General features: G+C 44.7%; 7 protein-coding genes and 1 long non-coding RNA gene across 14 annotated transcripts in view; 2 read left to right on the top strand and 6 right to left on the bottom strand.

Annotated features, from left to right (window-relative positions):
- Nucleotides 1-13,147, bottom strand: part of LOC110490742 (metabotropic glutamate receptor 8) — a 319,290-nt gene extending 306,143 nt beyond the window's left edge. For all 3 annotated transcript variants that reach the window (XM_036944571.1, XM_036944570.1, XM_036944572.1), the window contains exons 1-2: nt 13,014-13,147; nt 7,514-8,380 (exon numbers count right to left, since the gene is read on the bottom strand). In XM_036944571.1, coding sequence (XP_036800466.1) covers nt 7,514-8,068 — 555 coding nt within the window. In that variant the 5' untranslated portion in view covers nt 8,069-8,380; nt 13,014-13,147. The remainder of the gene's footprint in view (nt 1-7,513; nt 8,381-13,013) is intronic.
- A 6,843-nt stretch (nt 13,148-19,990) lies between these two features.
- LOC110490271 (zinc finger protein 800) lies at nt 19,991-38,123 on the bottom strand. 4 transcript variants are annotated; one of them, XM_036944568.1, is made up of 8 exons: nt 37,792-38,123; nt 32,268-32,353; nt 30,901-31,069; nt 28,094-28,189; nt 27,628-27,771; nt 26,300-26,643; nt 24,448-26,192; nt 19,991-22,406 (listed from the first exon to the last, which is right to left on the bottom strand). In XM_036944568.1, coding segments are annotated over exons 2-8 (2,550 nt in total). In that variant the 5' UTR covers nt 32,319-32,353; nt 37,792-38,123; the 3' UTR covers nt 19,991-22,405. The 4 variants fall into 4 exon arrangements, with proteins under 4 accessions (XP_036800463.1, XP_036800461.1, XP_021419242.2 ...); XM_036944566.1 differs by having other exon boundaries at nt 32,268-32,342; XM_021563567.2 differs by lacking the exon at nt 32,268-32,353 and having other exon boundaries at nt 37,792-38,122.
- Nucleotides 38,124-41,812: 3,689 nt separating this feature from the next.
- Nucleotides 41,813-73,031, bottom strand: atxn7l1 (ataxin 7-like 1). 2 transcript variants are annotated; one of them, XM_036944564.1, is made up of 11 exons: nt 72,877-73,031; nt 72,336-72,404; nt 68,588-68,692; nt 56,017-56,206; nt 55,394-55,800; nt 53,402-53,484; nt 52,972-53,216; nt 52,310-52,532; nt 46,242-46,363; nt 45,195-45,879; nt 41,813-44,959 (listed from the first exon to the last, which is right to left on the bottom strand). In XM_036944564.1, exons 1-11 carry the CDS (start codon nt 72,971-72,973, stop codon nt 44,942-44,944), a joined length of 2,244 nt encoding a protein of 747 aa, XP_036800459.1. In that variant the 5' UTR covers nt 72,974-73,031; the 3' UTR covers nt 41,813-44,941. The 2 variants fall into 2 exon arrangements, with proteins under 2 accessions (XP_036800459.1, XP_036800460.1); XM_036944565.1 differs by lacking the exons at nt 72,336-72,404; nt 72,877-73,031 and adding an exon at nt 64,868-64,974.
- Nucleotides 58,079-60,380, bottom strand: LOC118938813. The gene is made up of 3 exons (XR_005036124.1): nt 59,455-60,380; nt 59,294-59,409; nt 58,079-59,248 (listed from the first exon to the last, which is right to left on the bottom strand). It is a non-coding gene; the product is annotated as an uncharacterized LOC118938813 (long non-coding RNA).
- Nucleotides 73,032-74,545: 1,514 nt separating the features above from the next.
- On the bottom strand, nt 74,546-86,323 carry LOC110490270 (synaptophysin-like protein 1). The gene is made up of 5 exons (XM_021563566.2): nt 85,791-86,323; nt 83,587-83,705; nt 80,083-80,287; nt 76,052-76,243; nt 74,546-75,805 (listed from the first exon to the last, which is right to left on the bottom strand). The coding sequence occupies exons 1-5, from the start codon at nt 85,860-85,862 to the stop codon at nt 75,665-75,667; spliced, it is 729 nt and encodes a 242-aa protein (XP_021419241.2). The 5' UTR covers nt 85,863-86,323; the 3' UTR covers nt 74,546-75,664.
- Nucleotides 86,324-100,948: 14,625 nt separating this feature from the next.
- Nucleotides 100,949-120,390, bottom strand: LOC110490269 (nicotinamide phosphoribosyltransferase). Its single transcript, XM_021563565.2, has 11 exons — nt 120,151-120,390; nt 117,729-117,885; nt 115,200-115,303; nt 113,354-113,482; nt 108,522-108,680; nt 107,310-107,446; nt 106,314-106,539; nt 105,732-105,851; nt 104,428-104,568; nt 102,815-102,949; nt 100,949-102,662 (listed from the first exon to the last, which is right to left on the bottom strand). Exons 1-11 carry the CDS (start codon nt 120,202-120,204, stop codon nt 102,549-102,551), a joined length of 1,476 nt encoding a protein of 491 aa, XP_021419240.2. The 5' UTR covers nt 120,205-120,390; the 3' UTR covers nt 100,949-102,548.
- A 2,504-nt stretch (nt 120,391-122,894) lies between these two features.
- LOC110490266 (phosphatidylinositol 4,5-bisphosphate 3-kinase catalytic subunit gamma isoform) lies at nt 122,895-134,781 on the top strand. The gene is made up of 18 exons (XM_021563562.2): nt 122,895-123,080; nt 123,674-124,073; nt 124,188-124,450; nt 124,633-124,990; nt 125,176-125,471; nt 125,661-126,187; nt 126,403-126,637; nt 127,399-127,608; nt 128,001-128,082; nt 128,179-128,282; nt 128,445-128,591; nt 128,673-128,763; nt 128,905-129,035; nt 129,633-129,744; nt 129,968-130,125; nt 131,908-132,751; nt 132,970-133,196; nt 134,646-134,781. The coding sequence occupies exons 2-16, from the start codon at nt 123,686-123,688 to the stop codon at nt 132,187-132,189; spliced, it is 3,384 nt and encodes a 1,127-aa protein (XP_021419237.2). The 5' UTR covers nt 122,895-123,080; nt 123,674-123,685; the 3' UTR covers nt 132,190-132,751; nt 132,970-133,196; nt 134,646-134,781.
- Nucleotides 134,782-137,245: 2,464 nt separating this feature from the next.
- The window catches only part of LOC110490268 (cAMP-dependent protein kinase type II-beta regulatory subunit), a 6,669-nt gene continuing 2,975 nt past the window's right edge, over nt 137,246-140,939 (top strand). Inside the window, exons 1-7 of the mRNA XM_021563564.2 lie at nt 137,246-137,856; nt 138,428-138,463; nt 138,973-139,028; nt 139,313-139,396; nt 139,520-139,626; nt 140,119-140,272; nt 140,589-140,690. Of these exons, the coding sequence (XP_021419239.2) occupies nt 137,571-137,856; nt 138,428-138,463; nt 138,973-139,028; nt 139,313-139,396; nt 139,520-139,626; nt 140,119-140,272; nt 140,589-140,690 (825 nt within the window). The 5' untranslated portion in view covers nt 137,246-137,570. The remainder of the gene's footprint in view (nt 137,857-138,427; nt 138,464-138,972; nt 139,029-139,312; nt 139,397-139,519; nt 139,627-140,118; nt 140,273-140,588; nt 140,691-140,939) is intronic.

Here is a 140,939-nt window from a genome sequence, read left to right as displayed (position 1 = left end):
GGCAAGTCGACGTCTACGCTAGGACTGTGGCGGTGATGTCCTTCTGCCGGTTATTGTCATGCAAAAGACTGCCGGTCTCACAGTAGTCGACCGTTTATTAACATAAACACGTTTAGCATCTGCAGGCCTCCACACACACACGCAAGCTGCTGCTGGGCGCATTTGGAACATTTAACATGTCTAAAATAAATGATTGAATATACACCATCACAATAAATCCATTATTTATTTTTAGGAATGTCCGTCTAAATAAACATTATGATATGAAGAAAATGTATTTCAGAAGAACAGAATACGTGTTGCCCGACTGTATGTTTTGTGCCACGCTATCGGCTGTAGGCTTGTTCATTTAGCAGACAAGATATGCTTAAGTCCCCTGACATTATTTTATATTTTAGGATTTTATAGTAAGAAGATTATAATTGAACTTAGCTGACTAAAATAGAAGAGATATTTTTCCCATTCCTGAGCAAGTGTGAATACGAAGAGGCTATGTTGAGCGTAAAAGTGATCATTTGAAACAGGTCCTATACACTAGATTTAGAGTTATTTGGCAACTTTACTTTTGAATGATGCAAACCATAGTGTCGTGCTGCCGACCACCATTTAACCTCTATTTAAGTATTCACAGCCTACAGAAAATACGTTTTTCAACGCTTTTTCATCCTATTTTCAGCTCTCTCTCCTCCTCCACTAATGTTGTTTCCATGTTTTCCCACAACCATTTTATAAATAATGCTGGTGTGCTAATAAAACATAGAAACAGCTCCCTCTGGACAAGAGGCTGAGAAAAGAGATGAGAGTTTTGTCTTTCTTCCCTTCTATACCCCTCGTTCTATTCCCACCCTCTCGTTCCCTGTATTCTAAACCGAGCCCTAGGAGCCAGTGAGAGCCAGTGCACAAACCCTGGGTCAAGTACAGAATTTGAATATTTTCTAATTACTTGTAAAGTACAGAGGTGAGGGTGATTTAGCTTGGGGTTTGCCCTTTGGGACTATTCCATCACTCATCACAACCACGACAACCAACCACTGAGCATCAAACTCCCATTAGTCTCCTTATGTTGTTCAACAACAAAAACAAAGCTCTTGTTCATGCCATGGAACCATCTTGCTTTGACTAGCCATAGAGATATACTTCCTAGTAATAACCAGCCAGTCTCTCTCTCTCAGGCAAAAGCCTTGCATGGGGGGCTGTTTTGCAGTGTGTCACTGACAGGCGGTTTATAAGAGGCCGCCTACGGCGTCATTTTCCGTCAGACACTAGAGTTCACACATCTCCTGCTCAACCCTGGGGATCTCCTTAGAGGCAGGTGACAAGTCTCAGAGAACAGCACAAACACGCTTCTAACACACACAGACCAAGCACAATGCTAACACACACAGACCAAGCACAATGCTAACACACACACTTCTAACACACACAGACTGAGCACAATGCTAACACACACAGACCAAGCACAATGCTAACACACACGCTTCTAACACACACAGACCAAGCACAATGCTAACACACACACTTCTAACACACACAGACTGAGCACAATGCTAACACACACAGACCAAGCACAATGCTAACACACACGCTTCTAACACACACAGACCAAGCACAATGCTAACACACACGCTTCTAACACACACAGACCAAGCACAATGCTAACACACACACTTCTAACACACACAGACCAAGCACAATGCTAACACATGCTTCTAACACACACAGACCAAGCACAATGCTAACACACACACTTCTAACACACACAGACCAAGCACAATGCTAACACACACGCTTCTAACACACACAGACCAAGCACAATGCTAACACACACACTTCTAACACAAACAGACCAAGCACAATGCTAACACACACACTTCTAACACACACATACCAAGCACAATGTTAACACACACACACTTCTAACACACACAGACCAAGCACAATGCTAACACACACACTTCTAACACACACACTTCTAACACACACAGACCAAGCACAATGCTAACACACACACTTCTAACACAAACAGACCAAGAGCACTCCTCACAGAGACTTTTGAAACTCACCACATCTTACACATTCAGCCCAAGTACAATCCTCAAACACACTTCCTACATCCACAGACAAACACACAAACCTAACACATGCACCCCAAATACACCCCTGACAATCACACACATATTTCATTCACACCCACATCCATGACACAATCTCCTCACACAAACGCGTTACACACACTTGTGAGTCGTGACACACATACAGTAGCCCAAGCACACTACTCTCACCCCTTATACAACTTCCTTACAGACCTGACCCAAAAACACTTGTTACCCCCATTCTCTTAAAGGGATAGTTGCCCCAAACAGACATTCTACAACCAGGCTTTCCAGAATCAGGTTCATTATAAAAACAAACTCTGGTGACCTCGACTCACTCCCAAAGAGCTTGAGGAGAAACTGGTAGACAAGTAAACAAACTTCACTCAAAAACCTGTGTGTGTGTGTGTGTGTGTGTGTGCGTGTGTGTGTGTGTGTGTGTGTGTGTGTGTGTGTGTGTGTGTGTGTGTGTGTGTGTGTGTTGCCAGTGGAGCTCGTTTGATGAATCATCAGTAGGTCGTCCTGGCTGAAAATAAATAATTTGAGACGGACAATTAGAGCTCTCCTCGTTAGTGAGGGCCTGGCCTTCACTCTCTGGGGTGTGGCGGCCATCTTGCTTGAGACAGGCAGAGCGAGACAAAAGTAGTGCACTACACAGGGAATAGGGTGCCATTTGGGAAGCAGACAGTTTCTCCTCTCTAATGAGATCTCCTGGTTGTTGTTGTTGTTGTTGTTGTGGTGTGAAGAACCCCTGGCTCCATTATCAGCCACTTAATTCTCTCATCATTAACGAGATCAACGGCACAATCATCAGAGTCCTGAGACTCCTGAGACGCTCTCTCGGTTTCTCCCTGTTGATCTCAATCTCTCTCTCTCTTCTCTCAGTCTCTAAATCTAACTCAGTTCACAGTAATAACAGACACATACTAGCACACTTTCTGTCTGGACCTGTCCAACCACATCCTCAGAAGTTTTGCCCTCTGGCCATCAGTAACTCTGTCCTTAAACTCTTCAATGCAGAGGGCGAAATTATCCCGATGACTTCTATTTGTCATGTATGACTCATGAGCATGTAGTTGTTCATTCCATTCCAATCTAATTGTTGTCTTCGGAGTGTAATGGAGCAACACGGTTGGTTCATAATTCGCCGAGCAGTCTTTGAAATGATCCTCTTCTATCAACGCGTTCTCAGTTCAACGACAGAGTGCATCACGTTCCCGGGGGGCCTGAAAATATTTGCTCTCGCCAATATCATTCTCAGCAAGACTCCGAAACAATTGTTCCTTTACACCCCCTCAACCCTCCTCCCTCTTGGCTCGTTGGGAGCAGAGCGAATCTTCTCCTCATCCTATCAGACAATAGTAACACAGTAATACAGAGACTATGGGTAATATGACACATCGCAGCAGATAATACTGCTCCAGACGCTGCATTGCTGGAGTATGGCGTTATCTACTAAACCGTCACACACACACACATGCACTCGCGCACAAACGCACACATGCACACACACACAGACACCCCGTATTCCTCCCCAACACAAATGGATTTGAAATAGCAAGGTAAATGATGGGGAAAGACATCACTAACGTTCCTTTTCTATCTGACCTTTGGTTCAATTGAAATGGTTGAAATAGAATGGACCCCAAACCTGTCTAAACAGTGATCCAGTATAATTATCAACCTGTGGCCCCTCTGGAGCTTCTCAATCAGTACCCAACCAGCCAGGCAGGCCGGGCAGGTGTAGGCCTGGTTAACCTGCCTTACAGGGGCCAACGGAGGGAGGAGATACCCACAGTCTGTGTCCACTACCAGCCCAGCTCTATAGAGAGACAGGGGGTGAAACATGGCCAAGCAAACAGGAAGGGTTACTGGAGTGAAACGGTTGTGTCTGGTTGGGGTATACAGGGCTGGAACGTCCATACATCCATCCTCCATCTCAGTTCTCCCAGTTTCCACCAGGTTGTGTCTGCTCAGTGCATCTGGGTTCTCCTCTTATTTGAGACAGGCCGAGAGAGCCTACGTCTGTGTCCCTCCTATTCCCTAAGCAGCCTACTACTTTTGGCCAGAGCCATATGGGCCCTGCACAAAGTAGTGCACTACATAGGGAATAGGGTGCCATTTGGGAAACAGTCAGTCTCTCCTCTCAAATAAGATCTCCTGGTTGTTGTTGGGATGTGAAGAACTCTGGGCTGAGTGGGAGAGTATGTTGTGTTTGCTATCCGGGGCAGGAACCTCTATCCATTCCGACCTCCATCTTGGATCTAATTCCTCACAGTTTCCACCATCGCTGGGCTTCCCCATTGGGGTTTACCATGCTGCTCAATGCATCTGGGTTCTCCTCTGTGCTGACTAAGGGAGTCTGGGGGCTCCAGTGGGGAGATTAGCTGGCCTATGCCACCCAGTATGACATCTTCTCCAACATGCTATTTCCAGACGGCAACACACTCTGCATCATTCATGAGACATGAAGCTGCAGATAAAGCATGGACATAGTAATGTGGTACGGAGCACAATCCATCCTTCCACACACACACACACACACACACACACACACACACACACACACACACACACACACACACACACACACACACACACACACACACACACACACACAGGGAGAAACACATTAACACATGGGGGGGGGGGGGGGGGGAACTCAATCTTAGGATGGTGTTTTTAAAGTTTTGTACACTCGGTGTATACATACACACAAACACACACACAGAAATGCTACAATGCAAACACACGTCTACCAATCCCCTGCTCTAAATCCTATTAGTGAAATGAGAACGAGGCACTGCGACCTAAAATCAAGGCCCTGTGTGTGCTGTTTCCATGGCAGAATCCTCCCTAAATCATGTTTAGTATTATTATGCACAGGTTTAGAATACAGCACTGCCACTCACACAGAACCAGGGCAATGATGTGGGAGAAATGGAGAAATAAAAGAGAGAGAGAGAGAGAGAGAGAGAAATAAAAAGAGAGAGAGATAAATAAAAAGACAGAGAGAAATAAAAAAAGAGAGACAAGAGAGAGAGAAATAAAGAGAGAGAGAGAGAAATAAAAAGAGAGAGAGAGAAATGTTAAAAAGAGAGACGAGAGAGAGAAAAATAAAAAGAGAGAGAGAGAGAGAGAAATAAAAAGAGAGAAATAAAAAAAGAGAGAGACGAGAGAGAGAGAGAGGATTAAAGAGAGAGAAATAAAGAGAGAGACGAAAGAGAGAGAAATAAAAAAGAGAGAGAGAAATAAAAGAGAGAGAGAGAGAAATAAAAGAGAGAGAGAGAGAAATAAAAAAAGAGAGAGAAGAGAGAGAGAGAGAGAAATAAGAGAGAGAGAGAAATAAAAAAGAGAGAAGAGAGAGAGAAAAATAAAAAAAGAGAGAAATTAAAATAGAGAGAAATAAAAGAGTGAGAGAGAAATAAAAAAGAGAGAAAAATAAAAAGAGAGCGAAATAAAAAAGAGCGAGAAGTGAGAGAGAGAGAGAGAGAAGAGCGAGAGAGAGAGAAATAAAAAGAGAGAGAAGAAAGAGAGAGAAGAGTGAGAGAGAGAGAGAAATAAAAAGAGAGAGAGAAGAGCGAGAGAGAGAAATAAAAAGAGAGAGAAGAAAGAGAGAGAAGAGTGAGAGAGAGAGAGAAATAAAAAGAGAGAGAGAAGAGCGAGAGAGAGAAATAAAAAGAGAGAGAAGAAAGAGAGAGAAGAGTGAGAGAGAGAGAGAAATAAAAAGAGAGAGAGAAGAGCGAGAGAGAGAAATAAAAAGAGAGACAGAGAGAAGTGAGAGAGAGAGAGTAAGAAGACAAAGGTGTATGGCTGAGAATGTCACATGGATCATTAGGAGACACATATTTCCACATTGCGCTCGCATCAATCAACCTTGTTGGACTAATGACGGCGGGAACACACACACTCTTGTGCTCGTATACTCACATTCCTCTGTTACAACCACTCTACCATTAATTGGCTTTTGTACCCTAGACAGTAATTGATTTCATTGTTTCTCCATGTTCTAGAAAGCCCCGTCTAAACCAGTCGAGCATAGATCAAATTTGAACAGCATACCACCATGCCCAAAACCTCATACACACACACACACACAGTCTCCAGGGCTGAGGGCAGAGTGAGGTGGAGTATTCTTTAATAAGATTGACAGTATTTTAATTGGTTGTCACAATTGAACTGTATCTGCCTGCAGTAGCGAGCGAGCGCGGCTGGCTGAAGTGGCGTCTCTGTGTGTAATACCAGAGAACCTATGTCAGGAGCCAGGCTGCTTCTAGAACACAATAATGGCTCTGACTGACAGACACAGGCCAGGGTAATATCCTGCTGGAACAATATGCATCCATCTGACGAGGAGAGGATAAGAGGAGGAGGAGGAGGAGGAGGGGAGATAGACAGGATGTAGCCCCAGCGCTGGCAGCCAGCAATATACTCCATTTCACTGTAAAGAGACCCCTTACATCCAACACACAGTGGCTGGTGTTCAACACCTACACACACAGTGCCATAGTATCCACACAAACACAACACAAAGATCCACGCATGGCTCCAACACCAATGTAAGCACAAACCATGACATCACCCACACTGAAACCGGCAAGGTTCTTAACCCAGACCCAGCCTGACTAACCCAACTAAACTCAAGTCAAACTATACCAGTCCCAGCCTGACTAACCCAACCAAACTCAAGTCAAACTAAACCAGACCCAGCCTGACTAACCCAACCAAACTCAAGTCAAACTAAACCAGACCCAGCCTGACTAACCCAACCAAACTCAAGTCAAACTAAACCAGACCCAGCCTGACTAACCCAACCTAACTCAAGTCAAACTAAACCAGACCCAGTCTGACTAAGCCAACCAAACTCAAGTCAAACTAAACCAGACCCAGCCTGACTAACCCAACCAAACTCAAGTCAAATTAAACCAGACCCAGCCTGACTAACCCAACCAAACTCAAGTCAAACTAAACCAGACCCAGCCTGACTAACCCAACCAAACTCAAGTCAAACTAAACCAGACCCAGCCTGACTAACCCAACCTAACTCAAGTCAAACTAAACCAGACCCAGTCTGACTAAGCCAACCAAACTCAAGTCAAACTAAACCAGACCCAGCCTGACTAACCCAACCAAACTCAAGTCAAATTAAACCAGACCCAGCCTGACTAACCCAACCAAACTCAAGTCAAACTAAACCAGACCCAGCCTGACTAACCCAACCAAACTCAAGTCAAACTAAACCAGACCCAGCCTGACTAACCCAACCAAACTCCAGTCAAACTAAACCAGACCCAGCCTGACTAACTCAACCAAACACAAATCAAACTAAACCAGACCCAGCCCGACTAACCCAACCAAACACAAATCAAACTAAACCAGACCCACCAGAAACCAACCCAGACCCGTTCCAGTGTCCTTACCTTGAACAGCCTCAGTATATTGGCAACCATGATGGACACGGAGCTGGCCGCCGCCCCGATCACCCCCACGATCTTATCAGGCTTGGCGAAGATGGGCAGGTCGCCATTGGCACAGCGTACATCCGAGCCGTCCTTCTCGATGAGGGCCTGGACAAAGGTCAGCGACTGCTCCAGGGCGTAGGTGTCTCTGGAGCAGGTGTCCAGGATCCGGGCCCCCAGGGTGATGTTGGGGAGCAGCTCCGTGTCCTTGTTGATCAGGTCGATGGCAAACATCATGGCCTCAAGACGATGGATCCCTTTCTCCTTCTTCAGTTCCCCGCAGGGCATGCCACCGCCCCCCCGGGAGTGCACCGGGAACAGGCCACCCAGGATGATGTCGCCTTCCAATCGGATGGAGTGAGCGTACTCCTGATTGGGCGCAGTACCAATGGCGGGGTCCGTGATTCGCTGAGGAGAGGCCAGAGGGAGGAACCAGGAACATGAGGCAAGGAAGTGGAGAAGGAAGTGGCGTGTGGCGAGGAAGGAAGGAAGGCGTTGGGATTCCGGCAACGCCATGGTAACAGTTGAGTGGCGGTTGTGGGAGGAGTTACTGAGGAGTTACTGTGGAGTTTGTGGGCGGGATCATGGGTGAAAGAGCGTCAGTGCCCCGGGGGAGGAGTTAGCAGGCAGCTCTAAGATGTCCCAGGCCCATGAGGCATGCATGTCCCAGTAGAGGAGATAGAGGAGAGAGAGAGAGAGAGAGAGAGAGAGAGAGAGAGAGAGAGAGAGAGAGAGAGAGAGAGAGAGAGAGAGAGAGAGAGAGAGGAGACGGTGGCAGCGAGTGCAGCTGCAGCGATTGTAATCCTGAACTCACATCTTCAGCAGACCCTGCAAGATACACACACAGAGAACACGTAGCAGTCAGTGCCTCAGTTATCTAGCACACACAGTCTCTCCCTCCCTCCCTCCCTTCCTCGCTCACACACACACACACATACACACACACACACACACACACAAACACACACACACACACACACAAATCACTGTTCATGCTGCAATGCCTGTCTTCCAGACTCAAGAGTAGAGAGATGAGCATTGGCCACACACACAGTACAGCCCCCTCCCCCCTCTCTCTCTCACACACACACACACAACCGCCAATCCTATCCCACTGATAAGTCCATCCTATCCGTCAGTGCCAAGCCTGTCAAACACAAAGTGCCAAGCCTGTCAAACACATCAACAATGGTCCAGAAGGCATTATTCACTTGGACAGAGTGAAGGTTACTCAGTGTGTAATCATTCAGTATAAACATCTACTGGTTCTACACCTGTTTGACTGACAGCTGCATGGGAATCAACACCTGGAAGGTGTTACCTCAGCTACCTAATCATTGTCATCAGAAACAGTACAGTAATGATGTAGCAAGCCATCCTAGTACGTGAGTCAGTGAGAAGAGGCAAGGCTTTCATGGAGCAGGTTCGGTTTAACGCTCTTAGTTTTCTTGCTGGTCTCATTCCCGCTTTGAATGTCCTTCGCGAATGGAAGTGATGTCATTGCTGGCCAATCAGATTAGGCTACTGGGTGCCCTCTTTACCTCAAAATATAATATCCACTGGCGGCCTGGTTTATCTGTAGCCCGCTAATAAACTTTTATCATTCATATCACATCATCACTCTCTATTCCTCAGACAAAACAAAGGCATGAGGAAAAGACCATCATTGAGACAGACGAAGAGGGCCTTCCTAATAGTGTGTTTGATCTGTTATGGTTTGACCACACCCGCTTCCCCAAAATAGTCAAATGTGTGGATATTCTTCTGAGATAGATAGAAGAGCATATTAATAACACTAGAATGTGAAAATATCAAAGAAATTCACATTCGTAGCTATAATGTATTGGCTCAATAAGTCTAAACTTCCCGCTGAGCGCCATGACCACTTTTGAGCGCGTCCGCGTGCGTTCCAAAAGGCACAGATGCTGCGCAGTATGCTTGTGTGGGCTGAACCGGCTGCACAATTCTAGGATGCTGAGAGATGCTAGGGGACTGCTGCATCATTGCATATAAATATCCTAATGTTTATTCGGACATCGTGGCAATATTTCTCCCTCCCTCCCCATCTATGAACCCATATTTCAAAGACGCTCACCTTTCCACACAAACAGCACTTCCACATACCACCCCACCCCCCCCCCCCCCCCCCCCCCCCCCCCCACCACCACCAACACCACCTTTTACCCTCAGAACAGCCTCAATTCCTTGGGGCAAGATGTCAAAAGCGTTCTACAAGATGTCGAAAGCGTTCCACAGGGATGCTGGCCCATGTTGACTCCAAAGCTTCCCACAGTTGTGTCAAGTTGGCTGGGTGTCCTTTGGGTGGTAGACCATTCTTGATAAACACAGGAAACTGTTGAACATGAAAAACCCAGCAGCATTGCGGTTCTTAACACAAACCGGTGCGCCTGGCACCTACTGCCATACACCCTCTGAATGGCACACATACACAATCCATGTCTCAATTGTCTCAAGGCCTAAAAATCCTTTGTTAACCTGTCTCCTCCCCTTCATCTACAGAGTTTGAAGTGGATTTAACAAGTGACATCAATAAGGGATCCTAGCGTTCACCTGGATTCACCTGGTCAGTCTGTCATGGAAAGAGCAGGTGCTCATAATATTTTGTACAGTGTATAGTTCCTATGGTTGCCAATTATACACCTATGAAATAAATTAATAATTTACCTTGAAAGGATAACATTACTATAGCACTTTACCAAGCACTTTAACAATAAAAAAAATGGCTAACGGAATTGGGTAAGGCACACGCATATTAATATAAAACAGTACATCTTTATGGTTAGGTTATATTCCTAATTGGCTATTCAGGCTGTATTCATGCATACACTTTAAACCCCAATGTGCTGTCATTACTCAAAACTTTTGAGGAAATCCGTTGCACTTAATATATATGAGTACAGTTACTTGAAGTGATTCTGTAGTGAGTCTTGTGAGCTTGAACACTTTGAGTAATGCCCCCACTAAGCCACGCATCCCAATATAGTTTCCCAGTGTACCTTGCCTTTTCGAGGGAATTGTAGTTAACCCCCCCCCCCCCCCCCCCCCCCCTCCTCCCCATGACTGTATTTGTTAGTGACATAGACATGGTTGTTGAATTGATTCATTTTCAGCCCTGTGGCCTTCACCGAGTAAATTCCTAGGTGAATGTTATCATTAAACTCTTTATGACAATACTAAGTATAAGGCCTTATTTTGAGGTCAAAACAAATTCCAGTAACTTTCCCAGATTTTCAAAAAAGTCCTAGTTGAAGTATTTCCAGGAATCTTCCGACTGCAATTTCTGGAAAACCTGAGATATTCACAAGAACTTTGCGTCCCTAACTGCAAGTCATATAATGCTGGCTTGCAAATGTGTAATTCCTATTGGAATCCAGACAGAATTAGGACATCGAACAGCTGGAATTCACATTCGCCTACAATCTGTATTCACAACGACTGCAAGGTTTCGGGAAATTATGAGGACTGCATTTAAACTGGAACAGTAATTTCAATAAGGGGTTGCAAAAATCAAAATAAATTATTAGATTAGTTTAGAAAAAAATTATGTTATTTATCTCTGTGTAGCATAAGATTTATCTATCCATCCCTCAATGTACATGCAAAAACACAGATATTAAAAACAATTCCAAAAAAATCTATCTGCAGTAGAGCATGCTGGGAAAAAAAGTACGTTTGTTATTTTTTAATATAACTTTAAAAAAAATAAAGTTGATGTGACTTCTCATTTCGTTTTGAGTCACTACCACAAACATTTTAAGTAATGATGACTTTTCATGGACTTTGAGTTCAACTTACTATACGTTTTTGAGTTCATAATGCCTTGGGTTTTACAGTGTAAGAATGGATCTTTCAACGTATTTTCTTTTACACTATTTTATTTCACTCCTGCAATAAAACCTTATCACAAGCATTTCGCTACACCCGCAATAACATCTGCTAATCGCGTGTATTTGGCCAATAACATTTGATTTGATTCCTGCTCGGGTTGGAACTTTTGACTCACTAATAAGAGATAATTGACAGAATGGTGGAAATTCTAGCAGTGTTATCATTATTGTTGGCAGTAGGAAAAAAAGGGAGTATTACCCTGCGAGGCAGAGGCCGGCCCATTTAACTTTTTAATTTACACCAATCGCTAGGTGTCAGTCTGCACCATCCTCTCTATTGGTCATTATATTAGGTTTCCTCGTGTGCAGAGACGTTCACTGGGGAGCGCACTGCTCTTTTCACAAAGTGATAGCTTTTCTCTCTTTTTCGCCTCTCTCTCTCCCTCCCTCTGCTATTTTATCCCCCTCCCTCTGCTCGTTTCTCTCTCCCATCTCCCCGCCCGTTCCTCTCCCTCCTCCTGCTCCCTCTCCCTCCTCCTTAGTTTCCCCCTCTCACCGCACCCGTTGAATATGACATTTTTTATTTATTTTTGCAATTCCGATCACAGGCAGGTAAAGACACCAACCAACGGCAACGAATCAAACACATCCCAAATCCCTCCAACGGTTCCCCCCTAAATTGACTTGTGATCCTCACAATTCCCTTGACCCGTTCTTGTGGATGAGAGAAGCAACGGAACTCCTCACAGAAGACGTGGTGGAAGTGGTGTGTTAGTATGATTGCGTGGGTTTGTTGTGAGGATAGATGGGGATCAATGTGGGATACACCACCACCCTCTGATACATACGGATGATTAAAGCAGTGGCCTGAAGCAGGCAGCTGCGGTATACAAATCGTGGTTGTGCTCCAAAGAGAAATAACGACCTAATGACGTCTTCATGGTAGGCTACATATAATTAGATAAAAACATTATCAACCCGTAATGTTTTTTAATTCAAGTTCAATATAACATTTCGTGTCTATAGATTGAGACAGCATCCTTCATGTGTGTGAAATAACGCGTCCCTTTTCAGTGAGCTCTCTGAAAATCACACTATTGATATCCCAATTATTTTCATCTAATTTTCCCATATTAATTATGATTAATTAGATCACAAAATAAGACGTTTGTGCTACGGATGAGATCAGTTGTATGGATCATTCCTAAATGCCATCAGAGCGGATGCTGTTTCTTGGCGCGCGGAACAGAGCAGAGAGCGCATTCCTTTGGGTCAATATCGGAACTTCATTGCGGAGCTCAGCAGTTTCCTTTCCCAACACTGAACCCTTCTCATTTAGCTACAGGTCACGACTCTGATTAACGATACCGTGGACTGTCAACATCAACTATGCATGTCGATAATGAAAAGATAAATAGTTATTTAAGGGATGATTTGCAGAACCATCGAGGGTAATTAATTTAACAATGAGGGAGAAGAAAAGGCAGATGGACGAAGAGCGATGGATTCTTCAGATAGAGGGAGAGAGGGGGGGGGGAGAATTATGTTTGATGGGACCTTCTCAGACATACGAAAACTATTGAACTAAATATGTAATTTTCAAAAATGCCTACCTGCTTTTCCGTGACTTGATTGAGTGATCCTCGCTCCTTCGCGTCCCACTCATAGATGCACGCGCCTCGGGTTTTCGGTGCTGAAAGGGACAGCGCATGCAGCCGTCCAGCCAAGCAGCCAGCGCGCGTCTCCGCCAAATGAATCACCCCCCCCCCCCAAAAAAACACCCACCCAACAGCGATTGGTCTCCCTACTCTCTCTTTTTTCTCTCTCTCATTCTCTCTCTCTCCGCATATCCCCTTCTCTCTTTATCAGCATCGGCACCTTTTATATGTAGCATAAATGACACAGAAACGGTTTGAAATGCAACATTTAAGCAGTCATATTCTGATGCATATGCCCAGACAGATTCCCATTCAATTAATCCGTTATGATTGAGATCAATGTCTTAAAGCAAGACGACACCAATAGGCCTACATCTACTTTCTGCATAATAGCCAACACAAAAACGCAGCCATTGGTTCCTCTCTGACGCTCACACCAACATACATGTGTGTGCTACATGTCAATAGGTTCTTTCTAATCAATAGGCCTATTGGTTGCAGTGATCAATCTATAACTTGATTTATGCAGATATATTGCAGATAAGCCGATGCTATATATTGGTGATTAACAACCAAAATGAATACGGACGGGGGTACGATCAAAAGTCAGACAACTGATTCATCAAGAAGAAAAAAGGCTTTCGCGTTCAAATGACGGTGCTGTGCGAGACGTGATAAAATGGTGTCATGACTTTAGGAGCGAGCGCCTCACTAGATAGAGCACTACCGCCATCTAGAGTAACGTAGCCTACAGTAGGTCCATAAACGAAACACCGGTCATGTCAATTTATGGAAACTATTGACTATAGCTCTTCTGTTAAAAAAAAAAAACATAGGTTGAATCAACCAAAGCATACTTGTTCAGGGATAGACTAACAATCCGCAAAAACACTTCAAATCCACCAATAATAGACCCTCTTAAATCCAAGCATCAAGATCCACAGTAGCCTGGCCCAGTGGTTCTTAATAAAATAGGGTTCGGGGACGCCTGTGGGTCAGAGGAGGTACTGCAAGGGGTCCGCAGACTGATCGCAAAACTCTGTATAACACACAGCCTGTCTGGCTGCTTTGTATAGTAAGCCACGGCCACGTGACTCACTATCTATCTGTACGAGCGAACCATTTTCCTGATCGGGGTGATGTACCTAGTAAACTAAAAGGCTAAATAAAAGCCTTTAAATTCCTTCATCAAATCCACTTCAATCATTGTAGATGAAGAGGAGGAGACAGGTTAAAAAGTGACATCAATAAGGGATCATAGCTTTCACCTGGATTCACCAAGTCAGCCTATGTCATGGAAAAGGCAGGTGTACCTATTTCTTTTGTATACTCAGTGTGTATAAAACGTTTCAATTGTTTATGAATATACCTAGAAACAACAAGTTGAATGAATTTTGGGCAAGGAGTCCAAGGAAAAAAAATTGAGGGCGCAAACACAACATCATGTAATATTATTCAACCAAGTTAAATCTTTACCCTTAGATGCAGAGCATTGGCCTGGTTCACACAGATATTGGTAGCCACATTAAACAGAGGCTGCTGGGGGGAGCTATAGGAGGACGGCTCACTGTAATGGCTGGAAGGAAACAACATCTTTGACTCCAATGAGCCCATCCTCCTATAGCTCTTCCCACCAGCCTCCTCTGACACCAGTGATCAACTCAATTCGTGTATTACCTAAGAATGTTGTTTTGAACATAAATGCACTGTACTTTATGCTTTACACTGCAAAATTCTCTCTGCCCCATGGACAAGAAATGAGCTTTAAAGGGCAAAAATGTCTCTCTGATGCCAAGTGGGGAGGCCTTCAAAATGTTCGTTTTTTTCCTCAGGGCTCTAGACTTGATTAATCTGGCCATACACTGCAGAAGTCATAGTAAAAACAGCTTGTATGCTATTTTTATTGCACTCTAAAGCAGGGGTTGGAAGCACAATTCTTTTCCAATCGTTCCTTTCTTAGCCACAGAAACTGTGTGATGCCATCGCGTCAGCATGGACCAACATCCCCGGGGAACATTTCCAACTTGCAGAATCCATGCCCCGGAGCTTTCAGGTTGTTCTGAAGGCAAAGGGGATCTGACCCGGTACTAAATGGGTGTACCTAATAAACTGAGTATATACTGATGAGAGGTCGAAGGAGCATGGCAAGAATCGTGTAAGCTAACAGGCGAGCTACAAACAGACGAATAACGACTCAATATAACAGTAGTGTGCAGAACGCTATCACATTGATCCTTGTCACAGATGGGCTATTGATGGGCTATTGCAGCAGACGACCACACCGGGTTCCACTCCTCATCGCCTGTTCCGACAAATTGTGGGTCCTGTTGCGTCATGCTGATGGCAGAGATAGGATTTGGCGTAAACAGCATGAGTGATGACTGGATATGATGTAGGCCTACCTGTTGCACCTGACCAATTTTGCCCTGGTCTCCACTATGCCTCCATGCAATAGGGGATCCTTGGTATGTCCCTAAACCCTAACCCCTACCCTTACCTAACGCTAACCTTGAACCCTAACCCCTACCTAACGCTAACCCTAAACCCTACCCTTACCTAACACAAACCCTAAACCCTACCCTTACCTAACGCTAACCCCTACTCTTACCGAACACAAACCCTAAACCCTAACCCCTACCCTAACCTAAAGCTAACCCTACCCTTAACTAACACTGAACCCTACCTTTACCTAACGCTAACTCTAACCCCTACTCTTACCGAACGCAAACCCTAAACCTTAACCCCTACTCTTACCTAAAGCTAACCCTAAACCCTACCCTTACCTAACACTAACCGCTACCCTTACCTAAAGCTAACCCTAAACCCTACCCTTACCTAAAGCGAACCATAAATCCTACCCTTACCTAACATTAACCCCTAAATCCTACCCAAGGCAAACCCCTAACCTTACCTAATGCTAACCCTAACCCCTACCTAACGCTAACGCTAACCCGTACCCTACCCTTGCCTAACACTAACCCTAACCTAACGCTAACCCTACCCTTACTTAACACTAACCCTAACCCCTAACCTTACCTAACGCTAACCTTAAACCCTACCCTTACCTAACGCTAACCCCTAACCAAGGCTAACCCCTAACCCTTACCTAAAGCTAACCCTAAACCCTACCCTTACCTAACATTAACCCCTAACCCCTACCCAAGGCTAACCCTTACCCTACCCTTACCTAACACTAACCCTAACCTAACACTACCCTAACCCCCACCCTTACCTAATGGTAACCCTAAACCCTACCCTTACCTAACGCTAACCCTACCTAACGCTAACCCTACCCTTACCTAACACTAACCCCTAACCTTACCTAACGCTAACCTTACCTAACGCTAACCCCTACCTAAACGCTAACCCCTACCCTACCCTTACCTAACACTAACCCTAACCTAACGCTAACCCTACCCTTACACAACGCTAACCCCTACCCTTATCTAATGTTAACCCTAAGCCTAACCTAACGCTAACCCCTACCCTACCCTTACCTAACACTAACCCTAACCTAATGCTAACCCTACCCCTAACCTTACCTAACACTAACCCTAACCTTACCCTAAAATGACCTAACACTAACCCCTAACCTTACCCTACCTAACACTAACCCCTAACCTTACCTAACGCTAACCCTACCTAACGCTAACCCTAACCTTACCTAACACGAACCCCTAAACTTACCTAACGCTAACCCTAACCTTACCTAACACTAACCCTACCTATCGCTAACCCTAACCCTAACCTTACCTAACACTAACCCCTAACCTTACCTAACCCTAACCCCTACCTAACGCTAACCCTAACCTTACCTAACGCTAACCCTAACCTTACTTAACGCTAACCCCTACCTAACGCTAACCCCTACCCTACCCTTACCTAACAATAACCCTAACCTAACGCTAACGCTAACCCTACCCCTAACCTTACCTAACACTAACCCTAACCTAACGCTAAACCTACCCCTAACCTTACCTAAAGCTTACCCCTACCCTACCCTTACGCTAACCCCTACCCTACCCTTACCTAACACTAACCCTAACCTAACGCTAACCCTACTCCTAACCTTACGTAACACTAACCCCTACCCTTACCTAATGTTAACCCTAACCTAACGCTAACCCCTACCCTTACCTAACACTAACCCTAACCTAACGCTAACCCTACCCCTAACCTTACCTAACACTAACCCCTAACCTTACCTAACACTAACCCTAACCGAACGCTAACCCCTACCCTACCCTTACCTAACACTAACCCTAACCTAACACTAACCCTAACCTAACGCTAACCCCTACCCTACCCTTACCTAAACTAACCCCTAACCTTACCTAACACTAACCCTAACCTAACGCTAACCCTACCCCTAACCTTACCTAACGCTAACCCTAAACCCTAACCCAAAGCTAACCCTAAACCCTACCCTTACCTAAGGTTAACCCTAAACCGTAACCCATACACTTACCTAATGTTAACCCTAAACCCTACCCTTACCTAACGCTAACCCTACCCTTACCTAACGCTAACCCTAAACCCTTACCTAACGCTAACCCCTACCGAATGCTAACCCTAAACCCTAACCCAAAGCTAACCCTAAACCCTACCCTTACCTAAGGTTAACCCTAAACCGTAACCCATACACTTACCTAATGCTAACCCTAAACCCTACCCTTACCTAACACTAACCCTAAGTCCTAACCCCTACCCTTGCCTAACGCTAACCCTAATCCCTACCCTTACCTAATGCTAAAACCAAATCCCTACCATTACCTAACGCTAACCCTAATCCCTACCCTTACCTAATGCTAAAACCAAATCCCTACCATTACCTAATGCTAACCCTAAACCCTAACCTAACCTTACCTAACACTAACCCTAACCCCTACCCAACGCTAACCCTGACCTAACACTAACCCTAACCCCTACCTAACTCTAACCCTAACCCCTACCCTTACCTAACACTAACCCTAATCCCTACCTCTACCTAACGCTAACCCCTAACCTAACCCAATGCTAACCCTAACCCAATGCTAACCCTAACCAAATTCTAACCCTAACCCCTACCCAACACTAACCATAACCCTAACCCAATGCTAACCCTCACCCCTAACCTTACCTAACGCTAACCCTAACCCCTACCTAACACTAACCCATATACAGTGCATTCAGAGACTTGTCCCAAAGACACACCTGCGTTGTCTTGGCTGTGTGCTTAGGGTCGTTGTCCTGTTGGAGGATTAATCTTCACCCCAGTCTGAGGTCCTGAGCATGCTGGAGCAGGTTTTCATCAAGGATCTCTGTACTTTTCTCCGTTCATCTTTCCCTCGATCCTGACTAGTCTCCCAGTTCCTACTGCAGAAAAACATCCCCACAGCATTATGCTGCCACCACCATGCTTCACTGTAGGGATGGTGCCAGGTTTCCTTCAGAAGTGACGCTTGACATTCAGGCCAAAGAGTTCTATCTTGGTTTCATCAGACCAGAGAATCTTGTTTCTCATGGTCTGAGAGCCTTTAGGCAAACTCCAAGCAGGCTGTCATGTGCCTTTTACTGAGGAGTGACTTCCGTCTGGCCACTCTATCATAAAAGCCTGATTGGTGGAGTGCTGGAGAGATGGTTGTCCTTCTGGAAGGTTCTCCCATCTCCACAGAGGAACTCTGGAGCTCTGTCAGAGTGAACATTGGGTTCTTGGTCACCTCCCTAACTAACTAAGGCCCTTCTCCCCCGATTGCTCAGTTCGGCAAAGTGTCTGAATAATTATGTAAATAAAGTATTTCTGTTTTTTATTTCAAATAAATTAGCAAAAATGTAAATAAATCTGTTTTTGCTTTGTCATTATGGGTTATTGTGTGTAGATTGATGAGGGAAAAAATATATTTAATCAATTTTAGAATATGGCTGTAATGTAACAAATGTGGAAAAAATACTGAATACTTTCTGAAGGAAATGTATTAACTATTTCAAATGGTATGGTACTTCAATTGGTATGAACGTCCCAAGGATCCCAGATAGCAGGGACCTAGAAACCATGCCACTGTTAAAAACTTCTATAATGGTGCAGTTCACCACTAGAATGCCCTATGATCCTCCTCTTTTAAGAGTGACCATTCATTACTTTCAAAGGTGTTTTTCCACGACTGCATTAAGAATGTTGAAGGCGCCACCTGCAATTTGAAAGCACCGAGAGGAATATTATTTTTCACATAGAATGCAAAAGCTGACCAATTGAATAGGCAAACTATTATAATATGGGGTTGTATGATTTTGCTGTTGCTTACTCGTGTCGTTGCCTGAGAAAAATTACATAGATAATAAATATAAAAAAGGTACTGTGTCTCAGCTCCGCCTGGCTCTCATTTGGATCATAGGTCCTGGCAGAACCTGAACCAATTTAACCCCTGGTATAGCCTACTTTCTCTGAATTGGTGGCTTCTACGATTGTGGCTAGATGGAGTTCAGCTATGGACTTAAAGTAAGTTAGGAGAACTAACACAGCAGGGTAGGAGAACTAACGTAGCAGGTTACTAATGTAGCAGGAGAATTAGGTCAAGGTTAGGAAAAGGGTTAGGCTTAGCTAAATTCTACAGTTGTCCCTGACGTGACAACTAGATGGAGATGTGCTAGCCACAACCGTAGAGGCCATCATTTCTAAAAAAACATCAGTATCATAACACCGCCATAATGAATTAATGAGGTGTGTCTGTGTGTGTAGGCCCCATGACAAGCAACGCTGCACAATATGGCCTGGGTTTGAGACAGGGGGGGGGCCTATAACTAGTTCAAATGGAATAACCATGAACTGAATAGTTCATTCACAGCTTTCCTGACAAATGCTGAGGGTTTGATTATCTCAATTGATTCTTGCTGAAATACTGGGGCAGGAAATGTCAATTTCACAACTACAAAATAAAAAAAAACACAAGAACACATTTTCCTTTTGGGCTGTTTATTATTGGGGTAACAGTTGATTTCTTCCGGATGGATTAATGGGTTACGTTATTTTCAACAGAAAACCTAACTGATCTACTCTTCTCCTTATCCTACGGAGGTGCTTCAGGTCAGCTAGTAGGCCTGGAAAAATGTCTCCACTCTTTTATATCTGAATGTAGAGGACCGGTAAGAAAAGTCAGTCATGAAAAGGAAAATCACTTAATTTCCCTTCTGCTCGGTCACGGATGTGCCGCCAAAAACACACATCTTCTCCTTTAAAGAAAACTCCCTACGTCATTTCACCATCTGGTTTTGACACAGTCGTATGAGTGAGAGTCTGAACGTAACAGATTCTTCAGTGCTTTGAACAAATAGAGGAAAACAAAATCTCTCACTATTCAGAGAAACTGGAGCATATGCAACCAACTGTAGGCTATACAATATATCTACTTTTCAGGGAGATTGAAACAAAAACTATACATCACCTATACATCTGCCAATATATCTATTGTTTATACCATCCATATGATATTTTAACAAGCGTTTCCGTTAGAAAAATACAATTTGGTCTGTTTCTTTTCTACTGTGCCATGGCTTTCTGATTGAACAAGACATAATTCAGATTTCCCCCCCCCCCCCCCCCCCCTCACTAATTGTTTTTTTGACCAATCGGATCTTTTCACATCGTGACTTTCATGAAACCATTTTTAAAAAAAGGCTGTAGCAAATTGAGCTACAAAACCATGATGCATCTGCAAAAATTAACTATCATTCTGAGGACTAAGATATCTAGTTATTGGGAAGGTAACCTTTTCCCTGAATTTTGTACATTTTCACCCCAAATTCTCATTTCCGAAATGTGTCCGGATTAAATTCTCGGGTGATTATAAATGTTCTCTTTAGAAAACCTAACACAAAAAATGTTGCTGTACATATATCATACATTTGTCCATAAATCATAAAAATGGATTAGTAGTTGGAGTTTACATTAAACTATAATATTTATTTCATACAAACACAGTGTCTGTCTGAGGACGGGTTTCATTACCGTAACTACCGAATCAGCTAAAGTGCTGAAATTGGAAAGTCTGATTTAATTTTAGAATAACTGAACAATTTCATTTGAAATATTTACATCTTCAGTGTGATGTTTAACTCAGGCCTTGTCATTAGGGGAGCAATATTAACAAATATTAGAAATATATATATAACTTTTTGGGACTTTGAAAACTGTTACGGTAATGAGAGTTTTGTGAAAAGGCTAGTAAAATGCATAATATCTGATAAAAAAAAGTTGAATAATTCTAAAATAGATAAGCACAGATCCTAATCTCAGTGATTCAAGAGGAAATTCCGTGAAAAATTACACTTTAATTCATTTTTTACAGTTTCATGAGAATTGCCTATCAGAGCTTTTTCAGAGCTGATCTGATTGGTCAAAAGTCCAATTAGCGAGAAAAAAAAAAGTCAGAAGTCATAGCCACTCAATCAATCAATCAAATGGTCACCGTCTCTTCAATGTGCCAGAGTATCGCTGGTCAGCTATCTACTTGTCTTTCTCTGTCAGATAATCACCCAAACTATATCTCTTGGAATGCCAGAAAAACTCAAGCCTATCTGGATGAACTGAGTTAATATGGAGTCTTTCCCGGTGGATGGATAGCTTACTATGAGCTGGGGAAATAAACCACTAACATCACTACTGCTGGCTCTGGCTGGGCCAACTTCACAGCATACACATGGGGAGGTCTCTCCAACCCGTCCTGTAGGTTTTTCACCCCAACCCTAATCTAGCACACCTGATTCTAATAATTAGCTAGTTGATAAGATGAATCAGGTAAGACATCACTGGGTTTGGCGTGAAAACATACAGGAGGGTAGCTCTCCGGAAACAGGGTTGGAGAGCCCTACCTTAAAGTCTAATCCTATAAAGCAGAACTGGAGCACCCTCTACTGGTCAGATATGGGATATCTATGGTGTGCTAAGAGCGCTCCCAACACTGCCCTCTTCTCTCCCCACCCCTAAGGTTTATACAGGCTCAAGTCTAGACCAGGTTCAGGTGTGTATATATATATGGATCTACATGTACATACAGTGATGGTAACCTACACACAGCAGTGTGATAGCATCAGTGCCTCCGCAGATGGCTCCTTGAGTGTCCACTGACTCCACTCCTCTGGCATCACGTTGGCTCCCATCCCTCCTTCTAGTGCGGGGTTCCAACAATACTTTTGGTCCCTTAGATGTGAAGTCTCTCCTTCTTTCACCCCTTCTCCTCCCTCTCTCGGTTTCGCTTGCACCACTTTCCCAGCCCAGCTACTTTCTTCATCATCGTTAGCGGCGCTCCTTCATCTGTTAAGTCTCTCCTCAGGATGGAGGCTCCCAAGAACCAGGAGTGAGACGAGACTGGGGATCTGAGAGAGAGAGAGAGAGAGAACAGCAGCTGTTAGAAGGCGCTCGCCAGTCAATTAGAGCCAGTTTAAACACGGTTTCTGTTCTCTCTCCTTTGCGCTGCTGTAACATCACTACCCCAAGGACCAGCCTCCTCCCAGACATAAACACTAACACACTAATCAACTGTCTGTCTGGACACTCTCACACACACACATTTTTAATCAGGTGTCTGTGCTCGCTCCCATTGATTGAAACCTACAGTCGTCCGGGGGAGAAAACAAGTTCAACTCTCTGGAAGAGACGTGACACCTGAATCAGCCTGTGTGTGTGTGTGTGTCGTAGCAGACTGACCAAAGGGTTTCAATGATGTGTAATGTGTTAAAAAGAGAATGTTCTTCCCCTCTCTGTGGTCTCCTGACACCCCACTGTGACTAACACTGAGCTACACACACACAGTGGTGGGGTTAGTTTAATCACAGCTAAAGAGGCTCATCCTCAGACAGACCACACAGAGCCCCGGGGGAGTAAACCTGGAGGACGGATTCGGTCTTATATCCGGGCCTGGCTACACAATCCATATTTTACTAGACAGAGTGAGTGAAGAGAGGAGGAAGCTTGAGGACATCTGCCCTCATAAAACATTGTGATATACGATGGTATCGCCCCCTATTGGACAAAACCCCCCACCCCCCCTAAAGAACACTAAAAATCCCCCGTTGGGCTATAGCGCGAAATCACATGCTACAACTGGACGAATCATGACGTAAGATGATGTTGCGGAAAGCCCGGGCAGAGGCTGAGCAGGGGAAAATATTTTCTAATATTATTGTCTGGTGGAGCTTTTGGCATGGAATGGGTTTGCCCGTGTCTGTGTGGCGCGCACATGATGGAGCACAGTGACAGTCAACTGATCAGGCTGTCTTGCCGTAGTTAGGTTCTAAATAACGAGAGAGGAAAAGAAGGAAAGTCGGTCCTCCTCGGACCTGGAGCTAGCTTTATTTGGCACGTCCTCCTCTCTTTAATATTGTTGGTTCGATCTCTCATAAAGCTGTGACCGAGAATAGCCCTTGCCTATAGACTCCCACTTCCATTCACTGACCTTCAACTCACCTTCGTAGGCTGTTTGGAACATTTGGGAAATCGCCTACGGTTCATAACTTCAACGAGCAGGAGGATTGGCGTCGGAGGGATTTCTCTGCGTCGCACAAATTATTTCTTCCTCCGTTAGCTTAAGCTCGATTCAACTCGTCATTCCATTTCTCTATCGGCTATATTGATATTTGTTCTCCCTCATTATTACCCCGGCTACTTACGTTTCTTAGGCTATTCAAACAACTTTTTGAGATGAAAGCGTAGCCGAGCCCAAAATAATATGCAGAGCCTGTCGATATGGAGAGAGACGGGAATAACGCCTAAAGAAACAACAAGATAGATAAAGACTAGCTGTCATGTAATGTGTACAAAACATTAAGAACACCTGCTCTTTCCATGAATCTGGGTGACTTCGATCAGTGTCGATGAAGGGGAGGAGACAGGTTAAAGAAGGATTCAGAGGGTGAATGGGCAAGACAACATATGGCTTTGAACAGGGGTAGCAGGTGCCAAAGCACAACCAGCCAACTTGACACAACTGTGGAGTCGAGATGAGCCAGCATCCCTGTAGAATGCTTTCGACACATTGTCGAGCCCATACCCTGACGAATTGAGGCTGTTCTGAGGGCAAAAGAGACGGAGAGAGAGAGACAGAGAGAAACAATATTTGGAGGACTTCCCCACTCTATAACATATTGAACTAGGTTATATAGGATATTACTCGGTAGGTCACTCCGTGTGGTGCCCTGCTGTGCACCCCCCAGTCAAGTTCAAATAGGCTAAACCAAGTTCAAATAGGCTGTCTATCATCGTCAATAGATGTAATATCGCCCCAACCCCACTCTCCTGGCTCCATCTCTATTAGTCCGCCCGCCCCCCCTCCCTCCCTCATAACAACCCATTTCACACGCCACTTCCTCTCAACAACAAGATATCGACAAAGACAACCATATGTGTAGTGAGGCTCACCAGAGCAGTGCCTTGGACCGAGTGCTGACCCCCTTAGCCCTGGCGCCGCTGGGCGGCGTGCTGACCGGTGGCGTGGCGTTCCGGTGGCTCCTCTTATGGGACTCCAGGTAGAGTTTCTTGGCAAAGGCCCGGCCGCACACGTCACACGCGTGGAGCGAGAAGTTCTTGGTGACACGCACCTCTGTGCTACTGCTGCTGCTCTCCTGGTGGGCGTCATGGCGACGCGTGTGGAGGGGCGTCGGGGCGGGGGTGTCGGGGTGTTGTTTGTCGTTCTTACGGGAGACAGGTGACCCGGTTTGGGCCTCCTGCTGCCTCTCCTGTCTCTCCTGGTTGCGAGTGAACGGAGTGGAGGAGGAGAGGAGGTCCTGTTTACGTGTGACTGGGTAGGAAGAGGAGTTGAGGAGCTCCTGTTTGCGTGTGACTGGGGGCGTAGGGGGGGAGGGGGCCGAGTGGCACCCGTTTACCTCCTCCTTGACCGTTGTTCCTCCTCTCTTGTTGTTGTTGGCATTGGGGGCAGAGTTGAGGACCACCTCAGCCGGCCGCTTGACCGCACGCGACTCCAGCTTGGGCACGATCTTGGCCAGGTAGCCCGTCGACTTCTTGTGCACCACCGTCACGTGGCGCAGGACGTCGCGCTTGCGCCGGGACTCGTAGCGGCAGAGCGGGCAGCGGTAGAACTTAATGAAGATGTCCGTGCCGTCCGTGTGCAGCTCGATGTGCTTGGTGAGGTTCTGGCGCGAGCTGAACTGACGTTTGCACAGCTTGCAGAACAGCTGCTTGAAGTCGAAACCCACCGAGAGCTTCTGAGGGTGTCTCCCAAGAGTCCCGCTACTAGTACTACCGGTGCTGTTGATGGACGTGGAACGAGTCCATGTCTTGGGGCTGCCGCCACCCTCTTCCTCTTTGATCTTTTGACCTGCCTTGGTTGCCACGGCGACGCCCTTCCTGTCCGTGTCGCCTGGCGTCGAGGCGGGGCTGGAGTCAGGGTCGTCCCAGGGTTCCACCGCCTCCTCCTTCACGCTCAGGCTGTTGATAGGGGTTCTGTTGCTAGGGCTGCTGTCAGTGTTGGTCGCTGTTTTGCTGCTGTTGTTTTTGTTGGTCGCCGTGGATGTGGTTGCGGCCGTGGTCATGGAGACGGAGCTAACGTTCTTGAGGTTCTTGAGATTGTAGATCTTGTGGACGATGCGCATGTGTCTCTTTAACATGACCTGGGAGCTGTACTTCCTCTTGCAGAGTAGACAGCGGCAGGAGGCCAGGTTGTACAGGGCCGATGCCAGGAGAGAAGGGGCAGGGGGCGCCATGGTGGAGCTTTTGGGGGGCTGAGGGGTGGTAGCAGCCGCGGCTCCTCCGCACTTTGGGGTGTGACCTCTCGTGGGTGAGGAGTTGGCGCTCTTGCGGGGAGGCGTGGCCTCCAGGGACAGCGGCTGGCCGGGGCGCGTGGCGATGTCCGGCGTGATGGTGTCCCGGCGCAGGCCGCGGTGCACCTCGTCAAAATGGCGCCGCACATTGGCCTTGGTGGCGAAAGACTTGAAGCAGACGGGGCAGGACTTGCCGCTGGGCGTGTGCAAGGGGCGGGACCGACCTTTGACCATGGAGAGGAGGCTGATGGGAACGGTGCGCGTCTCGGTGAACTTCCGGAGCTCCTCCAGCTTGGTCTGGTGCATCTTGCGACAGTGGCGGCGGATGCTGCGGCGAGAGTTGAAGTCCTTGCCACACAGGCAGCACGAGATGGTAACGTCCTCCACCTAGGGGGAGAGAGACAGAGGGAGAGTATTACAGTGAGTGTTGGTGTGTGTGTGTGTGTGTGTGTGAGCGTGTGTCTGCTTGCAACCTTTCTCCTGTATGTACCCACCCCGCTCGTAGACCCCTCCTCCTCAGGCTGCGCCGCCTCCTCTCCTCCCTCCTCCTCCTCCTGGTCACTCCTCCTCCTCTCCTCCCCCGTCTGTCCATTCTCCGGCGTCCCTCCCTGCTCCCCCCAGGGCTCAGGGCTGTGTGTGTGGGTCCCTCCAGGGGTGTGTGGAGCCCGGGGGAAGTGGGCCAGCTCCTCCTCTGAGGACATGAACTGGAACACAGCGTTATTGGAGGTCTGGATTGGCTCCAGGCGCATCACGTAGTCCGGCCGGTCCTTCCTGGGGTAGATGGCCTCCAGGAGGTCCTTCATGGCCCCGCTCTGCTTGTCACCCTCGCCCGCTGGATCTAAGAGGTCAGGGAGGAGGAAGAGAAAGGCATTAGGAAAATAACATTTTCAACCAGACACCAATATTTGCTCCCAAACGTATCTAGGCTCAAAACACATCACGTCACAACACTAAGGAACATTCCGACAGAAGGAACATTTTTAAACTTGCCAAAGGGAGAAACAAAAACACACTATTTTTTCTGTTTCCAAATAAGATATGTAATGAGCACATTGTGGCAACAGCAACCACGTTTCAACCATATCATTAAATAGCAATTGAATGTATCTTTGTGTTTTCACAGACATGGTCTTTGTTGTCGTTATAGTTCAATACACAGATGAGATAACAAGAGGATTTTCTAGATGACTGGCATTTCTAGATATAGACAGAAGTCATAGAGAATGGAAGAGTAGTGGCTAATGAGGCTGGATCAAAGACAGAGGCTGGAGCATGAAAGAAAATTTAGTTAGAGTATAGGAGGACAGGAGAGAAAGGGACCAACTACATTAGGGAGAGACAGAGACATGGAGAGAGACAGAGACATGGAGAGACAGGGAGAGAGACAAAGACATGGAGAGACAGGGAGAGAGACATGGAAAGACAGGGAGAGAGACATGGAAAGAGACAAAGACATGGAGAGAGAGAGCGACATGGAGAGAGTCATGTAAAGAGAGGCATTAGAGGGAGAGAGAGACATGTAGAGAGAGACATGGAGAGAGAGACATTGAGAGAGAGACATGGAGAGAGAGACATTAGAGGGAGAGAGAGATTAGAGGGAGAGACATGTAGAGAGAGAGAGAGTGAGAGACATGTAGAGAGACATGGAGAGAGAGAGAGAGAGTGAGTGTAGACCAACGAAGACCGTGAGTGAGTGAGTGAGTGACAGAATAAAAGAGACAAGCATAGGCATTAAGTGGGAGACAAGCATTGACAAAGAGGGAGAGAGACAGAAAGAGAACAAGAGAGCGAGAGAGAGTCTTAGAGAGATGTAGTCACGTACCGTCCGGCTTGGACAGTCTGGTGAGGCAGTAGTACTCTTTGTGGGTGATGAGGTTGGGCAGGCCCCGAAACAAGCTGCGACATGTCTTACACTCAAAGATGGTGTCCACCTCATTCAGCAGCATGTGCTTCAGCTGGGCAGTACCTACACATACACGACACCAGGGGGCAGTGTTAGGGAGCGCTGGCGGAGACAGACAGACAGGACAAATAGGACTGGGCCATCATCAACTCCTAGAGCCTAAAACCCTTCGGTGTTTGCATATCGGAAGGAATATGATAGGTGTGATTAAATAGATTTGGTTTGCTGGACGAGCGATCACAATTTTTCTTCAGATGTGCAAACATTGAAAGAGTAGGAGCTAGGTGTTGCACTTGGGTCATGTTTCATAACAAAATGTACGACTGTGTTGTGATTCCTGATTAAAAGACCTCGGTGCAGTCGGAGTAGCACGACTAGATGTTACCTGAGCGGAAGACCTCTGTGATCTGCTGGATGCCAGACTTGGAGGTCTGGAGCTGCTGCTGCAACAGAGGAGGGTCACCTGGCTCCACGCAGTACCCTGCAGAGGTCACACACTTCAATACAACACTTCACTCTGCCCCCAGCCATGGAGTGTGTGTGTGTGTGTGTATATAGAGAGTGGCTATTTCCTATAGGAAGTGACTAGGATGGGTTTGCTGCCAGATCCTGGGCATATAAGTATAGAAGTGGTGGCAGCCCCTATACAAATGACAGTGGTGGGTGCAACGTGTGTGTCAATGAGAGTCAGAGTGTGTGTGAGTGTGTGTGTGTGTGTGTGTGTGGGGGGGTTTAATCTCTACAGCCCGGGGTCAGATGGCGACCAATCAGACACGCCGACACAGCCAGCATCAAACACGGCAGTAATCATTACGCCCATTCTGTTGCAAAACGTTTCGTCTGTTGCGTTTACTCCAAGTGGAAAACGCAAACGAGTTCCTAAGGGAATAATTCGGTTAGGTCCCTCCCAGTTTTGCTCCGTTTGCATGCGTTTGGTTCTTAACGGTTTCCTTAATGAATACACCTCAGTTCACCCCTTCCGCCCAGGCTAGAGTAAGACAAACAGGAAATATGCGTGTGTGTGTGTGTGTGTGTGTGTGTGTGTGTGAGTTTTATGCAACAGACAGACAGTTGATGCAACAGATATTTCACATGTTCGCTACAGTTAGTGGGGTCTCTCTCTCCAATCCCAAATGGACCCCTAAGAAATATGGTGAAACTTCCACCTAAAATATCCGAGGGCAAGGTGGAAGTTATTGCCACATTGCTTACACCTGTCAAATCCTCTCAGATCTCCACAAGTACATAGGGGTCCATCTGGGATTGGGCCCTGGACTGAGGCTTCACCTCTGTCTCCGGCCGCACGTCAATACTCCAGCATATCTTCCTCTCCTCTTCTCCTCCCCTTCATCTGACGTGAAGGATCTGGACAGGCTTCAGCCATACTGCTGTAGGGCATTTTCATGTAAAAGGAGCCACGAGCATGAGAGGTCAATAGGAGCGAGCGTCAAATGAAAGCTAAGAGTCTATTTTTGTTTCAACACCGGATGTCCATAGACATTGAAAAGTAGTTGACATTTGGTGGCCTTGATTTCAACGTCCACGGATGTTGTTTCTTTTGAAACGTTCCGGATCGGCCTTGATTTCAACGTCCACGGATGTTGTTTCTTTTGGAACGTTCCGGATCGGCCTTGATTTCAACGTCCACGGATGTTGTTTCTTTTGAAACGTTCCGGATCGGCCTTGATTTCAACGTCCACGGATGTTGATTTTTGGTCCGGTCCCGACCGGCCTTCATTCGGCCCAATTTACGTCCATGATTATTCAGATTTGGTCAAGTCTGGACCAGACCAAACTAATGTACTGTACTGAATGAACTATACTCTATTGTACTGAACTATACTCTACTGTTCTGAGCTGTACTGTGTTGTACTTTGATGTCCAAACTTGTGAAAGATAGATGTCTATTGTTTCAGTTTTGGTCCGGTCCAACCTAATTTTATATTTGTTTGGGGTCGGAGTGCATTAAAATAATAGCCAGTGTACCCAAATATGAAAAGGAAGATATTGCATATTTCTACCTTTATGTACTTAGGATACATCACCATGAAGAGAATGAAATGTACATGTATAATTATGTGTTTCTGTGTAGTACAAATACACTTCATTTACTGTAGTTCATGAACCAAAAAAAAGACTTATTTTGTCACTCTCCTCTCCCTCTCCTCTCCCCGGCCTCGGTCCCTCTCCTCTCCTCTCCCCGGCCCCTCTCCTCTCCCCGGCCCCTCTCCTCTCCCCGGCCCCTCTCCTCTCTCCGGCCTCGGTCACTCTCCTCCTCCCGGCCCCTCTCCCCGGCCCCTCTCCTCTCCCCGGCCCCTCTCCTCTCCCCGGCCCCTCTCCTCTCCCCGGCCCCTCTCCTCTCCCCGGCCCCTCTCCTCTCCCCGGTACCTCTCCTCTCCCCGGCCTCGGTCCCTCTCCTCTCCCCGGTCCCTCTCCCCGGCCCCTCTCCTCTCCCTCGGTCCCTCTCCTCTCCCTCGGTCCCTCTCCTCTCCCTCGGTCCCTCTCCTCTCTCCGGCCTCGGTCCCTCCCCTCTCCCTCGGTCCCTCTCCTCTCTCCGGCCTCGGTCCCTCCCCTCTCCCTCGGTCCCTCTCCTCTCTCCGGCCTCGGTCCCTCCCCAGTCCCTCTCCTCTCTCCGGCCCCTCCCCGGTCCCTCTCCTCTCTCCGGCCTCGGTCCCTCCCCGGTCCCTCTCCTCTCTCCGGCCTCGGTCCCTCCCCGGTCCCTCTCCTCTCTCCGGCCTCGGTCCCTCCCCTGTCCCTCTCCTCTCTCCGGCCTCGGTCCCTCTCCTGTCCCTCTCCTCTCTCCGGCCTCGGTCCCTCTCCTGTCCCTCTCCTCTCTCCGGCCTCGGTCCCTCTCCTCTCCCTCTCTTCTCTCCGGCCTCGGTCCCTCTCCTCTCCTCTCTCCGGCCTCGGTCCCTCTCCTCTCCTCTCTCCGGCCTCGGTCCCTCTCCTCTCCTCTCTCCGGCCCTCTCCTCTCCTCTCTCCGGCCTCGGTCCCTCTCCTCTCTTCTCCTTGGTCCCTCTCCTTGGTCCCTCTCCTCTTCCAGTCTCCCCAGCCACTCTCCCAGTCTCCTCAGTCAGGACAGACTGGCCAACAATGACTGAATAAATATATTGTATCTAGTGCTCCGCAGTGTGTTTGAAGGACATCAATCAAACTAACGGTAGGTTGGTGTAGACAAGCGGGCAGTCTTACCCGGTGTCCTGGGGGCTGCGTCGGGGCCAGGGTTAAGGTCAGTCATTGGGTTAGGGCTGCTGGGCTGTGGCTCGTCTGTCTGGCAGCACTGGTCTCTGGTAACATGGCGCTCAGGTTGGGACTCGTCCTGGGGGATCTCCTCCATCTCCACCTCCATCCTGCTGGAACTCTGATACATAGACAGACAGAGATAGAGCGAGAGAATGGTGAAGTTTACCTTTTAAACCTCACAGACATTCCTGGGCTATACGATGGTCAGGGAAACACTGGGTCAGAGGGTGTGGGGTGCGGAGTTGGAAAAAGAGGTACGGGTAATTCAACACAGGTGTGGCTCCTGAGTTAATTAAGCAATTAACATCCCATCTTGCCTACGGCGATGTATAAAAATGACCAGTTGCCCATTATTTTAACTACCATGACTAGAAGAAGAGATCTCAGTGACATTGAAAGAGAGGTCTCAGGGGAGCACAGGGGGTTTAAAGCTGTTCTGGTTGCTCGTGGTGTCCCAATGCCCTAATAAGACACATTATGTTGGTGTTTCCTTTACTTTGGCGGTTACCTGTACATCTACAGACACTCTCTACTACACTCTCTACAGACACTCTCTACTAGCCTGTGTAACACCAGCGCTATAAGTGTTATGGGAGAACCCTACTTATATAGGAGAGACACAGAAATACTGTACACGGCACTACGGAACCGCCTCTATAGCTGCATAATTGGTCTGAGTAAAGATACCTAATGACTCATTATGCCAAACGCTATTTGATCAGCAGTGCTGTTGCTGATCTCGACACCTGCGGTGTCATGTGGCATTGTTTGGTTGGGTCTGATAAGGGCGGGTGGTGGTTCCACTACTGGCTGGGTGAGACTCTCGCCTTGTCTGTCTTTCTGTTTCTCTCTCCAGGGTGATGGAGATGTTTCCCAGCACACCCAGCTAACACACACACACACACTAGGCTGTCAGAGATAAGGGACTCCACACTAACCCTTGGCTTCTCTCTCTCCCCTCTGAATACTTTCTGAAGGCACTGTAAGTCTGAGGAGAGAGAGCGAGAACTTGTCATCTCTCTCACTGATTGATGAGTAAACAGTGAGGATGACTGTCTGTATTCAACTGCTGCATGACAGACGCTGTGAAAAGGAAAAGACAGAGTGGGCTGGAAACAGGGAGGAGTAGAGGGATGGTACCTGAACCACTGAGAGGACTCAGTGTGTAGATTGGGAGTCAGGATATAAACATAGTACACTGGGGTTGAGGGGCTATTGTTTAGGAGAGGGGGGAATAGTATATATTTGGGGTTCTATTGGGACTGTGTACTGGTAGGATATATACGGGGGGAGGGGGGGGACTGTCTTGTCTCTACCTTCATGTGTTGCTGAGAGGTCTTCCTCGGAGCGGATTTGGCCTTCACCATGCTGCTCTCCCTCTACCCAAACACCTGCAACAACACTGGAATGAGCCCATGTTTCAGTGTGCGTGTTTCCCCATCATCGCCAAACCATGTTTCGATGCCGTCACAGAGGTGAAAACAGAGGTAAAGCCCCCCTCTAGTGGTGGCCCCAGGCTAGTGCAGTTCCATCCATCACATCCACCTGCCTGACTGTCGGCACACTTCCAAGTCTTCATGTATTATTCCAAGTAAAGAGTGTGTGTGTGTGTCTCTATCAGAAACTGCCCAAACCATATACACCCCCCCCCCCCCCCCACACACACACAATATATTTTCAATGCACTGTGAAGTTGATTAACGGTACTGTCTCTGACTGTAACTATGTGGTGGTCAATACGTGGTACAAAGTCCATGTTTTGGAAGTCATGTCAAAGTGATTCTAGCACTACCGCCTAAAGAGTCAACCCCTCTGTCCCGAGTCTGGTTCCTCTCTAACTCCCTTCCAGGTAGTTTTTCCTGGTCGCCGCGCTAGTGCTTGCTGACTCACTTTAGGCTACCGTAAGGCACTTTGCAAATGTTTTGCACCGATTTGATCAAAACTAGGTTTTCAGATTTCCATTCTTCCAAACCTATAGCCTAATGCATTAGGAGGAAGATGGTCATCGCCGTCTCAGAGCAGGGAGAAATACAAGAGCATGTTCAATGAAGAGCTCAGCGGTAATGCTCTCTGACAGCATCAGACCGGACGGCCGGGTATCACTGGAGTCAATCCAAAGTCGTGAGGCTCAATCAGAAAACATGCAGCTATCATCAGAGAGGTGACCTGGTGGCGAAGACTTGGTAACACGCGCGGGCGTTTCCATGGAGACAGAGCCAGAAGTAGTTGTTCCTACTCAGGTAATATGATGAAGTGTGTATTTATCAGTGGGCCTGTAGAGACAGACACTGCTACCAGAACAAACTCACCAGAGAGTAATTTAAAATTTAAAACGGGAAATCTGTGATTGCTACATCATTATTTTTATTTTTTTTACTTTTAAATTCATGACATACAATTGTCCCATTGATTCTTGAAGAATATAACTCAATGACCTCATGACCTTAGTTGGCTGAATTGTCTTACCCCATCAGAAACAAAAATATACACGCGTATTTTACTCCTTTGCTAGTTAACAATGTTTTGTAGACAAACACAGTATAGATTCAAAACATGGTTAAAACTACAAACAAATGTTGTTCTCATGGACGGTCAGTCCTTGGACCCATAGCTCTGTTTATGATTTTAAGAGTGGTCACATATCCCTAAGCTATTTACCGAATCCGTGGCGGGAGTCATTGATGTGTTATTTATTTGAACTGCAGATTGCCCTTTTTAACGTCGCCTGATAAGATGTACACTGATGTGAAAGTACTGAACCCACACCTGCAGGAGACTGCTGCAGCAAGACAGTGAACGACAGTGAACATAATTGAATGAAGAAATGACGGGAAAAAGTTCACAGCAATTATTTCTGTGTGTAAAGGGATGAGTGTATAAGTGCTGGAATAAAGAACGGACGCCTCTGTTCACGTTGTAACCCGTGTGAGACGCCATAACCTCACATGGAGACTGGCTGCTGCCCTCATAATCACACCCACTAGACAGACCACCAGCACATCATAACGCAGGTCTGCCCTTATTGTGAGTGATTCTCAACTTCCTCAATCTAAACCCTATCTGACCATAACAATAGGCCGGCCTTGGGATGTTTACATTCAGTTGTTAGGCAACCCTGTCCTGGTCGTTTTAATTCATCTGAAGAAGAATTTGACCAAAAATATACATCATAATAGCATTATATAGGCATACTTTTTCTTGCCCTCGGCTAGTCTTCTTAAAATGGGCTAGAAATCCGTTTCTAAAGTGGGCACTGTAGAGGCATATACTTTAAAATCATAACCCACATAACCCAACATTACCTAAATATCTCCACATGCTAAAAACGGTCCAATTAAAATGCATTCAGGTGATTTTGATTAAAGTCGATGAGAAAATAAAATACTACTTTTTGTTTGAAAGCAGAAAATCACCCGAGACAAGTGTAACTAACATGCGCAGTGCCCAACGGGGCGCAATAACAAAACCAAGCGTTCAGTTGGACAATACGCCCCACTCGGGACGAAACCAGAAATGGTACAGCGTTTCCCCCGCTTTAATCAGAAAGAATGCCTTATTTTTATGATTCATTATCTACAATTTTATGTGTGCGCTATTCGTAAGGGCTTTACGGTCGAACAAAATGTACGTTTACCATACTGTGGAAAATTATACCCATATTTTGAGAAGTCGCGAGATATCGACACCAGCGACTCCACAATGGGTCTCGTCAAACATGAAGGACGAAGTGAACTGCCCTCGCTGACTAACAAAAGTCCCTGTGAGCCTGCCAGCCACCATCCCCTTACGCATTCCACGCAAAGGGGGAAGAAATGTTGCCATTCCGTAAAATAAAATACCATAAAACGATGCCTACACTGTTCAATTTCATCTCCAATTGCAACTCGTCTCCACTAGCAAGCGCGCATTGATTGTTGGCGTTTGGTTCACAGTTATCTTTCAGCGGGTAGCAGTCTCCATTAGCAACTCCATATCCCATGGGCGTGCAGGGCCGCAGGCTGTGACGCAAATGCCACTTGTGAATTGCAAATTTGACATATCTAATTCAGTGTGGCTGGATGACTATTCACCCCGCATTTAAAACTATAACATCCCCCCCGCCCACGTGCTGGGAGAAGTGGCGATGCCAATAGCCACTAGCCAGCATATTATGTTAGGATTCGTTGCATAACTCGCCAGCCCAACTTAATAAATTGTGCACCGAGAGCGAACGGGTGCAGTAGCCAGTCTGGATAGTGTTACGTTTTGAATATGATGGCCCAATCAACACAATTACATTACAATCTGCGCGAAATGACACAGCGACTTATACGATGTGTACACGAGACATGGAAAGCGAGTGGCCTCGGTAAACGTGGATCTATGGTAGCACTTGGCTACGTTCTGCTAGGACGCATGCAGCTGACGATAGAGAGGAGGGCAGGGCAGCCAGAGAGTGGAACTTGGGACTGCATTCATACATAGACCATACGGGCGCCCGGATAAAGGGCTGCATGAATACTGTATTGTGTGCTCCTTTCTCCAAAAGTCCCCAAGTATTTACAAAAGGTTCGCCCAAAAAATATTGTGGCGAAACACAGGTGGTTTCAGCAGCTGCCGATAATATGGAAGCCCATTCCCGCCACCAATTTTTTTTTAAAGTCTACTATCTCAACATTTTGAGAGATACCTACATCAACATTTTGAGGTAGACCATACATATATAGGTCATTTTTCTTTATTTGTTGCATTGTGTGGCGATTTCCATCTATCCACGTTGCAGAGACCGGCACAGCAGGGCCACCAGCAAGCTAATGGTCAGCTGGCATTTGCTTATCACTTTTGACTTGGTTTAATAACAAATAGTGCACAAAAAAAAGCACTGAAAAGATGGGACAAAGTAGCCTACTGTTGTTTAGACTGATTTGCCTCATGATTTGTCAACTTTTGCACAATTCCTCGGTGCTTCAGTCTGAGCAACTGTAGCCTACCCACTGGGCACACGCTGGTCGAATCAACATTGTTGAAATGACGTCGAACCAACATGGAATAGAAGTTGAATTGACGTCTGTGCCCAGTGGGTACTGATAACAACCACCACTACAGCACACATTTGGTTAATATGCAAACTTTAGCTGGCTAGGCTACCTAGACATTTTCAATTCAAAATGATTGATTGGAATGTGATGTGTGATTAACTTTTCAATTACACATGAAAAGGGCTACATGATGCAACCCTGTTAGTGTTATTGTCCAATTGCAGTTGTGTCTATCTGTGTAAAGGACTTCCCATTAGTTCATTTAAAAAATACATAAATTCATCTGAACAAGTACAATGTTGCTGCAGTTTGACAGTGTTTTGATAGTTTCATCCTCACTAGGGCCCAAAGTAAAAAATAAAAACATATGACCTGATTAAGACATTTTTTTATCCCATCATAGCCCATATAAAACTGTTTTACAGTTGATTTATTACCAGATCATACCCTACAACTAGGGTCCAGAGTTTTACCTAGTTAGGTTTGCCTACCAGATCAGGAGAAACTCTGTGCTCCTCACACTGAGGAGTGTGCTCCTCACACAGCACAAAGGCTAGCTGTTAGAGCTTTGGACCAGTAACTGAAAGTTTGCTGGTTTGAACACCCAAGCAGACAAGATTAAAAATATGTGCCCTTGAGCAAGGCACTTAACCCTCATTTGCGCCAGGGGTGCTGTACTACTATGGCTGACCCTGTAAAACATTTCACTGCACCTATCCAGTGTATGTGTAAAATACAACTTTTTCTTCTAAGAATCATTCTATATAGGCCTAGGGATCTATCTCGAAATGTCAACTTAGTATCTCAAAATGTTGATTTTATTTCGAATTATTTCGAATTAGTATCTGAACAATTGGATCTCTCATTTTCTGTGTATAGTATCTCGAAATGTTGAGATAGTAGGCCGCCTGTTGACATTGTGGGAATGGGCTTCCATAGATATGTGCAACGCAGCATATCGTTGCGCAGCACTGAACTTTCCCAGTTTTGTGCTAACTACGTGGTGTTCCAAAGGACCATTTTATTCACGCTGTCCTCACTGGCAATCTGGAAGCCAGCGCGCAGGGCATTTTACCGTTCTCATGGCACGATTTGCATTGCCCCATTATCCCCGAAAATCTCCTTTACACGGTTATGTTGTCAGCCTCAAAACGCCAGTATGTTGAGCAACAAAAGACCAGCTTAACTTGATCAAAGCAGAAGCCAAGTACAAAATGCACCTTTCAAGCCGTAAAAGAGAGGCCCCTTCTACATTTTGCAGCATGGCAGGGGAGTGCGGCGTAAAAACGGGCTAACCCATACAAAATAAATACAACGAGAACGTACAACACTCACATAAACACATCCATCACCATCTTAGGGAAATCCCTAAACCACTCTCAGATATTTGGCTTTGTAAAGACTCTCCCGAGTGGACGATATTACGAATGTAAAACGCTGCGCTTTGCGGCTCTGTGCCACCTTTTCCAAGAAGCAGCTTGGCGCACAGACCGGTGACCCTTCCGGCTTTGCGCGTCTTTATAACGACTAGATTTTTACCAACAAATCTAATTTTAGCAATGAAATATGACTAAATACATCTAGTTGTAACTATCATCGTATTTGAGGCCCTAGAAATATTATTTAAGGGCGAGTTTGAGTCGCCGAAACCAATTCCTCTCCCCTCCATGGACAGGCAGAACAAGAGAACGATGACGCCATTTTCTGCAAAAACAACCACGTTCGGGGAGCCAAGGCGAGGGCTTTTACGCTTCCATAACGCGTTCCAGGTCTTCGATGAGACATTTAGGGCGAATATAAATGTGTTAAGAATAGTTCTTACCTGTATAAGTCTTAACCTGACGATGGAATCCGGTTTCACGGAGTAAAGCTACGGGCTTGGGCCGGGGAGCGACTTCGAGTCCGCGTCCCTGTCTGTAGCTAGCCGGGGGTTGTTTATTACGCCTCTCAGCGCTCGGCTCGTCTCTCGCACTGAACAGTTCCTCCAGCAGCTGCCTTTGTGCACTCAGAGGGGACCGTTCAGCTAAAGGCGGCCGCTGCGCAAAGGTGCAGCACTTCTACTTTTCTTTATAAATGCCAGTCTCGTTGGCACTTTGGGGGGTAGGAGAGGAATAGTTGACCCCCCCCCCCTCGTGATCGAGGAACACTGTTGCCAAATTCAGGCCGTTTTAGTGCTCCATTTACTAAGCGCGCGCACAGGCTTTCCAGAATCCAGGACACACAAATTAAACCGAAACGTTAGGTCGTTTTGTTCTCTTCTGCGCATTCTTGTCGTTGATAAAAGTGCATTATTCCTTGGGAAAAGTCGTAAAACGCTAAACGCAGAATGTAAAATAATAAACGGATGATTTGGAACTGTTGGAAATGTTGCACCATGGCCATTTATAATTTATGTGTTTTGAGTTTATTTAATAGTAGGGCAAACAGAACAATGCCACAATTTTGAGAAAAAATACATTTATTTCAATAAATCTAAGTTATTTATCTTGCCACCAAAACGCAACCTGCAATTGTTCACCTGTGGGTTGAAGTGAACGAGTAGCCTATCCAGTAATTCATTTGTTTCATTAAGGATCAAATATATTACTTTCATAAGTGATAAGATAGGCCTATATTATAATAATGATACATTTATATATTTCAACATTTCCCTTGATACACAGGAAGACAGGATTTCCCCTAAAGAACGCAGCATCTGCAGCCCTTTTGATAATCTCATTTAATTAAAAAAAAGTTTAGTCTAGAACATTCCAGTAGCCTATTAGATAAACCTACATTTTCATATTGCATAACTAGTCCTACAGCATAGCCACAATTAGTCAATGCAGATGAGGAATTGTCGTGATATGTTAATATTGGTTGCAATAACGCATGTCCAGCATCGGCACCAGCCTGGTCTCATAGACTAGACATAACATAGTAAATCCTAAATCCGGGACACTCAAATTAGTGTGATATGTTATGTTTGGTTTGGTTACATAAAACAGACGGTTACTCAAGGCAAAAATAATGGGGTGGTTGGTCGGGGTGGATGGGTGGGCATATAACTGGATAATCTAGCAACCCAAAGGTTGTGTGTTTGAATCTCATCAAGGACAACTTTAGCATTTGAGCTAATTAGTAACTTTGCAACTACTTGCTACTTTTTTAGCTACTTTTCTACTACTTAGCATGTTAGCTAACCTTTCCCCTAACCTTAGCCCTTTAATCTAACTCCTAACCTCAACCCTAACCCCTAGCCTAGCTCACGTTAGCATTAGCCACCTAGCTAACCTAGCTAACTTTAGCATTAGCCACCTAGCTAACATTAGCTACAACTAATTGGTATTCGTAACATTATCATACATTTAGCAAATTCATAACATATTGTATGAATTGTAATTTGTAACATGTTGTAAGAAAGGGATGATGGACATCCACAAATTAATATTCTATATAAAACGCAGTGGAGACTGGAGGGAGGAACTAGAGGAAGACGGGGTCATTGTAATGGCCACGTTTGACTCCATTCCATTAATTCCATTCTAGCCATTACAATGAGCCCCTCCTCCTATAGCCCCCCCCCACCAACCTCCACTGATGAAAGGTAACATATACTAACTGGAGTGTTACGGATGTACTTTTACTCTGTTACGTCTACCCTTGTGTCCAGGTTGCCGGCACACAGTGTTAATTTTTGTTTTCATGGATAGCCAAGTAGAATGTTGGCATAAAAGCAAATGTTGGCATAGCTTACCCATATGGATTGATAAAATGTTGCTCAAATGTAATAAAGTTTCTACAACATTTGGTAATTCATTAAGGAAAATATGATTTTCAGCATTAAATGTTCTGGTGTGCTTAATAGTGAAAGAGCTAGAATAGGTGGAGAGACCGGGCTACTCATAGGTTCCATGGAATGCCATCTCGCAGGTGCTGCAGCATTTTGTTGCTATGTTACCGCAATCTGTCGTGAACGTCGAAAGTGTCGCTTAGCTAATCACGTGCTGAATAAAAATGTGGACATGGCAAACAGTGCACTCTAGGCCGAATGCCACGAAGATTTGCGCAAAGATCGTCTATTATTCACTATAAACTCGGTGGTTCGAGCCCTGAATGCTGATTGGCTGACAGCCATGGTATATTTGAGCAATAAGACATGAGGGGGTGTGGTATATGGCCAAGGGCTGTTCTTAACAAGACGCAATGTGGAGTGCCTGGATACAGCCCTTAGCCGTGGTATATTGGCCATCTACCACAAACCCCAGAGGTGCCTTATTGTTATTATAAACTGGTTACCAACATAATTAGAGAAGTACAAATAAATGTCCACAACTCCGCAATGCGTCGTGCCTAAGAACAGCCCTTAGCCGTGGTATATTGGCAATATACCACACCTCCTCACGCTTTATCGCTTAATTAACTCATAAATATCAATAATATTACGCTAATCATTCAAACATAAGTCTACAAGTTATGGCTGTAGGCCTGCAATATCTCACCATGTGATGTGTGTTTTAGACATTATTTTGGATTCAGTAGAACAGGTATTATAGGCCTTCATATTGTTTAGCCTACTTCCACATAATACAGTATTAATCACCAGTCTAAAAGTAGTCAGAACGAACTTCTAGCGTAGGCTACAAATTGGGGCTTCTGAAAAATATAGTTGTTTTGGTATTTGAGTAGACATCTAGAGTTATAATCCCCGAGACCAGACCCTGTCCTTTAGGCCCAGTGAGAAATACAACAAAAGGTGGCCACCGCTATCGGCCAGACAATTAACCAAAGGACCAGCATTAAACCATTATCATAAGAATGCTGTTTGCGATGGGGGGGAAAGCCCTCGGAATTCATTGACATGCTGCATAGTGTTGGAAACCTTTTATGTCATCAATTACATGCAAGCTGCCTTTCCCATTTTACCTACTGACATCTTTTTGACATTTTGGAGCGCGAGTTTCTCTATTTGTGTTGCTATAATAACCACTTTACAACACACAAATAAGGCCTACTTGTGGGCAGTTAGGAACTATTCCCTTTTGATTTGAAAGGCGAACAGAAAAGGCTCTTATGAGGCCTTCCAGCAAGCCTACCAATTCTTGCGATGTGGCGGCACCTGTTGCTCCACTAGACATAGTCTATAAACTTTTTACAGGTGGACGGATAGGCTACTGTGAAGAATAGGATGAACACAGCACTGTAGTAGCCATCCCTACACACCAGGACTTGTTGTTCATGCAATATATTACGAACGGAAGGAAGCTCCCTGCTCAACACAGTTCCAGATGCCAGTGTTTGTTCACCAACATAATATTCAGGTCTGGTTTCAAAATGGATTCTGGCTCACCTACTAGACTGTATACCAAGTGATCGTTTGTGGTCATGTGTACAAGGGGACTCAAAGATATCCTAAACATCAGCACTACACCCACCTCAGTGCTCCAGTCCATGTGGCACAATCCATACATTTTATATTAGGTAGGCCTTTAAAAGTGCCACCCTTGCAGGAATGAGGGGAATGGACTTTGCAAGTGTACAGAGGACTAATTCAAGTAAATGGAAATGTATGGGTGTCTGTCCCTCTTTCAGGCATAATTCATTGTGTACATCTCTCCCCCCCCCCCCCCCCCCCCCCCACGGGAAACAAAGACATCAATTGCATCCTCCTCGCGTCCTCTCTCCTTTCCTCCTTCTAAAAACCAATTGGAGGACTTCTTATCCAATGGGTATTGAGGAGGCAAGGAGAGAGGACGCGAGGAGGATATAATTGAGATTCTCCCACGGAATTACTATCCTGCTATGCTGAATCGTGCACCTGGGTGAAGTTATTCCATCAAGAAGGGACAGGACAAAACAGCAGGTAGAAAACATTTTATATATCCTTTTTTAATCCAAAACATAGTCAAACCTGAAAATACACATCTAAATGTGTTCAAAACACCATGGGGACAACAGGATAAAAGAGTCACCCAGGAGTAGAAAGCACATGATGGACGCCACCACAGACTGATAAAGGTGAACCAGTGACTATTTCATAGTAAGATCTCGACAAGGACCAGGTTCTGCTTTATTTACAGTGAATACAAAAATAAGGCCTTACTTACAGAGAGACATCCATGTCCTGGGTGAGTAGCGAGGAGACTGCACTGAAACACTAGTCTACTCAAGTCTGCGTCATTCCCTATAGTGCACTACTTAGGCACTGTATTCCCGATACAGTGCCCTTGTTTTGCTCAGGGCACTTCTATTAGGGCATTGGTCAAAAGCAGTGCACTACAGGGAACAGCGTGCCATTTCAGACCAACACATAGGGAAGACCTCAATTGCATTCTCCTCGTGTCCTCTCTCCTGCCGTCATTCTCACAACCCATTGGAGGAGAAGGTCAGATGGGCGGGACTTTTGGCTTTCTTATCCAATGGGTTTTGGGAAGGAGACGAGGAGCGAAGAAGCGAGCCGTATGCAATTGAGATCTTCCCATAGTGTACTGCTACTCCCCATAAACTTGAGTCAGCCTCTGAGGCAGTTGAACTAGATGGCATATTTGCTGCTCCACACTCAGTGAAAATAGTGAGGGGAGGAGAAGCAAAGTTAACATTCAGGAATATTACCTAGTCAGTCACGTGCCATTTGTGAACCTAAATGACTGGAGAGGGGCATTGCTGCCTCCTGACGGGACTAACCATTAGAGCAGTGCACACATTTTCAGTGATCGAACAGTAACTGGTAATTGATGGGAGTTATAAACTGATATTCTGTAAGCCTAATACTATGTTGGGAAGAAGTTACATGTCGACATTGACCACTTGCAGAAAGCGAGCATATTTGACCGAGATGGTGAAAAAGAGACAATACCTTCACCTATGAGCACTTATAGAAATATGGAGGGCCTAAGGACTTGGAAGAGTGTGCACTCCTGCAGAGGCAGGGTCTGAAGACAAAACGGCAGGCATAGAAACCTTCCCCCACGGTACCTCCCCCTGGACCAGGCAGACAGTGTTTGTGACTTCCCTTAGCCATGGTGACAGACACATTCTGTCTGAGATTCAGATAGCCTACACCTTTCAAACTCAACTCCGGACCTCAAAGCCAGTTCCAATGCATTTTTTTCTCCCATTGTTCCCATCTAAAATCAGGGACTGATTTAGACCTGGGACACGAGCTGGGTGCAATTACTGATCAGGTAGAACAGAAAACTAGAAGGCTCCGGCCCTCGTAGGGTCAGAGTTGAATACCCCTGGCCCACACTACACTGGTTTATAGAGGGGATTGACGTCACAAGGAATACAGGCCTAGTCTTCATATTTACTGTTGTTGACAAAACACCTTTACAAATGTATACAGTGCCTGGTGAAAGTCTACACACCCCCTCGCAGTCTTGGCATTTTGCAGCCTTACAATTCCCTAAAAAAAAAAAAAAGGGAATACATTGGATTTTTTTCCCCCTGCCGATCTACAAAACCGTCAACATTTTCAAAGTGAAAGAAAAACAAAATAACATTTTCGAAATTCATTACAAATACAAAAAAAAATAATAATAATTGTCTTGATTGTGCGCGTCTTCCCACCCCAAGTTCATACTTGGTGGGCAGCAAATATCTATAGAAATGGAAGTAGATTTAATGACCTGGGCATATGAGGAAAAAGTGCAAAAGAGAGGATCGGAAAAAGCAATATTCTACCTTCAGGCAAACACTGAACAGACTTCCCCACCTACACTATGCAACAGTAGGGGCACTGCCACTGTTCTGAAATACGCATCGAAGTAATCTAAAGTAACTTCCTACCGCAAGAACTCGCTAGACAGAAGTCAAATTCCTGTCTGGCAACCACCACATTTGCTCTAAAGGCCACCGTCGTTTACAGATCAGGAAAGACAAAAAAAGGAAGAGACGAGGAGAAGATGCCACTTAAGACTATTGAGATGCAGCCCATGTCAGTGACGTCCCTGTAGTGTGTCCATCCTTGACAGAATAGAAGAACACAGCGCAGTGGAACCAGCGATATTAAAAGAAGATGGCCGGTGCCATATGTACATTTCTGTAATGTACATATCATATAGAAACATTGGAAGAAGTGTGAAAAGGGAGAACCACCGGCAGAGGACCCTTGAAAATACTAACCATCGTATTAAGAGAGCACACGTCACCTGGCAGGTAAAACACTACAGCTTCAGTTCTTTTAGTAATGGGAGACTAATAATAAATAATAAAATATATGTACACATTTTCAACAATAACTATGATTATAATAATACTTCTTAAAATTGACATACAAATATAATTTTGCTCAACGTTTGTAGCTCTACTCTGGTCAGTAAGAAAATGAAGAAATTATAAATTATTATACATTTTTAAAAATCCAACACCATCGTTTTTTCCATTTAGGGTGTAGGTCCTGACACTGTGTCACAACATTTGAGACGAATAGTAAAAACAATCCTCGATAACCTGAATTGTTCCTATTTTGCAAGACATTTCATGAAAAAGTGTCGGTATGAAGTCTTCCCTTGTGTGACAGACAGGTTGTTGTGTAGCCTCCAGGAGGAGAGCAAGTGCACTTTGAACTCTGGCATGCTGGAGAGAAGGGTGTGTGTATGGTGGAGGAAGGGAGGTCTGCTGGGGCTGTCAAGACAGGTCTGTCTGAGGAAGTTTTTGGACATGGGAATTCCTTCCTGGTCACCTGACCACACAGGAACAGGAAGCTACAACAACAAATGTCTAAATGCATGTAGAGTGGTGATGAAGATGCCAAACTAAAGCAGGTTCCCTTTTCAGAGGGCAGTTTGTGATGTTGAGTGTCTTGATTTGAGTGTTCCACCTTGTATCCATGGAGACTACCTCTGCAAAACCGCCCATTGGCTGATCAATGTGTGGGCGGGGTGACATCACTGTTCAGAGGTGCAGGACCCTGTGTTACTGACATTGGGTCAAAGGTCACAGATTCTAGTCCACGCAGCTGCCCAGCATTCTGTCCATGTCTCCTGTTATTGTCAATGATGCAACTTGGACTGCAAGAGGAAAGAGAGAAACAGGGGGAGAGGAAGAGCAGAGGGAAGGCAAGAAATGGAGAAAGAAAGATACAAGTTGACAGTCAAGCTCAACCCATATCCAAAAACGACATCAATCTGTATAATCCGTGACAGCAAAAATAAATATGAGGCAGGTATTTGAGCCAAGCTAACTTGAAGCTGTCAAGTGAGGTGAATTACCATGTGAGTAACCAGGTGAGTTAGGTGTGTTTACCTGTCGAGGTGACTCGGGGCCTGAGGCCAGAAGTCCAGTGCTGTTCCTCCTGAAGATGCCGTCCAGCCCTGCTGCTGCTTTGGTCACCTTACTGGGCTTCCCTCCTCCTCCGTACGCACTGGGGCTCCTCCTCTTTCTCCCATCCACCCCTCCTCCGTGGGCCAGGGGGCTGGGTGGAGGCAGGGGGCAGGGGTGGTCCGTAGTGAGGGGGTAGGGTGTGGTGGTGGTTGGGTCAGGGTTGGAGTACCAGTCCTCGGCCCTGACCCCCACCTCACTGGCACTGTGTCCTAAGGTCTTTCTCCTACCACTAAGGGGGGGCAAGCCAGAGCTGAGCATGGGGGTGGGAGTCAGAGTGTTGTAGCTGCTGTTGTTCCCCCTGAGAGTGTCAAAACTAGATGGAAGGGTGGTCCTCCTCTTCTTGGCCGCGACACCAGTGGCCCCTGGGGGCCTGATGGGTTTGGTGGAAGTGCCGTTACGTGGTTTCCCTAGGGCGGAGACAGGGGCCAGGGAGGAGTCCCTGATGCCAAACAACCCTGCTGCTGATGCATTCTGGGGGAAGGCTGTGGAGTAGGATCCAAGGGAGAAGGCTCCGTTGGTGGAGGGAGGGAAGGAGGGGGAGGAAAGGGGGGGAGGAGGGGTGAGAGAGCTGGGGGAGGGAGGGCTCTCAGCAGCCAGGGGCACCTTTCTGTAACACAGCAGAGGACAGAGACAGGCAGAGGCAGCGCATTAGGAAAACCAGAGCCATAATGAAATACTGACCCGTAGATTTACAGGGGTTCAGAGACATTTCTGTCTAGAATATGAGCTGATGTCCAATTCCAGAGCCTCAGCAGATCCAGGTCATAGTAACATCTGCCATTCCACACCTATTAATAGTGTCTATGAGTCTCTGTATGTCTTCCCTAGACAGCTGAACCCACTTTCTCCATAGAACATCTCAGAGTCTTAAGCTGGATGTAAATACATTGGAGTTTGTCCCAGAGCCCCAGAACAACGGGCCGACAAATCATTTAGACTGGTACAACAACAGACGCACACTTTCCTCACCTCCACATCTGAGCGTTGACATGTTTCTCCACCATGCAGTGTAACGCCAGCCTCATCCTGTCCCACCGCCGGTCAAACACATAGTGACCACGCCCCATCAGCCTGCTGTTGAACGCACAGCACTGAAACACAGTCGGAGAAAAGAGATCAAATCAGCCTGTATGGATGGCTTCAAGCTAAGGGGTGTAACGGTTCACCAAACCCATGGTTCGGTATGTATTGAGGTTTTTAGGGGTCATGGTTCGGTTCGGATTTCGGGACAGCGGGAAGATTAAATGCCATTCACAATGTTCAGCATTCACACAGTGTTCCTGGCATTCACACAGTGTTCCTGGCATTCACACAGTGTTCCTGGAATTCACACAGTGTTCCTGGAATTCACACAGTGTTCCTGGAATTCACACAGTGTTCCTGGAATTCACACAGTGTTCCTGGAATTCACACAGTGTTCCTGGCATTCACACAGTGTTCCTGGCATTCACACAGTGTTCCTGGCATTCACACAATGTTCCTGGCATTGTCTGTCGTGACAGGATTGTTATGTCGGGCCTCTCAAGTTTCCACTCTGACGCTGCGTTTGTGACCATGTGGGAGGTGGGAAATCACCAGTTGGATGCGATCATGTGATTTGAACTCACTGAGAGACGCAGATTGACTAATGGCTAAACTAAAAGTACAGCTATTATACAGTTCCAAATCCACATGAATAGATTATTTATTTAAAAAAGCAATGTTTCGTTGCTGCATTGAACTGCTGAAAATGCTGTTAGGGGTCATTTCCTTAGTAGGTGACGTCAAAGGTCAGTATGCGGGAGAAGTGGGAGCTCAGAAGTTTCCCACTAGTAATAACCAGTTGGAAGGTCGTTCGAGTGGCAAATTCACACTTCCATCTTGGTAACGAACGCACCATGACACTGCATCCTTCAGTGCCAGATACGCACTTGTGACGGGGGCGTTTCTGTAGCACGGTACATCTCCCACTCCGGGGTAATGCGATGTGATGACACTTAAGTAAGTGCCAATTCATTGAACACTTTGGCTTTTTTATGCTTATATAGAGCGGGTGCTACCTGTTTGCTGAAATGGGTGCAAGAGGGAAGTTTGTAGCCTGGCTCGAGCACTATCACGAGGTGCTGAAACCCTCTGTTCTCAACCACCAAGAATAGGCACATATCCGTGGCTATAAACCGAAAAATATAATCATAGCCTACCTATCGCTTGGTCAGGTCAGAATCTGCTGCCAAGGGCTGCTTGCATGCGGTATACTGAGGTGATGTCAACATATTTGAGGTGTTGCAAGCTGTTCTCGTTGAGCGCGGCGACATACTGTTAACGTTTTACCCACAACTCTATGTCCATCGCTGTTGTAATCTACTAGGAAGCTAAAATGATCCCAAACGGGATTTTTAATGGAGGAATGGAGGATCGTCCAATTCTGATTTATCGACCCCACCATAGAACTAGTTCCCAGGTGCGCATCAGAAAAGAGCACTTTCAAATGCCCCAATTAAATTAATTTAATTTTGTTTAACGTGCGCATAGCTTGTTTTAACGGAATAGCCTGACATTTTGTTTTTTTCCGTTAAGATTTACTCAAGAGGTTGTAGGGCTGTAAACGCAGCGTACGTATCATATCTTCCGGCGCCGACAGAGATGGTCGCTTCGTTTCGCGTTCTTAGGAATCTGTGCAGTATTCCGTTTTTTTTATGTATTATTTATTACACTGTTACCCCAGGAAATCTTAAGTCTCATTACATACAGCCGGGAAGAACTATTGGATATAAGAGCAACGACAACTTACCAACATTACGACCAGGAATACGACTTTCCCGAAGCGGATCCTCTGTTTGGACCACCACCCAGGACAATGGATCGGATCCCAGCAGGTGACCCAAAACAACGGTGCCGCAGGAGGGGCAGGAGAAGCGGTCTTCTGGTCAGGCTCCGTAGACGGGCACATCGCGCACCGCTCCCGAGTATACTACTCGCCAACGTCCAGTCTCTTGACAACAAGGTAGACAAAATCCGAGCAAGGGTTGCCTTCCAGAGAGACATCAGAGATTGTAACGTTCTTTGTTTCACGGAAACATGGCTCACTCGAGACACGCTATCGGAGTCAGTACAGCCACCTGGTTTCTTCACGCATCGCGCCGACAGAAACAAACATCTTTCTGGTAAGAAGAGGGGCAGGGGTGTATGCCTTATGATTAACGAGTCGTGGTGTAATCATAACAACATACAGGAACTCAAGTCCTTTTGTTCACCTGACCTAGAATTCCTTACAATCAAATGTCAACCGCATTATCTACCAAGGGAATTCTCTTCGATTATAATCACAGCCACATCAAGCAGACACATCGATGGCCCTGAATGAACTTCATTGGACTCTATGTAAACTGGAAACCACATATCCTGAGGCTGCATTCATTGTGCTGGGGATTTTAACAAGGCTAATCTGAAAACAAGATTTTATCAACATATTGAATGCGCTACCCGGGCAGAAAGAATCCTGGACCATTGTTACTCTAACTTCCGCAATGCATAGAAAGCCCCGCCCCGCCCTCCTTTTGGAAAATCTGACCACGACTCCATTTTATTGCTCACAGCCTATAGACAGAAACTAAAACAGGAAATGCCTGTGCTCAGGTCTGTTCAACGCTGGTCCGATCAATCTGATTCCACGGGTCAAGATTGCTTCGATCACGTGGACTGGGATATGTTCCGGATAGCGTCGGACAATAACATTGATGAATACGCTGATTCGGTGAGCGAGTTTATAAGCAAGTGCATCGGTGATGTTGTACCCACAGCAACTATTAAAACCTTCCCCAACCCATCTGGACAAGAGGAATACCTATGTAAGAATGCTGTTCATCGACTACAACTCAGCATTTAACACCATAGTACCCTCCAAACTCGTCATTAAGCTCGAGACCGTGGGTCTCGACCTCGCCCTGTGCAACTGGGTCCTGGACTTCCTGACGGGCCGCCCCAAGGTGGTGAGGGTAGGAAACAACATCTTCACCCCGCTGATCCTCAACACTGGGGCCCCACAAGGGTGCATTCTCAGCCCTCTCCTGTACTCCTTGTTCACCCATGATTGCATGGCCATGCACGCCTCCAACTCAATCATCAAGTTTGCGGACAACACTACAGTGGTAGATTTTCATTACCAACAACGACCAGACGGCCAACAGAGAGGAGGTGAGGGCCCTCGGAGTGTGGTGTCAGGAAAATAACCTCACACTCAACATCAACAAAACAAAGGAGATTATCGTGGAATTCAGGAAACAGCAGAGGGAGCACCCCCCTATCCACATCAACGGGACAATAGTGGAGAAGATGGAAAGTTTTAAGTTCCTCGGCGTACACATCACGGACAAACTGAATTGGTCCACCCACACAGACAGCATCGTGAAGAAGGCGCAACAGCGCCTCTTCAACCTCAGGAGGCTGAAGAAATTCAGCTCGTCACCAAAAACACTCAAACTTTTACAGATTGCACAATCTAGAGCATCCCATCGGGCTGTATCACCGCCTGGTACGGCAACTGCTCCGCCCACAACCGTAAGGCTCTCCAGAGGGTAGTGAGGTCTGCACAACGCATCACCGGGGGAAAACTACCTGCTCTCCAGGACACCTACACCACCCGATGTCACAGGAAGGCCAAAAAGATCATCAAGGACAACAACCACCCGAGCCACTGCCTGTTCACCCCGCTACCATCCAGAAGGCGAGGTCAGTACAGGTGCATCAAAGCTGGGACCGAGAGACTGAAAAACAGCTTCTATCTCAAGGCCATCAGACTGTTAAACAGCCACCACTAACATTGAGTGTCTGCTGCCAACACACTGACTCAACTCCAGCCACTTTAATAATAAAACATTGGATGTAATAAATGTATCACTAGTCACTATAAACTATGCCACTTTATATAATGTTTACATATCCTACACTACTCATATGTATATACTGTACTCTATACCATCTACTGCATCTTGCCTATGCCGTTCGGCCATCGCTCATCCATATATATTTATGTACATATTCTTATTCATTCCTTTACACTGTGTATAAGGTAGTTGTTGGGGAATTGTTAGATTACTTGTTAGATATTACTGCAAGGTCGGAACTAGAAGCACAAGCATTTCGCTACACTCGCATTAACATCTGCTAAACATGTGTATGTGACTAATAAAATTTGATTTGATAGCCTATAGGTTTAGTGTTTACATTTTGTGATATTTGTATGTATTCATTCGTGTTCACAGTGCGGACCGAACTGAGGTCTCCGTACCGAACAGTTCTGTACAAATATGAGTATCGTTACACCCCCTACTTTTTTACATTTTTAAATGTCACCTTCATTTAACCAGGTAGGCTAGTTGAGAACAAGCTGTCATTTACAACTGCCACCTGGCCAAGATAAAGCATAGCAGTGTGAACAGACAACACAGAGTTACACATGGAGTAAACAATTAACAAGTCAATAACACAGTAGAAACAAAAAAAAAGCATTATTTTGTCTACAGTAATGTCCGTTAACGTGCTTTCTGCAATGAAAGTACAGTCTCTTCCTGGTCCCTGTTTCTCTACTCGGTCTCACTCCCTTTCCCCACCAAGTGAATGGACAGGTGCATTCTGATAAGCGCAGGCATACAGCCACTGATCAACATTTCAAAATGTCATTTTTGGGGAAAACAACGTTTTTAAAAACATATTTTGCTGTTAAAAAAAAATAGGACATTCTCAGCTTTATGTGAGCATATTTGTTCCTCAGCTCTCAATATTGAGGAAACAGCACTTTACAGACAGAGTATGTGATTGAGATGATGCGCCGACGGATCGTGCCGTTTGCAGTCAATACATCAAGTCGTCTATTGATGCCTGCCAATGGAAAGTTTTTGTTGAGGCATTACATTTACTGTTAGGTCAATTACATGGCCATCTAGCAACAATGTCATATATTTAGGGTTAGCAATATGTGCTTTGAGTTCTTACCTCCTCAGGTGGTGAATTATGTGTCATATTAACGAGGGCAATATGCACCAAAAAAAAAGATGCAGGCAAAAGAATCTATAAAAATCCACAAAGAAATCTGATCTTTCTGGATCCTATTTTGACAGGTTGCACATCAAAATACCCCTCATGCATTCACTGAACATGTTAGATGAAACATTGTAGCTAACTTTCATGTCGGTCCTGGCACTGGCAAAGTCGAGATCCCTGCCGCTAATGGAAAGTGACTGTGTACTTATCGTTATCGAGCAAAATGGGTCAATTTATTGTGATATGGCTTCATGTCCATAACACACAGGTCTACCCCCCCCCCCCCTGCACACACACACACTGTAGAGATTTGATTGTGTAAGCAATATTGTGGAAACCTCAGCCGGCATGCCTGATGATAATACTATAGGGCTATGCCTTAGTAATGACTGAGGAGCTATTGCCATGTCACCTGAGTGGCACAGTGGTCTAAGGCACTGCATCCCAGTGCAAGAGGCGTCACTACAGTCCCTGGTTCCAATCCAGGCTGTATCACAACCGGCCATGATTGGGAGTCACATAGGGCGGCGCAAAATTGGTCCAGCATCGTCTGGGTTTGGCCAGGGTTGGCCGTCACTTGCCTAGTTAAATAAAGGTGAAATAAAATTTAAAAAATAAAATAAACTGTAGCGCCAGCTGTGCCATCAGAGTCCCTGGGTTCGCGCCCAGGCTCTGTCGTAACCGGCCGCGACCGGGAGGTCCGTGGGGAGACGCACAATTGGCCTAGCGTCGTCCGGGTTAGGGAGGGCTTGGCCGGTAGGGATGTCCTTGTCTCATCGCGCATCAGCGACTCCCGTGGCGGGCCGGGCGCAGTGCGCGCTAACCAAGGTTGCCAGGTGAGCACCGGCAATGTCCGTGTCGATAGTTTTCTGTTTATCTTCCTAGCTCTAGGGAAGGGGCGTAGGGTTGATTTCATTTAAAAAAAATGTTAAATGTTGTGTAGACAACGCATTTAACCTACATTTCTCCTGTAAGTGACCCTGGAAAAGAGCGTCTGTTAAAAGACTGAAGGTACATACCCCCAGTGGTCGAGGGTGGTGAGGGGAGTAGTGGCAGGATGGTCGGTCTCCGTCTATGTCTCTGTCAGGGTCCTCCGGTGTTCCTGGGTCGACCTCATAACTGGACAAATGACCGTCCCTGTCCTCTCCTGCCCTCTGCCAGACAGGGGCTGGGGGGTCCTGGGTCGAGGCTGGAGGGACGGGGGTGGAGGATAGGACAGCAGCGCCCCCACCACCTGGTACCCTGCACACAGAGGGGGAGAGAGAGAGAGAGAGAGAGAGAAAAAGAGAGAAAGAAAGAGGAGAAAAAGTGAAAGGTAGAAAATGTTTAGAGCTTGACAATAACATGACCTGCAAAACGAACAAGCGTCAAAATCACCTTGTTTCACTTGGATTCATTTGGATTCTGGATTCTGCTATCAACAGTAGTTTACATCACCCCCTAGTGGTGTGAGTTTGAACTGAGTGATTCAAAAAAAGAATCAAATCAAAGTTCATTGGTTGCGTACACAGATTTGCAGGCGTTATAGCAGGTGCAGCAAAATGCTTTGGTCTAACTTCGGTCTAATGTTCCTGAGAAGCAAACACAGCATCTTTATTGAACAAATATCCATAACAAGTATACGATTCCATTGAATGAATAGAAGCTATACATTGACTTTGGCCTCAGTGCTGCCCCCTACCTGGGTATGTGTGCATTAGCCAGCCGCAGTTTGAGAGTGGAGACGGTTCTGCCATTGTGGCAGTGGGGGGGCAGGGTGGAGGGGGTAGTGTCATTGGCAGGGCTGCTCTGACTGCCCCCCTTTGACTCCCTCCTCTGCCCTCCCTCCTTCTCTTTCTCCTTCGCTCTGCCCTTGTGTTCTGCCAGGAGGATATCAAACTCTTTCTGCCTGCCTGGGACGGCCCGCCGGTGGATCAGGGAGTGAGTCTGGAACACACACACACAATATAATAACGAAGAGAAGTGGGCATAAGAGGGCAATAAAAACACATTTAAATGAGACTTCAAATGTAGCTTTCCCTGGTATCAAGGAAAATAAAGTAATGCGAACTGATGGTCAGAATAAGCTGTGTAGCCAATGGGAAGTGAGGTTAGAGGTCAGTGTGTCTCACCTTGCAGGTGAGTGATCGCGTGCAGGACCGTTTGCTCTCCGGGTCCTGGACTCCACAGTGCTTGTTCGGGTCAAACACCCTCCCTGTAAACACCAGGCGGAGAAAAAAAAAACAAACCAGGTCATCACGGCTGATTTCAGAATTTTGTCTTCCGGAATACCACGAAGTCATCTTTTGCCAAAATATTGTGAATGACAGGAGAGAAAGTGTCTTACAAAGTCGTGTTATAGGACCTACAGTAGACTGTTGTTCGACTGAAACTTCCCAAATTCTCCTGAGAAGTTTCCCCTGAGTTAAACACTTCAATTGTCCCTGTAATCTTCCACATGTAATCTCTATAATCTAGCTAGGTAGTCTGAGTTATGGGAGTGGTTGGGAGTGTGTGTGTGTGTTTGGGAGATGAGAGTGTATGTTCATGTGTGTGAGTGTGTGTATGCGGGAGATTAAAACTGTCCGTGTGTGTGTGTGTGTGTGGTACCGCTTGTGTGGGAGATGAGAAGTGTGTGTCTCTCACTCAGGAGTATGTGTTTAGGAGATGAGAGTAGATGAGGCCAGTTGGGAGTCCCAAGCGGTGGGAAGGTTTTTAAGGAGCAGACGCCTTGGCAGCAGTAGCTCATGAATTACACTTACTTCTAAATCATAGAGTCAGAGGGACGCACAGAACAGAGACAACAACATACAGAGAGACAGAGAGAGAGACAGAGAGAGAGACAGAGAGAGACAGAGATACAGAGAGAGGGAGACAGAGAGACAGAGAGACAGAGACAGAGAGAGGGAGACAGAGAGAGAGAGAGGGAGACAGACAGAGGGAGACAGAGAGAGAGAGAGGGAGAGACAGAGAGAGAGAGAGACAGAGAGAGGGATAGACAGAGAGAGAGAGAGAGAAGGAGACAGAGAGAGAGAGAGACAGAGAGAGAGAGAGAGAGAGAGAGACAGAGAGACAGAGACAGAGAGAGAGAGAGAGAGAGAGACAGAGAGACAGAGAGACAGAGACAGAGAGAGAGAGAGAGACAGAGACAGAGAGAGAGAGACAGAGAGAGGGAGACAGAGAGAGAGAGAGAGAGAGAGAGACAGAGAGAGAGAGACAGAGAGACAGAGAGAGAGAGACAGACAAAGAGAGAGAGAGAGATGAGAGAGAGAGGGAGATGAGAGAGAGAGGGAGACAGAGACAGAGAGAGAAAGAGAGAGGAGAGACTGGGACAAGAGACGGGAGAGAGGAGTAAAGGAAGAGAGGAAAGAAAGGAGAAAGACAAGAGGGGCGAGAGGAAGAGAGAGAGAGGGGGAAGAGAGAGAAAGAGGCGGAAGAACAAAGACATAGGAGAGCTGGAGAGAGAGGTACGAGGGAAGTCTCCTCCACAGTAGAATTAGCAAGGCCCCAGTGCATAGGATTAGTGTTGAGCAACAGCCTCCAGTCTTTCTTCTTTCAAAACAGCCCCCACCCATGCCGAGTTCCTAACCCATCATATGAATCTGTTCATGCCCCATCACTCCCATGACTGGGCAGCTTTCAAAGGTTAGGGGAGATAAGGAATATGGAGGGCTTTTACACTTAGAAACATATTTATACCATGACCTTTTATGGTGCTTAGATAGATATGCACAATCCTGGTGGAAGAGTTTAAGCTGATACACATTGCATACCAGATAAAAAGGTACATTAATACATTGTATGTTCTCTCCATCGGTCGTTGTGTCTATTCACCTTGGAGGAGGAAGAAGTTGGCTGACCTCTGGTCAGTTTTGATCCCTGATTATAATACTGTAGATATAATGTATGCCATTTAGCAGACGCTTTTATCCAAAAAGCGACTAACATCATGCATTAATACAATTTCCGTGTGGGTGGCCCCAGCGGGAATCAAACCCATGATCATTGGCGTCGCAAGCACCATTCCACCAACTGAGCCACACAGGACCATGATAATGATTAAAAAGGTAGGATTGGGAGTAGGGTAAACTGATCCTAGATCTGTGGTGATACTGTGTTCTCACCTGACAGTCTCCTGTGAGGCCTGGGGGTCTTGGTTCCATTCTGCTGTTTCCTGTCCAGGGGGGAAGGGGTTGCAGGGGTCCGAGGGGAGGGGGAGTGGGAGGCGGAGGGTCTGCGGTGGTCCAGGGGGGAGAGGCTAGAGGGCCGTTTATCCACGGGAGAGCGGGCCGGGCTGGGCCGGGGGTCCACCGAGGGGGGCGTGGAGGAGCAAGGGGCGGTGGGGCCACGACCGTTCACCAGCATTTCCTGAGACCCCCTAAGGGGAGCTGGGGGGGTCAGGGAGGGTTTGAGGGAGGAGGGAGAGGAACAGGAGGGGGAGGAAGAAAAGCAGTGGACTCTGACATGTGTTCCGCTCTCTGCCCGGCCCAGACATGGCATCTTCTCCAGACTCACTACTGGCAACGACACACTGGAGAGAGAAAGAGGGATGGAGCGACAGATAAAGCAAGAGAGAGGGATGAGAGAGAGGGGGGGTGTGCTAATTGATTGAGTGGAAAGTTCAGGATTTTTTCAAATAAATGTATAATAATTAATAATAATAATAACCATGACAGGGTTAAGTGCAGGAAATTCAATGCAGGAAAATTCTGGATGTTCACAAGATTTGGCCAGTGTGTGTACTCACCATGTCTTGCTGCGGACACCCTTGGGAGGGTAGACAGCGAGCGGGGCCTTGTTGAAGCGGGAGTGGGGGTAGTCTCTGGGGACCCTGAAGGGCAGAGGGGGAGTAGGACCCGGGGTGGGGGACACTGCCACATTGGGCTTCACAGAGGCCACTGGACCCCTGGAGGGACATGGGGAGCCGTGCCGGCGCTCTGAGAGAGAGACACACACACACACACACACACACACACACACACACACAGAGGGTCAGGAGAAATACAGACTGAACATACACAGCGAGAACACATCTTGTAAACACCCAGCATCATGAGAACGTCTTAACGCTGTATATCACGGACTAGTCAGTTATTCACACAATGGATCTGTGATGTTTGCAAGTGATCCATGGCTCCATTTGACTGTACAGGTTGAGCTTCATTAGTGATCCATGGCTCCATTTGACTGTACAGGTTGAGCTTCATTAGTGATCCATGGCTCCATTTGACTGTACAGGTTGAGCTTCATTAGTGATCCATGGCTCCATTTGACTGTACAGGTTGAGCTTCATTAGTGATCCATGGCTCCATTTGACTGTACAGGTTGAGCTTCATTAGTGATCCATGGCTCCATTTGACTGTACAGGTTGAGCTTCATTAGTCGTCGCATCGGTGCGAGTCGCACATTCTACAGTCACTCACTCAAACCTTCCTCTTTTGTTGGGCAGCTAAAAAAGCACTATTTGGTCAAACAGTAAAGTACATTATACAGTAAAGTACATTCTACTCATGATTCCTATCATGTAAGAGTCTGTTTCACTGGGACCTATGACGTGATGAGCCACTTTCCTCTCCAGGAGAAAATACATGTGTTTACCGATTGTAAAGCATTTCAAAATCCAATTGCAGGAACAACACAGCTTTAGAAGCAACTACTGTTGTCCATGTTGAAGAGAGGAGAGTCTCAGCTTTAATATAGATATCATTTTCTTGTGTTACAGCCTGAATTTAACATGGATTAAATGTAACAAAAATTGACACTGGCCTACACACCATAATGTCAAAGTGGACTAATGTTTAGCAAAATGTTTACAAATGAATTAAAAGTGAAAAGCTGAAATGTCTTGAGTCAATAATTATTTAACCCTTTGTTATGGCAAGACTAAATACGTTCAGGAGTAAACATAATAACAATTGTCATGAACTCACTGTGTGCAATAACAGTGTTTAACATGATTTTTGAATGACTACCTCATCTCTGTACCACGCACATACAATTATCTGCAAGGTCCCTCAGTCGAGCAGTGAATTTCAAACACAGATTCAACCCCCAAGACCAAGGGAGATTTTCCAATGCCTGACAAAAAAAAGGGGCACCTATTGGTAGATGGGCAAACATTTTAAAAAGCAGACATTAAATATCCCTTTGTTGATGGTGAAGTTTTTAAATTACACTTTGGATGGGGTATCAATACACCCAGTCACTTCAAAGATACAGGTGTCTTTCCTAAATCAGTTGCCGGAGAGGAAGGAAACCACTCAGGGATTTCACCATGAGGCCAATGGCGACTTTAAAAGTTAGAGTCGAATAGCTGTGATAGGACAAAACTGAGGATGGATCAACAACATTGTAGTTCCTCCACAATACTAACCTAAATGACAGAGTGAAAATAAGGAAGTCTGTACAGAATACAAATATTCCAAAATATGCATCCTCTTCGCAACAAGGCACTAAAGTAATACTGCAAAACATATGGCAAAGCGATTCACTTTTTGTCCTGAATACAAAGTTATGTTTGGGGAAAATCACATTACTCACCATTTTTTCAAGCACAGCGGTGGCTGCATAATGTTATGGTTATGCTTGTAATCATTAAGGAGCGAGATGTTTTTCATGATAAAAAAAAATTATAAACGGAATGGAGCTAAGCACAGGCAAAATCCTAGAGGAAAACCTGGTTCAGTCTGCTTTCCACCAGACATTGGGAGACGAATTAACCTTTCAGCAGGACAATAACCTAAATCACAAGGCCAAATCTACACTGGAGTTGCTTACTAAGAAACAGTGAAAGGTCCTGAGTGGCTGAGTTACAGTTTTGACTTAAATATGCTTGAAAATCTATGGCAAGACCTAAAAATGGTTGTCAAGGTGGGAGAAATCATCCACTATTTTTGAGAGAGAGATAGAGAGATAGAGAGAGAGCAAACATTTTCTGACTGGACATTTAGCGCCGCTTGGTGAAACTAGGCCATGTCTTCATTGTTCTCTTGCATTCTGTAAATATAAGGTATTAATTGAAATAGGCTACAGCAAATAGGAATATAGACAGTTTCCTCCGAATGTCACCTACACACTGCCCTTCACCACCGGACTCCGCTTCTCTATTTAAAACGGCCAGTCAAGTTGAAATAGGTTAGGCATCGTCTGTCACATCATGTCATCGTCACCATCGACAATGGCTGTCGATCATCCTCGATAGACGATACTATCATAATATCGCCCAACCCTAGTTACAAGTGCATCCTTAAAAGCTGCCTGGGTTTAAACTCCTTCTCTTTTACAAAAAGTGAATAGCTCAATTGATAGCAAGAGTTACACATTGTAGGCCTACTCGATTACCTCCCTAGCAAAGTACATTTTTTGACTTTGAGGCTATAGAAATTCGTAGCTCAGCCTCTGAATATCAGAGGCAAACGGAAGATATTCCCATACGCAAGAGTCTCGTCTTTCTCGTGCATTTTGTGGCTCGTGTCTAGCATCAGAGGAAAGCGCTGTTTAAAGATCAGTTTTGACTTCTTCAAAATCTTAAACTGACAAAGGGGTAGGCTTTTTGCAATATTCTTTAACAAAGTAGGCTATGGTATACCCTCACATAGACCTGCCCCCTTAATGGTTTTAACATACAAAGCCCTTCACGGACACAGAGGTATTTAAGGAGTGGTGACACAATTGAAGGAATTGTCCGACAAATCTAAACATAGCGTATAATTGTCGGCCAAACAGGTAGGCCTACCTCTTATTTCTTAAATAGGAAGAAATAGGCTCCAACACACAGCCTTCGCTGTTAGCTAATTAGTGAAATGTTTTTTTATTTGTATAATTACTCAAATTAGCGTACTTTCAGCACCATGTGCTTTCCACCTCCCGATTGATTGCACAGCGGCTGCAGCTTCTCATTACAGCACCATGTGCTTTCCACCTCCCGATTGATTGCACAGCGGCTGCAGCTTCTCATTACAGCACCATGTGCTTTCCACCTCCTGATTGATTGCACAGCGGCTGCAGCACCATGTGCTTTCCACCTCCCGATTGATTGCACAGCGGCTGCAGCTTCTCATTACAGCACCATGTGCTTTCCACCTCCCGATTGATTGCACAGCGGCTGCAGCTTCTCATTACAGCACCATGTGCTTTCCACCTCCTGATTGATTGCACAGCGGCTGCAGCACCATGTGCTTTCCACCTCCCGATTGATTGCACAGCGGCTGCAGCTTCTCATTACAGCACCATGTGCTTTCCTCCTCCTGATTGATTGCACAGCGGCTGCAGCTTCTCATTACAGCACCATGTGCTTTCCTCCTCCTGATTGATTGCACAGCGGCTGCAGCTTCTCATTACAGCACCATGTGCTTTCCACCTCCTGATTGATTGCACAGCGGCTGCAGCTTCTCATTACAGCACCATGTGCTTTCCACCTCCTGATTGATTGCACAGCGGCTGCAGCTTCTCATTACAGCACCATGTGCTTTCCACCTCCTGATTGATTGCACAGCGGCTGCAGCTTCTCATTACAGCACCATGTGCTTTCCACCTCCTGATTGATTGCACAGCGGCTGCAGCTTCTCATTACAGCACCATGTGCTTTCCACCTCCTGATTGATTGCACAGCGGCTGCAGCTTCTCATTACAGCACCACAAAGCTGTCATGTAAGTTACTCGACACGGGCTTATTGTGAGGTCAATTACGCTGATAAAAAGCCTCATCATGGGCAATGAAACATGTTGTTTCGCAGCGTTTGGAAAATATCAATATTACCCCCACCCCCCAGTCATTTTCTAACTGTCCCCTAATGCCTATAAAGATGTAGACAAATTCATCTCCATAAAATGAAAAATAACATCTGGAGCCCTATTTTGCCAGTAAAATATAACAATATCCTAATTGTCAACCCAAAATCCATGACAATCACTAGATTAGGTTGCACATCAAAATATCTTGAATCATGCATTCCTGCTTGGACATGTTGAATGAAACAGCTGATTTCTTGAATAGTAGTAACCTATTACATGTATTAATAAAGCACTGGGAATTACATGATTCAATTACTATAGAAATATACAGCACCAGTCAAAGGTTTAGACACCTACTCATTCAAGGGTTTTTCTTAGTTTTTTACTATTTTCTACATTGTAGAATAATAGTAAAGGCATCAACACTATGAAATAACACATATGGAATCATGTACAAACCAACAACAACAAAAAGTTTTAAACAATATATTTTATTTTATTCAAAGTAGTCAACCTTTGCCGTGACAGCTTTGCACACTCTTGGCACTCTCAAAACCAGCTTCACCTATGCTGAGCACTTGTTGGCTGCTTTTCATTCACTCTGCCGTCCAACTCATCCAAAACCATCTAAATTGGGTTGAGGTCGGGGGATTGCGGAGGCCAGGTCATCTGATGCAGCACTCAATCCCTCTCGTTCTTGGTCGAATAGCCCTTACACAGCCTGGAGGTGTGTTGTGTCATTGTCCTGTTGAAAAACAAATGATAGTCCCACTAAGCGTAAACCAGATGGGATGGCGTATCGCTGCAGAATACTGTGGAAGCCATGCTGGTTAAGTGTGCCTTAAATTCTAAATAAATCACGGACAGTGTCACCAGCAAAGCACCACGACACCTCCTCCTCTATGCTTCACGGTAGGAACCACACATGCAGAGATCATCCGTTCACCAACTCTGAATCTCAAAGACATGGCAATATTAACCCAAAATTTCAAATTTGGACTCATCAGACCAAAAGGACAGATTTCCACCAGTCCAATGTCCATTGCTCAAATTTCTTGGCCCAAGCAAGCCTCTTCTTATTATTGGTGTCCTTTAGTAGTGGTTTATTTGCAGCAATTCGACCATGAAGGCCTGATTCACGTAGTGTCCTCTGAACAGTTGATGTTGAGATGTGTCTGTTACTTGAACTCTGAAGCCTTTATTTGGGGTGCAATTTCCGAAGCTGGTAAATCTAATGAACTTATCCTTTGCCACAGAGGTAACTCTGGGGCTTCCTTTCCTGTGGAGGTCCTCATGTGAGCCAGTTTCATCATAGCGCTTGATGGTTTTTGTGACTGCACTTGAAGAAACTTTCAAAGTTCTTGACATTTTTAGTATTGACTGACCTTCATGTCTTAAAATAATGATGGACTGTTGTTTCTCTTAGCTTATTTGAGCTGCTGTTCCCATAATATGGACTTGATCTTTTGCCAAATAGGGTTAGCTTCTGTATACCACCACTACCTTGTAATAACACAGCTGATTGGCTCAAAAGCGTTAAGGAAAGAAATACCACAAATTCACTTTTAACATGGCATACCTGTTAATTGAAATGCATTCCAGGTGACTACCTCATGAAGCTGGTTGAGAGAATGCCAAGAGTGTGCAAAGCTGTCATCAAGGCAAAGGGTGGATACTTGGAAGAATCTCAAATATAAAATATATTTTGATTTGTTTAACAGCTTTTTTCCATATGTGTTATTATATTGTTTTGTTGTCTTCACTATTATTCTACAATGTAGAAAATAGTACAAATAAAGAAAACCACTGGAATGAGTAGGTGTCCAAACTTTAGACCGGTACTGTAGTCGTGGCCAAACGTTTTGAGAATGACACAAATATTAATTTCCACAAAGTTTGCTGCTTCAGTGTCTTTAGATATTTTTGTCAGATGTTACTATGGAATACTGAAGTATAATTAGAAGTATTTCATACGTGTCAAATGCTTTTATTGACAATTACATGAAGTTGATGCAAAGAGTCAATATTTGCAGTGTTGACCCTTTTTTTTCAAGACCTCTGCAATCTGCCCTGGCATGCTGTCAATTAACTTCTGGGCCACATCCTTGGAGTTTGCTTGGAGTTTGTCAGAATTTGTGGGGTTTTGTTTGTCCACCCGCCTCTTGAGGATTGACCACAAGTTCTCAATGGGATTAAGGTCTGGGGAGTTTCCTGGCCATGGACCAAAAATATTGATGTTTTGTTCCCCGAGCCACTTAGTTATCACTTTTGCCTTATGGCAAGGTGCTCCGTCATGCTGGAAAAGGCATTGTTTGTCACAAAACTTTTCCTGGATGGTTGGGAGAAGTTGCTCTCGGAGGATGTGTTGGTACCGTTCTTTATTCATGGCTGTGTTCTTAGGCAAAATTGTGAGTGAGCCCACTCCGTTGGCTGAGAAGCAACCCCACGCATGAATGGTCTCAGGATGCTTTACTGTTGGCATGACACAGGACTGATGGTAGCGTTCACCTTGTCTTCTCCAGACAAGCTTTTTTCCGAATGTCACAAACAATCGGAAAGGGGATTCATCAGAGAAAATGACAGTCCTCAGCAGTCCAATCCCTGTACCTTCTGCAGAATATCAGTCTATCCCTGATGTTTTTCCTGGAGAGAAGTGGCTTCTTTGCTGCCCTTCTTGACACCAGGCCATCCTCCAAAAGTCTTCGCCTCACTGTGCGTGCAGATGCACTCACACCTACCTGCTGTCCTTCCTGAGCAAGCTCTGTACTGGTGGTGCCCCGATCCCGCAGCTGAATCAACTTTAGGAGACGGTCCTGGCGCTTGCTGGACTTTCTTGGGCGCCCTGAAGCCTTCTTCACAACAATTGAACCACTCTCCTTGAAGTTCTTGATGATCCGATTAATGGTTGATTTCGGTGCATTCATACTGGCAGTAATAATTGCATTAATTTCACGGGAAAGAGGGACTTTCAAATTAATTGCAATTCATCTGATCACTCGTCATAACATTCTGGAGTACAGTGGGGCAAATAAGTATTTAGTCAGCCACCAATTGTGCAAGTTCTACCACTTAAAAAGATGAGAGGCCTGTCAAAGGCCTCTATGACAGACAAAATGAGGAAAAGAAATCCAGAAAATCACATTGTAGGATTTTTAATGAATTTATTTGCAAATTATGGTGGAAAAATAAGTATTTGGTCAATAACAAAAGTTGATCTCAATACTTTGTTATATACCCTTTGTTGGCAATGACAGAGGTCAAACACACACACAAACACGTTTTCACACACTGTTGCTGGTACTTTGGCCCATTCCTCCATGCAGATCTCCTCTAGAGCAGTGATGTTTTGGGGCTGTTGCTGGGCAACACGGACTTTCAACTCCCTCCAAAGATTTTCTATGGGGTTGAGATCTGGAGACTGGCTAGGCCACTCCAGGACCTTGAAATGCTTCTTACGAAGCCACTCCTTCGTTGCCTGGGCGATGTGTTTGGGATCATTGTCATGCTGAAAGACCCAGCCACGTTTCATCTTCAATGCCCTTGCTGATGGAAGGAGGTTTTCACTCAAAATCTCACGATACATGGCCCCATTCATTCTTTCCTTTACACGGATCAGTCGTCCTGGTCCATTTGCAGAAAAACATCCCCAAAGCATGATGTTTCCACCCCCATGCTTCACACTAGGTATGGTGTTCTTTGGATGCAACTCAGCATTCTTTGTCCTCCAAACACGACAAGTTGAGTTTTTAACCAAAAAGTTATATTTTGGTTTAATCTGACCATATGACATTCTCCCAATCTTCTTCTGGATCATCCAAATGCACTCTAGCAAAATTCAGACGGGCCTGGACATGTACTGGCTTAAGCAGGGGGACAGGTCTGGCACTGCAGGATTTGAGTCCCTGGCGGCGTAGTGTGTTACTGATGGTAGGCTTTGTTACTTTGGTCCCAGCTCTCTGCAGGTCATTCACTAGGTCCCCCCCGTGTGGTTCTGGGATTTTTGCTAACCGTTCTTGTGATCATTTTAACCCCAAGGGGTGAGGTCTTGCGTGGAGCCCCAGATCGAGGGAGATTATCAGTGGTCTTGTATGTCTTCCTTTTCCTAATAATTTCTCCCACAGTTGATTCCTTCAAACCAAGCTGCTTATCTAATGCAGATTCAGTCTTCCCAGCCTGGTGCAGGTCTACAATTTTGTTTCTGGTGTCCTTTGACAACTCTTTGGTCTTGGCCATAGTGGAGTTTTGATTGTGACTGTTTGAGGTTGTGGACAGGTGTCTTTTATACTGATAACAAGTTCAAACAGGTGCCATTAATACAGGTAACGAGTGGAGGACAGAGGAGCCTCTTAAAGAAGAAGTTACAGGTCTGTGAGAGCCAGAAATCTTGCTTGTTTGTAGGTGACCAAATACTTGTTTTTTTTTCTAATTTTGTCTGTCATAGTTGAAGTGTACCTATGATGAAAATTACAGGTCTCGCTCATCTTTTTAAGTGGGAGAACTTGCACAATTGGTGGCTGACTAAATACTTTTTTGCCCCACTGTATATGCAAATTGCCATCATACAAACTGAGGCAGCAGACTTTGTGAAAATTAATATTGGTGTTAATCTCAAAACTTTTGGCCACAACTGTATATTGCGTGACAACGTTTTTTTTTTATGGGTGCGACCGAATCATGAGCTAGTGCCACCAAGTGAAAAGGTTTGTCTGAAACGCTGGGATCCACATTGCAGTAGAGTGCATTGGAGAGAGACAGAGAGAGGAGAGAGAAGGAAGGAAGGAAGGAAGGAAGGAAGGAAGGAAGGAAGGAAGGAAGGAAGGAAGGAAGGAAGGAAGGAAGGAAGGAAGGAAGGAAGGGAGACTTACGGTTCTGGCTATGCATGTCTTTGGGAGGGGAGGGTGAGGAGGAGGAGGAGGAGGGTGGGGAGGTCCTTTACTCTCTCTGCCTCACTGGGACTCTACTCCCCAGACACCTAATCAGGACAGAGGGACATGTCAAAAACACAACACAGCCACACGGGCGCTCCCAACCACACACAAACACACGTCCTCCCACACACCCACCCACCACAAACGTTCTCACACACACACACACACACACACCACACACACCACACGTGCTCTCTCGCGCACACACCTCATTAAATGCTTGTTGTAGATCTACTACTCATGCAGACTTAAAATTAAAATTTGTGGAAAGCTTGTGAACTGTGCAGTGGGGATACAATAATGCATTATAACACTGTCGGCAAATAAAACTCTTCGTGATTATTCATTTTGGAATCAACATCTTTGTTCTGCCCTGGCAATTTCCTAAATAGACTTGGCCCCGGCAACACAGCCATCCTGCCAACTGTCCTCAGCCAACTACTGTCTGACAGGCTGTATCACCCACTCCACAGAATCTGTCTCATTGGTCACAGTTTAGTGACTGACAGTGTGAGGAGCCAATAAGATGACAGTCTGTGGGAATGACAAGGAGATTGCCTTACCCTGCCAATGAGTGCTGAAATACCAACAGCTCGTTAGAACAATACGGATGACTGAGCACACAGATTAAGCAGGCGTCAAGGCCTCTGTGTGTGTGTGTGTGTGTGTGCGTGCGTATGTTCCAGGTGTGTGTATGTTCCAGGTGTGTATGTTCCAGGTGTGTGTGTGTGTATGTTCCAGGTGTGTGTGTGTGTGTGTGTGTGTATGTGTGTGTTCCAGGTGTGGGTGTGTGTGTATGTTCCAGGTGTGTGTGTGTGTGTATGTTCCAGGTGTGTGTGTGTGTGTGTATGTTCCAGGTGTGTGTGTGTGTGTGTTCCAGGTGTGTGTGTGTGTGTATGTTCCATGTGTGTGTGTGTATGTTCCAGGTGTGTGTGTGTGTGTGTGTGTGTATGTTCCAGGTGTGTGTGTGTGTGTGTGTGTATGTTCCAGGTGTGTGTGTGTGTGTGTGTATGTTCCAGGTGTGTGTGTGTGTGTGTGTGTATGTTCCAGGTGTGTGTGTGTGTGTGTGTGTGTATGTTCCAGGTGTGTGTGTGTGTGTGTGTGTGTATGTTCCAGGTGTGTGTGTGTGTGTGTGTGTGTGTGTATGTTCCAGGTGTGTGTGTGTGTGTGTGTATGTTCCAGGTGTGTGTGTGTGTGTGTGTATGTTCCAGGTGTGTGTGTGTGTGTGTGTGTATGTTCCAGGTGTGTGTGTGTGTGTGTGTGTATGTTCCAGGTGTGTGTGTGTGTGTGTGTGTGTATGTTCCAGGTGTGTGTGTGTGTGTGTGTTTGTTCCAGGTGTGTGTGTGTGTATGTTCCAGGTGTGCGTGTGTTTGTGTGTGTGTGCGTATGTTCCAGGTGTGTGTGAGCGTTTGCGTATGTTCCAGGTGTGTGTGAGCGTGTAACTGCGTCCGTCAGGCAGTTGAGTAAATAGGCAAGGTAAAGCAGAGGGGGCAGCTGTATTGGGAGCTAGGATTAAAGTCCACCTCATTCAGATATGTAGTAGTAGTAGCAGCAGTAGTTACACAGCAGCCCATCCAGATTGGTTACTTACAACTGTAGTTTAGCGTACATATAACAATGCACCCAAGTCTATGTCTTGTGCTTCTGCCCTTCCAAGGTACAAGTTACCACATTTAATTTTTAAATTTTTTAATTTAACCTTTATTTAACTAGGCAAGTCAGTTAAGAACAAATTCTTATTTACAATGACGGCCTACAAAAAGGCCTCCTGCTGGGACTGGGATTAAAATAAATAAATAAATAAATACAATGTAAATATAGGACAAAACACACATCACAACAAGAGAGACAACACTACATAAAGAGAGACCTAAGACAACAACATAGCAAGGCACCTAACATAGATCTAGGGTCAAAATACCCTATCCTAACCTTAAAAACATGATTAAGGGCTTTTAAAACTAGCTGACCCTGTATCAGTGGTTAGGGGCAACAACTACCTAGTCCCTCAAGCCCGTTGCCATGACATTGCCAAGCGAGCGAAACGGTGGCTAGCGTGAGAGCCCTGTGAGGCTAGCAACCACAGGAAGTAGGAAGCTCAGCCTCAGCTTCTCAGAGCTCAGCTGGGTTTGTTTACATCCGCACCGCCAGCACTAGAGGAAGACACCCACCAGAGAGAGAGAGACAAAGAGAGAGGAGAGGAGAGAGAGAGACAAAGAGAGGAGAGAGAGTAGAGAGAGAGTAGAGAGACAAAGAGAGAGGAGAGAGACAAAGAGAGAGGAGAGGAGAGAGAGAGAATAGAGAGAGAAAGAGAGGAGAAGAGAGAGAGAGTAGAGAGAGACAAAGAGGAGAGGAGAGAGACAGAGAGAGGAGAGGAGAGAGAGAGGAGAGAGACACAGAGAGAGGAGAGGAGAGAGAGACAAAGAGAGAGGAGAGAGAGTAGAGAGACAAAGAGAGAGGAGAGAGAGTAGAGAGACAAAGAGAGAGGAGAGAGAGTAGAGAGACAAAGAGAGAGGAGAGAGAGTGAAGCGCCAAACCCTTCTGTAACAGCCAATACATTTCATATTGTGACACAGACAACGCAGGACATTACTAAACTACTCTACACAAGTCAGCACTACACTAAACCACACACACAATCACTGCCGCTGCTTCAACACCACACACAACAGCTGCCCACACTGGAACCAAAGCAAGCACACAAACAACTAGCTGCCTCGCCAACTCACTGCACTGCAGTGAGTGCCAAGCCCACACATCAAAGTCAGGAAACAAAACTAAGCTGAGAGGACAGAGCCTGCAAGGAGTTCAATTAATCCAGGACCATACGAGCAGAGTCACCAGACAACAACGCACACACTATGAATAACAGTCTAGCACACAGACATTCTCAGAATGACACACACCCCACCTCTGAATAACACACAAAAGCTTTTCCGTTAAACTGCTTAATCAGCCTCCGCCGCCAGCTACAGATGTGTCTGTCTGACTCCTGCAGCCTGGCTGGCAGAAAGAGTATTTACACACACACACACACACACACACACACACACACACGAGCTGGAGGAGCATAGCTGAAAGGCATTGACCCCTGAGCAGACCTGACCTATTCAGAGCCTGTCAATGAGCAGCTGTTGTGAGAGGAAGATTTCCTGTTTCCCCTAACCACAGATCTAAGGTCAGATGTACATGCGTTATAACAATTTAGTGGTTAGGAAAAAGTCTAGGTCCTGTCTGAGAGGACTGCAGCTGGAGGCAGCAACCTGCAGGGGGCAGGAGAGAGCACTCAAAGTGGGTCGTGTGTGTGTGTGTGTTTTGCCTGTCTCTTGGCACAGACGGACTCCTCTCTCTAGGACATGAGCAGCCAGCAGCAGAGAGCAGATGTAAGCGCGCTCCGCTCACTGGGGATCAACGAGAACGTAAGCAGACGGACAGACAAGAGCTGGTTTTCAATTATTATTATTATTTTTTAAACTTTAACTCTGCATTGTAGGAAAAGGACCCGTAAGTAACCTTTTCTCTTTTAGTCTACGAAGCATGTGACAAATAAAATGTGATTTTACTTTGGTCCAGCACTGACCAATGTTTAAGGGGCTCTTACTGGGATGGGTTAGTGTTAGGGGTCTTACTGTAGTGTGTAGGTGTTAGGGTTCTTACCGTAGTGGGTGAGGATGCCCTGGGGTTTGACCACTTGGTTGCAGACATTGCAGACGACGAGACAGAAATCCTCCTGGTTGGGAAACTGGCCAAACACGTGCATCTCTGCAGGAGACAGAGACAGGAACAGGGACAGGGGGTGAGCTAGGAGAAGGACCAGAAAGCTGCATTGATCTAAGGGCAGCTTGTTGTTTCCTCCCATGGTTAATGTTGGGAGGGGGAGGGGGGGGGGGGGGGGTTCAGCTGATCCAATCAAAATGTTAAATGTTTAATTTTACTCATCACTATGTGTACTCTGCATCCCAGGGGGATTGGCAGGATAGCATTTGTCGTCGTGAATCTTGCTCTGCAGAGTGCCACAAAGTCATCAAATACGATTTTTAACTAAACCACGATGCCTACAACTAACTACCGGGAAAAATCGCTCAGTGCTGCCTTCAGGAGAAAAATCATGACAATAAACATCAACCTGTGGGAAAACTGAGGATTTGGTTCGTCTTCGCCTTGACCTGGCATGTCCTGTCGACTGGAATAGATAGGAGACCGGTCATGCTTGGTGGGTATCTAACTGAGGCGGTACTCATGCTGTCCCGGACCGTCCGGAGATCTTTGGCTGCGTCCCAATTCTCCACAAGTGTACACTTTGGGGAGAAGGGGGATGCTGCCTCAGAGCCAGTCAAGGTCTCATGGAAGCGAGGACTGAAGCATCACTCTGGGTAACACTAAACATACAATAATGCCTGCTGATTGATTGTGTCTTCGTATTTTAAGATGTGCGTGACTGTGCTTGTCCACCAGTGTATCAGTGTTGTGTTACTTGTCATGCTCTGTGTTTTGTGTGGACCCCAGGAAGAGTAGCTGCTGGTTCTGCAACAACTAAATGGGGATCAAAATAAACTAATCAAATCGAGTGGATCTGGTCCAGATAGTTGCTTAGACAGAATGGTTAAAGGTTAGGATTGGCGGAGGGTTATTCTGATGCTAGATCAGTGGTTAAGGGCAACCTTGACCTCCATGGTCCAGCCCCTACACTGTGTGGCGCATCAGACCACTCCGGTAGACCAGCCGCTCTGCTCCAATAAAAATAGCCCATCTTTTTTTTTTAAACCTTTATTTTACCAGGGAAGACATCTTTTTCCAAATGTGCCCTACAAGTAAAACATCACAAATCACTTAGAAAAAACAGTTTACATCCCTCCACAAATAAATCCCCAACCATTACTCTAAACTGTACCAGAACATCAAGACGAAATGGATGTTATCCAGCAATACGGTACATTAAAACCTAAAGCAGATTTACCAAGCTCGGGGGAGATCCTAGAAAGCTCGAGAGTTAACCAATCCTGTGAACAGGTTAGGCAACTCGGGTGTCTATACTTCAACAGCAAAGTTAGATAAGATGGACGTTTCTGAAGTAGGGCCTTGTAAACACAAAAAGGTGAGTAATGTAGAGATCTACGGGTCTTTAGCGAAGTCCAGCCAACCTTTTGATACAGGATGTATTGATGAGTATCAAAACTGTCCCCTGTAACAAAACGAAGGGCACTACGGTAGATGACAGTCAAAGGTTTAACAGTAGCAGCAGCTGCCCAGGGCACAGACAGATTTTTCACCTAGCCGGCTCGGGGATTCGAACCAGCGACCTTTCGATTACTGGCCCAATGCTTTTTGACTTCTAGGCTACCTGCCGCCCTATTTATTAACAAATTAACAATGACAATGCTTTGTACGTACATTTAATTATCCACGTGACACTGTTAAATACAAGGATGACATTGGAAACGGTTTCATTCAATAAAACAAGCAACTTGTTAAAAAGTAGGGTTCATGGCGTTCACCCCATTAAAAAAAAAAAGACATCTACGTCGGCAGCCTGCACACGTTTCACGCTTGGTGATTTTTTGTCGGCCAATCAAAGCCGCTCCACAGTCTGAGCTTCCAAGTGTAGCAAGTGAAGTGAGAGATCTCTAATCAACGCAACATGGAATTAAAATGACAGAATTCAAAAGTGAGCTAAATGAGGAGGAGTGGGCTACGACAAACAACCAAGAGGTGGGCTGTTGTTTAATCTGAACCACGGTGTTGCCATTTCTTTACAAGGACGAGGAGTGCAGTAACTGTAGCCTTAGTTAGCTCGTTACCTAGCTAGTTACCTAACATCGATTTGACGCAGTCAAAACAGGCACTGTCGTGGCATGATGAATAGGCAGCAGCTACCTGTTACAAGATTGTCTAACGCGCGCGGGCCAGCTTGGCTACTTTGTAGTCTCTCACACACACACACACACACACACACACACACACACACACACACACACACACACACACACACACACACGTCCTTCCTCCTACTAAAAACACAAGTAAAAACAAACAAAAAAACATGTATTCCAACTATCCAGATATCCAAGAAAGAAAATCCTGATATTATTCTAATAGTGAAATTATTTCAAATGTCCACATCCCTAAACCAGAAACAACAAGTTTCAGCACTTATAAAAGCACCAGTTTTTTTTTCATCTGTCTCTGCCAAGACAAATGAGAACAGTGTGTAGTTTACTCCAGCGCTCGCCTGCCAAAACGACACAAACTGCCACAACACTGCTGCTAAAACAATCTTGTCTTTCGTGAATGAGAGCTACCCAGGCAGAGAGAGAAACACACTGTCTGTCAGACACCCGCTGAGAAAATAGTTTAAAGCGGGGATAACATTTTTCTATATATTTGTGCATTGTCAAGTCTCACTTATCCTCTAAACAACATTGTCAGATAATGAATTGAATTATAGACCGCATCAGCTGTTGACCTATGTAGTGGAGAGAAGGCATAATGCTGAGTTCACCATATAACAATGGGCATAATCGCTGTCTGGCACTAATCTCAGAGATGATTCGGCATTGGACTGTAATGACGTCACCCAGTTAGCTATTACTGTCTGCTTGACACATGGTGTGACCTCATCGGCTGATGGTGTGACTGACTGAGAGTGTGTGTGTGTGTGTGTGTGTGTCTCACAACCTGCCGGACTCTTGGCCGGGGAACAACAACACTGGGAGACTCCATTCTGACTGAGTGAGTGGATCTCCTTACCTTATCCATTAGGGGGTCCAGGGCAAACACAACTGGCCTTAGATCAGTGTCTAAAGGGCAAGTCAATCTTACTCTGTCTCAGTGTGTTGGCCTGGGATCAGCAGTCAGAGCATGTTGGTGATTCCAGTCTGGCTGGGACTGAGAGAGGCTGCTTTGGCACTCAGTCTGACGGAACTGAAGACGGGGTAGTTAGTACTGAAGTGTACTACACTTGAGTGTAGCTCCTGTCTGTCACTCTGGGTGGCCCACCAACCTAGAGTTATCAAATCCCCTCATTTGTACAGTGTAGGTGGAGCCAAAAACCTCTAGGGTACAAACTCTAGGTAAGCAGGAAGGGAACATAGTCATGCACATGTGACATTTCCTACTTGACCAATATCATGCCACTAGATATCAATTCGTTTGTAATTAACAAATTCGTACATTCACTATCATACATAAAACACATGTGATCTTCATAATAAACAGCTTTAGGAAATATGTATGCTGTGATCATCCCTTAGCTTTGAAGTTGACAGGCTGTGCCTTGTTGTGTGGCCTTGGTGTTAAAATATGCAAGAATGTTGGCAAGAACGCCGGAGTGACACCTGGAGTGTCATCAGTCCACAAGAACAAGGCTCGGGTGACAGTCACCACAACACGTTTTGATCAACCTTACCTTCTTTGCTGAGTTTAGTTCCTTCCCAGGAGTTGTACAGCTCTTTCAAGCGGTTTCCGACGAGCGAGTCTGTATTTGAGTAATATAAGAAAATAAGGTTCATATTGGAGTTAATGTACTAGAGGTTAGTTATTGCTTGAATTAAACATACATCTCACGCACGCCACGCTGGAACGTGTCATGACGTCCAGCTCGATAACTAGGTCGCAGCTGTAACGTTAACTGACGAGGTGCCATGACCAATCAAGCAAACTGTCACCAACAAGCAACGAAAAGTTATCCTGGCCAGACAGCAGTAAACTAACCCATGTACATCACGAACATGTTGAGAATGCATCAGAGAAATGAGTACAGAGCATTTGCAAAACATGCGTTTTATCGATTTGTTATGCATTTGGTAACTAACTTAATATGTGGTTGTTATCTTCCAGTTTTGACAGATGCATGGAGGACACGGCTGGCTAACTCAATCTCAGTTCAACAACACTGTTCGCACGTGCCATTTTTATAGAAATGGACGACAAAATTGACGTGCACTTACTGTCAGAATAGTGTAATTTTGCTGCGCTGATAAAAGTCGACCAAGGTTTGCACAGGAACGTATCCGGATTTGGTAGTTGGCGATCCAATGTCGCCATTGCACTTCCTTCTTGTTGCTTGCTTTTTTCCCTCTCCTTCGCAGTACGCTAAACGAGACAAGCGGAGCACCTGACGTCATTTTCGTCACGTTCCGTCTTCGCTCGGCCTCTGGCGGCAAGGAGTTGAAAGGTTGCAAAGGGGTGTGTGGGCCTCTGAAGTTCAAACGTTTGTTTTTCTGATACATAAATGACACGTGTGTTGTTGTTTTTCTCAAAATTGCATTTCACCCATTGTTGATTTGCTGAAATATATTCCGATGTCTTACATATTCAATATGTTTTAATGTTTCAGTAACAGTAGAAGATTTTAGGCTGGCAATAGCCAAAGTACAGCACATTTGACCAATATGTGAGCCATATTACAGTATAATACAGTACAACAACGTGCAGTCGTTGTGAAGCAGCAATATCCTAGTCGGTCAATAATACTTTTACTACAGACAAGAATATTGTACACTTTTGCACTACACAAACAAAATACCTTTTGCTGCCCATACACATTATTATATCAAATATCACTTTTGCTGATCACAAATTTGCCATAGGAATCCTATACATTGTTCCAAGAGATCTTCAGCGCAACAACAAAATATGACTCAGCATTGACCTCTTGTGGTTGGAATTGAAAATTGCGTCTCTACTCAATGATGGACAGACAGTGGCCTACAACATTGGCTCATTGGTGATGTCGATGTTTGTGAAAATATCCATACAGTCAGTACCCATACATCCTTCAACAAGTGATTGTTGGAGAAATGTATGGAAAAATGTGTGGATGAGTGGTCAAACTTGTGTTATAGCTGCAGCTGCAGTGTTATAACATTAGTTATAGGTCAGTGATGGTAGGCTGGTGTTGAACAGGAAACAAAGCCAATAGGGCCGCATGACTTCAGCACGTGTCAGTGTGGACTACCACAGACCACATGACTGAGCATGTAACAGTGGTTCCCTAGCTGCAGGACATCAATGGGAGGAATACTTGAGCCATGTTCCAATAGGCTACTATAATATTGCATCATTTCATCCTTACGTGAGGTAATTGTCACCCTCAAAGACAGTCTGGTAGGTCTAAGCAATGATCACATAGATTTAAATGATCCAGTCATGTCAGATGAGCATTTAAAGGAAGGGAGGAATGATGCATTAAGGATGCCAGTGATCAGCTCAGACACACCGGAGCAGCATTACCAGATAATATCCTGTTTGTTCTTCAGACAAACGGTAAACAGTGAGGTCACAGGACAGACCATGAAACAAAAGCTGCATTATGTCTTCAGGAGTCTTTGGGTCAGAAATGTCCTGCAACCTCCCCAGTATGGCTTGTAAGCGAAGTAAATATTACCAGATAGAGAGAGAGACCCATTCTACTTTTATACAAAAAGAGAGAATGTAGGAAATGCCTTGGTTTTTATTCAAAAAGAAAGCAGACATTCATAATTCGCATGTTGTGAAAAGGACAGCTCCATACAGATCCTCCATGAAGCTAAAGTTGGTCTGATGACTACAAGAGGAAGACAGAGGCATAACCAGGATACCAGACATTACAAACACACACTCAACATTGGCCTTCCATACACAAGCACTTCAAGTTACACTTTTATTAGATCAAAGGTAATAACCGAAAATAGATCAGAAATGCAAAGGTAATGGCAGGGAATAATAATTCATTAAGCAATCTAAAAAAAATAAAAAAAACAGGAGATTTCAAAACATAAAGCCAGCACATGCACACTTTCTTAGTGGCTGAGGTTCAACAAACAACATAATACAAAGTACAAAAACCATGGCAGACTGAAGAACATCATTTTAAAAATCAGTCTTCGCAACAGAAGATGATATTGAAAGAAACAAGATCAAGACTGGAAAGTTCTACTTAATTTCAAGTGAGACAAACAAAATGTTTTATAGATATCATTTAAGAAAGCATATGGCCAGCGGTACAGTCAGAGACACATGCATCCTTGTGTAAACAGTGTGAAATGGCTAGCTAGTTGGTGGTGCGCGCTAGTAGAGTTTCAACTGGTGACGTCACTCGCTCTGGGACCTTGAAGTAGCTGTGGAGCGATAGATAATGATGCTTCGTGGGAGGCAGTTGTTGATGTGTTCAGAGGGTCCCTGGTTCGAGCCCGGGTTGGGGCGAGGAGAGGGACGGAAGCAAGACTGCCACACTTGGCAAAAAGAGGCAAGTGAGGACAGATCAGGATTCCTTCTAGGCCATGAGGCGAAAGGACACATTGTTTAAGAATCTGAATTATCCCAGGTTAGGGTTTGGTAGAAATGCCCAGAACAAAGACACTGTAGTTGCCGGTCAAAGTGCACAAATGCTGTCAATGAGTCTGTACCACAGCTTAGGAGAAAATACCAGGGTTCGTGAGATTTACTGGTAAGAGAAGGCACCGGTTTAGAAGTTAAAGAAGGCACGAGGAGAGAAAGCATTAGCATGCTAAGGCACAGAAAGGCATGGCCCAAAATTGGGACAGGTATTGAAGGCACAGATATATTCGACAAAGCATAGATATTGATAACTAAGGCACAGTAAAAATATGGCTGTTTCCACCCAGACAATCAGCAGGCAAGATGAAGCTGCCTATTACCATAAAACTTATAGTGTATCTATCCAATCCTCTCAGATCTACAGGAGTACTTAGGGTGTGTAGGGGCTATTTTGGCCATTGGAAGTGGAGTAGAGTATTAGATAGCAGCAGGGACTTGTTGACCACGCCCGGCCCCAGCCCCCTGCCGGGCAGTGTACTTCTGAGAGTGGCAGCGGGTCTCCTTGTACACAATCCAGGCGTTCCCAGCCCACACGATCAGATTCAGGTACCCAAACACCTAGAGGAGATAGGCAGAGATGGCTTTAGTCAGAGATTGCTTTAGTCAGAGTGAGACCATGTGGTCAAAGAGAAGTGAGCATGGCAAACACAGTATTTCTGTTGGATGTGCAGAAAAACTGTTACATTTCCCCTCTTTTTAAATCTATGTGCGTGTCATGCAATTCAAGTGAATGTGAACTTGATACATTCTGATGAACAAGTATCGTCTATAAGAAGATTTGTTTTAAACGGTCGAGTTGCTCACCACAGAGACATTGAGGGCGCGCATGTTGGCGAAGTCAGTGACCTCGCAGGACACGTCGCTCTCCTTGCAGAGTGCCAGTGTGGAGGTGATGCCCGCTGTCCCGGTGGCATCCTTCACGTTCTGCAGCCCCTTGGCCCATGCTGAGGAACACACTAGCCACAGGAAGGCAATCGCTGCCGTCAGACCAAAATCCTGGGGGGAGAGAGGGAAGAGGGAACCCAAGTCATCATCCCTCACTTTGTTCCCGTTGGAACCACTTTGCTTCAGCATGGTTTAAAATGGACAAGGGAGTACATTCAATTGTGGCCTGATCCCTGATCTGTTTGTGATGCCTTGCTTGGCGTGACAATGACCAAACGGAGTTATCAAGACAGAATAAACAGTCGTAGGACCACGCCAAATTAATTGTTCACATCCTACTGGAAGATGTGCATGAATAACTCAAGAAATTGGCTTAAAACACAGCTCGGCGGTCGTCGTCACCAGTCTACTACCTGCCACAGATTTCTTTTCCCTTTTCTGTTGTTTTTGTCTTGATTGTTTTCACCTGTTTCTTGTTAACCGTTTATTCAGGGCTATATAAGCCTTCAGGTCTGCTTTTGGGCGGGCTTGTTTATTTTGCTGTCAGTGGAGGTTCATGTTTTATGGCTTACGGTTTGTTTTCGTTCCTGTTTTTGTGGTCATGTGTGCCTGTTGTTTTTGGCTTGACCCATATTTGGAATAAACATTCTCCTTTGGAATGTTGCTCTTTGTGCTTGACTCCACACCCACCAATCCTAGCTATCCTGACACATGTGACTAACAGAAATTGAATAATGTGTTCCTAAACAAAGGGGGGGTCAAAATCAAAAGTAACAGTCGGTATCTGGTGTGGCCACCAGCTGCATTATGTACCGCAGTGCATCTCCTCCTCTTGGACTGCACCAGATTTGCCAGTTCTTGCTGTGAGATGTTACCCCACTCTTCCACCAAGGCACATGCTAGTTCCCGGACATTTCTGGGGGGAATGGCCCTAGCCCTCACCCTCCGATCCAACAGGTCCCAGGCGTGCTCAAAGGGATTGAGATCCGGGCTCTTCGCTGCCCATGGCAGAACACTGACATTCCTGTCTTGTAGGAAATCACTCACAGAATTAGCAGTATGGCTGGTGGCATCGTCATGCTGTAGGGTTATGTCAGGATGAGCCTGCAGGAAGGGTACCACATGAGGGAGGAGGATGTCTTCCCTGTAACGCACAGCGTTGAGATTGCCTGCAATGACAACAAGGTCAGTCCGATGATGCTGTGGCACACCGCCCCAGACCTTGACGGACCCTCCACCTTCAAATTGATCCCACTCCAGAGTACAGGCCTCGGTGTAACGCTCATCCCTTCGACGATAAATCTGAATCCGACCATCACCCCTGGTGAGACAAAACCGCGACTCATCAGTGAAGAGCACTTTTTGCCAGTCCTATCTGGTCCAGCGACAGAGGGTTTATGCCCATTAAGCGACATTGTTGCCTGTGAAGTCTGGTGAGGACCTGCCTTACAACAGGCCTACAAGCCCTCAGTCCAGCCTCTCCCAGCCTATTGCGGACAGTCTGAGCACTGAGGTTTTGTGCGTTCCTGGTGTAACTCGGGCAGTTGTTGCCATCCTGTACCTGTCCCGCAGGTGTGATGTTCGGATGTATCAATCCTGTGCAGGTGTTGTTACACGTAGTCTGCCACTGCGAGGACGATCAGCTGTCCTTCCTGTCTCTCTGTAGCGCTGTCTTACGCGTCTCACAGTACGGACATTGCAATTTATTGCCCTGGCCACATCTGCGCAGATGAGCAGGGATCCTGGGCAGCTTTCTTTTGGTGTTTGTCAGAGTCAGTAGAAAGACCTCTTTAGTGTCCTAAGTTTTCATAACAGTGACCTTAATTGCCTACTGTCTGTAAGCTGTTAGTGTCTCAAAGACTGTTCCACAGGTGCATGTTCATTAATTGCTTATGGTTCATTTAACAAGCATGGGAAACAGTGTTTAAACACTTTATAATGAAGTTATTTAGATTTTTACTAATTATGTTAAAAAGACAGGGTCCTGAAAAAGGGATATTTCTTTTTTTGCTGAGTTTACATACATCAGACATAAAAAAAAACAGAAGTCAGGACATACAGACAAATTTTATTGATGTCAATGGGAGACTTCTGTTATTCAAAACTGATTAGCAGTATATATTCAGGAACAAATTACCATGTCGAATCAACCAAATCAAGGACAAACGTTTTCTGATACACTTGGAAAAATGGACAGCTGATATTTGGTTTAAACCTAAACTTAGAACCAGGGGTTGGAACCGGTTCAAGGAACATAACCCAAAACGGTAAAATAATTACATTTTTCAAGGAACAGAACCAGAACCGAGAACGAAGGTCATCTAATACGGTTCCGGAACAGAACTGTTATTTTAAAAGCATGGGAACCAGTTAATAATGCTCTGGGCATTTTTTTTTCAGTTCAACAAAAATCGCAACAAAGTGCCTATGCAAAGCCCTCACTCTGCCACTCAGAAATTCAGTGTCTGCCTGCCTGCCAGCTGAAAATCTTTGCCTGTGTGTGTGTGTGTGTGTGTGTGTGTGTGTGTGTGTGTGTGTGTGTGTGTGTGTGTGTGTGTCGGCTAACTGCCCCTTCCATCGCTTCAAAACATAGTCTACTGTAGCTACTGACATTACTCGAATGTTTCAGAAATTAGGGAGAGAGATTTTTAATTTTCAATGCTAGTTAAGGATACTATAGTTATCACGTTTCACATTGGATTTATTAACAAAAAAAGGTAAGATCTGTTCTTGTGCCGCTCTGCTACACAAACTTGTCTAGCTCTCGAAAACTCTAGGCGGCATTATGGGTAATGTATTGGAACTGAGAGTCATGGTCAAGGGCTAGCTCTGGTCCATCGTTAGTCAAGCCAACTCTCTGAAGTTCAAAGACATTCAAAGTTCCTTCATAGATGTCACTCCTCCTAGGTATAATTCTGTGGGCCTAATTCAGATTATACATGTCGTAACAACAAGATGCCGAGCGCTTTATGGCCAGCGCTCTTCTCACGGGTAAAGTTTCAGTCGCATATTACACCCTACTTGTCTGTCCAATGCATGTACATATTGTAGATGCTTGCTTCATATCCAGCTGCTCTATCTATTGGTGAAGTAATTTAATGTCAAGCTAAATATATATTTTGAAATGATTTCAGAAGTTTAAAAAGAAATGTGAAAAAACTATACAAACCCTAACTTTTTGGGGTGTTCGAACCGGTTTAGTACTTTATTTTGCTGGTTGGAACAGTGGAACGGATTTTTTTATTTTTATGGTTCTGTTCAGAACGAAACGATTGGAAAAATACTTTTTGTTCCAACCCCTGCTTAGAATGTCAACTCTCATCAAAGAGAACTACACCCTTGAACCGTATGTCTACCTGAATCTAACAGAAAGCCAAAGGTCAGTTCCAGCACCCTCCCTTTGGCTATAGAGATGGGTAGATCAAACAGATTGCCTGAAGAAAAGAGAACTTGCCTAATGTGTGATCTTGGGGAAATCTAAAACAAAATCCATGTTGTGTTTTATTGCTCTCTGTATATTAATCTCAGATGTTCTGAGACATTCTTTTTTGTAACATTTTTGGTGATAACCGTGAAGTATTCTGGTTACGAGACAAGCAGAGCCTTAAATTTAGTTTCAAACAGGATGTGTTTGAGATTGCAAAGTTTGTTCACAATGCCTAGAGGTGAAGGAGAAATGTACTGTTTGTGTAGTGTGGCTGGATGGTAGCTGTACTTGCTATGATTATTGTATGCGTATAATTTGTTAAATATTCTTTTGATTTGAGTACAAGGAAAATGGTACTCTGTATAGTAGTGTCTTGTAAGCCCATGTGGGCTGGGCAAGAGTAGGTGTATGACACTTACATAAATAACATCAATCAAAATCAAATTATATCAAACATATTCATTTCAAGTCACGTATGAGAATCTCAATCTAGGTTTTGTCCCTTTACTTTCCCAATACTCACAAACATAGGGCCGAAGTCAGAGTCCTTGTACACGTGCATGTAGCCCAGGTAGACGAGCAACGCCACTATAGAGTACAGGAAGCAGATGATGGCCACGCCCACAAAGAACTGGGCCGAGGAGGCGGAGTCTCCCACCAGGTGGGTGACGGGCACGGAGTGGTTACACAGAGTGGTGTTGCTCTCCACTAGAGCAACCAGGTTTAACCTGGGGACACAACGCAGCTTAACACTTCAGTGTACATACAGTGCCTTGCGAAAGTATTCGGCCCCCTTGAACTTTGCGACCTTTTGCCACATTTCAGGCTTCAAACATAAAGATATAAAACTGTATTTTTTTGTGAAGAATCACCAACAAGTGGGACACAATCATGAAGTGGAATGACATTTATTGGATATTTCAAACTTTTTTAACAAATCAAAAACTGAAAAATTGGGTGTGCAAAATTATTCAGCCCCTTTACTTTCAGTGCAGCAAACTCTCTCCAGAAGTTCAGTGAGGATCTCTGAATGATCCAATGTTGACCTAAATGACTAATGATGATAAATACAATCCACCTGTGTGTAATCAAGTCTCCGTATAAATGCACCTGCACTGTGATAGTCTCAGAGGTCCGTTAAAAGCGCAGAGAGCATCATGAAGAACAAGGAACACACCAGGCAGGTCCGAGATACTGTTGTGAAGAAGTTTAAAGCCGGATTTGGATACAAAAAGATTTCCCAAGCTTTAAACATCCCAAGGAGCACTGTGCAAGCGATAATATTGAAATGGAAGGAGTATCAGACCACTGCAAATCTACCAAGACCTGGCCGTCCCTCTAAACTTTCAGCTCATACAAGGAGAAGACTGATCAGAGATGCAGCCAAGAGGCCCATGATCACTCTGGATGAACTGCAGAGATCTACAGCTGAGGTGGGAGACTGTCCATAGGACAACAATCAGTCGTATATTGCACAAATCTGGCCTTTATGGAAGAGTGGCAAGAAGAAAGCCATTTCTTAAAGATATCCATAAAAAGTGTTGTTTAAAGTTTGCCACAAGCCACCTGGGAGACACACCAAACATGTGGAAGAAGGTGCTCTGGTCAGATGAAACCAAAATTGAACTTTTTGGCAACAATGCAAAATGTTATGTTTGGCGTAAAAGCAACACAGCTTATCACCCTGAACACACCATACCCACTGTCAAACATGGTGGTGGCAGCAGCATGGTTTGGGCCTGCTTTTCTTCAGCGGGGACAGGGAAGATGGTTAAAATTGATGGGAAGATGGATGGAGCCAAATACAGGACCATTCTGGAAGAAAACCTGATGGAGTCTGCAAAAGACCTGAGACTGGGACGGAGATTTGTCTTCCAACAAGACAATGATCCAAAACATAAAGCAAAATCTACAATGGAATGGTTCAAAAATAAACATATCCAGGTGTTAGAATGGCCAAGTCAAAGTCCAGACCTGAATCCAATCGAGAATCTGTGGAAAGAACTGAAAACTGCTGTTCACAAATGCTCTCCATCCAACCTCACTGAGCTCGAGCTGTTTTGCAAGGAGGAATGGGAAAAAATGTCAGTCTCTCGATGTGCAAAACTGATAGAGACATACCCCAAGCGACTTACAGCTGTAATCGCAGCAAAAGGTGGCGCTACAAAGTATTAACTTAAGGGGGCTGAATAATTTTGCACACCCAATTTTTCCGTTTTTGATTTGTTAAAAAAGTTTGAAATATCCAATAAATGTCGTTCCACTTCATGATTGTGTCCCACTTGTTGTTGATTCTTCACAAAAAAATACAGTTTTATATCTTTATGTTTGAAGCCTGAAATGTGGCATAAGGTCGCAAAGTTCAAGGGGGCCGAATACTTTCGCAAGGCACTGTATCTACGTAATATAGCAGAGTTATCCAGAGTACTTCTATAAGAGATCAATGTCACACTAAATATACTGAACAAAAATATAAACGCAACATGCAACAATTTCAAAGATTTTACTCAGTTACAGTTCATAAGGAAATCAGTAAGTTTAAATAAATTCATTAGGCCCTAATCTATATATTTCACATGACTGAGAATACAGATATACATCTATTGGTCCCAGATACCTTTTTTAAAAAGTTAGGGGCGTGGATCAGAAAACCAGTCACTATCTGGTGTGACCACCATTTGTCTCATGCAGCGCAACACATCTCCTTTGCAGGCTGTTGATTATGGAATGTTGTCCCAATATCCAGCGGAGTTGCTGGATATTGGCGGAAACTGGAATGCGCTGTCGTACACGTCGATCCAGAGCATCCCAAACATGCTCAATGGCTGACATGTCTGGTGAGTATGCAGGCCATGGAAGAACTGGGACATTTTCAGCTTGTGTACAGATGCTTGTGACATGGGGTGATGGCGGCAGATGAATGGCATGACAATGGGCCTTAGGATCTCGTCACGGTATCTCTGTGCATTCAAATTGCCATCGATAAAATGCAATTGTGTTCGTTGTCCGTAGCTTATGCCTGCCCATACCATAACCCCACCGCCCCCATGGGACACTCTGTTCACAATGTTGACACAGCAAACCGCTCGCCCATACAACGCCATCTGTGGTTGTGAGGCCGGTTGGAAGTACAGACAAATTCTATAAAATGACGTTGGAGACGGCTTATGGTAGAGAAATTAACATTACATTTTCTGGCAACAGCTCTGGTGGACATTCCTGCAGTCAGCACGCCAATTGCACGCTCCCTCAAAACTTGAGGCATCTGTGCCACTTTGTTGTGTGAGAAAAGTGCACATTTTAAAGTGGCCTTTTATTGTCCTTGGCATAAGGTGCACCTGTGTAATTATCATTATATTTAATCAGCTTCTTGATATGCAACAACTGTCAGGAGGATGGATTATCTTGGAAAAGGATAAATGCTCACTAACAAGGATGTAAACAAAGTTGTGCACAACATTTTTAGAGAAATAAGCTTTTTGTGCATATGGAACATTTCTGGGATCTTTAATTTCAGGTCATGAAACATGGGACCCATGTTGCATTTATATTTTTGTTCAGTGTACTTATACCCAGGGGATATAGAATGACAATAGCAAGAGGAAAGAATGGAGACTTTTATTGTCAACATTTCAGCTGCTAATCATCCTGATTGACAATTAAAAACTATTCATTGTGTCATCTATTTTAACCTGATACATCTTCACTGTACAGGTCACTTCCTGTTTGTGTCATACTACACCTGGAATAAACCCCAGTCATTACACTGCACACGAAAACACTCATCCAGATTAATGGAGGAAATAATCAGTTGAGGTCATGGGGTCAAGTTGTTTCCTCCACCACGAACATCCTTCTACAGATGATATCTATACAACAACTTCCTTCCTAGTTCCAGCAGGATATCTGATAACACATCAAGGTATTTCAAATATTTCAAAAAGGGGTCTTATTTGCAGTTGGGTCTAATAGTTGTATGGGTTATCAAACACAGTAACACAGAGAGAGAGAACTGACTGACACCCACCTGAAGGGATAGCTAAAAGTAGCATTCAGTGTCTCGTTCCTTCCTTCGCTGCAGAAGAGTGACACGATAGTCCTTCCAGAATACCCCCCACAGCTCCCAAATGCAAAGATGGCTGTCAGCTGTTTAAAACAGAGAAAGAGAGAGAGATTGAGAGAGAGAGAGAGAGAGAGAGAGAGATTGAGAGAGAGAGAGAGAGAGAGAGAGAGAGAGATATTGAGAGAGAGAGAGATATATATATCACGTAAACTGTTTTAGCTGAGCGGGGAGAAGGGAGAAACATTGCTTACACTGGACATACTGTGAGATACTGTAGTAGACCAGCTCAGGGGGGGGGGTGTTTGGATAAACGGACTGAAAGAATTGAAGAGACTGCATGCAGCATCACACCCAACAGCAAGCTTGCCAAGAGAAAGGAGGATCTAACGGTGTACATAAAGATCTGTTTTGATCCTCTTCTCGTTCTATCTGCTGCAATCCATGTGGTTCTAAGGTTGATGCCCTCTCTCTCTCTCGATGTAGGCTATTAGATCAGTGTCTAGGGGGAAACGTAATGCTACTTCGTGACTGTGCCTCCATTTTGCTTCCGGGTAGGCCCTTCTTTCTCACCCTTCTCCAGATGTTTTCATTTCACAGTGTGGCAACTTCCTGTTGGCTGACGACCTCATTGTAGCAACTTGTGCCATTTCACAGCAATTAACATCTAGTGAGCACTGCAAATGCACAGACAGAGACAACAGCCTGCTATGGTCAGATGACTTGGGTGACTGGGGTGGTGCTGCCTGTCTGGTTGCTGCCTTACTTGCCTGCAGCCTGTATCTTGAAGGATTTGCACAGTGAGAGAGAGAGAGAGAGAGAGAGAGAGAGAGAGAGAGAGAGAGAGAGAGAGAGAGAGAGAGAGAGAGAGAGAGAGAGAGAGAGAGAGAGAGAGAGAGTGAGAGAGAGAGAGAGAGAGAGAGAGAGAGAGAGAGAGAGAGAGAGAGAGAGAGTGAGAGAGAGAGAGAGAGAGAGAGAGAACAGCTGAATTGTTAACCTAATGTCCTCCTGCATGGCTACACAGGATTCCTTTGACCGAGTTATGCAGGCAAGTCGGTTAAACTTGATTAAGGAATTCTCTCCAAAAGCATGGATTCTCAGGACAACATGGTTTCCAAAGTGGAAGGAATGTAACCCTGGCCTAAAAACTATATCACACCACTTCAGTGCTGATTAACTCTCTAAAAGTCTAAGCCCACTACTACTACAGCCCATAGAAACGCATTGATAACACATTCATGACAAAAAATGAATGAAATGGAATAAGGTTTTGAAGTATCTGTCCTTTATCTAGAAGATACAGCGTAAGAAAGCACAGGAAATATGTGTTTTTTGGACACATGTTTAACCCCAAAACGACACCCATACTTCCATTATTTTTTTAAAACTGGTACCGGGTTTGGAGGTTCAGACATTACATGCGAGAAGACCGATTTTCGGAGATGGGGATGGAGTAGATTGAGACGCATCCCAGATATCTCTAGGTTAAATGGACAGATTTTTTCTATTATGTTACTTAGATTGAGTCAGTAGGGTGCGTCAACATGGTCTCAAGGATTTTTAAGTTCTGCAAAACCTGTCAGCTTGATTGGGTGCAATTTTAATTTCATTTTCTTCTAAGTGTCAGGTTATGTCAGGGGCACAGAGCTTCCTGACCCCAGATCTGCATGTTCCCTTCAAGATAATGATTGTATATGCTGGGTAACATTAAAGTGAATTATTAATGAGACATGAATTAATGTATAACACCTCTTGCCTTTCATTTGAAAGGCAGGAAAAGGGTTTTGAACAGGGACATTTCAAAACCATGCCAGTACAAACTGATCCAGCCCCTAGCCCGCTACTGTAACAGACTTTGCTGAAATGGAGAGTTGAATGAATGTCATACTGTAGGCTATCATTGTTTTGTCATTGCAGAATCAGGAGAAGAGAGACTGACAAAACAAAACTGTGACCCATTAGTTTATGAAAAACTGGTGAAAGCTTGTGTGGTTTGCTCCTACATGCAATACGATTGAAATGCAACAAAAAGCATGATATACAGTACATGTCTTTTCTATTTGATTTAATCAGGCCACAGCCTCGAACTAAAGTGAAAAATCCCTCGGCTATTAGAACTGTTGAGCTGCATATTTTCTCCAGTAAGATTCTGGACAGTGTAGCCTACTTACCCATTCTATAAATTTGATGAATCCCAGCGGTTCCTTGAGAGGCGCCAAGTTCAGTCGAAATCCTGTTATCATCTCCCCCGACTCCCCAACTATGTAAATATTATCTGAATGAAAATTAAGTATTGTTGCTAGAAAGTAACGAAACAAGTTTCATTAAGTTTGACAGAATGACGTGGTACTGCGCGCAATGGCTTTGTGCGCTCTGTTTTGGTGATCCCTGTCCCTCCTACGCAAATGCCGGAGGCTAGAGTAGAAACAAATTATGAAAAACGGTCAATTTGCCTTTTTAGATTAATGTTTACTCTCTCGGTAGATAGTTGCAACTTGAATCACCTAGGATTGGGTCGATTTAAAAAATCCTAAATTGGCTAAACAACTGATAGACCAATGATGGAAAGTAACGGTTCTCTCAACTGCGCGTCTCGAATTCCTTAACACAAAAAAACACTGTGTAAGCCTGCAAATGACTGTAAAAAAATTATGTCTGTATTGTATTCGCACTAAGCTGCTGAACCTTCGGTCTCTGTTTGGAAAAATCTTCGCTCTCTTGTTGCAAGTTTCTGCTACTCTAGTCATATGGCCTGAAAGCAAATCAAGGCCTTCATTGTAAATACGAATTTGTTCTTAACTGACTTGCCTTGATAAATAAAGGTAAAATACATGTAAAAAGGTAAAAGGTAAAAAGGTAAAAAATGTTTAAAAAAATGAAAATATTACAACATATTGGATGACTGTCATTCACATTCCATTCACCCAGTTCAATGTAAAATCGATAGGTTTAGGCTACTACATGATACTCACATTTTCCCTATTCCCATCATGAGGTTGCTGCAACCTAGCCTATGAATGAAAGTGTACAATGTACAGTTGAAGTCGGAAGTTTACACACACCTTAGCCAAATACATTTAAACTCAGTTTTTCACAATTCCTGACATTTAATCCCTGTTTTAGTTCAGTTAGGATCACCACTTTATTTTAAGAATGTGAAATGTCAGAATAATAGTAGAGATAATTATTTAGTTCAGATTTTATTTATTTCATCACATTCCCAGTGGGTCAGAAGTTTACATACACTCAATTAGTGTTTGGTAGCATTGCCTTTAAATTGTTTAACTTGGGTCAAACGTTTTGGGTAGCCTTCCACAAGCTTCCCACAACAAGTTGGGAGAATCTTGGCCCATTCCTCCTGACAGAGTTGGTGTAATGAGTCAAGTTTGTAGGCCTCATTGCTCGCACATGCTTTTTCAGTTCTACCCACACATTTTCTACAGGATTAAGGTCAGGGCTTTGTGATGGCCACTCCAATGCCTAGACTTTGTTGTCCTTATGCCATTTTGCCACAACTTTGGAAGTATGCTTGGGGTCATTGTCCATTTGGAAGACGCAAGCTTTAACTTCCTAACTGATGCCTTGAGATGGTGCTTCAATATATCCATATCATTTTCCATCTTCATGTTACCATCTATTTTGTGAAGTGCACCAGTCCCTTCTGCAGAAAAGCACCCCCACACATGATGCTGCCACCCCCGTGCTTCACGGTTGGGATGGTGTTCTTCAGCTTTGCAAGCATCCCCCCTTTTCCTCCAAACATCACGATGGTCATTATGGCCAAACAGTTCTATTTTTGTTTCATCAGACCAGAGGACATTTCTCCAAAAAGTACGATCTTTGTCCCCATGTGCAGTTGCAAACCATAGTCTGCCTTTTTTTATGGCGGTTTTGGAGCAGTGGCTTCTTCCTTGCTGAGCGGCCTTTCAGGTTATGTCGATATAGGACTCATTTTACTGTGGATATAGATCATTTTCTACCTGTTTCCTCCAGCATCTTCACTTTGCTGTTGTTCTGGGATTGATTTGCACTTTTCGCGTCAAAGTACGTTCATCTCTAGGAGACAGAACGTATCTCCTTCCTGAGCGGTATGATGGCTGCGTGGTCCCATGGTGTTAATACCTGCATACTAATGTTTGCACAGATGAACGTGGTACATTCAGGCGTTTGGAAATTGCTCCCAAGGATGAACCAGACTTGTGGAGGTCTACAATTATTTTTCTGTGGTCTTGGCTGATTTCTTTTGATTTTCCCATGATGTCAAGCAAAGAGACACTGGGTTTGAAGGTAAGCCTTGAAATACATCCACAGGTACACCTCAAATTGACTCAAATTATATCAATTAGCCTATCAGAAGCTTCTAAAGCCACAACATAATTTTCTGGAATTTTCCAAGCGGTTTAAAGGCACAGTCAACTTAATGTATGTAAACTTCTGACCCACTGGAATTGTTATACAGTGAGTTATAAGTTAATTAATCTGTCTGTAAACAATTGTTGGAAAAATAAATTGTGTCATGCACAAAGTAGATGTCCTAACCAACTTGCCAAAACTTGAGTTTGTTAACAAGACATTTGAGGTGTGGTTAATAAACAAGTTTTAATGACTCCAACCTAAGTGTATGTAAACTTCCGACTTCAACTGTATGTTCACACAGGTCAGGTATGTTTATGCCTGTTTTGTACCGTTTAAGAAATATTTTCAACAGAATCGGCAGAATGAATACACCCCTGATCACCTGTAAACACAGTTCACTTTCATAGCAGCCACGTTGTATTCCTTCTCACATCTATGTGCTCTCCTCCTCTCACCTCTTCCCTTCGCTTGTGGACTTCAATGCACAACACATCAGCTGTATGTGACCAGGCGAATAACCTTTCCAAACCAAACCACTAAACACAACCTACATAGTTGTCACCATATTAGCTAAAGTAATATCATAGTCAGCATAGCTAATATAACTAACTTGTCAGTAAACATGCTACAATTATGCAGTAATGTAAGTGTACAATCAGTAAGCAGTTACACCGGCGGTCCCCGGTGGCAATAATTAATAATACCAAAAGCTTAGCTTGACTTTAAGTGTTGTGAGTTTAAGAGTTTAAGTGTTGTGTTGGAAAGTCATATCCAGCTAGCTAACATAGCATCCGTCTGTTTGATCAGGATGTTTCAGTAAGCTAAAATAGCTAGCTAGCTGTAGCTTATGCTTCCAGTACTAGATTAATTCTCTGATCCGTTGATTGGGTGGACATCATGTCGGTTCATGCTGCAAAAGCTCTGGTAGGCTGGAGAGGGTCCCCCGGAATTTGTCATAATTACTGTGTAAGTCTATAGAAGGGGGTGAGAACCATGAGCCTCCTAGGTTTTGTATTCAAGTCGATGTACCCAGAGGAGTGTTGTGGAAATTCTGCACAGGGACACTCAAAGTCAATCTTAAATCAATCAATCTTTATTATCAGCGCGCTGGAGAAGTTCCAAACAACTCAATGCATCAAGTACATCATATCTTTACCAAGCGCAGGCAGGAACCAAGGATTATTTATGACACTAACACAAGATTAACATTTTCAAGGCTATCTTTTCACAAGATAAAAATGTCCATCACATTCCATCCTCTTATATCTATTTTTTTATAAAGATGGCGCTGAAGAACATGGCTGACGTTTTACATTCAAACCAACCAATTGTGCAATTTTGTGCGATTTTTTTGCGTTTTGTGTAACTTATTTTTTTACTTATTGTGTACATAATGTTGATGCTACCGTCTCTTACAACCGAAAATAACTTCTGGACATCTGAACAGCGATTACTCAACGTGGACTGCAAGAAACTGCAAGGATATCCCGCTTTCAATGGAACAGGCCCAGATCCCCGCCTTTTGCGTGAAAAAAGACGTAAGAAAAGGGGCCTCAGATCGGGCAGGCTTCTGAGAATCCGTAGGCGAGCGAGTAAACTCCCACTGCCATCTTTTCTTCTTGCTAATGTGCAATCTTTGGAAAATAAAATTGATGACCTACGATTAAGATTATCCTACCAATGGGACATCAAAAACTGTACCATCGTATGTTTCACCGAGACGTGGCTGAACAACGATACGGACAAAATAGAGCTAGCAGGATTTTCCATGCACCGGCAAAACAGAGACGCTACCTCTGGTAAGACGAGGGGTGGGGTGTGTGTCTATATGTCAATAACAGCTGGTGTGCAATGTCTAATATTAAATACGTTTTGAGGTATTGCTCGCCTGAGGTAAAGTATCTTATGATAAGCTGTAGACCACACTATCTACCAAGAGAGTTCTCATCTGTATTATTCGTAGCCATCTACTTACCACCACAGAACGAAGCTGGCACTAAGACAGCTCTCAACCAACTATATAAGGCCATAAGCAAAGAAGAAAATACTCACCCAGAAGCGGCGCTCCTAGTGGCCAGGGACTTTAATGAAGGCAAACTTAAATCAGTTTTGCCTCATTTTTACCAGCATGTCACATGTGCAACCAGAGAAGAGAAAATCCTAGACCACCTTTACTCCACACACAGAGATGCATACAAAGCTCTCCCCCGCCCTCCATTTGGCAAATCTGACCATAATTCTATCCTCCTGATTCCTGCTTACATTAATATGTGCATCGACGACATCGTCCCCACAGTGAGTGACTGTACGTACATTTCCCAACCAGAAGCCATGGATTACAGGCAACATCCACATGGAGTTAACCTTTCTGATCTCCCCATCCCGGATCCGGGTTCGTGAATACAGACTCAAGCTCATTACCATAACGCAACGTTAACTATTCATGAAAATCGCAAATTAAATGAAATAAATATGCTAGCTCTCAAGCTTAGCCTTTTGTTAACAACACTGTCATCTCAGATTTTCAAAATATGCTTCTCAACCATTGCAAAACAAGCATTTGTGTAACAGTATTGATGGCTAACGTAGCATTTAGCATTAGCATTCAGCTGGCAACATTTACACAAAAAAACAGAAAAGCATTCAAAAAAATCATTTACCTTTGAAGAACTTCAGATGTTTTCAATGAGGAGACTCTCAGATAGCAAATGTTCAGTTTTTCCTGAAAGATTATTTGTTTAGGACAAATCGCTCCGTTTTCTGCGTCACGTTTAGCTATGAAAAAACCCCTGTATCCAGGATTGTGTAAATCTATCAGCAAGCTCATTAGCATAACACAACGTTAACTATTTATGAAAATCGCAAATGAAATGAAATAAATATGCCATCTCTCAAGCTTAGCCTTTTGTAAACAACACTGTCATCTCAGATTTTCAAAATATGCTTCTCAACCATAGGAAAACAATAATTTGTGTAAAAGTAGCTAGCTAGAGTTAGCATTTCGCGTTAGCATTTAGCGTTAGCATTAGCGTTAGCATCCAGCACGCAACATTAACAAAAACATAAAAGCCTTCAAATAAAATCATTTACCTTTGAAGAACTTCTGATGTTTTCAATGAGGATACTCTCAGTTAGATAGCAGATGCTCAGTTTTTCCAAAAAGATTCCTTGTGTATTAGAAATAGCTCCGTTTTATACATCACATTTGGATACCAAAAAAAATCCATAAATTCAGTCCTCAAAACGCAAACTTTTTTCCAAATTAACTCCATAATATCGACTGAAAACATGGCAAACGTTGTTTAGAATCAATCATCAAGGTGTTTTTCACATATCTCTTCATTGATACATCGTTCTTGGACACATGCTTTCTCCCCTGAATCAAATGGTAAAGTAGAAGCAGCTGGCAATTGCGCACCGAATTCGACGCAGGACACCAGGCGGACACTTGGAAAATGTAGTCTCTTATGGTCAATCTTCCAATGATATGCCTACAAATACGTCACAATGCTGCTAAGACCTTGGGCGAACGACAGAAAGTGTAGGCTCATTCGTTGCGCAATCACAGCCATATAAGGAGAGAATGGAAAACAGAGCTTCAGAAATTCTGCTAATTCCTGGGTGATGCATCATCTTGGTTTCGCCTGTAGAATGAGTTCTAGGGCACTTACAGACAAAATCTTTGCAGATTCTGAAACTTCAGAGTGTTTTCTTTCCAAAACTGTCAAGAATATGCATAGTCGAGCATCTTTTCGTGACAAAATATCGCGCTTAAAACGGGAACGTTTTTTATCCAAAAATGAAATAGCGCCCCTAGAGCTCTAACAGGTTAAAGGCTAGAGCTGGTGCTTTCAAGGAGCGGGAGACTAATCCAGACACTTATAAGAAATCCTGCTATGCCCTCAGATGAATCATCAAACAAGCAAAGCATCAATACAGAATTAAGATTGAATCCTACTACACCGGCTCTGACGCTCGTCGAATGTGCCAGGCCTTGAAAACTATTACGGACTACAAAGGGAAACCCCGACGCGAGCTGCCTTGTGACGCGAGCCTACCAGACGAGCTAAATGCCTTTTATGCTCGCTTCGAGGCAAGCAACCCTTAAGCATGCATGAGGGCACCAACTGTTCTGGATGACTGTGTGATAACTCTCTCGGTAGCCGATGTGAATAAAACCTTTAAACAGGTCAACATTCACAAAGCCGCTGGGCAAGATGGATTACCAAGACGTGTAGTCAAAGCATGCGCGGACCAACTGTCAAGTGTCTTCCCTGACATTTTCAACCTCTCCCTGATCAAGTCTAATACCTACATGTTTCAAGTAGACCACCATAATCCCTCTGCACTAGACCCACTCCAATTCACATACCGCCAAAACAGATCCACAGATGATGCAATCTCAATCACACTCCACACTGCCCTTTCTCACCTGGCCAAAAGGAACACCTATGTGAGAATGCTGTTCATTGACTACAGCTCAGCGTTCAACACCATAGAACCCACAAAGCTCATCACTAAGCTTAGGACTCTGGGACTTAACACCTCCCTCTGCAACTGGATCCTGGACTTCGTAACGGGCTCCCCCAGGTGGTAAGGGTAGGCAACAACACATCTGCCACACTGATCCTTAACACTGGGGCCCCTCAGGGGTGTGTACTTTGTCCCCTCCTGTATTCCCTGTTCACCCATGACTGCATGGTCAAACACGACTCCAACACCATCATTAAGTTTGCTGACGACACAACAGTGGTAGGCCTGATCACAGACAACGATGAGATGGCCTATAGGGAGGAGGTCAGAGAACTGGCAGTCTGGTGCCAGGACAACAACCTCTCCCTTAATGTGAGCAAAACAACGGAGCTGATCGTGGATGACAGGAAAAGGCGGGCCGAACAGGCCCCCATTAACATCAATGGGGCTGTAGTGGAGCGGGTCGAGAGTTTCAAGTTCCTTGGTGTCCACATCAACGACAAACTATCATGGCCCAAACATACCAAGACAGTCGTGAAGAGGGCACGACAAAACCTTTTTCCCCCTCAGGAGACTGAAGATTTGGCATGGGTCCCCAGATCCTCAAAAAGTTCTACAGCTGCACCATCGAGAGCACCCTAACCGGTTGCATCACCGGCTGGGATGGCAACTGCTCAGCATCTGACCGTAAGGTGCTACAGAGGGTAGTGCGAACGGCCCAGTACATCACTGGGGCCAAGCTTCCTACCAATCAGGACCTATATAATAGGCGTGTCAGAGTAAAGCCCATAAAATTGACAGAGGCTCCAGTCACCCAAGTTTTAGACTATTTTCTCTGCTACCGCACGGCAAGCGATTCCAGAGAGTCAAGTCTAGGACCAAAAGGCTCCTCAACAGCTTCTACCCCAAGACTGCTGAACAATTAATAAAATCGCCACTGGACAATTTTCATTGACCGCCCTCTTTTGTACACGGCTGCTACTCACTGTTATTTATCTATGCATAGTCACTTCCCCCCAAACCTACATGTAAAAATGACCTCAACTAACTTGTAACCCTGCACAGACTCGGTAACAGTGCCCCCTGAATATAGCCTCGTTATTGTTATTGTGTTACTTTTTATTATTACTTTTTATTTTAATCTACTTGGTAAATATTTTCTTAACTCTTCTTGAACTGCAATGTTGGTTAAGGGCTTGTAAGTAAGCATTTCACGGTAAACTCTACAGTTGTTGTCACGCCCTGACCTTAGAGATCCTTATTTATTCTCTATGTTTGGTTGGGGCGGCAGGGTAGCCTAGTGGTTAGAGCGTTGGACTAGTAACCGGAAGGTTGCGAGTTCAAACCCCCGAACTGTCGTTCTGCCCCTGAACAGGCAGTTAACCCACTGTTCCCAGGCCGTCATTGAAAATAAGAATTTGTTCTTAACTGACTTGCCTGGTTAAATAAAGGTAAAATAAAATAAAAGTTGGTGTGACTCGGGTGGGAAAATCTATGTTTTCTATTTCTTTGTTGTTTTTGCCAAGTGTGGTTCCCAATCAGAGGCAGCTGTCTATCATTGTCTCTGATTGGGGATCATATATAAGTTGTGATTTTCCGTTTGGGTTTTGTGGGGTGTTATTTTCTGTTTAGTGTCTGTGCCTGACGAAAGTGTTTGTTTTTGTTATTTTTGTTTGAGTGTTTATGGAAAATAAATATCATGAACACTTTCTATGCTGCGCTTTGGTCCACTCTTCCTTCCACCGACGACGAGCGTTACAGTTGTTGTTGTAACGGGTGTCGTCGTCGGATGAGGAATAATCGGACCAAAGCACAGCGTGGTGAGTGTTCATGCTTTTTATTTAAACTGAACACTATAGTAAAATAACAAACAGAATAAACGAAACCGAAACAGTCCTGTCAGGTGCAGAAAACACTAAACAGAAAATAACTACCCACATAAACCCTATGGGAAAAAGCTACCTAAGTATGGTTCCCAATCAGAGACAACAATAGTCAGCTGTCCCTGATTGAGAACCAAAACAAACAAATACCAAAACAAAGAAAAAGGAACATAGAATAAAGACATAAAGACATAAAAAGCTCTCTAAGGTCAGGGCGTGACAGTTGTATTCAGTGCATGTGACAAAGTTGAATTTGATTTTAAGCATTTAGATTTTAGCTTCTATATTAAAATATGTCATTATATTAAATCATAATAAAGGTTATACTTCTATTAATGGGAGTGAATATAATTATGAGTGATTAATTCATAATCATCATAAAGCTAACATCTACAATCAAATGAGTAAATAAAAAAATAAACGCAAAAAACTGAGACTTTCAAACCCTTCATTCTTGGTTGTACAATCCAACTTGCAAAATCATGGCTTAAGGCATTCACTTCATACATTTTCACATATGCTTCATTACACAAATTCATTTATGGATTCTGGCAATGACATGTCAGCTGGAGCTTTTGTTGCGAGTGGCATGTACATGACAGATTGGTATCTCAGTCCATTTCTAGTCTAAAGTACTATACATTTTGCAATGTGCAGACCTCCACAATCAACCTGAAACCCCATATAAACCATTTTGGATAAACCTAAATTAATTACGGGCACGTTGACCACCCACCCCCCTACCTCCCGGCACTCATTAATCTGGCGTTTCAGTTTGTCCTCCCAATGGCACATGTTCAAAGTGGATGGTCCTTGATAATGTCTCTCACCTGAGTCGCCACTGTCCTTTACAGTCCATTATGTCTTTGTCCATTTTCCTACCAGTACATGAGAGAAGTTGGACGGGATCTCGTCCATGCTCACTCCACATTGGACTCATGTCGCACTCCTCAGAGAAAAGGCATGAGAGAAAAGGCTGGGTTTTTCAGCACATTTCTTATCAAGGTGGGTTGTGTGGGGGTGCTGGCGTGTGTGTGGTAAAAATCGTAGGGTAACAATAAACAGAATAGCCAGGCCTTACTTAATTTGGGAGCTCCCTCAAAAGCTGGATGCGGGCACCTTTACACTACACAGTACACAGTCTCAATAATGTCTCTCCTAAGGCACCTTCAAGAAACCTTCAAGAAGCCCCTCAATGGGAAAGACAGAGACCCATTGGCAAAAAAGAAAGAAAGAAAATAAACATCTTAATCAGTCATAAAAAAATATTTAATCTTTATCGAGTTTACTGCATCTTGGGCAGGAATAGGCACCTTCCAAAGTCCCAGAACCCCTCTCTTGTAATCATTGTCATTTTGCATTGACATACAGTTCTGTACAAACTGTCCCTGGTACATCAACTAGTTAAAATATGAAACCTATTGTTTACCAAATCTGCTAGGACCTTCAAATAGTTGGTGCTGGCTTATCAGGTCAATATTCGGTACTAAAAACATTTACTTGGATCTTCTTATTCTGGACACAGTTTCACGTAATGTAAACAGATTATTGTTTTGGATGACATTACCTTCTTACTTAAATCACTGGTGCTACCCAAACTATAGAATTGACTAATAAACATTGGAACCTGTCAAAAATGTATAATTTCAATTATTCATACCTCTGTCCCAAATTTCCCCACTGTGTCCCTTACAGATTGTTTTTTTGTTCAGTGAGTACTGGTGGCTATCTATTGTTCCACTGCAAACTTATCTCTAAACCAAACACCAGATGGTGGCCTCTAATTTAATATCAGTCCCAATGCTCAATCACTCTGTTCGTCATGTAGCTGCATATTGAAAGACTTACTTTTTCAAATGACTAAAACATTACATTAGAGTGCTATCTGATATTACCATTCTCTTTGTTACTTTCACTAGTCTCCATATCTGTTTCCTTCAACTAAAACCATTCTACTCTTTCCAGTTGAAAAAAAAAAACCATTCTCAATCACTACTCCTAATACACACAAGGAATTAATAAGAATATGTACATATAAATATATGGATGAGAGATGGCCGAATGGCATAGGCAAGAGGCAGTAGATGGTATAGAATACAGTATATACATATGAGACGAGTAATGTAGGGTATGTAAACATTATATAAAGTGTCATTGTTTAAAGTGACTAGTGATACATTTATTACATCCATTTTTTTATTATTAAAGGGGCGATGTTGTTGCCGGTGACGTTGTTGCTGGTGAGGACCTGCCTTACAACAGGCCTACAAGCCCTCAGTCCAGCCTCTCTCAGCCTATTGCGGACAGTCTGAGCACTGATAGATGGATTGTGCATTCCTGGTGTAACGCGGGCAGTTGTTGTTGCCATCCTGTACCTGTCCCGCAGGTGTGATGTTCGGATGTACCGATCCTGTGCAGGTGTTGTTATATGTGGTCTGCCACTGCGAGGATGATCAGCTGTCCGTCTTGTCTCCCTGTAGCGCTGTCTTAGGCATCTCACAGTACAGACATTGCAATTTATTGCCCTGGCCACATCTGCAGTCCTCATGCCTCCTTGCAGCATGCCTAAGGCACATTCACACAGATAAGCAGGGACGCTAGGCATCTTCTTTTGGTGTTTTTCAGAGTCAGTAGAAAGGCCTCTTTAATGTCCTAAATTTTCATAACTGTGACCTTAATTGCCTACCATCTGTAAGTTGTTAGTGTCTTAAAGCCCTTTCCAAGGGTGCATGTTCATTAATTGTTTATGGTTCATTGAACAAGCATGGGAAACAGTGTTTAAATCCTTTACAATGAAGATCTGTGAAGTTATTTTGATTTTTAAGAAATTATGTTTGAAAGACAGGGTCCTGAAAAAGGGACATAGTTTATTATCACTTGTGAATGATGCCCAGCATAAGAAGCAATGCATTTTTTGGGAATTTTTCGAATCATAATCGCACACCCCGTGTAGCCTGTCCCATAGTCCTTCCTATATGTTTTATTAAGGTTTGTATCACAGTGGCCAAATAACTTCTTAAAATTAAGAACATGAATCTGCTTTACAAGCGTGTAGAGCCTAAGTGACATATATAAGCAATGCGTGAATTTCAAGTTTGGGGAAGATAATTTTCACCATAAAAATGCACCTTTATAATAAAAGCATCAAATACATAATTGCATTTGCGGTCACTTGATAATCGGCGGTCACTTTTGATAATCCGCTAATGGAACATTTGCGATTATAGCCTACTACAATGTTCGCATTGCTGCCCTTATAATGTGAAGAAATAGCCTAATAATTTATCAACATTTTAAACTAAACGTTCTGATCTGTTGCGTCAGCCACATTGCGTAAAACAAGGTGTTTTGATGCAAGTGGTTGTATTAATTTGAGATCTATCCATGCCGCAAAAGGCAAGGATTTGTTTTAGGGTACATTACCGTCACAAAGGGGATGCTGCCGTGAAATTCGAGGCATTATCAAGTGCTTGTCAAATTGTGAATGAGAGACTATTGGAGTGTGTACAGCCTGCGCAGAAAAAACAAAGCAGAGCTCATGCCTTTCAAGCAACTTTATTCAAGTCATCATTAGAATCTCACCATGCAGCCTTACAATGTATTATCAAAATCAAAACACATAGCCCAATGTTTGTAGAACAACTAAAGTTATATTAAATTAACCATATAGGAGCACCCATTTCTTTGTTAACCGCTCAACCCCGTGTGCACACTCCCTCAAATCGTCAAATCGGAGACAATGCTTCTATTTTATTCAGTTTTGTTCAAATCTATTCTTCATACTATAAAATAATGCCACGGAATTATAAGCAAATCTTGTCTGCTAAATAAACTAGTGTAGCCACACAGTCATATGGCATAGCCACATCAGGACCTAAAATAAGGACAACTCAGAGTATGCTATTCTTTTCTTCTGAAATAGTCTACATTTCCTTTATATCATGCTTCTTTAGACCTGTCTAAAATAAATAATGTGTTTATTGTGACTGTGTAGGCTATATTACATGTATTTATTAGACATTTTAAAATGTCTTGGAGGCTATGTATGAAAGCCAGGAGATGCTAAATGTGTTTATGTTCATTAAAGGTAAATGACTGAGTATGTAGCCATATTACTTGCTTGCCAATCACCAGCTGACTAAATTGCACAGCCCTATGTATTACCAGGGTGGAGGAAATCTCATAAGCGTTTGTAGTTTTATTGGTTAGGAGCAAGTCCCGTACAATGCTTTAACCTTATCTTATCTTTACCCTTATCTTCTCTTAAACCTTATCTTATCTTTAACCTTATCTTATCTTAATCAAATGATCCATAAAGAAACCACTCTGAACATTTCTCAGAATATTCTTTACACCGCTTAAGTACGTTCATTTGTTACTTCATCAGATCTCTCGTAACCCATTACACTCCATACTATGTTACTTTATCTCTAGTGACCTATTATACACTTGTGTTACATCACAAACTCCTCCTCTATACCAGTGTTCTATTCATTCAGGGGTTTAAATATTCACTCTGTTCTATTTAACCGTATATCCGGGAATAGACCTATCTTTCCATTCACTTTTCCCTATATAACTATCCTTAGGTATTCACATCCACACCACTCCATGTGCATCCTATGCACCATATGTGTCTTCAACGGTTCTCTAGCCTCCCAGAGACAATGGTACAGTGGTCCCAGACCACAAAGACAATTCCCAGAAATGCCTGTAGAACACTACTCCCTATACATATAAAGCAACAATAACATGTGCTATTACATATAGAATAACACACACTTTCACTCAGTAACTCCACACACACACACACAACTTTCACATCCACATTCACTACACACACAACTCACATCCACATTCACTACACACACAACTCACATCCACATTCGCACAACTCACATCAACATTCGATTTGTGCTATGACTTGACTTAAGACTAGTGGTATTCTCCATTTTTATGCTACGTTTTATTATTATAATAAAAAAATATATATTTTTATACAAATTCATTTAAGTGTACTTTCTGAAATCAGTTGCCGTGTCCCTCGTTTGTTTGTGGATGACGTGTCACCTCCCGGGCATCTCAGAGTAAGGGTCTGGTCTGGGTGGCTCCTCGTCCTCTTTTGGTCAGACAGGAATTTCCCCTCACGCTTCATAAAATGCTCCACCGGTTTTCCTCGCAGACCCCCACTGGAAAGCTCTGCAGGCCGAATCAATCATCCTGTTTGTGACGCCAAATAGTTGTAGAATTTCTACACAGGGACACTCAAAGTGAATCTTAAATGAATCATTCTTTATTATCAGCGCGCTGGAGAGGTTCCAAACAACTCAATGCAGTCCCGTTATTCCTTATATACTGGTTACAGACATGTTAAATATGCATAGTTCAGAGGGTTGGTTCCGGCGTGTGTCTAGCTAGCACTGTCTCCTATCTTTAACTTAAAGAACATACTCTGGGTGTTCTGCCAGATCGTCCTAAGGAGGAGGTCGTGTGTCCCCCCCCACCTCATATCTTTACCAAACACAGGCAGGAACCAAGGATTATTTATGACACCAAGACAAGACGAACATTTTCAAGGCTGTCTTTTCACAAGATAAAAATGTCCATCACAGGAGGATGGAAGCCAGCTGTCCTCCAGCGACACAACAGTGCAACCCTACAGAGTGCTGTTGAGGCTACTGTAGACCTTCGTTGCAAAAGTGTTTTAATCAGTTATTTGGTGACATGATTATGTTTAGTATAGTTTCATCTAAAAAGGATAACTTTTTAAATGTTTTACAATAAAAATGCTCTATGAAATTCACTGAGGAGGATGGTCCTCCCCTTCTGGCCTCCACTGAATTGTACAGTACAACTCTGAGGAAAATACTGGTGCAGATGACTATCTGCCTTTACCAATGACAAACATATGAATGAATATATGACGTCTATGGAACTCAATCATGAGGGGCCCATTGGAGGGGCCCGCCAATAAACAGAATAGAACACAAATAGTTTTTTTTATCCAAAGATTCACACAAGTTGTAATTATTTAATTTTCCAACATGTGATATCAATATTATTTAATTAAATGCTAATGCATTAAGGAAACCATATTATACTGATTTGACAGCAGCTAGAGAAGAGATTCCCTTGTACAACAAAATATTAAATCAAGGGCCTCCTGAGTGGAGCTGCGGTCTAAGGCACTGCATCGCAGTGCTTGAGGCGTCACTACAGACCCGGGTTCGATCCCAGGCTGTCAGAACCGGCCGTGACTGGGAGTCACACAATTTGCCCAGGTTAGGGGAGGGTTTAGCCGGGGGCGCTTTACTTGGCACATCGTGCTCTAGCTACTCCTTGTAGCGGGCCGAGCGCCAGTAGGCTGACTTTAGTTGTCAGTTAAGCGTTGTTTACTCCGACACATTGGTGCAGCTGGCTTCCGGGGTTCAGCGGGCAGGTGTTAAGAAGCGCGGTTTGGCAGGCCGTGTTTCGGAGGACGCATGAGTCGACCTTCGCCTCTCCCAAGCCCGTTGGGGAGTTGCAGTGATCAGACAAGATCGTAATTGGATATCACAAAATTGGGGAGAAAAAGGGGGTAAAATACACCAAAATATATATATATATTCCATCAAACATTTCAAATTGACAGGATGGTGCTTTTAATATGTAGACATTGCAACAGTAATGTTAGTTTAAAATATCAGATAATATGGGACAACCAACATATAACAAAACAAAAATAGAATTCACAAGTATTATTTTCAATACAGCATTCACACAAGACTACACCAGGATTGCAAAATTCCAGTAATCACGAAATCCTGTTTGGAGGATTCTGGATTCCCTGCGTATTCCTTCCTGATTCCCGGAATCTTTCAATCTGGGTTTCTGGAAAAGTTATCCGAAATTTAACACTACTCTACACACTAACAAACACTTGCTAAAACCTGACATAACACGTCATACAACAAACAAGCAGTGTGGAAGATTCTGGTAGAAAATGGGAATTAGACAAAAATAATAATAACACTATTTCTCCCTACTCTGTCCTCTCGCAGTATAATTCAGTCGTTATATACACGTGAGAAGACAGTTTGGCCACATCCCTTGTAAATATGAAGATTTACTGCAAATATTCTGTGTCAATATTTACCTTTGTCATAAATGATGATTTCTGAGGTAAGAACCAACCAAGACGATATCAAAATAGTCAAATCAAGCTCTACGGAAATGTTCCCCATAATTCAATATCAGAGACAAATGCCTTCTTGTTCTTTAAAGCAAAGGAACATTTATGTGTAACAAATATTTGTACTTTTACACAAATAAAAAAGGAGCCACAAAGAGATTTGACTCTGCGAGTCCAAAATGGCACCCTATTCCCTATACAGTGTACTAGTTTTTACTGGTAAAAAAAAAAGTGCACTATAAAGGGAATAGGGTGCCATTTCAGACATACAGAGTGCGTCGTGCAGTTCTGCAATCAGTGTTTTAGCAACATGATTAGTTAGCTTCTAGATGGCGACTTGCCCATGTGTGGGCAGTGTCTTCTAAAGAACCGGGGACAAATGTATTTAAAAAAGGCCAACAACTTAAAAAAGGTAGAGTATGTGTTCCCCTGATCAGCAAATTCATTTGCATGAAGGAATACAACGTTCCTTTACGAGGAAGAAACTGTCAGCACGCACACACAAACATCCACACTCAGGAACATTAAACATATACCTCTCAGTTCTAGAACCACACAAAGTTCTGGAACTTTCCTGAACACAGTAGAAACAGTATCTCCTTTCCTGTGATCAGTTTATAGCGACACTTGGTCAGATAAACACTAACGTAACCGCAGTTTAAATGATTTCTATCCCACGATATCATTCCATCCACCACTAAAAGACAATGCTAAATAGATTACTTTAAACAGCTCTGTACACACAACACAGGGTAGCTTCTAGCTCTCTTTCGCTCTTATCTCACTCAACTTCCTTTATCACTTTCTGGTTTCACTCACTCCTCTCTCCCTTTCCTCATTCACTCACTACTTTCTCTATCCCTTGGCTTCACTCAGGTGTGGGTTTGGACGTGTTTGCGTGTGTGTGTGGGGAGGGGGTCTACTCTCCTCTCCAGTGGAGGACAGTGCTTCTGGGAGGGTGGGTGGAGGTTGAGGGAAGGGGTCATTGGCAATATGCCGCCTCCGGTGGGGTGATGGAGGTCAGTGGTTCAGGGGTCAGCGGCCCCTCAGTGGAGGAGCTCCTTGAGGTCACTGTCCGTTATCTTGGCATTGTCTCTGACGTCATCGAATGTGTACGTCTGGACAATTTTCCCATTCTGAAACACTGTGTGTAACAGGTCCTGGAGAGGGAGGGGAGGGAGCGAGGGAAAATAACAAATAAATGTCAGTGAAGAGTCTCATTAACTAACCTCAACGGGTCACATTTGACAAACCTCAATAACTAAAACAACATGTATTTGTAAGTAAGATCTGAAATGTGGACTCAACTCACCACGCCGTACTCCTCCAGGTCTCCCTTGCCCTCCTCCAGAGTGACAAAGTCCCCGCTCGCTGTCCGGTGCAGAGACAGACGACCTTTCTTTGACCTTTTGTTAGGGTCCGCCACCGGGTCCTTGAACACATTCACCTGGCACCAAATTTGAAAACAGTTACACTTCTCCTTCCAGTGAAGGTAGGATGTGTGTCTGTGTTAAGAGTCCTGCACGGGACAGGTTTTTGGAGATGCTCCCGCCCTCGCCCGCCACGTCAATTCCGAGCCCCACTCGGCATCAGGGTAGATTTTTCTCCGCAACCACGACCCACCCAGCCAAATAATAATTGATTCTATTGTTGACTCCAGAGTACTATAGGCTATTCCCCTGTCCCATATGAACTGATTTGTCTGCATGTCTATTCAACACTTGGATAAAAGGAAACCATGGCATGAATTAAGAACCCTATCTTCTTATCTCACACTGTCAACTCAAATCGCTTTGAAAATAAGAGTCTTCTAATGAAAGCCTAAAGCTGACATACATTGAATATCGCTCGATAATCAAATCGTTTAATTGAAACTTACATAAACAACTCCCAGAATCAAATAGGCTATAGGCTGCGAAATTAGCATTCATTTATTTAGTAGGGTATACTCAAACTCTTACCAGCCGCACAGGTTTAAAATATATATGACCTGCAATATGGTCTCAATGAACAAAAGCCTGAATTAAATGTAACAATGAACTGATAATTAACCGAATTATAGGAAACAAATACCTGCAGGATGTGTATTCGTCGACCGGATTGTTTAATTTGTTGGATGAAAACGTCTGGAGTTTGCTAAAGAGCATTGGCACTTGAATCGGAACCAGTGCTTTGGTCAGGTGACCTGAAAATAGAGCTGTTTGCCCACGCACAGCAGTGGTGGGTTCGGTGGCGTAATGAGAATGCGTGAGCAGAAAGAAACCCCATTGTAAAATATGGTGGTGGATCTCTAATGTTACAGGGCTATTTTGCTTCCACTTGTCCTGGGGCCCCTTGTTAAGGTGACCGGGCATCATGAATTACCAGGTTATTTTAGCCAAAAACCTGGTTGCTGAAACTTGGCCGCAAGTGGATCTTCCAGCAACGACAATAACCCCAAGCACACACCAAAATGAACATTTTGCAATGGCCATCTCAGTCTCCAGACTTAAAACCCATTGAAAACCTGTGGTTTGAATTGAAAAGAGCAGTCCATAAGCGCAGACGAAGGATATCAAGGATCTGGAAAGACTCTGGATGGAGGAATGGTCTAAGATCCCTCCCAATGTGTTCTCAGCGCCATTATTCTGGCAAGGTGAGGTATTGAAAACAGGGTGTCAATCATTTTGACCCCTACCTTGTTGAGAAAATGAAAGCACTACTTGTTAAACAACATCTCTTTCTTCTCTGAGCAATTACATTAGCATAAAATAATGCCTAAATGTTTTTTAGCATACAATTTAGCTCAGTATTTGAATGATTGATTTTATACAGTCATTTCTGCTCATCTTTATCAAAAAAAAGTGTCAATCATTTAAGACCCCACTGTAATATAGTATGCATGCGTATGTGATGGTGTGTGCAAGCGTGTAATGCTCTGCTCACCCCCAGGCCATTGGTGACCACATAGCTGCATTTGAAGGAGCAGTTGAGCAGATCCCTGGTCAGTTTCTGCAGCAGAGCCCCTCCAGAGCCAAAGGCAATGTTCTCAATGCTCCACCGATGCTGCTTCATCCCCTCCACGATCTACACACAGATTTTATTTATTTTTATTTTTATTTCACCTTTATTTAACCAGGTAGGCAAGTTGAGAACAAGTTCTCATTTACAACTGCGACCTGGCTAAGATAAAGCAAATCAGTTTGACACATACAACGACACAGAGTTACACGTGGAGTAAAACAAACATACAGTCAATAATACAGTAGAAAAATAAGTCCATATACGATGTGAGCAAATGAGGTGAGATAAGGGAGGTAAAGGCAAAAAAAGGCCATGGTAGCGAAGTAAATACAATATAGCAAGTAAAACACTGGAATGGTAGATTTGCAGTGGAAGAATGTGCAAAGTAGAAATACAAATAATGGGGTGCAAAGGAGCAAAATAAATAAATAAAATAAATAAATACAGTAGGGAAAGAGGTAGTTGTTTGGGCTAAATTATAGGTGGGCTATGTACAGGAGCAGTAATCTGTGAGCTGCTCTGACAGTTGGTGCTTAAAGCTAGTGAGGGAGATAAGTGTTTCCAGTTTCAGAGATTTTTGTAGTTCGTTCCAGTCATTGGCAGCAGAGAACTGGAAGGAGAGGCGGCCAAAGAAAGAATTGGTTTTGGGGGTGACCAGAGAGATATACCTGCTGGAGCGCGTGCTACAAGTGGGTGATGCTATGGTGACCAGCGAGCTGAGATAAGGGGGGACTTTACCTAGCAGGGGGGTTAACTTTACCTAGCAGGGTCTTGTAGATGACATGGAGCCAGTGGGTTTGGCGACGAGTATGAAGCGAGGGCCAGCCAACGAGAGCGTACAGGTCACAATGGTGGGTAGTATATGGGGCTTTGTTGACAAAACGGATTGCACTGTGATAGACTGCATCCAATTTGTTGAGTAGAGTGTTGGAGGCTATTTTGTAAATTACATCGCCAAAGTCGAGGATTGGTAGATTGGTCAGTTTTACAAGGGTATGTTTGGCAGCATGAGTGAAGGATGCTTTGTTGCGAAATAGGAAGCCAATTCTAGATGTAACTTTGGAGTGGAGATGTTTGATGTGGGTCTGGAAGGAGAGTTTACAGTCTAACCAGACACCTAGGTATTTGTAGTTGTCCACGTATTCTAAGTCAGAGCCGTCCAGAGTAGTGATGTTGGACAGGCGGGCAGGTGTCTGTTAAAACTGACTCTCTCTCTGTGTGTGTACCTCTTGCAGGGTGTTGATGTCCACTCCGTCCCCCTGTATAACTCTGATATAGGGCGGCAGAACTTTGTAGCCTTTGGAGTTCTCCGTAGGGATAAACTTCTTCCCCAGGATCTCCAGCACCTGAGTGGAGGAACCACAACGGTTAAAAAATAAAAAACAAGAATGCTAAAATCTGTATGGGAGGAACATACAGGACCGACTGAGAGGGCTTCCATAGGGCTCAATCTCAACTACAGAAGCCCGGTCATAGCTCAAAATACCACCCAAATCATGCACCCTCCGTAGCGCAGTTGGTAGCGCAAGGGACTTGCAACGCTAGGATAGTGGGTTGGATTCCTGGGACCACCTGTACATAAAATGTATGTGTGCATGACAATAAAATGATCTGCTAAATGGCATATTATTATGACTACACTTATATCAAATGGCAGATTAACATGGACGTTGAATTTGTGGGCATCTTTCTCAGAGGACCTGATTGGGACCTACCTTCAGTACGTTATCCACAGGGTTCCCTAAGTCGGGCAGACCATGTGGGGTTTTATGGGGGTAGATTTAGGGTTTAGTTAGGCCTAGTGTTACCTTCAGTACGGTATCCAGGGGGTTCCCTGAGTCGGGGCGGACCACCAGTGGGGCGTCAGCGCTGCGGGACTCAATGAGACTCCTCAGGTCTTCGCCCCAGATCTTCTCACAGGCGTTGTAGATGTCATAGCTGTCACTGACGATTGACACGGGCACGTTGGGGAACTGCCTCACGATGTGCTCAAAGGCATCTCGCTCGTGGTCCTTCCCCCACGCCGTGATGGTGCTGGAGAGAAGGAGGGAGAATACAAAATTATCAGATCTACTAAAGACAACAAAAAACAAATCCCTCTCCCTGTGAACTCATCCACATAGAGCTGCACTACCACCACTAGAGGGCATCCTTATCAACACTTTGCAGAGACTGGACTTCCAGAAGCTCATGTCCACAACAGTGCACTGTAGCTGGCTAGCAGTGTCCTTTAAGTTTCTTTCTAAATCCATCTGTGCATTTCCCTTGTCTCAATTACAATTTGAGCTTCATTTTCATGCTATCAAATCAAGCCTACCTGTATTAGCAAAGAAGTGAGGCGTTGTATCTCTAAATGCATTGATACCACCTCGGAGAACCCAGAGAGTGGGGGGGGGGGGGGGGGGGGGGGGGGTGGCAGAGTACTGTGTGTATCATATGGAGAGGAGTGTGACTGTGTCTCTGTGGAATCTCTGGAAGATGAAACTAAAAAGGACCGTCGTGATTCTGTGAACACAGTGCCCAGGCCAGGGACTCTGGAGCCGAACTCCCAGAAACCAACGGGGCAAATGAACCGTGCAGTGGTACAGCCAACTCAGCTAGAGACGTACTGTACATATCCTGTGTGTGTGTGTGTGTGTGTGTGTGGTGTGAATGCAATTGATATTTGGATATCAAAGCCATCCCCTCCTGCTTGCTTTCTGGGGCTAAGAAGCCCTATACAAGTGTAATTTGATTGATTCGGGACAAAGTAAGAGATGTTAGTGTGTTAACTGTGTGGTCACTGTGTGTCTTGACTGTATTACCTGTGCTCCGCGGCGGGCACAGAGAAGCCAGGCACGGGGTCTTTGGTGCCATAGTACTTTTTAATCACGCCGATGCCAGCCACCGTGTCTGTGCCCTTAAAGTTCACCAGGTGGGCAGAGGCTCCGATACCTGCCGTCTGAAATGGGGAAGAGAGACGGTGAGTCAAATGTCACACACACAGTATTCAAACCCTTTGACTTCCCCCACCAAATGTATTTAAAAAATAAAACTGAAATATCACATTTACATAAGTATTCAGACCCTTTACTCAGTACTTTGTTGAAGCACCTTTGCCAGAGATAACAGCTTCGAGTGTTCTTGGGCATGACTCTACAAGCTTGGCACACCTGTATTTGGGGAGTTTCTCCCATTCTTCTCTGTAGATCCTCTCAATCACTGTCAGGTTGGATGGGGAATGTCGCTGCACAGCTATTTTCAGGTCAGTTGTCCGATCGGGTTCAAGTCCGGGCTCTGGCTGGCCCCTCTACCATAAAGGCTTGATTGGTGGAGTGCTGCAGAGATGGTTGTCCTTCTGGAAGGTTCTCCCATCTCCACAGACGAACTCCGGAGATCTGTCAGAGTGACCATCGAGTTCTTGGTCACCTCCCTGTCCAAGGCCCTTCTCCCCTGATTACTCAGTTTGGCCATGCGGCCAGCTCTAGGAAGAGTCTTGGTTGTTCCAAACTTCTTCCATTTAAGAATGATGGAGGACACGGTGTTCTTGGGGATCTTCAATGCTGCAGAAATATTTTGGTACCCTTCCCCAGATCTGTGCCTTGATACAATCCTGTCTCGAAGCTCTATGGACAATTCCTTCGACCTCATGGCTTGGTTTTTGCTCTGACATGCACTGTCAACATGGGACCTTATTTGGACAGGTGTGTGCCTTTCCAAATCATGTTAAGTCAAATTAATTTACCACAGGTAAACAACCAATCAAGTTGTAGAAACATCTCAAGGATGATCAGTAGAAACAGGATGCACCTGAGCTCAATTTCAAGTCTCATAGCAAAGGGTCTGAATACCTATTTTTATAATCGCTTTGTCATTATGGGGTATTGTGTGTAGATTGACGAGGAACATTTTTTATTGAATCAATTTTAGAATAAAGCTGTATGGAACAAAATGTGGGAAAAGTCAAGGGGTCTGAATACTTTACGAATGCACCATATATAACACCCTGCCCCCACACGCACACCCTGTTCCTCTACCTCTTGTGAGGAGACTCCCCTGTAGCCGAAGTCGTGCAGCTTGTACTCCAGCTTGTCCAGGTTGCCAGAGGTCTCCAGCAGGTACTTGGCTAGAATCTTCTTCTGCTCCCTGGAGTTGGTTGCTACGGTGACGGGGTACCAGACCTGAACAAGGATGGTCTGGAGGGGAGGAGGAAGAGGGGACAAGAGGAGGGGGTTAGTAGATGGCCATTCCCGCACGGAAAGCCCAGGACAGAGTTACTTAGCCGTGGCCCGCTGGCAGCTAGAGATGCCTGGGTCTTTGTCTCAGTCCAGTCATCGTTGAACGGTCGAGTCAATGTTATCATGCCATGTCCGAGTGTGTGTTTTGTCATATTTCTTCCTCTAGGAGCTGTGTAGTGTGTATGTTCGTGAGAGTGTGCACACGTGTGTGTGTGTGCAGGGTCATCTGTACGGTCTACAGGGTCAGAAACACCTTGTTAACCCCTAGAAGGTGATCACTACCTCTATACATGCAGGGTTACCTGACCTCTCACACGCTACCACAAGATGTTACCAGCCCCAGCTCCAAAAACTACAACACAATATGTGAAAATGATCAGAATAATGTAGAAACACATGACTCATCTTTAAGGAACTGAGGCCATACAGGCCTACTATATGACTGGTTGTATTTCGACGCATGCAGTGATGCTGATGTGGCGGTGATCTACAGCAGTAATGCCAGGTGAAGACTGAGGGGGCGCCATTGAGCACCGTAGTGTGGATGGGGCTAACAGAGCCACATCCTCCCAGAGACAAACCATAACATACTGTATAATACAGTGGTCCCCAACATTTTCGGAGTCAAAAAGCAAGCATAGATCTACTGCTCAGAAGACAATAAAACATGACTTCAAAAAATGTAAGTCTATGCAACATGAACTTGCAAGGCACAGCTGAGCATAAATGGAAATAATTTGCTTTTACATTTTTTTACATTTTATTTTACTGGAGATACCTGCATTTGAGGGAGCAACCCTCAGAGGCGAGGCTGACCAGAGATAGGGGACACAGTCTTAAACCTGATGGCGAAACTCTAGTCGCTAGGTATTATTCATGCTGTTCCTATGACCAGAGTAAGTGAAATATTCCTCGATATTAAAATTAGAGGTCGACCGATTAATTAGGGCCGATTTCACGTTTTCATAACAAGCGGAAAATCGGTATTTTTGGACACCGATTTGGACGATTTTTTCTTTTACACCTTTATTTAATCTTTATTTAACTCGGCAAGTCAGTTAAGAACACATTCTTATTTTCAATGACGGCCTACCGAGGAACAGTAGGTTAACTGCCTTGTTCAGGGGCAGAACGACAGATTTTTACCTTGTCAGCTCGGGGGATTCAATCTTGCAACCTTACAGTTAACTAGTCCAACGCTCTAACCACCTGCCTCTCATTGCACTCCACGAGGAGCCTCCCTGGTATGCGAATGCAGTAAGCCAAGGTAAGTTGCTAGCTAGCATTAAACTTATCTTATAAAAAACAATCACTAGTTAACTACACATGGTTGATGATATTACTAGTTTATCTAGCGTGTCCTGCGTTGCATATAATCGATTGGGTGCGTATTTGCGAAAAAGGACTGTCGTTGCTCCAATGTGTACCTAACCATAAACATCAATGTCTTTCTTAAAATCAATACACAGAAGTATATATTTTTAAACCGGCATATTTAGCTAAAAGAAATCCAGGTTAGCAGGCAATATTAACCGGTGAAACTTCTCTTGCGTTCATTGCACGCAGAGTCAGGGTATATGCAACAGTTTGGGCCACCTAATTTGACAGAATTTTGCGTTATTATGACATAACATTGAAGGCTGTGCAACGTAACAGGAATATTTAGACTTATGGATGCCACCTGTTAGATAAAATATGGAATGGCTCGGTATTTCACTGAAAGAATAAACGTCTTGTTTTCGAGATGATAGTTTCCGGATTCGACCATATTAATGACCTAAGGCTCGTATTTCTGTGTGTTATTATGTTATAATTAAGTTTATGATTTGATAGAGCAGTCTGACTGAGCGATGGCAGGCACCAGCAGGCTCGTAAGCATTCATTCAAACAGCTCTTCCCTGTGCTTCAAGCACTGAGCTGTTTATGACTTCAAGCCTATCAACTCCCGAGATTAGGCTGGTGTAACCGATGTGAAATGGCTAGTTAGCGGGGTGCGTGCTAATCGCGTTTCAAACGTCACTCGCTCTGAGACTTGGAGTGGTTGTTTGCCTTGCTCTGCATGGGTAACGCTGCTTCGAGGGTGGCTGTTGTCGATGTGTTCCTGGTTGGAGCCCAGGTAGGGGCGAGGAGAGGGACGGAAGCTATACTGTTACACTATAACGGAGATGGCCGAGTGGTGGATAACAACTTCTACACCATGTAGGCTCTGTTCATTGCCGATAGGAAACATGTTTAAAGTGGTCGAGCAGCGCTTCCCTATTCCTTCCCGTACACATTTTGCCCAGACATTAATACCTGCCTTATAGAAAATAACAACTTGAGAGTGAGTTGTCAGAAACGCTGTGTGTTGCTCTAACTACAGGCAGTTGGACGTCTAGAGCTACCTTACTGTAACGGCTCATTTCATTACAGCGGAGTGAGAGGTAAACAGCCATGTCCTTAAAACACATCCCCTTGAGAGGAGTCACACCAGTGTAAACTTGGGGGAGGAGCTAAGGGAAGTTGTTGCAGTGTGGAAGTTGGAGGGATAATGTAACGATTCCTGAGACAACGCTAAGACATATTGTAAATGCAGTTGCACTAGCTGGACTGGGGCCACAGGTAGGATGCTTTGCTCACGTTATTCATCTGCATCTCAAAAAGCAATGTCAGTGAATCCAATCTCTCGCCTCCTCGCAAAGATCAGGAAGGTGGTATCCTTCTTTCATAAAAGCACAACTGCTGCACATGTTTTCAGGACAAAACAGGAGACGCTGGAGCTGCCAAACCACAAACTAATCCAAGGTGTCCCGACTAGATGGAATTCAAGCCATGACATGGTTGAGAGATACCTGGAGCAGAACGTTGCAGTGTACTCTACACTGACTGATCAAGCGGTGAGGAAGAATGTCAAAAGACATTGTGACTTTGTTTGAAGATGACAACGTCCTCTGCCAGTCTGATCAAAGTGTGCAAACCTCTCAAAACAGTCACACCACTGATATGCACCGAGAGCATTCCATCAGCTTCCATGGTCCTGCCTATAAAAACAATCAACCTGAAATCAACGGTGGCATCTGATGAAGATGAACACCGCATTAAGGGGTGTCAAGGCGGCTATCAGAGTTAACCCGGAGCCTAGATATGCTGACCCTGGTGTCCAAGACTTCTTACACAAGACCACCGCACTGGACCCCCGGTTCAAGTCCCTGCTGCACCTGGATGCTGCTGCTCGTCTGAGAGTCGACGATGAACTCACAGCAGAGATTGTGACCAATACACAACAGGTCTTGTATTTATTTTGTTAATGTGACATTTATTATTTTATTAGTTAGTGATTTAACAATTAATTGCAAAGTAATAATTGTCATAATAGTGTCTGATATATATTTCTAACAACAAAACATATGTCTAAAGCCACTTCAGAGATAGTCATTTTCATGTCATTTAATTCTGCAGGGTCAAGCCACAGGAGCCAACCCCTCTCCAGAGACGGCAGACGTTCTCCTCCACAAAAGAAGTCTGCAACGGCGGAGCTTTTTTGGGGAGTTGTTCACGACCCAGGAGCAGGGCACCAAGTCAAAGGTCAAGGTCATAGAGGAGCTGGTGACCTCATACAGGAAAGTGGACTGTATTCCCCTGGATGCTGATCCACTTACAGACCAAAGATTTAATATACCCTCATGTTGCCATGTTAGCAAGGTGCTACCTGGCTGTGCCTGGGACCTCTGTCCCTAGAGAGAGGCTATTCTCCACAGCGGCTGATATTGTCACAGCAAGCCGATCTGTGCTCACTGCAGATAATGTGGATAGACTAATCTTCTTAAAGAAAAACTTGAAAATCTTTTTTTTTTTTTTTTTTTTTCAAGTAACCAGTCTCAAGTGATCCTATTTTGTTTAAGACACTGCTATGTGACTTAATGTTGATATATGCTGCTGGACTATGCACTCCTGTTGAAGTTCTGTTTTAAATGACTTTTATTTCATGTTCTCAGGCAGGCACTGCTGTTATTTTGTTGTCCTTTTGTTTCCACATTCTCCTGGGAACTCAAGCTACCCATGTTTACTATTATAATAAAGGGAAAATATAAATGCAAAATGACATATTTCTCTGGCATTTATTTTGTCGAAGTATCGAAACCGTACCAAACCGTGACGCCACTGTAACGTTTCGTACCGAACCGTGAGTTCTGTGAACCAGTTTCACCCCTAGGGAATAGGGTGCCATTTGTGATGCAACAACCATAGAAACTATCCCAGTCAGAGAAGCTAGCTAGTAACACTCCAGGCTAGACAGACAGAGGCAGGATACGTGAGGAGGTTGTTTACAGAGAGAGACTGATGGCTCTCATCATAAGTGAATTAAAAAGCGTAGAGTCACCGTGGCAGTGTTGTGTGGTGTGCTCTACGGGCAGGGCCTTGGTCAGTGAGGAGTGAAGTTAAATAAATATGATCATTTATTTTAGATCAGGCAGTCTCCGAAAGCCCCACTGACTCGAAGGAGTCATTTGGAACAGACCGGAAGGACCCAATCCAGTCACATTGATGGAGAGACCTAACCTACCTCTAACCTGACTGATTCTGCATTCAATAATGCCATGTAAATCAACTCCATTCCAAAATGGCTGCCGCTCCCATCCACTGACACTCACCTCCACCCAGTTGGTGAGCCAGTAGCATTCTGGGTCGGTGCTCTCCACGGTGAAGAGGACGTTACCCCGTGGGATCACACTTCCCTCCGGCACCGCCTTGATCTCTATGGGTAGGTGGCCGTCATACTTCTGCAAATACACACACACAACATTTACAGCAGCCATTGCGGTTAATACACAACATTTACCCTAAAGGCCACGGTCTGATCCATTTTCTTTATCAGATTAGTAAAAATAAAAGTATGTTTTAAGTATCTTAAAATTCTATATGGAGAAAAAAATGCAATAGGACACTAATCAAAATAAGGTGACCCTGATCAGCGCTAGTAACCCAGTGAGCAAAATTGATTGAAAGATGTCTTTTCCACCAAAAATACATATTTTCAACATCTAGTACTCATAGGGAAGCATGATGTAGGCCTAATTGGGTACTAGGTCTACCACTAGGCAGTGATGTCAGAGTTCAGAGAAACATCTAATGTGATCTCTATGGCCTCTCCCTCAGTCCTCTCGCTCAGTCCTTTACTATTCTCGTGGGGACGGGTAAATAATGGATTGTGTCATTTTGGAGCCACTTTTATTGTAAATAAGAATAGAATATGTTTCTAAACACTTCTACATTCATGTGGATGCTACCATGATTACAATATATTATTTACCATTAATTTCTATTGGGCACAAAATCATCTGAAACACAACCAAAACAAACAGCAAATACATCCAGTGGGTCATATGATTGAGTGTAGTCTGGCCCAGGAGTGGGAAGGTGAACGGAAAGGCTCTGGAGCAACGAACCGCCCTTGCTGTCTCTGCCTGGCCGGTTCCCCTCTTTCCACTGGGATTCTCTGCCTCTAACCCCATTACAGGTGCTGAGTCACTGGCTTACTGGGGCTCTCTCATACCGTCCCTGGGAGGGGTGCGTCACCTGAGTGGGTTGAGTCACTGATGCGATCATCCTGCTTGGGTTGTGCCGTGACGGAGATGTTTGTGGGCTATACTCGGCCTTGTCTCAGGATGGTAAGTTGGTGGTTGAAGATATCCCTCTAGTGGTGTAGGGGCTGTGCTTTGGCAAAGTGGGTGGGGTTATATCCTTCCTGTTTGGCCCTGTCCGGGGGTGTCCTCGGATGGGGCCACAGTGTCTCCTGACCCCTCCTGTCTCAGCCTCCAGTATTTATGCTGCAGTAGTTTACGTGTCAGGGGGCCAGGGTCAGTTTGTTATATCTGGAATACTTCTCCTGTCCTATTTGGTGTCCTGTGTGAATTTAAGTGTGCTCTCTCTAATTCTCTCTTTTTTTCTCTCTCTCAGAGGACCTGAGCCCTAGGACCACGCCTCAGGACTACCTGACATGATGACTCCTTGGGGTCCCCAGTCCACCTGACCGTGCTGCACCCGGCACAGCCAGAAGAGGACTGGCCACCCCACATAGCCTGGTTCCTCTCTAGGTTTCTTCCTAGGTTTTGGCCTTTCTAGGGAGTTTTTCCTAGCCACCGTGCTTCTACACCTGCATTGCTTGCTGTTTGGGGTTTTAGGCTGGGTTTCTGTACAGCACTTTGAGATATCAGCTGATGTACGAAGGGCTATATAAATAAATTTGATTTGATCCATCAAGGTTGTAGAATTGCAAGCTTGATGTAATCATTGTGTGTTAGGTACATGGGACCAAATACTCAACTTTTGACTACTTTAATACACATAAGTGAATTTGTCCCAATACCTTCGGTCCCCTAAAATGGGGGGACTATGAACAAAAAGTGCTGAAATGTACTCCAGCACTTTGGAGTACAGAGGCAAAACTGTCCCAATACTTTTGGAGCTCACTGTAGTAAAACGAACTTGTATGTGTACCTCCAGTATGTAGTTCCAGCCCTTCTCGTTGAAGACATCATCCTGGAAGTGTTCCCTGTACACCTCCTTCGCTTCCTGGATCTTCTCTGGAGTCACCACCTTCCCTGGAGGGAGAGGAAGGAAAGAGAGATTGAGAAAGGAGAGAGAGCGAGAGAGAAAGGAGAGCGAGAGAGAAAGGAGAGCGGGAGAGAGAAAGGAGAGCGACAGAGATAGAGAAAGGAGAGCGAGAGATAGAGAAAGGAGAGCGAGAGAGAGAGAAAGGAGAGCGAGAGAGAGAGAAAGGAGAGCGAGAGAGAGAGAAAGGAGAGCGAGAGAGAGAGAAAGGAGAGCGAGAGAGAGAGAAAGGAGAGCGAGAGAGAGAGAAAGGAGAGCGAGAGAGAGAGAAAGGAGAGCGAGAGAGAGAGAAAAGAGAGCGAGAGAGAGAGAAAAGAGAGCGAGAGAGAGAGAGAAAGAGAGAGCGAGAGAGAGAGAGAAAGAGAGAGCGAGAGAGAGAGAAAGAGAGAGCGAGAGAGAGAGAAAGAGAGAGAAAGAGAAAGGAGAGCGAAAGAGAGAAAGGAGAGCGAGAAAGGAGAGAGAAAGAAAGGAGAGAGAGAGATAGAGAAAGGAGAGAGAGAGCGGTTAAATCGTTGAAGCATCAGTGAACAAGTGGAGTGTATAGGATAAAGAGATGTGATAGTTTGTGAGAGAAGGGGGAGTAGAGAGAGAGAAGCGGGACGAGAGAGAGAAGCATGGAATTCCAACAAACTCTAGTCCCTCCGTGTTCTATTAAATTAGTAGCGTCTCGCTCCCTCTTACAGAGCGGCTTTGTCCTGCTGCAGAACATGCTACAGGCTAGGGACACACACAATGTATACAGCTACACCTACACAGCACACCTAAACACAACCACAACTTAACAGTTACACACACTCACACCAAAGTGTGCTTGATACGACCCTGTTGCAATAAAGTAACAAGGCTGGTATTTTAAAAAAGGTTATTTGAAGACAAAATAAAAACAAAAGTTAAGAAAATGTTATTCTAAGACTACTTATTGCGGGTCGAACTAGTAGCCCCTAGCACAGCTGCCCTTTGTGTTGCTGGGGTTCAAAGAGCAGACGCTCCTTTGTCTCCAGTCCACGCTAGTCCTGAAGCGCTCTACAGCACCTCTCTCTGCCTCGCCCGTGAAATCACTTTTGAGTTCCATTCTCTGATGCTGTGCGGAAGAATAAACACAGATCTAGGATCAGCTTAACCTTCTACAAATCCTAACCTTAGGGCAGGCCCCATTAGGGTACGGAGTGAGAAACTGAGCTTAGATCAGTGTCTAGGCTGAGGCCGCCCAAGGTGGGATCTGGCGAAGCATCAACAGGAGGCCCTAAGCGCCCTTTACAATAACTGATGGCCAGAGGAGGAGCTATAGTCTAGGCCCTGTTCAAATACACTGAAAAAAAAAAGGTGTCCTCTTTCCTTACTTCCTACTGTGGAGTAATCCCTGACCGGACATTACTGGGTAGTGAAATCCTAACCACTGACGTTAGGTCAATCACAAGGAAGGATTCCTTTTAAAAGTATTGGAACGTGATCCTGGGGAGAATCTCAATTGCATTTCCTTGATTCCTCTCCACATGCCTCCTTCTCAAAACCCATCGTATAAAAGTCCTCAGAAGTTGAGTGTTTGGTCCCATATTCCTAACACACAATGTTTGCGTCAAGCTTGTGACTCCTACAGACTTCTTGGATTCATTTGCTGTTTGTTTTGGTTGTGTTTCAGACTATTTTGTGCCCAATAGAAATGTATGGTAAATAATGTATTGTGTCATTTTGGAGCCACTTTGATTGCAAATGACACAATACAGTATTTACCATTAACTTCTATTGGGCCCAAAATGACTTGAAGCACAACCAAAACAAACAGCAAATGCATCCAAGAAGTCTGTAGGAGTCACACGCTTGAAGTAATCATTGTATCATTTAAAATCCAAAGTACTGGAGTACAGAGCCAAAACAACAACAAAAATGTGTCACTATCCCAATACTTTTAGATCTCATTGTATCCTTATGGGGACCAAACAATTGATTCTCATTTAAAATCCTTCAGGTAAGACCTTCACAGCAAGAGAACTGATCAATCACAACTTCCAAGTGAGGCAGAAAGAAAGGATTGCTTTTCAAAGTACTGAGACGTGATCCTGGGGGAGGGACCTCTGAACTTCTCATTCAATGGGTTTTGCGAAGGAGGCGTGGACAGTGGACGCGAGGAATCGAGGAAATGCAACTGAGATTCTCCCCTGCTCAGTCAAGATGCTACAGAGCCTCAGATGCCGCCAGTCCATGGTGTAGAATTAATCTGAGCACCTATTAAATGATATGCTAGCCTTGATCACATGACAGTGATTCTCCTGCTGGCAGAGACAGGAAGGATCACTCTCTTCACTTCAACTCTGCAGACTAGTAGTAAGGCCGAGTGGTAAAGAATGTCAACTCAAAGAAGAGCTATTTATATAGGCTTTGGTGTCTTATTTTGCATTACATCAATGCAATCCTTACCTTTTAAGTATTTGTTGGTGATGTACTGCAGGCCATAGAAGACCGTCGTCTCATACTTGACTTTTCTGTTCTTGGTCGGGTCAGGCCTCTTCTCGCGGCACTCGAAGTAGGAGTACACTTTACTGGTGTTTGGAGGGTACTGCTTGTAGTGTGTCACCTAGAGCAAAGATGGAGGAGACAACATGGATAAAACACATAACTTCAGGCTATAAAATGACAGTTAAAGAGATTGAATGGTACTTTGGTGACATCTCACTCGCTCTAGGTGCACCTGGGACACCCAGGTATGTGTAGAGAAGTGGAACAGGAGGGAGAGGATGGGCACAGCGAGACGGGCTGCGGAGCAGATGGAACAGTAAATAACGCAAACACAGGGGAATGAGCAAATCTGCTGACGATGCTTTTATTGATTAGCCACGACTACTATGCACATATAATTACACTGGCCTCTCTACAGCGGCATATCTGGCTGGCACAGTCCTGTGTCCTCGTCTCTGGGCACGCCCACATCAATCTCTCTCTCCCTTTCCGGGAATTCAGTCAGCTGTAAAACGATGGTACTTCTGAACCTCTCCCCATCCTACCTCTGGGCTGCACTGGCCTTGCACATACAATGACATAGCCTACACAACAGGTCACTCAGCCTAGGTTATTAACCAATGTTGTCCCATCCATCACTAGCCCCCCACAAGACCTCATGAACTAACCAGTAACCTAACCATTGAACCAAAGCTCAGTTTTGCATCTCCCCCGATGGGTTGGCTGATCCTAGAACTGTGCCTACATCAATCAGTGCTGGCCTGGGAATCAGTCCACTAGGACCTCCGCTCTGACAGAGAGACGAGCCCCCTGCGTGTGATGAGCCCCGAGTGTCACTGGCTGCTGGATGGATGGAGCCAACCAGCTCAGTCTGAATGCACACATTCGGAATTTAGGGACACAACAGGAGAGAGAAAGACTAAATAAAATATTTTCATGAAGCACAATTGACCAAGATTAAAGCGAATGTTTGGAGCCGTTTGACTCCATACTGTTCTGTTCACAAACCTCTTTTTGCTGTTGTTGTATTTTACCAGACCAGGGGTTGTGAAACAAAAAAACATAAGCTTTGCATGGCAAAGACAGAACACTGAGAATCCAATATTTCTCCATGGTTTTAGGACAGTGGTTAGGGACTTTAGGGCCTACTTTATGACCCTCAATCATGTTATGGTGTATCAGTCACAGTAGCGTGTCTTTAGTTTCCCACCCTCACTCTCTCTATCCTCACAGGCCCTCTAGTTCCAGATGCTGATAAGTCACTGTATGGCATTGAGCCCAAAGGACAGATGTTTTTGTGCCACTCTACATACACACACAAGTCCAGTGAACAGCATCATCACAGCACGGACAGTTGATGCTGGCTCGTCAAATATAATAGGATTAATGTGCTTTGTGCAGCCTTTATTATTGTCCATCTGGTAAAGAGGAAACAACATATCAGTTCCACTGTGTTTATATAATGGTCTTGTGCCACAATGGTATAAAAATAAGACTATGCAGTATTGTGACCTGTGAGTGAGAGATTCAGTTGCTATGACAGCGGCAGGACATGGACAAGGGGCCACAAGGAAATAAATACATTTCTCGTAGTATTGTAATCGACAAAAGCAGTCAGTCATAACTATAACATTTCTGCCTGCAAGGTCTATAAATTGTCCCCATCAGCAGACTTTTCTTCAAATAAAATAACATGTAAAACCCAGTCAAAAACAGACCGAATCATTTAGCTCTCGTTTGATGTGCGCTGAATGCACTCATTCCACCTCCGTCTTCAACAATATCGACGGTCAAAAAAGGTTTGCAAAAAGACCTGGAGCGTATCCAAAGGCTTACCAAAGTTTCGCTTTTGTTTCAGGATCTACCATAGTTATTTTCTCCCAAAGTAAGCAAATGGATAGTAACACCAGTAGACGCTGGTCTGTTAGCTACGTCTCTTGCAGAAGCTAGCCTTCCCTCGGTTTGGTAGCAAAATCACCCGCTCAATTCATTGCTTTCTTGCGCTAGCTACCGCCTTTCAAATGATCTGCTATAGCGTTCCCATTCACAACTATATATCCACTGCTCATTCGTTAGCTGCCTGCCTAGCAAGCGTAGCTAGCTGCGCAAAAAGGTGAGCTCTGCGTAGATTCACCAGTGGCCACTCCGTCAGTCATCCGAGATGAAAATAGGCAAGAGGATCCTTTCAGACTGCGGTAACTTACGACCTTTTCTACCTGCCCCTCTCTCCTCCCCATTTGGCCTAGCGAGCTGACACAGAAAGCGACCAGGGCAAGCGTGATGGCCTTGGAGGATGCAACCACCTTGGCTGATAGAATTCAATTCACACTGAACCTACGCCTACAGTCGCACTACTACTAACATACCGGCGTCGCCCACTCACCTTATAAGAATCAGTAGCTAACAATATGTTGAAATTAGGGTCTCTGTGCTCCATCTTCCCCTTGGTTTCAGTCAGTCGCGGGTGTCAGTATTCTTGCTCCGTGTTGGGGGACTCACAACCTAGCTCTGTCGCTGGGGAAGGGACGCTGAAGAGACCGGGGGAGGCGGGACTCGCGTCACACAAGCGGAGGGGTAGACGATAACGTAGTGTAGGGGGGCAAGAACACAATGCAGGCTTATCATTTGCCCAAGTTCTGAATCGTAAGGACTGTTCTAGGATCAGCGGCCCAAACCAACACTTGAACCGCAATACATTGAGCGAAAATGATTGGAATTTGCAAATACTGTAACTAAAAATAAAATGTTACCATGATAATACCATCATAATAAAGATGTAAATTATTGTATATACAAATGTATAGATAAAAATATGAGACGGCGGTCAAATTAATTATTTGTGAAATTATTATTTTTTCCCATGGAGCCACCATTATTGTTGTAACATCTCTGAAATCAGAGACGGAAGAGGAAGCGAGACATCCCACTATTTGTTACAGTCTATGCATCCCATTCTCTCGTTTTTTTCTGTTTCAATGGAAGTCTATGGGCTTGTTCGAAATTGCAGCCGCATTTGCTGGATTAATTGAAACATAGGTGAAATGAAAACCACCATAACCAGAAGAGAGCGATATTGTTCAACAAATCCAAACCTCACTGACAGCGGTTGTAACCAGTGATGTACATAAAGTTTACATACTTAGGTTGGAGTCATTAAAACGCGTTTTTCAACCACTCCACAAATTTCTTGTTAAAAAACTATAGTTTTGGCAAGTCGGTTAGGACATTTACTTGGTGCATGACACAAGCCATTTTACACAAAATTGTTTACAGACAGATTATTTCACTTATAATTCACAATATCACAATTCCAGTGGGTCAGAAATGTACATACACTAAGTTGACTGTGCCTTTAAACAGCTTGGAAAATTCCAGAAAATTATGTCATGGCTTTAGAAGCTTCTGATAGGCTAATTGACATAATTTGAGTCAATTGGAGGTGTACCTGTGGATGTATTTCAAGGCTTACCTTCAAACTCAGTGCCTCTTTGCTTGACATCATGGGAAAATCAAAAGAAATCAGCCAAAAATTGTTGACCTCCACAAGTCTGGTTCATCCTTGGGAGCAATTTCCAAATGCCTGAAGGTACCACGTTCACCTGTACAAACAATAGTACGCAAGTATAAACACCATGGGACCACGCAGCCGTCATACCGCCCAGGAAGGAGATGCGGTCTGTCTCCTAGAGATGAATGTACTTTGGTGCGAAAAGTACAAATCAATTCCAGAACAACAGCAAAGGACCTTGTGAAGATTCGGGAGGAAACTGGTACAAAAGTATTTATATCCACAGTAAAACGAGTCCTACATCGACATAAGCTGAAAGGCCACACAGCAAGGAAGAAGCCACTGCTCCAAAACCGCCGGTTTGCAACTGCACATGGGGACAAAGATCGTACTTTTTTGGAGAAATCTCCTCTGGTCTGATGAAACAAAAATAGAACTGTTTGGCCATAATGACCATCTTTATGTTTGGAGAAAAAAGGGGGAGGCTTGCAAGCCAAAGAACACCATCCAAACCGTGAAGCACATGGGTGGCAGCATCATGTTGCGGGGGTGCTTTGCTGATGGAGGGACTGGTGCACTTCACAAAATAGATGGCATCATGAGGATGGAAATTATGTGGATATATTAAAGCAACATCTCAAGACATCAGTCAGGAAGTTAAAGCTTGGTTGCAAATTAGTGTTCCAAATGGGCAATGACCCCAAGCATACTTCCAAAGTTGTGGCAAAATGGCGCAACAAAGTCACGGTATTGGAGTGGCCATCACAAAGCCCTGACCTCAATCCCATCAAATTTGTGGGCAGAACTGAAAAAGCGTGTGCGAGCAAGGAGGCCCACAAACCTGACTCGGTTACACCTGCTCTGTTAGGAGGAATGGGCCAAAATTCACCCAACTTATTGTGGGAAGCTTGTGGAAGGCTACCTGAAACGTTTGACCCAAGTTAAACAATTTAAAGGCAATGCTATCAAATACTAATTGAGTGCATGTAAACTTCTTACCCACTGGGAATGTGATGAAATAAATAAAATATGAAATAAATCATTCTCTCTACTATTATTCTGACATTTCACATTCTTAAAATAAAGTGGTGATCCTAACTGACCTAAAACAGGGAATTTTTACTGGGATTAAATGTCAGGAATTGTGAAGAACTAAGTTTAAATGTATTTGGCTAAGGTGTATGTAAACTTCTGACTTCAACTGTATGTATATTTATATATATATATTATATATATCTGTATATCATTGGTTTCAACTGATGGGATTCAATAAGAACCCTCATCATGCAAAAACTGTTTAGCTTAGAATCTTTGCTAGTTTGATATAATAGTATGAAATAATACCTTGCCGGAGAATGACAAATGCTTATTTTTTTCTTTTCAGGAGAAAACGTTTTTAGTGAATATGACAATGGAATATGAATATAAATACATCAGTCTTGTCATGGAAACAATAACAAACTTATCCCAGTTTATAACGGCAAAAAATGTAATAGTAATAGTTATGATTATGCAATGAAGTTATTATTTGGCTGTGGGTTTCTGTAGTCCAGTTCCCTCAAAACTACAGTTATGGCGACTCTGAGCGACCAATAAGAGCACAACATGTAGGCTTGCATGGGACTCTGCTTCACACATAACAGGGAGGGGTGAGTGGAATAGCCGACAGAAAGTTTTAGTACCACTTCATCGGACTCAACATGAACTACGGAGGAACTGGGATCATTGTACAATTATTTACAAATGCCTAGTCACAAACCGTGTCATATTTCTGCTGGCGTTAGTGTGTTTAAGTCTACTGAGCGGTACGTTTTCCCCATATGGTTTTCTCTGGCTTTCATACTTTCCCTGGCGCATGTAATCGGCAATAAATGACCGTTACTTTCTGTTTTTGAAATCTATCGGCTCTGAATTTGCTCATGGGAAACTATCTCTATATGGAAGTTTCATCAATAATTGTTGTATTTTTTATATACTGTAGGTTTGTTTTTGTGGGCAGGTGTAGGAGAAATTCTGGAAATTCTGAAATGACTAAGGTGTAATTTACAATATTGCCAAATTCTGATTAACCAATTTTAGTGCAACATTTCTCTTCTTTTGATGAGTTGATAGCAATGACTGTATGGGGTTGATACGTTGTTACTGATGTCAGTGCTTCTTCTTGCTTCCTGCTTTGCAACTCCCTATGCAGAGAAGTTCATCTGAAAGAAGTTTAATAAGATTCATATACACCATCATAGAACATAGAATTATTATGAGCATAACATATCATGAAAGAGTATCTTATTATAGGCTATGTTGACAAACATGAGATAATTTGACATGCTACATTTAACATCCCTTATACATCCATCTATTCTAATCTAAACGGATATATTTTATTCTTCATTGATAATAGATAACTCGTGTTATGGAACAGCAAGTGAGCGATGAAGAAGAACCTCAACCTGTAGTCCTTAGAGAAGAGATCCGGAGGAGGAGAAGAAAGATGAAAGCCTTCACCTCCACCTTCTCTGTGGCCGTGGACCAGATAGCCGTCGAGTTCGTCCTCCCCACCACCACAAAGAGTAGCCGCAGCCCGGACACCTTGCTCCTGGAGGTGGCTGGGAACTGGACGGTGGAGCAGGTGAAAGCCCAGGTGTGGCTGAGGGTAGTAGCCACCAACCTGTGCCCTGAGTTCTACCAGAAGTACTCCCCTGACCACTGCATCCTGCTCTACCAGAAGAAGGGCAACTGGTGTGAGATCTACGATAAGCACCAGGTGTTTCAGACCCTGGACTGCGTCCGCTACTGGAAAGGTAGAAGCTTTAAGTCTTAAATCTGTCTTTCATATCCTTGAATTATTTGTATACGGTATATTTTATTTTGAGGTGTGTTGAGATGTTTTAATAAAGTTGTGTTTGAATCTAAAGCTCTGAAGAAAGATGTGGGGAAGATCCACCTGACCTGCCGGCCTCAGCCCTCCGAGGAGTCCACACAGTACCAGAGGTACCTCAACTACCTGATTGGCTACGACGTCACCGACGTCAGCAACGTGCACGATGACGAGCTGGAGTTCACCCGGAGGAAGCTCCTCACACCCCGCAAGATCGAGCTGTCCGACCGGGACCCCAAACTATACTCAATGGACCCTTGGATCACATCCAAGCACCTCCCGGAGTACCTGCTCACCAAGGTATGTAACCCCTAACCTGGCTGTTCCAGGGGTGCAGCTCTGCGGGGCGACCCTCTGCTTCTTGCCTGCTCCCAGCCTGTTCTGTGTTGGGTGATGTAGCTGGGTACTGGGACAGCAAAATATTGCCAATTTCCGTTGTCTGTATCGTGGATCAATAAAGATTGAATAATATTTTATTCTAGGTGACCAACAGCCACATCCTGCTGGTCATTCACAGGAACAAGGCCAGCCAGACCATCAAGGTGTCCATCGACGACACGCCGGTCCAGGTGCTCCAGACCTTCTTTACCAAGATCTCCAATAAGAGGGCTCTGCTGGGAGTTCCCGAGGATGTTTGTGAGGCAGACTACGTCCTGAGAGTGTGTGGCAGGGAAGAGTATATCTATGGGAACCACCCGGTCAGGGACTTCCACTGGGTCCGACAGTGTCTGAAGAACGGAGAGGAGATCCATCTGGTTCTGGAGTCGGCTCCTAATCCGGGTCAAGACCTAGTCCAGAGAGAGGACTGGGCACAGGTGGATGACTGTACTGGAGTGGCAGGTAAGCTAGCATCAACATTCCCATAGTAATCTTATCAGAATATTTCACAAATAGATTACAATTTACAATATGTGCTTTTCAAGTAAACAATTTGTGCCACAATAACCAATATTATAGCACATGATTTTACTGTGGGAAGTGTTTATTTGATGATTAAGATGATCCATATTCCTCTGTTCCAACAGGCACCCATGAGCAGCTGACGATCGACGAGAAAGACCACGAGCGGGTCTACACCATCTCTCTGTGGGACTGTCACAGGAAGTTCAGGGTTAAAATCCTGGGCATAGACATCCCGGCTTTGCCGAGGAACCCAGAGCTGATCGTGTATGTGGAGGCCAGTATCTTCCATGGCCAGCAGCTCCTGGCTCAGGAGAGGACCTCCTCCAAGGCTTTCACTGAGGAGGTGCTGTGGAACGCCTGGCTGGAGTTCAATATACGCATCAGAGACCTGCCCAAGGGGGCTCGCCTCAGCCTACAGGTAAACTGGTCAGCTGTATAAGGTGTATTGGTTTAGTCTGGCAGCCGTATCTATATTTGCTTTAGCCAACATCTTTGTTGTGGGATTTTTTTGTAGAATACCAGTCTATCATTTGGAGAATATAACATGAATCACAACTTAATTCAATTCATTACAATTGAACTCTATTCTCTTTTCTCCTCTCCCCAGGTGTTCTGTGGGAAGGCCCAGACCCAGATCTCTAAGGGCACCTCCTCCTACCAGGACAACGGAGGATCCCCAGGTGGAGGTGGCAGCAGCAGCCATGATGGTAGCAAGACTAAGAATCGTCTCCTGTACTACGTCAACCTGCTGCTGGTGGACCACCGCTCGCTGCTGCGCCAGGGAGAGTTCATCCTCCACATGTGGAAGATGCCTGAGAAGACCGAGGACAACAGCAGCGTCAATGCAGACAAGCTGACCTCAGCCACCAACCCAGACAAGGCCTCCTCCATGGCCGTAGCCATCCTGCTGGACAAGTACTGCTACCCAGTGGCCCTGCCCAAGAGCAGGGAGGGCAAGGCTGCTGGGGGGGAGGGTCGGGAGGCCGAGGGAGGGGAGAGGGGGCAAAGGGAGATGCCTAACCACCTGAGGAAGCAGTTTGAGGTAATTGTTGAGACCGATCCACTGCACCCTCTCAGCCAAGAAGACAAAGAGCTGCTGTGGCACTTCAGAGAGGAGTGTATGCGTCACCCCAGGTAAGACTGACTGGCATGGTCATCTAATACTATATTACTGAATAACTTTGAGTAATCTGAGTTTATATCACAGAAACACTTGTTTCATTCCAATTCCATCTTTCTTAATATGTTTTCTGTACGAGTATCACAGAGATCTTTCGGTGAATATGATTCAGTGCAATGTTTGGGAGTTTTATTGAGATGTTGTAAAACTCGCTACTGTCTCCTCCCAGGGCATACCCCAAGCTGCTGGGCTCTGTGCTGTGGGGTAGACAGGAGGCTGTCCTGGCCACTCATAGGCTGCTGGAGAGGAGCTCTGTGTGGGACCGTAGTGTGCTGGATGTGGGCCTGGCCATGCAGCTGTTAGACTGCCACTACTCTGACGCTCACGTCCGCTCCATGGCAGTACGCAAGCTGGAGACCCTGGGGGACGACGACGTCCTGAGGTACCTGCTGCAGCTGGTCCAGGTGAGTTAGTCGGCCTTGTTGGAACCAAAATTTGGCTGAGAAATGTCTGATGCGCTTCGGTCTTGGTTCTGTCAAGATTCGGCCTGTGCCACAGAGGAACCGAGTTTCCTTACCCAGCGCTAGTCATGCAAGTTGGCATTTATTGTCATGACTCTTGTCCCGGAGGCAGAACAGAGTGATTTCACTTTGCAAAGTTAAAATTAGCTATATTGAAAAAATTCATAAAAGCAAACATTTGCTTTTTTGATCTTAATTTAAGGTTAGGTTTACGCATTATGGTTAGCAGTTTGGTTAAGGTTAGGTTGAAAATCTGATGTTATGACTTTGTGGCTGTGCTAGCTAGTGACCACTCTGCAGAGCTGCCTCCGGGACAAGATTCATGACGAGAATGACTAAACTGCCCTAGTCATATGTGTTTGGTCTACCTGTCTCTGAGTGTAGAAGCAAACATAAAAACAGTAGTTGTTTAATACATTGACCAGGAAAAAACACAATAACAAACTTTACAGACAAGACTACCTAGTATTTTCCCAGAAGGGAGCACCTGTGGGTAGTTTTGCATGTGCCATTCATCACTGTAGAGTCAAATTACTGTCTCTATTGTCAACAATGAGGCCTTGGTTAAACATGCAAAACAGTATGAGTATGAACAAATCCCCAAACTGGAAGATACTTTATAATGTTGCATTACAGTTTATTGAAACATTTAGCTTGCATTTATGATGTGTTTATATTGAGAAAAATGCATATGTGTTTTTCAGGCTGTGAAGTTTGAGCCGTACCATGACAGTGCCCTGGCCAGGTTCCTGCTGAAGAGAGCTCTCAGGAGTAAGAGGATAGGTCATTTCCTTTTCTGGTTCCTGAGGAGTGAGATCGCCCAGTCCATGCACTACCAGCAGAGGTACGCTGTGCTGCTGGAAGCCTACCTCCGAGGCTGTGGAGAGGACATGCTGCAGGACTTCAGACGCCAGGTGGGTGATCGTATTGCCTTCACCCCGGCCGAGAGTACGGTGTGATGTGTGATCAGACACAGTAGGAGTGGGCGAGGAGAGTTCCTTCACCGTATAATGTGACTAAGGCTTTGACGTCGTAGCCAGTCAGGTAATCGAGGTACCTCTGGTACTGTGTGGACTCCTCGGAGGGCTGAGGCCGGCACATCAGGTGGATCTTCCCAACATCTTTCTTCAGAGCTTTACCTTCAAACACAACTTTATTAAAACATCTCAACACTCCTCACAATGAAATATACCGTATACAAATAATTCAAGGATATAAAAGACTGATTTTTAAAAAGACTAGGTCGCTAAAGTGTCAGATAACGAGGACCTGAATCAAGAATAATCCGATTCATTATCATCAACAGGTGGAGATGACAGAAGCCCTGCAGAAAGTCACCAGGGAGATCAAGGCCATGTCTGCTGAGAAATATGATGTTTCTGCACAAGGTGAGCCTGCCGCCTCAGGTCAACGTACCTTGTATAAGAGATCAAGATAAATTCCTATATAAATGAACATGTAATGAGTCCCGGTTTTATGTTCAGTTGTGTTCCAGCTGCGTCAGAAGCTGGAGAACCTGCAGACGTCTGGGCTGCCAGAGAGCTTCAGAGTGCCCTATGACCCGGGTCTACGGGCTGGTGCTCTGGTGGTGAGTGGAATAATACCTATCCACCTCTTATTTTCCTCCACGTCTCTTCTCGCTTGTCTCCATCCCTTTCCTCACCATCATTTCCTGCATCCTCCACTAATTGTATTCTTACTCCTCCCTTCTCTCCTGCGTTTGACTCTAAACATGGGTCCCTCTCTTCAGATAGAGCAGTGTAAGGTGATGGCCTCTAAGAAGAGACCGCTGTGGCTGCAGTTTAAGAGGGCTGACCCCACCACCCTGTCCAGTGACACCATCGGGGTCATCTTTAAGGACGGGGATGACCTCAGGCAGGACATGCTCATTCTACAGGTGTGTGGGCTTGCTTTCTCAAGGGGTTAGGCAAAACTGTCCACCAAATGTTCCATGACAAGGAAGTGCTCCTCTTTTTAGATTCTGCTGATCATGGAGTCCATATGGGAGGAAGAGTCTTTGGACTTGTCCTTACTGCCCTACGGCTGTATCTCTACTGGGAATAAAATAGGTATGTCAACTGACTTTACACTGTCATGACGCATTAATAATAATATATTATAACATATAACATATACTATATATATATATATATATATATATGTGCCATTTCTTATGTGCCATTTCTTCATCTCTCTCGCTCTCTCTCTAGGGATGATTGAGATAGTGAAGGATGCCACCACTATTGCCAACATCCAGCAGAGTGTTGTGGGAAGCACAGGAGCATTCAAGGACGAGATCCTCAACCAATGGCTGCGGGACAAGTGTGTGAGCGAGGAAAAGGTAGCTAGCTAGATTAACCCCCACGGTGCTGCAGCGTCTCAGCTGTAGAGGATATAACTGCGGCGCAAAGGGGGAAGGAAACACACCTGCTACATTTCCTGTTACCCAGGGCTTTGTCTGCAGCACTATTCATGCATACTCAGACTGTGTAGGCTGAAGCACCTCCACATTTTCAGCTCTGCTATGTCTATTTTTGAATTGGCCGTTTAGAAATAGCCCAATGCAGCAGTCTCCATAGCTTTAGGGTGAAGGTATACCACAGAAGCTACCACAGCGCTAGCAGATGAATAGAGAAAGATGAAACACGGTTTGAGTCACTGTGTTTGCTCCAATGTTGTCTGTGGAAATAATCGAGCAGAGCTGGTTGCATGAAATTGCAGCTCACAAATGCTCTTCATTTCCTCCACTCTGTCTCTATCACTTCCCTTCTCTCTCTCTCTCTCTCTCTCTCTCTCTCTCTCTCTCTCTCTCTCTCTCCTTCACTCGCCATCATTCTCTCCCTCTCTTTTCCTGTCTTTCTCTGTCTCTCCCCGTCTCTCTCTCTCTGTGTGTGTGTGTGTGTGTGTGTGTGTGTCTCTCTCTCTCTCCTCCCTGTAGTTCCAGCAGGCGGTGGAGAGGTTTGTCTTCTCCTGTGGAGGGTACTGTGTGGCCACCTACGTGCTGGGGGTAGGAGACAGACACAACGACAACATCATGATCACTGAATCTGGTACCAGAGCTCATCCTCATCTCGTTATAGCACAAACATGATACAGTTATTGGCTTTAAGTGGCTGCCAAAACATTAGGAATACATTCCACAATATTCTATATATGTGGGTGAACCCATAGAAAGTGTTTTTCTGTTCATTTGAATGTAGTCATTTGTTTTTGATGTATTGGGTGGTTTATCTATAACATGCTTTTTTCCCCCATTGATATGTCTGCTCTCAGGTAACCTGTTCCACATAGACTTTGGCCACATACTGGGGAACTATAAGAGTTTCCTGGGTATCAGTAAGGAGAGGGTTCCCTTCGTCCTCACCCCTGACTTCCTCTATGTCATGGGCACATCAGGGAAGAAGAGCAGCCCACACTTCCAGAGGTTCCAGGTACTCAAACTTGTTGTCTAACTAGTAAAAATAAACACACACACACACACACACACACACACACACACACACACACACACACACACACACACACACACTTAACTAGAGTATTTACAGTGCCTTGCGAAAGTATTCGGCCCCCTTGAACTTTGCGACCTTTTGCCACATTTCAGGCTTCAAACAAAGATATAAAACTGTATTTTTTTGTGAAGAATCAACAACAAGTGGGACACAATCATGAAGTGGAACGACATTTATTGGATATTTCAAACTTTTTTAACAAATCAAAAACTGAAAATTGGGCGTGCAAAATTATTCAGCCCCCTTAAGTTAATACTTTGTAGCGCCACCTTTTGCTGCGATTACAGCTGTAAGTCGCTTGGGGTATGTCTCTATCAGTTTTGCACATCGAGAGACATTTTTTCCCCATTCCTCCTTGCAAAACAGCTCGAGCTCAGTGAGGTTGGATGGAGAGCATTTGTGAACAGCAGTTTTCAGTTCTTTCCACAGATTCTCGATTGGATTCAGGTCTGGACTTTGACTTGGCCATTCTAACACCTGGATATGTTTATTTTTGAAACATTCCATTGTAGATTTTGCTTTATGTTTTGGATCATTGTCTTGTTGGAAGACAAATCTCCGTCCCAGTCTCAGGTCTTTTGCAGACTCCATCAGGTTTTCTTCCAGAATGGTCCTGTATTTGGCTCCATCCATCTTCCCATCAATTTTAACCATCTTCCCTGTCCCTGCTGAAGAAAAGCAGGCCCAAACCATGATGCTGCCACCACCATGTTTGACAGTGGGGATGGTGTGTTCAGGGTGATGAGCTGTGTTGCTTTTACGCCAAACATAACGTTTTGCATTGTTGCCAAAAAGTTCAATTTTGGTTTCATCTGACCAGAGCACCTTCTTCCACATGTTTGGTGTGTCTCCCAGGTGGCTTGTGGCAAACTTTAAACAACACTTTTTATGGATATCTTTAAGAAATGGCTTTCTTCTTGCCACTCTTCCATAAAGGCCAGATTTGTGCAATATACGACTGATTGTTGTCCTATGGACAGTCTCCCACCTCAGCTGTAGATCTCTGCAGTTCATCCAGAGTGATCATGGGCCTCTTGGCTGCATCTCTGATCAGTCTTCTCCTTGTATGAGCTGAAAGTTTAGAGGGACGGCCAGGTCTTGGTAGATTTGCAGTGGTCTGATACTCCTTCCATTTCAATATTATCGCTTGCACAGTGCTCCTTGGGATGTTTAAAGCTTGGGAAATCTTTTTGTATCCAAATCCGGCTTTAAACTTCTTCACAACAGTATATTTTACCTGCCTGGTGTGTTCCTTGTTCTTCATGATGCTCTCTGCGCTTTTAACGGACCTCTGAGACTATCACAGTGCAGGTGCATTTATACGGAGACTTGATTACACACAGGTGGATTGTATTTATCATCATTAGTCATTTAGGTCAACATTGGATCATTCAGAGATCCTCACTGAACTTCTGGATAGAGTTTGCTGCACTGAAAGTAAAGGGGCTGAATAATTTTGCACGCCCAATTTTTCAGTTTTTGATTTGTTAAAAAAGTTTGAAATATCCAATAAATGTCGTTCCACTTCATGATTGTGTCCCACTTGTTGTTGATTCTTCACAAAACAATACAGTTTTATATCTTTATGTTTGAAGCCTGAAATGTGGCAAAAGGTCGCAAAGTTCAAGGGGGCCGAATACTTTCGCAAGGCACTGTATCTCATCTAGAGTACTAACACATACCAACCCCCCTCTCTCCCAGGATGTGTGTGTGCGGGCCTACCTGGCTCTGAGGCATCACACCAACCTCCTCGTCATCCTGTTCTCCATGATGCTGATGACAGGCATGCCTCAGCTCACCAGCAAAGAAGACATTGAGTACATCCGCGAAGCGCTGACTGTGGGCCGGCCGGAGGAGGAGGCACAGCGCCACCTGCTGGACCAGATAGAGATCTGCAGGGACAAGGGCTGGACCGTGCAGTTCAACTGGTTCCTACACCTGGTGCTGGGCATCAAGCAGGGGGTGGATAAACGCTCGGCTTAGGGGGCTCCCCTTGTGGTGCCAATGGCTTAGTGGGCTGGCAGCACCAGTGTGATGGGTTCGAATCCCACAAAGGCCACATGTGATAACTGTAAACCACTTTAGGTACAATTACTATGTTGATTAGACTCCCAAATAAGGAGAGGTAGATATAGTCAAAGACCAAAGTCTGGTTCTAAAAGTTTGTCAACCCTTCTCAATGATGTAACCAGCTGTTCCAATACATTACTCATTGACTGTACCATGGACTGTATACAGTACCAGTCTTATTTTTGCACTTTCAAGATCAAAACCTGATCTTACCATATGTTTATGAGTTATACATAAATATTGACTCCTGTTCGCTTCCTAATGCACTGAATCCGATTGTATCATCTGTTAGTATAACATCAGACTTGCATGACTGATGGTGGCAATACCATAATAAACCTGATCGTAGAGAAATATAGTTATACATGACCTCCCGTCGCTAGAGGGCGACATGCAGATTTTAAACTGAGTGACTTACCAACACCATCAGAGGAAGAGGTATCTAGGAAACCAAAGGAAGCTTTTCCACACCAAGGTGAGTTCACGTAAACAATCAGAATTTCGGTGTTTTATCCTGGATGTAGTCAGTATAGTTTTACCATAAAGTGACCTTTCACTCATCAAGATAAAAGAGCTTGAGGATCAGGCGCGCAGTATCGAAGTAGGCTAGCTAGCTACTTCAATTCATATGAAATATGTGCAGCCAGTGAATCCCAGCTAACCCAATTGTGTCTGTGTGTCCTGGACAAGTAGCCTCTCTCCATCTCTCAGGTCTTTGGTATGGGGATGCGGTTGCAGCCTCGGTGTCTGCAGCTGGACTCCGTACTGCAGACAGTGAGTGTCCTGGAGGCAGTGATCCGGAGGAGCTTTGGTCCTGATGGAGGACAGGTGCTGTTCACACGGGACACGGGGCAAACTCTGCTGACACGCCACGGAACACGCATCCTCACAGCCCTGCGGGTGGAACACCCGCTGGCCAGGTAACACAAGTTGCAGTATGTGAGTGGAGTTAAGCGGTCGGATATCTCGCTCATTGCTCATGGAGCGATGCCTGCGCACAGCTCCAGAGCTCCACGTCCATTCAAACCGCCCACAATTTAACCAACACCCACATATTTTTTTGGACTACCTGGACCTACTATTTTGTTGTGGAGTATTGAAACCAAACCATATGATTGGAATAAAAAGTACTTTAATAAACATGAAAAGGTGAATGTAAGACGTGCTCATAATTTCAAATAGGCTACATGCCATATTAAACAGGATATATACACTCTAAATAGGCCAGGAGCCAGACAGGGAACCTAAGAAGGAACGAAAATTGATTATTTAGGCTATATTAAAATTATTTCAAGGCTATAGCCTACAAAGAAATATATTGTGAACACACTAGGCTGGTAGGGAGTCAGGGGCATTAAGCACTCAGCATTTTAACAAAGGTTTGTTGTATTAAATCGTTATAGTCTATAAATTGTGCATATACGCTGCGACTTAAATGAAAAATGCCTAATTAGGCTCAGTCTAGAGTTCCTTGGAATTCATTTTTAGAAACACCAGTTTGGCCAGAGACTGGTTTCAGGCTCATGTGGTGGTGCCTGGAGAGCAGGTCAGCAGTGGAGAATATCCTCTCCAAGTTTGCAGAGCCACTGAGGATGCTAAACAACCTTTTGGTCACTCTTGCCAGGCTGGGCAGGGATGCAGAGTTGTTATTTTTTTCTTCTATAGGTAGGCCTAAAGGTTTTTAGTCAAAACAACCCATTCAAAAACGGAAAGCCGCCTTGAAAATTGGAATATTGAAAATCAATTATGGCCTATTGTATAGATAATCTAACAAAAATGAAGGAACATTTTAAGAGATCTGATTTGTTATGTAGAAATACTTTGCTACAATGAAACTTAATTAGCTACTCACCTCGTTCCTTTCTTTTAGCATGTGCACGTAGTAAGTACACCATCATGCTTTTGGGATATGTGTCTTTTCAGATTCCACAATGATGATTTAGTTGTGGACACCACTTCACCACACTTCCTCTCTTGCTCTTGGTCCTCATCTTTGTAAGACACCTTGATTTTTCACCGGTGTGTTTTGTCAGTTTCTTTCTGAAAATATTTAGCGAACGCCGTGACAGTAGTTAAAGTAAGGAGCTATAGCAGCACACAAGTAGACTACAAATGCATGCTGGGCCAGGCATGCCCTGAGCTCGCGAAGTGATTGTATACTGGAGCGCTATTGGCTGTCTACACTGTATTCCTGATCAATTTGATGTTATTTTAATGGACAAAAAAAAAGTGCTTTTCTTTAAAAAAAACAAGGACATTTCTAAGTGACCCCAAACTTTTGAACGGTAGTGTACATACATATACACACACACATGTTCACGCTTACAGTACTTTGTGAAATCTCAATCTCTATGTGTGTGTGTTTGTAGGATGGTGGTGGAGTGTGTGAGGAGACACAGCTCGGTGACAGGAGATGGCTCCAAGACCTTCGTCCTGCTGCTCGCCTCATTGCTACGGGAGATACAGAAACATACCCGAAAAGCCCGCCAGGAAGGCGCAGGCGCCAAGCGTTTGGCTGAAGCTCTGTTGGCCTTCGGATTGGACGAGCTCAGTGATGTCATCACTGTTGCAGTGGCTCCACATGGCTCCTCCCTTTCAGACCCACACACCCCAGGACAAACAGACACACACACTCTGTGCCGCCTACTCAGTGCTTTCCTTCACACCCGGATCAGCCCTACTCATGCTGAAATCATCAGCCAACTGACCTGTGAGCTGCTCTCGCATTGGAGCTGCCATGGCGACTTCATTAACGAACACTTCCCTGCTCTGCACACAGCAGTATCAGGCTTCCCTATTGGCTGTTCCCGTCTGCTGGAGGGCCAAGTCATACATGCAGATTTCTCTACACCCCTCCCACTCCGCGACCATGGACCAATCAGGGCCCTAGCGGTGACAGAACCCCTAGAACCCAGCCTGCTGATTGGTGGAACTGTGCTAGAGCTGGGTGGGGCTAATAGAGAGATAGAAAGTGTGTGTGTGAGATTAGGGAGGAGGTTAGACAGTGTGTGTGTCATTCTACAGCATCTAGGAGTGTCTCTGCTCCTCTCATCAGTCAGACAGTCGGAGGCCTTCCTGGCTGCAGTGGGGAGGTATGGGGTGTGTGTGTTAGAGTGTGTGTGTGAAGACGACCTCACCTTGTTCTCTGTGCTCAGTGGAGCCCAACCTGTCTCAGACTGGGCTGTGATTGGACAGGAACACGTTGCTACGGTTACCTTCTGCCGGCCGCTGGTGCTGGGAGCTCACAGGTATGGTAACAGGATAGTTACACACACACACACACACACACACTATTCTAATTATGTGGTTTTCTCTCTCCCAGGTTCGTCAATGTGGGGTTTCCTAAGGCAGAGGACAGGGGCAGACCCCACAGTCTGGTTGTGTGTGGACTCACCGAGGGCCAGACGGAACAGAGTGTGTGTGCTGTACGAGATGCTCTACACATGCTGCATACTACCTGGGGCCCCAAACACAGGACTAGAGCTACAGAGAGAACGGCACGCACAGACGTGATGGAGCCTTGTTGTGTCATTTCCGTGGGCGGGACTTTTGAGTTCCTGTTACACCACACACTCCTACAGCGCAAACACAGACACACACACTCTGTCACACACAGGCACACACACACTCCATCACACACAGACACGCACACTCTGTCACACACAGACACGCACACTCTGTCACACACAGACACGCACACTCTGTCACACACAGACACGCACACTCTGTCACACACAGACACGCACACTCTGTCACACACAGACACGCACACTCTGTCACACACAGACACGCACACTCTGTCACACACAGACACGCACACTCTGTCACACATAGACACGCACACTCTGTCACACACAGACACGCACACTCTGTCACACACAGACACGCACACTCCGTCACACACAGACACGCACACTCCGTCACACACAGACACGCACACTCAGTCAAACGCAGACACACACACTCTGTCACACTTGGATAACCCTGCCGTCTCGGGGATGCTAGCAGAGGCCCTACTGAGTGTGCCCAGACAGATCTACTCCCACAATCCTCGGCACTACCTGGAGGCTCACGCACACACTCTCAGTTGCATGCGTAACCATGGTAACTCTACGAACCCGCCAGAAATTAGTGCTGTTCTGGCAGCGGATGGTTCTAATATGGTCCAGGCTGGCACTGGGTCAGGGTCTATGTCTGGGTCAGGATCTGGGTCAGGGGTAAAGGAGGTGACAGTTTGGTCAAGCTCTGGCTCTAGTTCAGGTGTGGAGTCAGTGTCCTGTAAGTATCAACTGATCCTGGCTGTTCTACAGTGTCTCAGGAGTCTACTGTCGGTGGACACTGTACTACACGCTAATACCTCACACACACTCTCATACACCTGTCAGAGAGAAGAGGAGGAGGATGACTGAGCACTCATACTTGAATTCCTTTGTGTTTTTGTTTTATTGTTCATCCAAATGTTTCATATTCACTTCTTGAAAAAGCCATCTATTTGTTTGGTATGTCTTTGCAGATGAATTTGTATGGTAGTAAATCAGATTTTTAGTTGATGAAAAAGGAGTGTGGTTGTGTTACATTGTTACAGCGACAGGACAGATCGTTTCCTTCATCGCCTCTCCTCCGCTCCATTGTAGAGAAAACACTCTGCCCAACCCAGACTTGTTATTATTCATTCACTTCTAAGGAGGTCAGTTGCTGTGTTTATGTATCAATTGCAAATGGAATCTCCTTGTGAAATAAAGGTTAAGAGTCTAGGCCCACATCGGACAATTGTTATGCCAAAAAAATCTAGTATTATGCTATACTGTCAATATGCATGACGAAATATATAATGTACTGATGTGAATTATGAGACGGGTAAAATCACAATAGTTTCTAAACATTCTGTACTGTCTGGGAAAACGATGCTCCCAGTGAGATGGAGTGGTGACTGATCTGCTCACTGCTCTATTTCTATGATTCTGCGTGCGCAATCTCGAGATGGGTGGTTGTCATGGATACCTGGGTCACATGCGTGGGTTTCCTGAAGCCAGCAGCAAAATGATGCTAGCTAGCTAGCGTTTTTTTACTGCCATTTTCATTCTGGTTTCATCAAAAGGCGGTAGCTAAATTAGCAAGCTATAGCTAGCTACAGATGAACAGAAATCGAGGATGGGTGTAACGTCAACAACATTTGTAACAAAAGGCTGTGTCTGGAATTATTTTTCAAGTGAGCTGTCAACCCGTGCAAGCCTGAGCTGGAATATTATTTGTAGTCATTTTATTTCCCTGACTCGTAATAAAACCGATTAGAAATGAGTATTGAAATCCCAGACGGACTGACGGAGCTGCTGCAAAGCTTTACAGTGGAAGTGTTGAGGAATCAGCCAGGAGACCTTCTGGACTTTGCCTTGCAGTATTTCATCCAACTGAAGGAGAATCGGAGAGGATCCGCCTTTGACAATGCCCGAGATTCAGCTAACGGTCGACCTGGTGGTAATGTTAGCAGTGGAAGATCGGTCAATTTTGCCGAGGAGGCAATGCAAATCGATTCGGAAAATGAAGAAGAAGATGATGATGATGAGGAGGAGGAATTCGTAGGTAGCTAACCTCACCGTTCTGCTAGAAAAGTCAGCACTGCCCGTTGTGGTGCTGCTAACCTTGATAGCTAGCTAACGACGTTACGGTGGCAGCCACTGAGAAAGTCAATCTCGCTAACGGTTTGCTACTGCTATACTATAGTTACAGTAGTCAACCCGGCTGACGTTAGCTACTGACCATTTTACCACCAATCCCTCGTGGACAGAGGGAAGTGACAACTTTCGCGATAATTGTACTTCTGGGTAAACAGATGCCAGGGCGAGAAAAGGCAATTGAACGCACAATCACGTCTCGAAGGGAAATGGCTATCTAGCTACCATCCCAAAACCTTGAATAACCCCTATTGTTTACTTTGGCCAGTGCGGAGTGGAAAGATCTTTCTGAAAGTGTCTGTTGCTATCCTGACCTGTGTGAGCATCATTAGCGCCAGCTAGCTAGATTAATTCCATGTTCGCTTGCTAACGTTAGCTGAAAACAATCAACGGTGATTTTAGATCAGAATGCTCTATCTGTTAAGCCAGAACCTTGTTACATCAATACATCTCATCTTCATGTAACTTTGTTTTATTAGCTCCGGTGATCAACAGATTCTTGAGAAGATCTTCAGGTAAGCAGGTTTTATATTCTAGCTATGTCATCTCATAATAGTGTAGTTAAAGAACTCTGGTTTGGTTGTCCCTTGTATTTTGCATCCACAAAAGTACTCACTCTTCCGGTGTTTTCTACAGATAGTGACAGGAAATGAAATCTGAAGTGTGTTTGATGGGCGTAATGATATCCTCTCTGTGGCTGGGACTATTGATCCAGTCCGAGCAGCAATTGCGGCTGTCATCACTATCACATATGTTAATAGTACTGTAGCAGGATCACACAAACGTCTGTCTGCTAGCCAGAGGGTTTTCAATGCACACAGTACTTAAGTATCAGGAGCAGTCTAGAGGTTCAGCATGTTCACCTATAGACATTACAGGCGTAAACAATGCTGGGTGAAATGGATTACACTGCAGACTATGTGACCTCCTGGGTTTGGTGTGGCTGGAATCACTCTTGGTATCCTGAGTGAAATCTGAAGGAGGCACTCAAGTGTAATGTGATGACTATTGTTCCTCTCCACAGTGTGTGCTGAAGCATTCAACCCTGATGATGAGGAAGAGGAGGACAAAGAGCCCAGGGTAAGATCACTTAACCTTCATCACTATCGGGTTGACCTTTAACCTCAAGTTAGCTAATGACGTGATGTCGCTGGACCACTGCAAACCATTGTTGGTCAAAACTGGTTTAGGTCGAACGTTTGTGAATTTATCAGGAACAAAAGAACAGTTCAGCATAAGAAGTCAGATGCTGAGTGAAACAGGGAGGGAAGGAGATTAGATGACTGTCTGCACTCTGTACATGAACCTGATACAGTAGCTATAATAATCCATGCTAATTATGGCTCTGCTCTGCTCTCTTCCAGATCACCCATCCTAAAACCGACGAGCAGAGGCACAGACTACAGGAGGCCTGCAAAGACATTCTGCTGTTCAAAAACCTAGACCCGGTAAATTGAATTGGGGTGGAAAGACTATAGGTTGAACAAATGCGTTGAGGAAAAGTCAACAAATGTTGTATATGGATGCTGCTGTGTGCCGTGTCACTGAAATATCTCTGTTTGTGTTAACAGGAGCAGATGTCCCAGGTACTGGATGCAATGTTTGAGATGTCAGTGGAGGCTGGCGAACACATTATAGACCAGGATGACGATGGGGATAACTTCTATGTTATCGAAAGGTAGGACTTCAGATTCATCAAGACATTGTAAGCAGTCTATACAACACTTTTTGAGACCAGGGCCCATATCCACAAAGCGTCTCAGAGTAGAAGGGCTGTTCTAGGATCAGTTTTGTATTTTAGATCCTAATGAATATAATTAGATGGACAGATCCTAGATCAGCACTCCTACTCTGAGACTCTGCTCCCGGATCTAAGGCACTGCATCTCAGTGCTAGAGGCTTCACTACAGACACCCTGGTTCGAATCCAGGCAGTAGCCACAACCGTCCGTGATTGGGAGTCCCATAGGGCGGCTCACTATTGGCCCAGCGTCGTCCTAGTTAAATAAAGGTTACAAAAAATACTGGCGACGATGGGTCTGAAATCGCATCCTATTTCCTGTATTATGCACTACTTTTGGCCAGAGTTGGGTGCAATAGAAGATTTCCCCATATAATAAATACTTATGCAATTAATGAATGGATCATTATGATGCTGCCTTCTTTCCCAGAGGGACCTTTGACATCCTGATGAAATCAGACAAGGTGGAGCGTGTGGTGGGTTCCTATGACAACCAGGGCAGTTTTGGCGAATTGGCCCTGATGTACAACACCCCCAGGGCTGCCACCATCATCGCCACCTCTGTGGGAGCCCTCTGGTGCATGGTAGGTTGAAGGCTTTCGGATGAACCAGCGGATTGTACTGTCGCTGATACGGATGAGAGGATGTGTAGGTAGGCTGTTACGTACTGTAGGTTTGAATGGTAGGTTATGCCCCCCCCCCCCCCCCCCCCCCCGTTAGATTGTTGAGTGAATTACAGAAGGGATGCCTAAAGCAAAACATGCCAACAGGCCTTAGTTGTCTGAAGGCATCAGCCTACTCACTTGAAATCAGTATCTTAACCGTTAACTTGGTTACTGGAGTTACCATGTGGTGTTTGGTTGAAATGATCTGAGGCCTGTGATGTTGTATGTACTCCAGGACCGACTGATGTTCAGGAGGATCATAGTAAAGAACAACCACAAGAAGAGGAAGATGTACGAGGCTTTCATCGAGTCTCTGCCCCTGCTCACATCTTTACAGGTAACAACTGTGATCTCTGTAGGCTGTTATCAATAAACCCTCTCAGTAAGGTGCAGAATGTTCGATTTGCCGGCTGGAGGGGGGGTGGGGGGGGGGGGGCAAGGAGTTTTCCCAGCGCCGCTAAAACCATTGACAACTGCGTGCCATTTTCAAGGGATTGTCAAATGAATGACCATTATTTGATTGAAGAACAAGTCAGAACTACTAATTTGGGATTATTCCATGCAAAACGGAAACGTCTCGGAGAGT

Source organism: Oncorhynchus mykiss, chromosome 15, assembly GCF_013265735.2.
Source record: "Oncorhynchus mykiss isolate Arlee chromosome 15, USDA_OmykA_1.1, whole genome shotgun sequence".
NCBI lineage: Eukaryota > Metazoa > Chordata > Actinopteri > Salmoniformes > Salmonidae > Oncorhynchus > Oncorhynchus mykiss.
Note: the sequence above shows the minus strand (reverse complement) of the source record. Positions and strands in the feature narration are given on the sequence as shown.

What these genes read in the sequence shown, in the direction of transcription:
- LOC110490266 (XM_021563562.2), top strand. Translation starts at nt 123,686, where the DNA reads ATGGAACAGCAAGTGAGCGATGAAGAAGAACCTCAACCTGTAGTCCTT. An exon ending in GAGTGTATGCGTCACCCCAG is followed by an intron (nt 126,188 to 126,402) that starts GTAAGACTGACT and finishes GTCTCCTCCCAG; the next exon opens with GGCATACCCCAAGCTGCTGG. An exon ending in CATCATGATCACTGAATCTG is followed by an intron (nt 129,745 to 129,967) that starts GTACCAGAGCTC and finishes GTCTGCTCTCAG; the next exon opens with GTAACCTGTTCCACATAGAC.
- LOC110490271 (XM_036944568.1), bottom strand. Translation starts at nt 32,318, where the DNA reads ATGGTGAAGGCCAAATCCGCTCCGAGGAAGACCTCTCAGCAACACATG. An exon ending in CGCAGCCCCCAGGACACCGG is followed by an intron (nt 28,190 to 30,900) that starts GTAAGACTGCCC and finishes TGACCTCTGCAG; the next exon opens with GGTACTGCGTGGAGCCAGGT. An exon ending in CAGACTGTCCAAGCCGGACG is followed by an intron (nt 26,644 to 27,627) that starts GTACGTGACTAC and finishes CTGACCTCTTAG; the next exon opens with ATCCAGCGGGCGAGGGTGAC.
- atxn7l1 (XM_036944564.1), bottom strand. Translation starts at nt 72,973, where the DNA reads ATGGCGACATTGGATCGCCAACTACCAAATCCGGATACGTTCCTGTGC. An exon ending in CGCGATCACTCACCTGCAAG is followed by an intron (nt 53,217 to 53,401) that starts GTGAGACACACT and finishes TGTGTGTTCCAG; the next exon opens with ACTCACTCCCTGATCCACCG. An exon ending in GTCAACGCTCAGATGTGGAG is followed by an intron (nt 45,880 to 46,241) that starts GTGAGGAAAGTG and finishes GCTGTGTTACAG; the next exon opens with AAAGGTGCCCCTGGCTGCTG.
- LOC110490270 (XM_021563566.2), bottom strand. Translation starts at nt 85,862, where the DNA reads ATGATAACAGGATTTCGACTGAACTTGGCGCCTCTCAAGGAACCGCTG. An exon ending in TCATCAAATTTATAGAATGG is followed by an intron (nt 83,706 to 85,790) that starts GTAAGTAGGCTA and finishes TGTTTTAAACAG; the next exon opens with CTGACAGCCATCTTTGCATT. An exon ending in CTGACTTCGGCCCTATGTTT is followed by an intron (nt 76,244 to 80,082) that starts GTGAGTATTGGG and finishes CTCTCCCCCCAG; the next exon opens with GATTTTGGTCTGACGGCAGC.
- LOC110490269 (XM_021563565.2), bottom strand. Translation starts at nt 120,204, where the DNA reads ATGGAGCACAGAGACCCTAATTTCAACATATTGTTAGCTACTGATTCT. An exon ending in TAGCTACTGATTCTTATAAG is followed by an intron (nt 117,886 to 120,150) that starts GTGAGTGGGCGA and finishes TCTTTGCTCTAG; the next exon opens with GTGACACACTACAAGCAGTA. An exon ending in TGGTCACCAATGGCCTGGGG is followed by an intron (nt 102,950 to 104,427) that starts GTGAGCAGAGCA and finishes ATTTGGTGCCAG; the next exon opens with GTGAATGTGTTCAAGGACCC.